This window comes from Dermacentor variabilis, chromosome 4 (genome assembly GCF_050947875.1).
Source record: "Dermacentor variabilis isolate Ectoservices chromosome 4, ASM5094787v1, whole genome shotgun sequence".
Classification (NCBI taxonomy): Eukaryota; Metazoa; Arthropoda; class Arachnida; order Ixodida; family Ixodidae; genus Dermacentor; species Dermacentor variabilis.
In genome coordinates, this window is record NC_134571.1 from 200,141,211 (window position 1) to 200,285,389 (window position 144,179).

Consider the following 144,179-nt stretch of genomic DNA (forward strand, 5'->3'; position numbering starts at 1 on the left):
GACGAAAAGACTTTGTGGTATGCGTCTTGCATAAGTTATGTAAACATTGGCCAATCTATGTGTAAGATGTGATGGAACGGATTTGGTTATGCCTTCTATCTTCAGGAAGCTAGGAATGTGGTCGCTTCCATGGGTTTCTATGTCTGCGAAAGAATGGACGCAGCGAGTGAGGCATCGCGAGGCAAAAGCAAGGTCTAATCAACTACTGTAAGTCCGGCCACGCAGAAACGTGGTACTGCCATCGTTTAAGACAGCAAAGTTAATGGTCTCATGGAAAGGAAACGAGGTTTATTTCGTTGGAATTTACCTTGATTCTTCCCCAATGTAAATGATGCGCGTTAAAGTCCCCAACAACAATCCATGCACCAGGAGTGACATCTATAATATCACACAGTCTCTGTCTGTCGAAACGCCATGATGGAAAAAGGTAAGCGCCCACTAGAGTAAACGCAAGAGCGTATTTTTTCACGGCCAAAAATATATACTGGTTACTGTCATGTGGCCGCGCTGAAGGAACAACGCAAGTCCGTTCACACTGTATGTAGATCATCACTTTGCTAATGCCATTACAAGTCGATGACACATAATGCTCATAGCCTGAGATCAGACAGGTTTCTGCAGGTTCGGTTCAGAGACAATAATGAGGAATCGATTGGCAAAAACGTAAAGCGACAATCAGCAATACGGTATTTCAGTCCACGGGCATTCCACTGCATGATAGACGCCTCCTTGGCATGTCTAAAGAACGGTTGACACGGTAGAGCCATTGTGCTTGCATCTCGAGGCTTGCAAGAACCGGATCCCGACCGTCCAGCACTGGCAGCGAATCCCCAGCAGATGGCGTAGGCATATCATTTATCAACACAAAAATGACTTTCATTAGAGACTTGATTATAGCGATTACTTGCTTGTCTTGGGGGGGGGGGCTCCTCGCACGTGAGCTGCGCCATCATTGTTGCGTTGGTAGTCCACCGTCGATCACTAAAATCACTAACAGATTTAGTGTTGGAAGTACAGGCCAGCTGTTTGCAGTAGACGTATTCACTGCGTCACCAGACACCGTGTTGTTAGTGTGGTTGATCGCCTTGGAAGCACCAACTGCAGGAAGTAGCATCTTTCTTACGACGGTATCAGTATTTCTAGTAGAAGAAAATCGTGTGCGGTGTGCATGACGCTGTCGCACTTTGACAGCGGCCTCTATATGCGTTGAATTTTCTCTCACCGTTTGTTTCAGAACAGCTCTGTTTTGCGTCTCGCGCAGTCTTTCAACAACGTTTCATGGGGACCAAAGCAATTGGCACGCTTGCAATCAGTCGCACGGCAAGCATCAGCGCTGTGCTGCTCAGAGCATTTTGGACACAGGGTCAAATTTTTGCATATGCCGCTAACATGCCCGACCTTCAAACAATTACGGTACTGGAGTAGTCTTGGAACGAACGGCGCTGGATGGCGAAAGAACGCTACTTTCAAGTGTGGCGGGAAGCTCCCTCTCTTGAAGGTTAGCTTCACACAACGTGATTCTCCTAGGCGATGAATTTGAATAATAGTTGCATCTGCTCTGGCGGGTCTAACAATATAGGCAGATCGTCGTGGTTGATTGACTCACTGACATCAGACATCACACCTGATGAAGTATCGCTGTCCAGCGGTATTATGTTGCGAACATCTCTTGCCCAGCAATTTGACTGTACTGAAGATATCTAGCGCTGCTCTGTTCTTGACATCGACCGCGAAAATGTTCTTACGGGTGCTAATTCTCATATCCGTAATATCATTCGGAACAGGAGCCTATAGTGTGACAGATATATGGCTCGCCTGTTTAGCTGATTCAGAGCGTCGGTCGGTGTCTCGGCCAAGAAGAGGGTGTAATGAGCTGTCTAATTGTTCTTTGCCATCACCGTCGTCCTTGTTGAAGACAAGTAAGCAGTGACGATTCTGCTCTTTCCTTTTTGCCTTAAGGGCCCCTGAAACGGTTCGGACAAATTTTCTGCACACGCAGGATACAGCTAAAGTTAATCATTCGAATCACAATTTGTGTGAGGCGTTTCATATTAAGAGAGCTACGGACGATTACAAGTTACCCTCTTCCATAGTCATCCATTTTCTCCTCAACTCGTTCACCGAGTGATCAGGGCTAAGCTCCGCCTTCACTGGCTCTGCGTCATCATGACGCGTCGTGTGGTCTATTTGCAGTTTTCTACGAGTGAGCGCGCGAAGCCCCTCCAACCTCTCCGCCATGCTGCTTGGCAGTCGACCTGAAGCGACAGCTATCGAATCAGCGTGCGTTGCGAGCATTCTGTCCCAGCGCCAAACGTGTCTCGTATTCCGGTAGCCACGGGCGAGCTGGTCCTTTCGACGGATGGGTGGAGGCATAAACTCAAGCTGATGAAGGAACTTTAGCGTAGGCGTTCGTGAGCTGCCTGATGGGTCTTCACGGTCCAGACACCCGTTGGCGCAGAGCCTAACCAGCCAAACGAAGAGCTAATATTGCTCGAACCATGTGGAAAACAGTTTAAACATTTGCAAAAACAAGGCGTTAACGATCGCTCTTGCGAAAAATTTACACCAGCGGCAAAAAAGAATACACTTCGTTACTGCTACTGTGTTTGGCTGAGCTCTGTGTCACCAGGTGGCTGCGCCGTGCAGACATTCACGTTTGCGCTTCCGCTCATCCCGTAAAACGGCATTGTCAAGCGGCCAGGTCCTCTCCACTCGCTTGCGTTTAACAGAATACTGGACTCCCGAAACGCTATTGTGGTAGTAATCCGCCGGTGTAAATTGACGGCAGCAAATCCTGGCGCCTATCCGATAGCCACACTCCGATGCGCTGCAGCCAGTCCGTTCGTCGGCTGCCTTGCAGAGGAACACGGTACCGCAGCTTTACATATTCCCCGTCGCTATGTTTGCAGTCCACAACGCAACAAAATCGAATCATATTGCTAGCGAAAAGGCTGAGACCGACTCAGACCGCGTAGCCCTCGCCCAAATGGAACACGTTGTAACACAAGCAGGAGACGCTTGCTGTTTTCCGGAAGTGCTTAAACGTAGCGAGAAATTGTTGTTGTGCATTCTCTTTCTGTTACTTTCTTTTTGCAGAAACAAATTAGCTAACATTCCAATTATTACGAACAACATTTGTTTACCATAAAGTTGGAAAAATTATTGATGACGCGCCCCGGCCAACCAATCAGATAGCTCGCCCTACTAACGTCATTGGGGCCAATGACGTCAAATGGGTAGGGGCGGTTTAAAATTCAGCGGAGCGATGCGCTGCGATCGGTAGCGATGTACATGTTTAATACCTTAAAATAAATTACACGCTTTATGTGGAGCGCTTAGATGCGTCAATTAATGATCTGAAGGACCTGCCCTAATGACTCGGTATGTTTGTACAAAATTGCCAAAATTGTTTCAGGGTCCCTTTACAACTGTCAAGTAAACCCCGTCACCCTACAGATCTTTTGAAGCAGAATAGTACAGCAGGGTGTCCTCGCTACCTGTGTCGCTCATGAGGTGATTGCGCTAGCTGATGCCGCTTCTATCGCCGAAGGTCTTGGGAGCAGCGCCTCAGGATAAGACGCAAAAATACTCTTAAAATTAGAGCACTGAAAAACTAGGTTTCACACATGAGCCACTTTGTCTTCTCCAATGAGACAAAGAATGGAATGAAATAAGCATTTCGAAATAAATGCCCTCTTGGCGATAGATGCAGTAAAAGCCGGTAAGCAGTTCCAGGCGGATGCATCAGACTTTGTTTTGTGGTCAACTGGATACGAGCAATAGGTGGGTGGTGAAATGAGCTGATCGTGCAAGTACGTGTGATTGTAAAATTTATGGAAAAGAGAACGACGGGAAGGCTTTCAGCGTAGTGACAGTGAAGGCAACGGTAAGCTATTTTTCATTTAAGTTACACTGACTGTGCAGTAGCAATTGGAAGGGATAAAGTCAGTTTCTTTATTCTGGACCAGTTCAAGGGCTTGAAATAAGTTAGCTTGGTTTTGGTCCCAGATTGAAGCTGCAGATTCAAAATATGATCGAGCAAGTGTTTTATACGCGTAAATGAGTATATTTAGAGACTAGTGCTTTACAGATGGTTGAGCCGGAGATTATACGCGTAAATAAGTATATTTAGAGACTAGTGCTTTACAGATGTTGGGAGCCTGAGATACCCTTTTATAACGTTAGCATTACTGACTATCGAATCAATGGGAGATTCCCCAGTCAAACTAGCAGTTATGAGATCTGCTAAGTCCTCATATGACGATACAGAGGAAAGATAAACGTTCTGACGTGAAACGCGCGTTAGTTTAAATATCCTATGGTAGAGTTTCATTTTACAAGTTTTGCACTTTTTTACGACAGAATTAAGATCGGCTTGTCAGGCCGTCTTATCACTGAGGTCACGTATTTCGCGGTAAACAACGCAGTCGTATGGATATAAGTACATCATTCAAGAGAGTTGGGCAGGTCATTACCTTAAATTAGAAAAACGTTATGGCGAAAGCCATCTCACCATGACAGTCGACGGTAATGCGATTAGCATTCCAGCAAGATAGCGACATCAAATATTGCTGAATTCGTGTTTATACTGTAACATATTAGGCGGTTGTGCTGAGAGTTGCGTTACTTCGGCATTATGCGGCATACACTGTCTCTTGCATCAGTGAGTTTTCTTGTGGCACATGCTTGCCAAGGTCGCCCATGAGCATGGCGGCATCACGATCACTGTACGACGACGACGCAATAATGACGATGGAATGACTAATAAAAAATGAGGTTGACTGAACGACAACGGCGGCACGACTACAATCAGATCACGATTCTGAAACGATGACGATGGTGTAACGATGGCAGCATGGCGACGATCACATTACGACATAGGATGATGACGAGTGTATGACGACGACGGTGTGACAAGGCTAAAATGACGATTATGTCACGATCACGACGAACCTATGACGACGGCGTGACAACAAATGCAAGGCACTCACTGCCGAAGACGCGATACGAGGATGAGCAGACAACGGCGGCATAATCACGTTGGAATGACGAACGCATGATTACGACAGAATAACAAACTATAGACGTTCATGGAATGAATTCGGCATGATGACGACGGCATGAGGGCAATAGGATGACGTTATTGGAGTGATAACAACGGTAATACTATAGGGTGACGGGGACGGCCTGACAACAGCATGACGACGACCGAGTCAGGACGATGGCGTGACTACGATGGCATGACGAGACTCGGATGAGGAAGTTACAATGACGATCATAGAACGACCATGATGGCATCACAACGACTTGTATGAAGACGGCGCAATAACGACTACGGAACGACAAGGGTATGAAGGCAATTCAATGAAGACGTTTGTGTGACGACGATGGCTTGACGACAATTGCATCATAAAGACTTTTATCACGACGCCGCGTGACGAGGATAGCGAGGCAAGAGTATGATGACAATCACTTGAAGACGAGTGCATGACGGCATTGGCGTGCCAACTGTACCACGAATACTGTATGACGACGATGACGTGACGACGGCAGAATGATGAGAGTCGGACGACCAAGCTGGAGTGAGGACCGTAGAACGAAAACTGCGGCATCAGAACTACAGCCGGGCAACTAAACGAATGCATCGACGGCGTGACAACGACCGCATGGCGAGATTCTGGTGACGGAACTCGAATGACTACGCTGCATCGACCTCGACGGCATCACGACTATGAGCACATACCTAGTTGCAAGCCCAGAATACAACTTCAGCCGCTGGATTGCCGTAGAAGGGGCGACGACGACGGCATGGCGAGTGACATCACGAAGCTCGAATGATGACGATGTTAGGAGCACGACGGCATCGCCACTAAGAGTGAATACCTAATGGTCCAAGCTGATAGACCACTTAGACCACTTGGAATCTTCGTGGTGAATAGCAACATACTGCAAGCGATTAGTAAGAAAACACTCGAGCCAATGTAGTAGATGATGGATCAAGTTAACTAAGGATATTTAATACATTTTACACCTGTGACGCAGCAGAAGGTGCTCAGAATCTCTGGGTCTGGACAGGCCGCCAAGGGAAACTGACCCCTGCAACGTTTAACACCCGAACCCTCTCGAGTGAGGCTACTTTAGCAGGACTCTTTGAGCAACTAGCAGACATTGTTCGGAATGTTATCGGTCTTAGTGATATTAGAACTAGTGAGGCTTACACATTGCTAAATAACGGCCAAGTCCTCTACTATAGAGGTCTCCGCGATAAGAAGCAATACGGGGTAGGATTCCTAATTTTAAGGACATAGTGGGCAACTTTGACGAATTCTACAGCATTAATAAGAGGGTAGCAGTAGTCGTAATCAACCTAATAAGAGGTATAGATTCAAGATAGTAAAAGCCTACGCTCCAACATCCAGCCACGACGATGAGGAAGTAGGTCAGTTTGATGAAGATGTTCAATTAGCGATGACAAAAGTGTAAACTCCGTATACAGTAGTAATTAGTGACTTCAATGCAAAAGTGGGGTAAAAGCAGGCGGGTGAACATGAAATTGGCAACTATGGCGGCGATTCTAAAAACGCTAGAGAAAAGATGCTGCTAGAATTCGCCGAAATAAATAAGCTGAGAATTATGAACACCTTCTTTAAGGAAACGTAGCAACAGAAAGTAGACCTGGAAAAGCCCTAATGGTGAAAAAAGAAATGAAATTGATTTCATACTTTCCGCCGATCCCGGCATAGTGCAGGATATAGAAGTTAGAGATAGGGTAAAGTGCAGTGATTATAGGTTAGTGAAGGCTAGGCTTCACCTCAATTGCAACAGAGAAAGAGTAAAATTGTTCAAGAAAAAACAGCTCAACTTAGAGGCAACAAGGCTAAAAGCTGACAAATTAAGGCTGGTACTTGCAAACAAATATGCGGCCTTAGAACAGAGAGATGATGATGACATAGAGCTAATGAATGAAACCGTAACTACGCTGGCTTCAGAGGCAGCAATTGAAGTAGGAGGCAGGCACCAAGGGAACCTATACGCAAGCTCTCCCGAGTAACAAAAGACCTAATAAGGAGGCTACAAAGAATGTGAGTGTCCTACTCAAGAGATAGGATAGCATTCGCGGAACTGTCAAAACTGATCAACAAAGCGAAAATAACTTATATTCGAAATTATAACGTAAGAAAGACTGAAGAAGCCGTAAAAAATGCACGCAGTCTGAAATCAGTGAGAAGGAAACATGCCATAGGACAAACCAAGATGTATGCACTGAAAGATAAGCAAGGTAATACCATCAGCAATCTCGAAGGTATAATAAAAGCAGCGGAATAATTCTATACTGACCTATACAGTACCCAGAGACCTCAGTAGTATTCTATATGAAACAATAGTGAACAGTATACAGAAACTCCTCCTATATCTACACAGGAAGCCAGAAGGACCTTGCAAGACATGAAACGAGGGAGCGCGGCAGGAGAAGCTCGAATAACAGTAGATTTAATCAACGATAAAGGATACATAATGCTTGGAAAACTGGCGGTTCTCTATACGAAGTGTCTATCGACTACAAGGGTCCAAGAAAACTAGAAGAATGCAAACATTATACTTATCCACAAAAAGGGAGACGTTAAAGAACTTAAAAATTATACAACCGTTAGCTTACTCCCAGTATTATATAAAATGTTTACCAAAGTACCTTCAATAGAATACGCGCAACACTGGACTTTAGTCAACCAAAGGCACAGGCTGGCTTCAGGACGAGATACTGTACAATGGATCACGTCCATGTCATTAATAAGGTTATTGAGAAATCCGCAGAGTAGGATGAGCCTTTGTATATGGATTTCACAGATGACGAAAAAGCATTTGATTCAGTAGAGATACCAGCAGTCATAGAGACACTGCGTCATCAACGCGTACAGACCGCTTACATAAATAACCTTGAAAATATCTACAGAGATTACACAGCCACCTTAATTCTACACAAGAAAAGTAGGAATACTTCTATAAAGAAAGGGGTCAGGCAAGGACACACAATCTCTCCAATGCTATTCACTGCGTGCTTGGAAGAAGTAGCCAAGCTATTAAACTGGGAAGGTTTAGGAGTAAGGAACCACGGCGAATACCTCAGCAACCTTCAGTTTGCCGATGACATTTTTCTATTCAGCAGCACTGCGGACGAGTTACAACAAATGCTTGAGGACCTTCACAAGGAGAGTGCAAGAGTAGGATTGAAGATTAATATGCAGAAGACAAAGATCATGATTAATAACCGGGCAAGCGAACAAGAGTTCAAGATCGCAAGTCAGCCTCCAGAGTCCGTGAAGGAGTCCTTTTACCTAGGTCATTTAATCGCCGGGAACCCTGATCATGAGACGGAAGTTCACAGAAGAATAAAAATGGGTTGGATCGCATACGGCAGACATCGTGAGCTCCTGACTGGGAGCTTACCGTTATCATTGAAAAGGAAAGTATACAATCAATGCATTTTACCGGTGCTGACATATGGGGCAGAGATTTGGAGACTGACAAAGAAGCTTAAGAACAAGTTAAGGACCGCGCAAAGAGCGATGGAACGAAGAATGCTAGGCATAACTTTTAGAGACACAAAGAAAGCGGTTTGGATCAGAGAGCAAACGGGTATAGACGATATTCTAATAAAATATAAGAGACAAAAATGGCACTGGGCAGGTCATGTAATGCGCAGATTAGATAACCGTTGGACCATTAGGCTGACAGAATGGGTGCCAAAAGAAGGGAAGCGCAGTAGAGGACGGCAGAAGACTAGGTGGTGCGACGAAATTAGGAAAATTGTGGGTGCTAGTTCGAATCGGTTGGTGCAGGACAGAGGTAATTGGAGATCGCAGGGAGAGGCCTTCGTACTGCAGTGGACATAAAATAGGCTGATGATGATGATGAGCTTATACACCAACAATTTAGTATTTGCATTGTCAAATGCCTACGAACACCAAGAAAAAGTAATCAGCATGGGAACCTCTATCTATTATAGCATGCAGTTAATGTGCGAATATAAAAAGTTGCGTTTCGCAGGAAGACAAACGTCGGAAGCTATGTTGTGATGAAGTCAAAAGAACCTTAAATGCAAAGAAGTTAAAGAGCTTTGAGTATAATATATGCTCCATTATTTTTAAGGCGTGCTAGTTAAGGCAATGGATCGGTAATTTAGTGGTGAAAGTCTGCTACCCGATCTGTTTAAATGCCTTTATCTCCCATCGAAATGCTGAAACTGCATTATTAACGCGATAGCGTTAAAGGACCCGTGTAGCATAAAATACAGTGTCGGTGTCAGTGTTGGCGAAGTTGTCGTATGTATTTGAGTATATGTTTACACCGCGCCTTCCTGTGTGGCTGCGGTATATTCGGGTTATATTGCCACACCAACCTATTGCTAAAGTTGATCGTACCTTGACTTACATTCTTGACAAAGTTATTGCTTTTAACTTTAAGAATGACAGCCTACAAACAAATGTCATAAAACAAAACACCGACAGCGCAGGTCTTTTATGATAAATCTTCTCACACTTATTATTAAAAGTGGGAAGCAATAACAGTAACCTGAAAGTGACGCAATTTTTTTCGGCGTGGCTTTGCACCACCTCCGGGAACGGCCTAAGCAAGGGGCCGCGTTTCTACCAGAAAGCTCACCTTCGTGCATAGCATTCGCCGCCAGCGTTTCCCTGAAAGAACTAAGGTTACATAAGCTGCAGTTGCTGGGAAGGACGCGATGAAGTCAGAGATTTTTGAATGCGAGAAAGTGAAAGCTCAAGCGTCCTCCAATTTTCTTTCCCCAACAGAAAGCTGAACAGAGATTAATAATAAAACGAACTGAGAACTGTCTCTTTAGGTGCTCCTCTTATTTAAAGGGATGCTGGATCACTCTTTATCGAAGAGGAGAAATTAATTTGAAGTTAATATAGGCTATTTCAGAAATGCTTTGGCGCATTGAGTATTTTAATGTGTTCAGCAGAAGCGGAGTTATTAGCAATCAAATCAGCTGTGATCCTTTTCGCGGTGCCCCGGTGCCTTCTTCAATGCCATGCACTGCGATGGCCACGACGGAGCGTGGCGTGCGCACATAGCTCCGCCTTCTAAATATCACCGTGGCGCGCCGTTCAAATTTAGTTTTGGATGTTAGTAGACGACGCTACATACATGTTCGGGGCTTACGACGCGCCGAATATCAACCAAACGCGGTTGTCCTCAGTAAAGCCCCTCCGTCGCTATTTTCGCCTAACAGATTAAAGGGACACTAAAGGTTACCAGAAACTCAAGTTAAAGTGGTAGAGCAATGTTCTAGAACGTCTAAGGCGTCAATATAATCGCGAACAGAGCTTTAGTAACCGAGAAATTGAGGTAAATGCATGACACGATTTGAGACCCCCCAGCGACATTCCGGTACTAGCCCGATGACGAAAGGTCTCCTCATAATTTGTGTTACTAATACTCAACTACTCGTATTAAAAACATCATTTCATTCGATTATAAGCCGGAACAAATGCTACTTGTCTACGTCTATTCGATTCTAGGAAAAAATAACATTTTGACGTTACCCTTCAGTAATATGGGTGTTCGAAAGGTTTCGTTTTCGCTCGACTCTGCGCCGCGCACGCTTTGGAGTTTCAGTAGTTTCGTTATCGCGTCGTGCTGTGAGGGTTCTGCTCGCGAAACTTTCATTTGGAACAAGCAGCGAGAATGCCACGTCCATGTGATGTCGTGGGAAGCCCTCGTTGCTTTCCCGCTCCGGAGAGCCGGTGTCGAGGCCGCCGTCGTAGTACGCAACGACGCCGGCAGCGCGAGCCCTCAGAAGCAGGTCGCGCTCGTCGGTGCTCAAATCGCTGAAGTTGAGCCCACCATCGCGAGCCAATCTGTCGGTGTCAGGGTCCATTGCGACGAGCGTCGAAGTTAGCGTCATAGAATGAAGTACCAGCTTATGGGCGTCTTGCGCTGGAGTGTGAGGTATAGTAGCGGCGCCTGGTGGCGGTGCGGGAAACGACATCTGGGTCGTGCCAGCTTGGGTCGTATTGAGCCCTGGCTGTGGCGAAGCACGTTTCTAGGCCGAGTTTTGCGTCGATTCGCACATTTTTATGCCCTGTTGCGAGTGCGAAAAGGCTCGTCGCTTCTCACAGACCACGCCGACCACGCTGCGAGCTCGCTGCAGCCTATAGTTTAACGAAAACGGACTCTCCGTGTGCCGTGGGACGTAACGTGGGACGTAATTCGTTTCTCCTTCCGCTAGCCACCATACTCCCGCTTTCGCTCTGCTGTCGGCTCTGTCTTGGCTCTGTTTCTGGCCGCGCGTTCGCGTTTTGCGCAGAAAAGCCGTAGCGCCGTCTGCGGACGCCGTTCTACTCACCGATGGCGCAACGTCACTATGAGACCATGATGTCAGTTCTCCTCGATCGGAGGGCGGGCGATTTGAACTGCGCTAGAGGTACGCGGACGCTTCAGAACGCATTTTCTCTTAAAATAAGTCTCTCCTTGGCACGAAACAAGCGTTTCGAGGTTTCTGGGATGGTATTTCAACAGTCCACGTTGACTTAATAGTAACCTTTAGTGTCCCTTTAAGTACCGCCAAACTACCTTCCTCTTCCGCGCTCCTCTCCCACTCACCCCCTTAGCTTCCGGCGTCAAAGTGAACTTACGTAGCTACATCATTCTGTTCCGAAGGAAGGTGACGCACCGTCACATGGCTCTCCGCGCCTTGTCAGCAAAACTGGACGACAGACAAAGCGTGCGGGCGCAGCGTGCACTCAACAAACGCGCAAACGAACACGGACGATGCCTACACGTAGGTGGAGGGGCTACAGCGAGCTATTCAGGTTGGCGCCCGCTGTTGCATCTGATAAGCACCTGTGAGCGTCCAACAGCAGCCATCGTATAATAAAGCACTCGCAGGTGTTGCGTTTCGCCTGCGACACGCGGTTTTGCCGGCGCGACTGCGGCGGGGCGGCAGACATTTTGGCCCGTTCGGCGTCGCCGCAACGCTCCCCGCCAGGCGTTTCCAGGCGTTTCCAGGCATGTTCCGATGCCACGTGTCTTCATGTGCGTGTGTGAGTGTATGTGCCATTGTGCCCAAACCAGGCGATGCGACAGCAGGGGTCACCCTCTCCTTCCAGTCATTGTGCCCAAACCAGGCGATGCGACAGCAGGGGTCACCCTCTCCTTCCAGTCATTGTGCCCGAACCAGGCGATGCGAAAGCAGGGGGTCACCCTCTCCTTCCAGTCATTGTGCCCGAACCAGGCGATGCGACAGCAGGGGTCACCCTCTCCTTCTAGTCTTTGTGCCCGACCGGCGGCAGTGTGCGTCACCTTAGCCCATTGTACAATCACGTGCTCGTCTATTGAGGGGTTCCTTCTTGCCCTCAACTGCGAGAGTATAAAAACAGCTGCCCCCGGACGCCAAGAGGAGGGCTCCGATTTCTTCTGTTGAGTAAAGTGCTCTCCCGTCTCTCTACTTCGGTCAACCTGACCGCCAACTCTTTGCAATGTTAAAATAAACAAGTTGTTTTGTTGTTACCAGTCCACTCATGCTCTGCCGGGACCTTCGGATGCTTCCAGTTGTACCCCAGGCCGCCAGGCCAACGCTACCCTTGGGGCTTGCGACCCAGGTACAACCACGGGCGTCAGCGCCGAGTTCCCAACAACCGATGCCATCGGTGGGATCCAAACACAGGGGAAATTCTAGCAGCGCATCTACAGAAAGCGGAAATACCGGAACCGGAAATACCGTAACCAGAACTGGTTTAAGGGCAAAAGGCAGCGCATATCAAAGGTTGGCGTTCTTAGAAAAAGCATGGCGGCGCTAGGTGGAGGGGCTTTACGGAATAGCGCGGATCGAGGCACCCTAGGGGTTTTAGTCCTCGGCGGAGCAGCAGCGCGCTTAGACAGTGGACTCGTCGCGGCGGCCGCGGTATCGGCGCTACGTAGGGGACCACAGCTTCATGCAAATTTAGTGCGTATGCGCACAGTTTGCTTTGTGCACGATGGGGCTTTAGTGCGCGCTCGCGCTCATATACTACAGTATGACATTGCTTGTCCTTCAACAGCTTGGCCGACGGATAATAGCCACATCCAACTTGCGTATCTTTGAAGCGCTATCAGTCTGCCATGGCGTCTAACCAGGAGCGGGCGGGAGCGAATGCGCGCTGGCAAGCGTGCCTGTGGTCTCACATTAAGTTTCGCCTGGTTCGGCGCCAGTTCAGCATTCAAAACTACTCGAAATTAGCGAGCCCCACAGGCTACGACTCCAATAAGCAGGGAAGGTAAATTTTAATTGCTTCGTGGGCCGTAGCGGCCGAGCGTGAGCAGACAGCTGGTTTCTTCCGGAAATACGTAAGTATTATTGAAATTCGAAAGCACAATTTTCCTTATTACGGCCTGTTTATTGAACTTCGTCAATAAGTATTCACAGTGACACTATGAAGAAGCGCAAAGATCCAAACACCCTTCTTGATCGACGTCAGCAGCCACGTATGGGAATCCGCTTACGAAATACAGGAGCAGGGGCGCTATAACGTAAAGCTCTTCCAAACTTTTCTATTGCAATTCTACAGTCAGCTCCCCGCGACTGGTCAAAAACTCTCTTGAACAACCTCCGCTTTGCCTGTCTCTCACGCGACGTCACGAACACCGCGATAGCTCCCCATCTGATATGACGTGTACACATTTATTATGCATGATTGGACTGAACAAAAGAAAAATAGTTCTTTCTAATTCGACGCCTTTTCACCATTAGACCGCGGATATTGGTCAAAAGCTTTAGGCCTGTACCCAGTTCACCTGCCTGTCACGCTACGTCACAAAACAGCGAAAACTGACTCGTCAAAGTGACGTGTATGCGTTAAAGATGCATTAATATGCCGAACAAATACGAACTTTTTTTCTTAATAGCCGGAGGCTGCCCCGTTCCATAAGGAATAAAACATGGCTGCCGCCGATCGCTCAGGCACTGGCTACGTACTCGCTCCTGCCGGAGGCCATGGGTTTATTTACATACAATGAAGCTGTTACGCGGCCGTGTGGTGTTTTCGATCACTTTTGGCACGTTTACTACTTCGCGCTGCAAACTCTTTTTCGCTGAGGGTTCGTTTTCGTAGCATTCTTAACCTTCCGACGCATGTCGCCGCGATTTCCTGCCAGCCACCGCAGGCTAAGTAAGGGAAAGCGGACAAATCACAGACGCCGTCACCACCCTCTTCATCCGGTTATCGATTTTCAGTGCACTGGCTCGGCCACATCAAATCCCGTTACACTTGAGCGTGCTTTTCGCCTCTTGTCAGCCAATTAGATAAGACAAGCCGCTCAGTGCAGGCAATGTTATTCGTTTTTAAAGCAAACAAAATTGGCCTCCTGTGAACAAAAAAAAAGCGTTTGATTGGTGTGTTCAGACAACCCTGCGGCTGACCGCCCGGTGCTTGCGCCAGGTGTTACGCAAATCTGACGTCCGAAGATTGGAATAAAAACATATCGGAATAGTTTCACGCTATAGGTCCCTAGGTTTGGGTAGACACGCATCCTTCAACGGTGCGACGCCTGTTGCGCCACAGAGAAAGCGCAAGTGCTAGACATGCAAAGAGACGCCACGCCGCGAGCATGCGCAGCGTTGAAGCACAAACGGAGAGGGCGCGAACGCGGTCGGTACATTTATCACCACGGTGCGACATTTTATGCATTCCGCACCCTCCCCAGTGAAGCTGTTCGCCGGGCGATATCCGCGGGGTGGTCAGACGCCACTTGGCGACGACGGCTCAAAGCCTCCCACTCCCGCGCAACGCTCAGAATAGATGGCCACTCCGTGAAGACGGCCCAGCCTCGCTCGGACTGACTAGGCGAGCGCGGCGCTGCGACCCAGTTGCGGAGAGCGCACGCGCCAAGCTGGTGGCGGCGCAGCTCGGCACCGCGCGTTGCCAAGGCTACGGCGCAGCTGCGGTCAAATGAAGGTCAAATTGCAGACGACGGCAAAACTCGGCTCGACGCGAATAGTAAAGCTATCGCTTTAATATAGCGGAAGTGCCGGTGGAACAAGCGTTCGTTGAGGCTCCAACGTGCAGTGGCCTAGTTTACGGCGGTCCATCACCAATAGCGGCGACGCTGTATTGTGATGACGTGGCAGGAAAAGTTCTCAAGTTCAACGACTGCTCCGGCGACAGGGGTGGGAGCGCCCGAGAAAAAACGACGTGGGAGGAGAGCGATCGAAAAGAAGCTGCCTAAAGCAGGGCGCACGCTCTCTTTTAAGCGGAGGCCGCGTCCGGTGAGTGAAGCGATCGGACGCATGTCACCTCGGCTCCGTCATTTTTCGACAGGAGTCACGCACCAATTCGTCGAACCCTGCCAATTTTGCATCCATCGGACGCAGCAAGTTGCCCGGCACACAGGGACATCACTTTCATCCAGGTGGGCCAATTTTTCGCCAATTTAGAGCGGACTTTCACTCGTGCTTGGCGGCGCCGCCGCTAAGCCTAACGGCTGCACCGGCACCCGGCGTCGAAGAAACCGCTCTCCGCACCAATATGGCGAACTACCCACCTCAACGCGGCTACGACCCGGGGGCCATGGCCTGGTCGACGATTCCTCAAGCCAAGGAACCCAATTCGGCAACATCGGACCAGCTCCGGAACGAAAATCTCCTGCGTCTCGTTGAGAGCCGCTCTCAGCGCCGGAACGCCAAAATGACGGCAGACACCACAACGACAACTGGCAAGTCGACCTCACCTCAGCACGGTCCCGTCTCGCGTGTGGCCAAGGACCGCCAACTTAAATCAACATGGAGGCCCAAACCTCTCCCCAAGTTCCAACCCGACGATTTCGTCGTGATCATCAAGCCCCGAGCCGCTGTGGCCATCGGGAGTGCCTTCCAATATGGTGAGCTGGGCCTGGCCTTGCGTGCCTACCTCGGACCGCAAATGGCGGCGGAACTCAGCTTCGTCTTCTCCCGCGAGCAAAATCTACTCATTGCGAGCACCAAGAACGCCCACGTGGCGGACCGCCTGCTTGGTGATTTCGTGATCAAAGCGGCTCAGGGAGACGTGCCACTGCGGGGCCATCTCAAGCAAAATGGCGAAGAAATTTGCTACGGCGTCATCACTGTAGCAAATCAAGAAACAGGGGAAACTCTGAAAGACGGTATCCAGTGGAGGCATGGCACCATCTTAGAAATTCGTAAATTTGGAACCTCCAATAAGGCTCGCCTGACCTTTGCCAGAAAAGTGAGGCCCTGGACAGTGAACTACAACTCGGATATTGTCCAAGTGCAGCCCTACCTACGCACTATCCCTGCCTGTGGTGTGTGTGGCACCGTGGGCCATAGAGCAGACTCATGTCCAAATCCAATGCAAGACAAGTGCGGCCTGTGTGGACTGCAGGCTCCTTTCGTGGAAGGGTTGCGGGCCCCTCATGAGTGCAATCCGAAATGTGCTGTTTGTGGTGGCGGCCATGCCACAAACTCCAGAGACTGTACTGCCAAGTACCGCCTCGACACCAAGTCGGCCGCCCAAAAGGGCGGAAAACCTGGCGCGACGAGGAAGAAGCCAGGTCAGCAGCAACGCGCCACCGGCGGTGGCTCAGCTCCCCGCGGTGACGTCACCAACTCCAAGAAGCAAGCGCCCCCAAACGGGCGTGACGCTAAGGGCGACCAAGCGCCACCACCGCCCCCACACGGCGGATTGGGGAAGCAAGCCCACTACCAAGGCGAGACCGGTGCCTGGGCACCTGCGGTCAAAAAGGGAAAACAGGTGAGCGGCTCGGGCAGGGTTACCTCCTCCTCCCAACTACGCTCTCCTTCCCCTAGCTCGGCGACCGACGCCGAGCTGCACAACTTGGTAGCATCTCTCCGGGTCCAAAACGAGATGCTACTTGCCAAAATTGAAGCCTTAGAAGCTAAAACCGCTGCTCCCCCCCAATCTGCACCCCTAGCAGAAGCCATGGAGAGCGACGCGGCGGCGCCGGTGACGTCGGACGGCTTTGTGGCCAATCTTGAAGCCCGTATTAACGCCAAATTCGAGACCCTTACCGGGACGGCAATGGAACGCATCATTGCCAAGGTCATGGAAGCCCTTCCTACCATGATTGCCCAACATGTCGCGAATCTCCCCCGCACGTCTCGCAGGGCCGGTCCTCTTAAATATGTATCCGGCCGGCCCTCCAAATCGTCGCGTCGAGCAATTGATCTGGAAGATGATGAGGACAGCTGCCCCCTATCAGGAGCTGAATTTCAGCCCCTGGTTGCTGGCTCCGGGACATCTACCTTCTCTCCTCTAACCCCTAAATCCGAACATGGCGGGACAACCTCGGTGTAGGCGTTCCCCCTTATCTAAATTGGCATATCCTGTCACTGTAACTCATTGGAACTGCCGAGGACTACGGTCTCGTACTAAGCGGGCCAACCTTCGGCTTTTCCTTTCAACGTTTGAGCATATGCCCGCCGTGGTTGCCCTTGAAGTGCCAGGAAGGGCCGCCACCTTAACAAACTATACGACGTTTCAGCAGGACCCCTCGTCTTGTATATTCGTTCATAAAAATTATACTGCAAATATGGTCGACTTAGACCTCCACCTTGAGTTTTCCCATGTAATGGTTACTCTCCTCCCCCTCCGCAAACACGACTCACCATTGCACATTCTAAATGTCTACTGCACACCCAAATTGCCGAATGTATCATTCTCCGACCCATTTAGCCGTGCGCTAAGAGTTGCAGGTCGGGACCCCCTCTTGATTGTTGGCGATTTCAACGCCCCCAGTCGAGTCTGGGGGTACCAGCGTGAAGAGAAACGGGGACGCAAGTTGGCGGAGCTTGCGTCAACGTTGGGCCTCACTCTTCACACGGACCCCGTCCACCCAACCCGTATAGGCAATTCCGTGACACGGGATACATGTCCGGATTTGACCTTTACCCGCAACATTCAGTATGCAGACTGGGTCAACACAGAGGAAACCCTCGGTAGCGACCACTGCATCCTAAACACTACAATTCGGGCCAAGCCATTAGCAAAACCCACAACACAGGCCCGACTCCCAGATTGGTCCAAGTTTAGGCAAAATTACAACACAGCGACATCTATACTCGAGCAAGGCTACCAGTCATGGTCCCAACAATTGGTTTCTAGCCTTCGCTCCACCGAAACCAAAATTCAGCTTTCCGAGGCGGTATCGGACGTGGATAACCACCTCCTCCACCTCTGGGAAGCGCGGCATTGCCTCGTCCGCCGGTGGCGCCGACAGAAGCGTAACCGCAAACTTAAGGCTCGAATTGCCGAGCTCACCCAGCGGGCGGCCGAGTATGCGGCCCAGCTCGCAGACGCCAACTGGGTGAATCGTTGCAACACGGCGGCGCGGCAGATGTCCAGCAGGAATACCTGGCGGCTCTTCCGCGCCCTTATAGACCCAACGCAGACACGCACAGAAACTCATAAACATCTACAACGTGCCATACACAGTTTTCACGGCAACACCACTCAGCTAGCGCACAAGTTACGGGACCAATACTTGTGCACTACCCAGGACCCCTGCGGATCGGCGTACTCTTATGCAGGTTCGGAGAACGCTGAGCTGGATCAGCCGTTCCAGCTCCACGATTTGCGGGCAGCCCTGGCGAAAATGAAACGTGGCACAGCCCCGGGTCGGGACAAAATTACAGTCAAATTACTCGCTAACTTACCCGACCCGGCCTACCATTCCTTATTGGATTACATCAATTCAATCTGGCTCGGGGACGCGCCACTCCCCAACGATTGGAAAACCGCTCTGGTCACTTTCATTCCCAAACCTGGCAAGGCCATCAACACGGACAACCTTCGCCCCATCTCTCTCACCTCGTGTGTGGGCAAACTAATGGAGACGATGGTGCGTGACAGGTTGTCCGAGTTCATGGAAAATCAACACATCTTCGCAGACACCATGTTCGGATTTCGCCTGCACAGGTCCGCACAGGATGTTCTGCTACAACTCAATCGGGACATCCTTGACCCGGTCGAATGCCCCCACAACGATAAGGTCGTACTCGCCTTAGACTTGAAGGGGGCCTTCGACAACGTTACTCACGAGGTAATACTCACCCATCTTTCACAAACCGGCTGCGGACGCAACGCGTTCAGATACATTCGGCAATTTTTGACAGATCGTGACTCCTACATTAAAATCCAGGACACTGAACACTGTCCCTTCCGACTTGGAACCAGAGGAACACCACAGGGTGCAGTGCTGTCTCCTCTCCTATTCAATCTGGCTATGATGCACCTGCCGGCCCAATTGGGTGCTGTCGCTGGTGTGCAGCATGCGCTGTATGCCGACGACATCACCCTGTGGGCCACGCAGGGCTCACTCGGAGACATTGAGGCCAACCTGCAACAAGCGGCGACCATAGTGGACCGTTATGCTCGCCACTGTGGCCTGCAATGCTCCCCTCAAAAGTCTGAATTTGTACACATACGCCCCTCACCAAAGTGTACAGCCAAAATTGAGCTCTTTCTGGAGACAGGACCAATTCCTGAACACACAGAAGTCCGGGTACTGGGGCTTTTCATTGATCAACATAGACGGTCGAACACTACCCTGGCCCAGCTCCGTAAGGTGGGGGACCAGGTGGGCCGCATGGTCCGCCGGGTTTCCAAAAAACGCGGGGGGTTGCGGTGCAAAGACGCCTTGCGGCTGGCGCATGCATTCGTGACCAGTCGAATCTTATATTCGACTCCTTACCTCCACCTTCGGAAACAAGACGAGGGTGCACTCGAAGTCATCCTCCGCAAAATTATTAAGAGAGCCCTCGATCTCCCCGTGAACACCTCCAACCAGCGACTCCTGGGTCTAGGCATGGTGAACACGTTCCGGGAGCTCCGAGAGGCTCACTTAACTAACCAATACACACGCCTCTCTAAGACACTGTCGGGTCGCCGCCTCCTTGCCCGATTACACATCCAACACACCAGCCTTATGGAAGAGCGAGTACGACTCCCCTTCGAGTGGAGATGCGCCCTCCACGTACGCCCTCTTCCTAACAACATGACACGTGAGGACCATAATGGTCGGCGCCTGGCGCGGGCGGAAGCCCTGGGCCGCCACTATGGGTCGAAACCCGGCACTTATTACGTGGACGCCTCCGGCCCCCACCATGGGGGATGGTACACGGCCGCAGTCGTCCACCAGTCCAAAACAGTTAACGGGCTTACATTTCGCGCCCGCGACATAACTCATGCGGAGGAGGTCGCCATTTCACTGGCTGCTACCCACTCTGATTCCAAAACAATTATCTCCGACTCGCGAGGGGCCTGTCGGAACGTCGAGCAAGGCTGGGCTCCATACTTAGCCTACCGACTACTTCAAAGTTGCACCTACACCGGGGACCCCGCTCACCGGAACATAGTATGGGCTCCTGCTCATATGGGTCTCGAGGGGAATGAGGCAGCCGATGCCGCCGCCCGCGCGCTCTCTCTCCGGGCTTCCTTTCTCGACCCCCTAGATCAGCATCTTGAATTCAATCCCGCGTATTCTTTTAAAGACATTGTCCTGCATTATCAATCTGGCCATAGCCTTTACCCTCGCCCGAGTAAAGTCTATCTAAGACGGAGGAGCGGCTTCTACTCCCTCTCTATACGAACACGCTGCTGTGCCCGGCAGCACTCAAACATTTTGATCGTTCTTTCACGGGCAGTTGTCCGCTCTGTGCGGAGACGTCTTCGGACATCTACCACATGGTGTGGGCCTGCCCATCTAACCCAGCTATTGCCCCTCACCCAAACCCCACTCGGGAGGACTGGGAGGCGACCCTGCTCGGCTGCAATGACCTGCAGGCCCAAAGGGCCTTGGTCGAGCGCGCCCGGGCAGCGGCCGACGCCACTGGGGTCCCGTACTAGGGATTCCACCCAGTATTTTAAGGGCCGGGCCCCTAAGGACCGGCCCATGTGCGTGCCTCCATGTGCTTCTCGTCTGAGAGCAATAAAAGTTTTTCAACAACAACAACTCTTTTAAGCAGTCCAATACAACGCTGCTGCTCATGAGACTGGCCTATCCGAAACGACCAGCCGAAGGTGTCGTTGGTTTCAGATTCCCTAATAACGCATTTTTGATGCGAAAGCGCCACATGGCTCATTGAACGAACATTATGCGGGTCCGACGCACTGTAGGAATCGACGTAAGCGAAGCTTTCTGTGCTGTTTGCTTTGATTGACGACAATTGTCGCGGGTGTTGACACCAAATGTTAAATTTTTTCAACGTTTAGTTCAACACGAAAGTGGTGGGTTGATGTTAAACGCTACCTTGCCTGTGACACTGCTGTTTGTTTGCGTAGCACACAGAACACCCCACAAGGACACGTGCTTACTTGAGGCGTTCTTGTGCGCCATTGTTCATGGCCATATCAGGGTTCGCCATATTCATTGTCTCACATTGCACATCGCATCGTAGTAGAAGTATTCAACTTTATTTACATGATCGGGCTGTACGTGCCAAAACCACAACCGGATAAGGAGGCACGTCGTAGTGGCGGACTCCGGATTAATTTTGACTCCATTGTTTTCTTTAACATGTCCCTAAACCTAAATGCACGAGCGTTTTTTATTTCGGCCCCGTCGAAATGTGGCTGCTGCGGTCGGGATCAAATCCATGACCTCCACCAATGCCATAACCGCAAAACTACCGCGGCGGGCACACAATTATTTATTGGTCGTGTGGCCGCGCTTTAAAGCGGCTCTGCTTCTGCACGCACTCCTTAAGTTATGCACTTGACAAATGTGCATGGTGTTTATTTTTGGGAAATAGCAGAAGCGTTCCGTACCATACCTTCAGTTTGGCCGCCACCACTGTTTCCTTGCCTTCTCGCGTATTTTTCCTCTCCCGACTTCCTCCCTGTGCGGTACTGCGAGCGAAGAGTGGCAAGGCCTGCGTCGCTTCTACCCACGCCTCTTGTTCCACCACCACCAACCCCACTACCAATTATCTGCCTCCTCTCCCCCCTCCATCCTCCCATTCTATCTAGCTTTTCTCTGGTCTTGCACACTGGTAGAAAAATAACCACTGCAATTTCTGAAATGTTTTGTGGGGGGTCACGGACAATTACAGCTGTCAAAAGGGTAGGGTGGCGACGCGCAGGGAGCTCCAGAGGGCACTGTGGACATTCGACGCAGTGCAAAGGCCCAAACGAGTTCCTCACGTCGCCTTTCCACTCTGCCATGCTCCTGTCATGTATACACACGGTCACTGGCCAGCGAGCGCTTTGAAACGCCTGGTCAATGTCTCCTATGTTGAATTCCAATGGTAGAACCAGATAAAGATTTCCTCCTCTGAATGAAGCAATCCCATTCCAATGGCAGAATGAGAGCGTTAGTTGCGTGTTCCAATGGCAGATTGGGAGCAGCCACCGATTCTGGATCGCTCTGCGCGGAGCAAAAATACTTGCTCCATCGAAACCGACAGATTTGACCGGAAGTCCGCGTGACGTATTTCCTTCACCCGCCTCTGCTTCCTGTCACGGTCGCATGTTTCTGGTCGCGAGCAGCTATGGACGACATGGAAAACATGGACGCTACAACGCGCCGTGCGTTTTTGTTCCTCCTCCTGGATAGTGACATCTCCGACTCAGTCAGTATAAGTTCCCAAGTCCAATGACGATTATTCTGACAAGAAAGAAAAAGAAACGCGCGGAATGGCGGGATGATCCAGATGATTGTGGGGATGGTGTGGTGGCCCACCCGATCCACCTCTAGTCTAGCGCCCTCTCGTTTGATATCTCTGTACGAAGTGCTCCCGTGGGAGCTCAAGCATTCCATTCGCAGGTATGACGAGAACGATCTCAGGCGGAACCATGCGCTCCGTTCGTGATGCGGCCGAGCACTCGCGATCTCCCACTGGAATTCACCACTAATAGCACAAGGCTGGTGCACTTAGAACGGCTGACATCTTGCTACATTGCCCGACAGCCATCGAATCTAATGGGGATTCTCCCGAGTAAGTCAGGGTGATTTTGACGTCACCGCTTTCGCCACGCCAGGCTTTGGCAATGGACATTTCCACCCAAGTTGCATGATGTCACTAAGCACAAGCCTGCAATCGCTCATTGAACCCATAGGGTGAGACACTCAGCTTCTGAGCGCGCGGTCGTAGGTTCGGTAGACTTTTTCCTTTCAAATTCATTCTGTTTTTATACATTCATTCCTTTATAGCGATTACAGAGGTTAGAACGCAGGCGAGAGCTTGTGCGCGAAAGGAAAGCGCCGATAACAGACGATTCCGAGAGTGAGGGTGACGTGGCGTCCGCGGTGTCCTCTCCCCTCACGCAACACTGGGCGCGCCATCGCGAGGCGCTGAGTAATGCCCCCTAAAGGGGTGCGAAAAATAGCACCTCTTCCTCTTCGCAATCACTCCCTCTCTAGCGGCAGCAGCTGTTCCGTTTCGCCCGTTCTTTGTCGAAGCGCGCACGTGACGTACGTCGCAGCCAAGGTGAATTGAGGTGCCATGCCGCTGCTGTAGACACTGGATTTTTCGCTCAATTGGACATTTGATTCTTTCGCAAAAAAAATGGAGGAAGCTTAAACTTCCCCTGTAATTGCGGAACATCGCTTGTTGCGCCGTCCTTAACTTCTACATTTTCCTTGTTATTCTTCAAGGCTCCACCCAATATGTTAGCGCCATTACAAAGCAATTATTGCACACCTTTCTTTTCACGGATAGCGGTGAGCTCTCGCACTTGATTAGACAGTGACTGCCGTATGCGCAACAACCTTGCTTTATTCTTTTTAATTTTTTTTTTCGTGACAATGGTTCCCTGTAAATAATCGGCCGAGGTAAACGTACTCTTGCATACATTCTCGAGGCTGCCTGCTAATAGAGAATTCTCGTTCCCTTGTCAGACTATTGAACTTTAACCTTGTCTTATAATAATAATAATACTAGTATTCTTTAAGCTTACAATTGTAGTTTGTCTGTTAAGGTCCTCAACCGTTTGTTTTAAGACTCCCGCGCTGCTGAAGGGGATCTCATCTTGCGGAGATATTCGCCATTTATCCTGACTCCTAATTCTTGTCAGTCTAATAGCGGAGATACTTCTTCAATGTGTGCAGCGAATAGCATTCGAAAGCTTTCATGTTGCTATATGGCTCCCATAGACTACGCAAAGGCGTTCCATGAATTATAAATACGAACAGTCATGGAAGCAATCCGTGTACAGGAAGGATGCTTGAATATCTTAGCAACTGTCTACAAAGATTCCACAGGTACCTTCATTCTTCGCAATAAAAGCGTTAAAATTCCAGTCGAGAAAAAAGTCAGGTGAGGAGACAAACTTTTGAAGGCTAGTGGGCTCATACCTATATATAAACATAAAATTACATACATATGTACATCTACGTTCATATATGCAAGCAAATATAGGCAGTCCACGTCATAAGAGTCTGTCAAACTGTAAGTACCAGGTGTAATGTATGCATGCTCGAAGCTTAAAGCGTACTTACTTGTATTCACGATAAAAATGATGACCACGAGAGAACACAGGGCTAGACACTTTAAACTCATGACGTGCAGGAATGTGGAGAAGCGAATCAACGCTGCTGAATATATCGGACTTGAAAGCTGCAAAAAATTTCAGATAGGAAATAAGTTTTCCGAAAAGAATACAGGCCGTTCTTGCTCAAGAGAGCAGAGCCAATGCAAAATTCATTGTCCGCAGGCAGCAATTTAAACACAAACAGAACACAATCACAAACAACATCAGCAACAGAAACATCACTAGGACAAACAACTTCGTTAGCAAATAGATTTGAAGACATCTTAGTAAGTCACGTGACGCCGCGAAGCAGTGACGGGGTGTTAGCACACACACGAAATACAATGTCTGTGTCGCAAAGCCGTGATGTGCATTGTCCCGTCACCATCATGACACCGGCGTCTTTCGGGACAAAACATTTTCTCCGAATCTTTTCTTCAAAATATGGACGCCACAGACGCTAAGATCATAGGCTAACGTCGCTGGCATTCCGTTCTTGAGGAGAAACCGGCCAAGGAATGGACGGTTTCTGAAACCGGCCATGAGAGTGACGGACGGAGGCCGAACACGGCTGCGGGAATCAGGCCAAGTTGTTCAAGATATATTCTGATATTCAAAAATATTTCACCTAAGCAGTGGCCGCGCAGCCATGCAGAACTCAATGTGTTGAAACTCATGCTTGCAGAGTCTACACCATGCAATTTTTATCCTTGTACAGCAGTTAATTCTCGCAAAAACTTAAGCAGCAACACACATTAGACGTACTTATAGGACTGGGTTTTTTTTTTAAAAAAGGTAGTTACATTTATTGTGCGCTTCTGTCAACACAATTCCATGTGTTTTCTAAGCACGCAAAGATGAGCTACATATAGCGCCCGGGTATCCCACGCGTTTCACCTATTCTGAGTAAAAAAAATAATTGATTGCAAGCTCGTGAACAATCATAGCGCAAGCATTATCTATAACTATTTCGAACACAGCAGCGTCAGCCTACTAAAAGTAGCGCCGATACTTTACTACGCCGCGGCAAGCACCAGTTCTGTGGAATCTCTTACCTGTATTCGCCAGTTAAGGTGGGCCGAAGACCACAGAATCTCCTTCATTTTATACAGCGTTATGTGCGTGCATAATTATGAATGGCAGCATCTGCAGTGACGTAAAAAATGTATCACCCTTTGTCTTTACGCTGGTGAAACATGGATTGGCCTGAAGTTTCAGTCTCGTGCATGAAAAATTTTTACGTATGACGCAGTGCAGCAGGAAACAATCTATTTCGCCAGCGCGCATATCATTGTTTCTTATAAATTTAGGGTTCTTTTTCTGAACCATCCCACCTCCCTGGAAATTTACCTGGACTGCAAAAATTGACTTTAGGCAAAGTTCTGGCTTCAGATGTCAAATACAGCATAGGAACACAGCATATTCCCAAATACATCACATTGTGAAGTATGCTAATAAAATGTTCACCTCTATACATTGTTCGAAAATAAGCATAGTGATCCCCACTCTTGAGCCGCAGAATGGTAATTTGATGTGTCTGTCTTTACGACATTATATTAAAGATGACTCACATCTGCATATGTGCAACTGCAGTACCAAAAAGTTGCGAGCAGTATTAGAGCACATGCTTCAGATTATCAGACACTTCAAGGTGCACCTTAGTCAGCGCGTCAGATGCTGTCTACATGTAGACTTTTGCTCTGCTCGCGCAACAGAACATTTAGCCCAGCACACTGCTACGAGTACGACAGGTAAAATAGGAAGTATTTGAAGACACGCGTCTTTCCAGTTTTCCATCTTTATCTGCTTATCCACAAATTCAATCTGCTTCTCATATATCTAGTGTACCAGGATTTTGGGGTGATGGTAATTGGGCATGATACTGCGGTTCTGGTCTTTTATTCCCGGGACAAATGTACTTTCAGCCAATATCACAGGCAGGTTGTCATGTTTATTTTCACAGCATTCACAAAAACATTTAGCGATTCTATAAAATGCTGTCCCAAGGCATGACGGAGCATTGCAAGTGTCATTACTATGATTTGAGGATTTACGTTTAGCAGGGCAGAACATGCTGAAAAATCACCTTTTAACATACTTTTCAGGAATAATGAACGTTTTACGAAAAACATTGAATGGCCACCTTCACTTCGGCTCAAATAAGAACAGAAAATATATATGTCTTCGCGTTTGCTCTGAGCACCTTGGCGCCGCTACCTTAACCCTTTTTACCGCAGTTTTAACTTGGAGGTTGCATATTTTCCTGGCGTGATTTCGGCGGATTCAAAATGTATTTGGAATAGTGTAGTACTTACCTAATGATTGTGTGTGGAAATATTTTGACCTATGTTCTCCATCATCACCACCCCATTTTTATACCTAGAGCAGGGCGAACGTATCTCACAACGATCTTCAATTACCGTCATCCTATTTATGCGTGCAAATTATCTGATTTTATCCCACCACCTAAGTCTCTGCCATATCCCACAGCGTTTACGTCCTCTTGCCGCGCATTCTCTAAATATGATAGAACAGCTGCTATCTGTGACACATGTGGCCCCGGTTCAATTTCTTCATTTTTATTGCCAAGTACAATATCGTCTACCCCTTTGCTCCCTAATCCACCCCTGCCTTCCTGTCTGTCAACGTTACGATTGCCATTTCTTTGTTCATGGGATGGTAGGCAACGAAATGTTCACTTTAAACATGGCCCCAACTATCAATACACAAAGATACTTGGTCTCTGGCTGTTCTTACATGATTTGCGATTTGTGTCCTGTAGAACTAAAAGTATATTTCTCTTCACAGGAAACATTGAAGTATGACTGTTAAAGAAAGAGGAGATCTCTGTTTCACCGAGGAGCACACGTGCACTCGTTTTCGTCGTGCGGTGACCGCTTTTCACCGGCTTAGAAATGTTACACGTTATTGCTCGGCGCAGGACGCCCCTGCATGTATCGCAAGCTTCTCGAATATTATCTATGGTTTTACCCGTTGTCCATTGTGACCGAACCTTATTTAATTTGATTGTATTCGCAACTCAAATTGTGTAGTGCTTTCTGGAAGGCACGCAGGCGCCAGTGGCTACGGTGGAACCTCGGACGTGTCATACAATCCGACACGCTTCACCCACAGATGAGATTCTCGACGCTCGCCAACTGCGCTCACCGCTATCGTTTGGTTTGAATGTAACCTAGTTTTATGGGCACAGGTTGGAACAGTAAATATTTTAGTGATTCACAGTATGTGTTACTTTGTCTTGCACCGTTACTACAACGTGACGTGTGGTGGTGGTGCTTCGTTGTGCAAGTGAAACCTCCTGCAAGCTCAAGCGGTTAGGTTATCGTCCACGTCGCCACGGACCATCGAGCTGATCCCAGGCGTCAAGAATTACCGCAGAACCAAGGACTTCTGTCAGAGACTTCTAGGAAGACCACCATGACACTGTGCGTATGTCGGGAAGAAAATAAAGCATGATGATGATGATGATCAAGGCTAAGCGAAGAGCCGAAATGACAGAACCAGCGCCTCCTGTTGTCATGCAAAGCACAGGGAGCCGACTAGAATATTCAATTGACTAGAATGCTGAACGGTATCTGCGCGGCACGAGGTCTTGTTCATGACCGGACCTAAACTGCGATGTTCGCTGTCGCTAAACATAATTATCGGCATGGACTTCCTGAGCCATCACGGTGCAGTCAACCACCTGAAGTCCAAGTCGACAAGGCTATACGAAGAACATGTGCTATTGTCACGTGGTGGTGACGTTGAAGAACAGAGTAGCAATACTGTGAACGACAAAACTAACTTTTATTGGGTGAACCTGTGCCCAGAAAACAGGCTACACATATAGCACAAGGACAGCGGCGAACACGGTCGGCGATCGTCGAAAATCTGATCAACGGGTCAAGCGCGTCGGCTTTTATACATCAATCGTCGAATGTTCCACACAAATCGTTGGGACCCGCGTGCCTTCCACAAAGTTCTACACCATTCGCGTCAGGCGATGAAATCAGATAACATAAGGTTCGGCGACAACAGACAGCGGATAGAAGCTTCGATAACTTTCCAGAAACTTCGGATACATGCAGGCGCGTTCCGCACTGTGAGGTAACATTTGTTAGGCGGCGAAACGTTGTCGCCCGATAAAGATAAGTACACGTGTCACTATCGTCAGAGAGCTCTCTGGGTCACCATGCTTCCAGTATGCTTGAAGAGTGTCAGCATCCTGTTGCGCACAGGTATCATCATTTTAGTCGGCGCCAAAGACACCACAAGACGTAGAAAGTATCATCGAGGGCAACCAACATCTACTGCATGAGTATCAAATTTCCGGCCCAAGAGGAATCTTTTGGCTGCATGGAGGAAAAGGGAAATTAGTGCTGACAAACTTCAACCAGGAGTACAAACACCTCAGCAAGGGCAGGGCTATCGTATATATAGAGGAAATTGGAGAAACTAGCAATCCGTTTCTCTTTTCGGATTATGCCGCATCTGCCTCGACAGCAGCAGTTCACGAACCAGCCTTCGACATCAAACCTATTCTCTCTATGAGTAACCAGCAAAAGCTCAAAAGTGTTCTTCAATGTTACAAAGACTGCTTTTCGATGTAATCGAGGATTAGACAAACACTAGCTGCTAGGCATCGCATAGTAACCGACGAATGCGCTCGGCCACTGCGCGAGACATTGTGCCAAGTTTCGACGCGGGAACGAGAAGCCTTAAATTTACAATTCGATGATTTGCTACGCGACGAAATCGAGAAGCCTGTGGAAGTGAGCCGTAGTTTTGGCGAAGATAAAAGGACGAAACCCTGCGTTTATGCGTGGATTATCGTCGCCTGAACAAGACCACGAACAAGGACTTATACCCGCTCCCACCGGTAGGAGACGCAATGGCTGGCTTCTGGCAATATATGTCGACGACTGGCATGGCAGGAAGACCGCCTTAATGACGGTGGACGGCCTCTAAAAGTTCAACGTCATGCCATTCTGACTGTGTTCGACACCTGCAATGTCCCAGTGTGTGATGGACATGGTGTAAGCAGGGTCGAAGTGACAGACCTGTCTCGTCTACCTAGAGGACGTTGTTGTCTTCGCCATAAATTTCGACGACCACCTTAGGCGGCTTGGGACAGTACTAGGTTCCCTCAAGTCGTCAACGCTCACTCTGAAGCTCGAAAAGTGCCGCTTCGCTTACGACGAGCTGGTATTCTTGGCCAACGTCATCAGCGAATCTGGAGTACACCCTCATACGCAGAAGACATCTGCCATTGCTGACTTTTCACCACCCGCCGACAAAAAGGGCGTGTGAAGATTACTTACGGTGTGGTTACTCTAGATGCTTGGTCAAAGACTTTTCACACAAACGCCGCAAATTGAAGCATTCGAAGAGCTTACGAAGCCTGCAGTCTGCACTGGTGTTCGTCCACTTCGATGAAGACGCTGACATCGAAATACACACCTATACGAGTACCATAGGCCTCAATGCCGTCTTTGCCCAGAGATGGATTTGAAAGGGTTATTGATTACACTACGCGGTCACTGTCGAAAGTAGAAGCTAGTTAATCGAACATTGAAGAAACCACTCGATAACATCTGGGCTACTACGGAATTCCGCCCTTACCTGCAGAGCAGGCCCTTCGAAGTCGCAAGCGACCATCATGCCATCTGTATGCTGGCAAATTAAAAGACCCTTCAGCACGCCTCGCACGAAGGAGTGTCGAGAGACAGAGGGCTTTAATATCACTGTCATCTACAAGTCAAGCCTGAAGCACGCTGATGCCGACTGCTTTTCACAGGCCCCCACTGACCCACCACCGCAAAACGACGAGAATGACGACGCCTTTCTGGGAAGAATAAGCACATAACACCGCTGAACAGCAATGAGCAGACCCGGTACTACAGGACCTCGTGGAGTACTTGGAAGGTAATACTGGCGCTGTCCCTAGGGCATTTTGGCGAGAATTTCTTTAGTTTTCCTTGCAAAACGGCGTACTCGTAAAGTACTTCGCACAAGTCCACGCCAACTACCTTGTTCTTCTCTATGAACTGCACACAGGGGTACTGCACGGCCTACATAAAGATCCGACCACAGTGCACGTCGGGTTGTCCCGGAGGCTATCGAGAATGCAGTAAAGCTATTACTGGCCGCGCCTCTCCGCCGAGTTGCCTACTACGTCAGGATATGTAGAGACTGCCAATTACACCCGACACCACAGACAAGGCCAGCGGGATTGCTGAAGCAGATCGAGCCGCCTTGTTGACCATTCTAGGAGATAGGAATGGACTTTTTTGGTAATTTAGAAGTAAACAGATGGTAATAAGTGGATCGTCGATGCTACCGACTACATTAGCCGCTACGCAGAAACGAAAGCCCTCTCCAAAGATCCTGCGGCCGAAGTGGCGAAATTCTTTTTGGACAGCATCCTGTTACGACATGGTGCCTTAGAAGTCCCGATTACCGACAGAGGAACTGCTTTTATGGCGGAGCTTACTCAAGCTGTCCTGCAATATAGCCAGACAAATCGCAGGGCAACTGCCTACCACCCGCAGACGAATGGCGCTATAGAGCGCCTGAACAAGACCCTCGTCGACATGCTATTCATGTACGTTGACGTCGACCAAAATACCTGGGATGTGGTCCTTCTCTAGATAACCTTCGCTTGTAACACGGCGGTGCTAGAAAAAACCCACATTGCGGCATTGAAGCTGGTTTCAGGAAGAAACTGACTCTCGATGCCACGCTACCGAGCTTCACCGAGGAAGACAACCTCGACGTCGCAGCCTATCTCCGGTGCACCGAAGGAGCTCGACTGCTCATCCGCCGGCGCATCAATAACCAGCACAGGACCGAAAGCCGGCAATACAATGTTCGGTGACGCTACGTAGAGTACAAGCCTCGCGACCATGTTTGGAGCTGCACTCCGATACGCCGACGAGAACTTAGTGAGAATCTTTTGCGACGCTATTGCGGACCCTGCACGATCATCCGATGTATTGGCGCACTGGCAAATGAGGCCGTGCCAGACGGCATTTCAATATTACAGCGGCGCCACTCCGACCCTGATGTAGTCCTTGTTATGCGCCTTAGGCCTTTCGGCGCCCGCTGACGAACTTTGGGACTTTGTTTCCTCGTTGCCTGGTTGTTTTTTCTTTATTACTGGTGGTTTTCTATTCTCTTTCGTATTTGTTTCATCAGCATCAGGACGATGCGTTGTAAGGGGAGGGCATTTACATATCTACTAGTTTTCTTTCTACGGTCACCGCCTTTCACCCGCTACCAAACGTTATCGCTCGGCGCAGAACGTCCCTGCATGTATCGGAAGCTTCTCGAATATTATCAATGGTTCTAATTCACGCCCGGATAGCAGATTAGCCAGTAAGAAAATAACAGTTTGTTTCGAGCGTGCTTTCTTAAGGAGGTGAAGTGGCGCCCTTATCTGCGCTCAAGCTGGTCGATACGATAACGGCGCAAGCTTCACGGCGTCGCTGGTACGTCACCGCACGACGTCACTAATGCAATATCACACTGTCCATTGTCCGTTGTCACTGAACCGTCTGTAATGTGGGGCCCTGGGCCCTATAACCTAAAACTATTCCAATATATTTATTCCAATCTTCTGACGTCAAACTTGCGTAACCGCCGACGCAAGCATCGGGCAGTGGCCCGCAGCGTTGCCCCAACAGGCCAATCAAACACTCTCTTATAGGAGGTCACTTTCCTTTGCTTTCAAAACGAATAACATTGCCTACAATGAGTGGTTTTTCGTTTGTAATTGGCTGCCAGGAGGCGAGGAGCACGCTCATGTGGAGAGGGTTTCGATGGGGCCGAGCCAGCGCACTGAAGATAGATAACCGGATGAAGAAGGTGGTGCCGGCGCCTGTGATTGGTCCGCTTTCCCTTTCTTAGGTGGTGGCAGCTTCTCTAAGATCACGGTAGCCTGCAGCCAAAGGCAATATCGCTAAAACGGATCTTCAGCAAGAGTTGGCAGAGCGAGGTGGTAAACGCGCCAAAAGTGCTTGAAAAAGTTACACGGCCACGCAAGAAGTTTTATTATAGAGAAATTAACCTATGGTCTCCGGAAGGTGCGAGTAGACATTGCCTGAGCGGTCGGCGGCAGCCATCTTTTATTCCTTTCAGAACGGGGCCACCTGCTGCTATTCAGAAGAAATTTCGGTTTTCTTCGGCATATTAATGCATCTTTAACGCGTGAACGTCACTTTGACGCTGTGAGTTTTAGCGGTTTTGTGACGTCGCGTGACAGGCAGGTGAAGTGGGTGCAGCCCGAAAACGTTTGACCAATAGCCGAGGGCTAATGACAAAAAGTCGTCGAATCAGAAGTAAATATTTTTCTTTTCCTTGGACAAATCGTGCATAATGAGTGCGTACACGTCATATCAGATGAGGAGCTATCCCGGTTTTCGTGACCTTGCGTGGCAGACAAGTGGGAATGGTCCAAAAAAGTTTTTGGCCAATCGCGGAGGGCCGCAATTCCAGGATTGGAATAGAAAAGTTTGGAATCGTTTTACGCTATAGCTCCCCTATAACGTAAAACTATTCCAATATGTTTTAATCCAATCTCCTGACGTCAAATTTGCGTAGCCGCAGACGCAAGCATCGGGCGGTCACCCGCACGGTTGTCTGAACAGAAAAATCGAACACTCTGCTCGTTCATAGGAGGTCACTCTTGTTTGCTTGAACAACGAATAACATTGCCTACACAAAGCGGCTTGTTTTATCTAGTTGGCTGATAAGAGGCGAGGAGCACGCTCAAGTGGACACAATTCGCTGGGGCCGAGCCACTGCACTGATAATCGAGAACCGGATGAAGAGGGTGGTGCCGGCATCTGCGATTGGTCCGCTTTCCCTTACTTAGCTTGCGATGGCTGATCGAAAATCGCGGCGGCATGCAACTGAAGCTTAAGAATGACGCTTAAATGGATTCTCAGCAAAGAATAGTTGGTAGAACGAGGTCGTAAACGTGCCGAAAGTGCTCTAAAAGGTTACACTGTCACGCAAGAAGCTTTATTATAGGCAAATAAACCCATGCGCTCCGACAGGTGCGAGTAGCCAGTGCCTGAGCGATCGGCGGCAGCCATCTTTTATTTCTTTCGGAACGCGGCAGCCTGCGGGTATTCAGAAGAAACTTCAGTATTGTGCGGGAAATAAATGCATCTTTAACGCGTACACGTCACTTTGACGCGGTGAGTTTCTGCGGTTTTGTAATGTCGCGTCAAAAGCAGCTGAAGTGGGTGTAGCCAGAAAACTTTTCACCAATAGCTGAGGGCTAATGGCGAAAGGCATCGGTTCAGAAATTATTTTTCTTTTCCTTTGTCAAATCATGCATATTCAGTGTCTACACGTCGTATCATATCAGATGGGGAGCTATCGCGGTTTTCGTGACGTCGCGTGACAGACAGGTGAGGTGGGGGTGATCCAAAAAAGTTTTTGACCAGTCGCGGAGTGCTGATTGCAGAATCGGAATAGAAAATTTAGGCATTGTTTTACGTAATAGCGCCCCTGTTTATATGTCCAACTCGACCTCTCTAGTGCTTTCTGGAAGGCAAGCGGGCACCAGCGATTACGCCGGAACTTTCGCCGACTCATGCATAGAAGCCGACACTCTTGAACCGCAGATGAAGTTTTCGACTATCGCCGACTGTGCTCGCCGCTATCGTTGTGCTCTGAGTATAACCTGTTTTCTGGGCACAAGTTCACCCAGTGAAAAGTTAGTTTCCTAATTCAGAATTTGCTACTGTGTTTTTCGCCATCATTACAACGTGACAACAGGAATGACGGCTGAAAGAGTACCATGTACATTTATTCGGCTGCTCCACCACTAAAACAAATCTTCTTCTCATTAAACAGGATATGCCCAACATTCAGATGACCGAGCAGTTTGAAAAAAATATATATGTCTCATTTATTAAGTGAATCAGCTTGATCTACTTCGATGGGGGCGACCTTGCAAGACACGTTTATTGTCAAACACGTTTATTGATATAACGGGCCACATGTATGTGTGTATGTATTCTGTGATCGCAAATACCAGATCTCTGGTGTGCTCCAACAATATAAAAATGAAAGTTCTCGAAAAAAGGTTTTGCTCTGCCCCAGTGGCAAGCATATTTCTGCCATGCCAACGCTGTGCAGTCCTTAAGGCAATTGGCACGGACGTCATGTCGCACAGCAACACTTTCACTAGAACAGCAAGAATAGGTGCACCCGCACCAGTTTGTGTCAGCTCACAATCGCGAATACACTCCAATAACATGCAACATTAGCATTTTATTTCGCATGCGTCACAGTGCACAGAAAGGAGCGACAGCTTTCCAGTGTTTCGCATTCTTTACTGCCACATGCATAATTCATAGCTTGCTTGCAAAAAATTTGCAGGTGTAGCTTCACACAAGAGTGCTTTGCGTGTGTTTTGGCCGTGCGCACTGTTACCTTCAACTCGTCTCCTGTTCTATATGAACTATACCTGATATACTAACATAGCTGTACCGAGAAACGTTTAAATCACACAACTCGTCAGGAACTCATGACTGTTAATACTAAAATCTCAGAGCAATGATCAAGAACGTGCTGAAAGCCCCTTTCTTGTGTATTAAACTTCGCCTGTTTAACCCCCACAGTGTACAAACACCATACGGAATCATGGAAAAGTTGAACAACTGCGAAAAGTACATTCGTAGAAATAAAATATCAAATTTCAGTAAAAATACAGTTACCGTCCGAGGTAGCCCGCAGCTAGGGTGTTCCAATCCTGAGCTCGAGGGTACGGGTTCAATGGCGGCCGAGGCTGCCGCAGGTCGATGTGGGCATGACAGAAAAAATTCGCATATGCCGTGCATTCTGTCAATGTTAAGGAGCCCCAGGAATTTGAAATTAATCCAATGCGACGTGCCTCATGCTTATAAAACCCAACGGAACAAAATTAAGACTAAACGATTTAACAGATGCACCCACACGCAAACACAAGCACCCATGTTTACTTTCGCACTGCTATGCCTCAACCCAATGGCTTAAAGCAGGCCCGAACAGCCTGAACCGAAAGCTGGGTAGATATTTTCATGTTCTATTAAAAGTTTCATCGTTACCGTAGTTTTTACGCAGCAAGCACATGTTTTTGCTTCCTTGGTGTACCCCGCTTCATAGCTATTCGTACTAAGGTGGTGGTGGTAACAACTTTATTTCGTCGACAGAAAGGATTTGGTTGACTTTAGTGGGCTTCCAGGGTGCGTGAGGTGGTCATCCGATCTGTTCCCCTAGTGCCATCTGTTATGGTCGTGAGGCCCTGTCTGTCGGCGACTTCCAAAGCTCACCTCATGGCCTGCAGTTGAACCATCGGGTCGGAGCTGGACACCGCATCCTCCCCCGCTTGCTCGTTAGAGAGATGCCATTCTCTTTTCGATTTTAGATTGTCGCAGTCGAATAAAATGTGTTTTAAATCTGCCTTTGTGACCCCGCAGAGCTTACATTCGGGGGTGTAGACTCCTGGGTAGGCCTTGGAGTATATATAGGGGTTGGGCAAGGTGTTAGTTTGTAGCTAACGCCAGGCCACTTGATGTTTATTAAGGCTTTTGTCCGGCGGCGGGAGCGTCCTTCTGTTCTTTCTGTAATATAATGTTATCTCGTGGTAGGTGGTCAAGGTCTCTCTTGCCGGCCTCAGGACCGGCTCGCCCACTGCCCGGTTGACGAAACCTCGGGCTAAGTTGTGGGCCGCCTAGTTCCCAGGAAGCGACGCGTGGGCCAGAACCCATATGATTTTAATGGGTCTGGCGTTAAAATTTTGTGGTTTTAGGATTTGTTTGGCGAGTTTGTGGACCCTCCGTTTTGCAAAGTTTCCAACGGCTTTCTTCGAGTCGCTAAAAATCGTGTTGGCTTCAGTGCTTATAATGGCTAGGGCGATGGCCGCTTCCTCCGCCTCGTGTGCCTTTTTGCTCCGCACAGAGGCGGCTGAGATTGGTTTTAGGTCGATGCTCACGACGCCTATCGAAAAGGCATCGTGATCACAGAGCTCTGAAACGTCCGTACAGACTTCCTCCTTATGGTTTGAATATTGCCTGTGGAGGGCTCTGGCTCTCGCCTTCCTCCTTTCTGCGTAGTGTACGCGATGCATGTTTTTCGGGATTGGATCTATTCTGAGATACTTGTGTATGACTCTAGGCATTTGCACGGCAGCCGTCCTTATGCATTCTTGCCTGATATCCAAGGTCCTCAGAATGTGTCTTCCCGTGGGTGTTTTTGTTAGCCTGTCGTACTGTGCGGTTCTGTGCGCCTCGACTAGCTCGGGAAGCGTGTTGTGTATGCCTAACATTAGCAGCCTTTCTGCTTATGTATACTTAGGGAGATGAAGGGGCTGCCTTGTACGATTGTCTTATGAAGCATTCAACCTTGTTCTTTTCCGCTGCCTGAAGTTTGAGATAGGGGAGTGAATATACGAAAGCCTGCACTAGCCTCCTCAAATCTGTTTCTTTCATTCCCTGGTGTTTGTTAGCTATTGGTCTTATGAGCCTGTTGGTTTGTCCAACACATGCGACTAGTTTGTTTAGCGTAGTTGTGTTTTTCCCGTTGTTTTGAATGTGCATTCCCAGGATTCTCAAGGTTTGTGCTTCTGGAACTTTTGTACCATCAACCCTAACATCCAATTGCGCCGGGGGATCGTTTTTCTTAGGTCTGTGTCTGATAAGTAGGAGTTCGGATTTTTGAGGCGAGCAGGTTAGTCCAACTCTCCTGGCGCATCGGGTCACTATATTCGCTCCAGTCTTTAGCGTGCTCTTGATATCACCTTCGTTTTCCCTCACGGTCCAGGAGGTGATGTCGTCTGCGTAGAGTGCCGAAGATAAGTTTGGTATGGTGGCGAGAAGGTTGGCCATGGGTATGAGGGTTATGTTGAACAGAAAGGGTGACAGCACTGACCCCTGCGGTGTGCCTTTGCTTCCTAATTGTAGTGTATCCGACTTGATGCAACCGAATGTTATTTGAGCCGTTCTGTCGGTTAGGAAAGCCTTGATGTATGAGTATATTCTCTCTCCCAAGTTTCAGTCGGAGAGGGCGTTCCTGATGGTATTGTGGGTGACATTATCAAAGGCTTTGGCGAGGTCCAGTGCCATTATTGCTTTAGTGTTGGTGTTATTCGGCGTGTTTATTACCTCTTCCGAAAGCCTGAGCATTATATCTTGCGTAGACAGGTTGGGCCGAAAGCCTATCATCGTGTGCGGAAAGAGATTGTGCTTGTCCATGTCGTCTTGTAACCTAGATAGCGCGACGTGCTCCTATAGCTTCCCTAAGCACGATGTTAGGGATATGGGTTTGATGTTGCTTAGTTCGAGTTTCTTGCCTGGCTTGGGTATTAGAGTTACCTTGGCGTGTTTCCACGTCTCTGGCAGCCACCCATAGTTCCCAGCACTTGTTCCCAGCACTAGTCTTCGTCTAGATTTCTTAGTATTTTGTTCGTCACCCCATCCGTTCCTGGAGCGGAGGATGCTCTAAGTTTCTGTATGGCCGTCTTTACCTCTGCTACCGTTATGTTTTCGTCAAGTTCAGGGCTGGGGTTGCCGCTATAGTTGGGAAGCGTCAGGTTTTTCGTTGTGCATAGGTATCGGTTTTGTAATTCCGTTATCATATCTTCGTCATTAAGTGAGCTTGCATGAATTATGCGTGCTACATTCCTCTGGTGAGCGGGTCTGCTGTTTTCCGGGTCTAAAAGATGTCTCAGAAGATGCCATGTGTCTTTGAGCCCCAATTTTCCGCTCATTTGATCACATGTTTGTCCCCATTGTTGTTTAACTAAGTTTTGAGTATGACTTTCGATTTCTCTTTCTAGTTTGGCTATTCTAATTCTAAGTTTTCTGTTGTGTTTTTGTTTCATCCATCTTTTTTGTAAGATATTGTGTGCCTGCCACATGTGTAATAATCTGCTGTCGGCGGCTTTTTTTTCGGCTGCTATCTCTATCGTCTTGGTGGTGTGCTCTGCGTCTTTCAAGGGTTTGTGAATCCATTCATTTAGGTTTTCAATCTTGTTGCCATCTGCGTTACCCTGTCTCCTTTCTCTGAATTTATCACAGTCTACCACAAGTGTCACCCTTCTTCTTTCCTTCTTGAGCGTACTGCTGGGTATAGCGGTCTCTATAATGTAATGGTCGCTCCCTAGGTTTTCGTTCGAGTTGTGCCATTGTGCGTCTACTATGTTTTTGCATAGGGACAGGTCAGGGCATGTGTTAGCTTGCACACTCTTCCCTATCCTAGTTGGCACCAGCGGATCTGTCAGGAGCGTGTATCATTCGTCCTGAACATGTTGCCAAAGGCTAGTTCCCTTCTTTAAATTTGTTCTGTAACCCCATGCCATGCGTTGTGCGTTCATATCTCCGACTACTATTAGGGGATTAGTTTTACTCATTTTTCTGGCTTCGTTCATGGCTTTTATTATGGGGGAGGATTCTGCCTTGGGGGTGCTACATATGTTTAGAATGAAGAGCGGGGCCTCGCTTCTTTTAGCGGTATGACATCTATCAGGAGGCAGTCTGCACCGTTCGATTGAATTTCGTGCTCTATTGCTGTTAGATTTCTATGGACCAAGAAGGCCGTGAGTGGTTTTTCTTCCTTGTCGTTTTCGTATGTTTTATAATCCCGAACCTTTACGTTTTTCTTGGTTTCTTGTAGGGCTACGACATCGGAATTTTTTTTCTTCTTCAAGGTTTTGAATGTGGAGCTCTAGGTTCAGAAATAATTCTAGGTTCTAGGTTCTAGCTCTAGGTTCAGACAAAATTCAGAAACAATTCTGAATTTTCTCTAGAATGGGGGGGGGAGTCTTTTTCATGCTCGAAAAGACATTTCCGCGCGAACATTGTGAACTCGGGCTGGATTTCGCGGCAACGCCCATGCACCGGGAGTCAGATAACGCAAGCAGCCCCATCCGAGCACAAAGTTTAAAGGGCGTTTTGATGGCGAACGGTCTCGGCGCGGAATCGCGCGGCGGCCGCGGAATCAACGGACGGCATGGATGTCAGTTCCGAAACTTTATGGGTATAATGTTCTCATAAACTCTTGAAGTGAAAGGTGGATTGACATTTCCAAAGTTGTGCTTTAGATATTCAATTTTGGAGATTTGTGGGTTTGATGTTATAAACATTTGACACCAGCTTCGCATTGATTTTTCTAAAATCTTAGATCGGAACATACAACGAGACAAGCCAAATCGACGCACTATCAGACAAGTTGACAAAGCACGCGGCGAGGTCCGATGAAACGTAGCGTTGTGGTGGTTCATTTGTGCCGTCATGTCTATGAAAAATATCAACATTTTTTTTTCACCTATGCCAAAACATCCATGTCAAGACACTGAAGCCAGCCAGTGCAACTACGGTCTTATAGATTTCTTTTCTACTTGGACTTTTATTCGCGAAGACACGTTGGGTCTCCTCATTCTTTCATTCTCGATACCCTATACCCACGGGCTGCCAGAGCCAGCCAGAGCGCATGCGTTTTTCTCGTGTTGCCCCAACCACCACGCGGGGCACTGTGGTGCGCGTTTAGTTTTTTCTGGCTGATTGGATTTTCGCCTGGCAGAATTTTGGACACCTTCTGGCTAGCAGACGAGAAAAAGAAAAAATGGTCGCTCAGCGCCATCGCTGTGAGGACTCGACGGATTGCACCGCGTTCGCTTGAGCACAACCTCTCCGGAAAGTCTTGTCTCGCCGGTGTAGGATACGGAGCACAATGCGTATGGTTCTCGGTGGACCAAGCGTCTCACGTTTTCTTCTATATTCACTCGGAAGTCACATTAGATGCCCAAAGTAGGCATTGGACATTGGCCCCAGCTTACTCTCCATTGCATTTTTTTTTTTCATTTCGGTGCCCCCGCCCCACAAAAGCAAAAAATAAAAAATACATATTTGCGGAGCAGCAAATTCTCGCAAGGCGAAATTTCGATTTTGTTACTTCTCTTCCGGAAATAATCGGCCACGGGACATTTCATTTGCCGGATACTGTTATTATATTAGTGTAATAGTAATTATATAGACACTTCAGGCGCATTCCTTCTGTCGCCGTCACTCTCATGTTTTGTATGACGTCCAAGGGCGACAACTTCTTGACCGCGCACCGCATGCTGTATGTGCGCGTGAAAGCATGCGGGAGGGGGGAATGGGTGAGGCCACGATGGCAGCTCAGTCTTGAGTGCGCAAATGAGAAAAACGGGGAGCAAGCGCGCCGCCTTCCGTCACGCGCTATGCATGGGGGGGAGTGGTTGGAATGGGGGCGGGATCTAGGATTCTGTGAATCCGTGATTGCGCAACATGTTTATTTGCCTTCTTTGACTTTGAAACATTATATACAGTGACTTATTCTTAGACACGTAGATTTATTGGAGACTTACATGTATACTTAAATATCTTGTTGCGAGGTTTTCTGTATACGTGCAGTGAACTTTCTTTCCAGTGACACTTTTTTTGCCCTTTATGAAGTATTTGTATATTCCATCGTAACTTCGCATTTATAATGAACGAGGGCGAGTCAAGTGAAAATGACCCTACCCATCTCCCGCAATAATGGTTCGGTTCATTATATGCGAGGCATGCGCGTAGCACACAGGCATCTCTCATTTACAAAAGTGACACGCAGGTGTGAGGGCAAATCTTCTTTAATGCTCTCATACATTAGGTTGAACATGGTTACATGACGTAATGGACTCTTCAGAAGTTGAGCAGCGTGGTGCCGTGAGATTTTCGACAGCTGAAGGTGTTTCCCAAAAAGAAATTAGTTGCCGTATGGCTGCCATGTACGTTGAACATTGCATTTCATTGGCCACTGTGAAGCGTAGGAGTAAACCGTTGAAAGAAGGACGTGAAAGTTGCAAAGAGGATCCAAGACCAGGCCAAAGCCACCGTGCAATCACCCCCAACAAAATTGCAAAGGTTGATGAGCTGATGAGACAAGAACAGAGGATACGCATCGATGAACTGGCAGAGCATATAAACATCAGTCACGGTTCGGTTCACGCCATATTTCATGAACATCTCGGTTATCGGCTCTTGCGTGCGCAATGGGCGGATAAGATTTCTAACAACCGCCAGAAGACGAAGCGTTTCTGCGCTGCCTTGACTCATCTCATCCGGTATCACAATGAAGGTGACGACTTCTTGTCTGCAACTGTGATCGGGGACGAATCATGGTGCCACTACTACGACCCTGAAACACGACGGCAAAGCTTACAGTGGAAACATTCGAGTTCACCACCCTCAAAGAAAGCAAAGGCCATCGTTTCCGGTGAAAAGGTGTTTTTGGCTTTTTCTTTCTCGATGGTCAGGGGCCATTACTGATAGAATTTGCTAAACCCGGAGAGACTATCAATCATTTCCGATATTGTGAAACACCAGATCGGCTGCGTGTCGCAATCAACAAGAAACGACGTGAAAAATTGACGAATGAGGTCATGTTGTTCCACGACCTGGCTAAGCTGTTGCGCTGCTGAGCACGAGGTCGTGGGATCGAATCCCGGCCACGGCGGCCGCAATTAGATGAGGACGAAATGCGAAAACACCCGTGTACTTAGATTTAGGTGCATGTTGAAGAACCACAGGTGGTCGAAATTTCCCGTGTCTTCCACTACGGCATGCCTCATAATCAGAAATTGGTTTTGGCACGTAAAGCCCCATAATTTATCTTTCAATTGTTCCACGACAATGCACGTCCCCACGTCGCTGGTGTGGTTAATACAAAACTGGCAAAGTTCAAATGGGAAACGCTGCAACATCCGCTATACAGCTGAGACCTGTCGCTTTGCGACTTCCACATTTTGGGACAAATGAAAAAACAGCTCAAGGGAAACAGATTCGTGTCGGACGATTACGTGAAAGAGTCAGTTGCAGGCTTTATGAAGCAGCCACCCAAGGAGCTTTATGAGACGGGAATAACGCGACTCGTTAGTCAATAGGCGAAATGTCTAAATGCTAATGTAGACTTTTAAATAAAGTACCGCGTTTCTCATATATGCGCACTGGCTCACTTTCATTTCACCCGCCCTCGTATATTTTGCAGAACGGCTTTGTATACGTGCTCACTGTTGGGACAATAATTTTGGGGCAATTACTCACGATACACGACCGGTGACAGCTGCTCCTGCATAATACATTGGAATAAATCACAGCGTCATTGAGGTATTTCACTGGCTGTTGCATATGTACAAAAATGTAAACAAGGTTCTTGATTGACAAAGTTTCATTAACATATTTGTCCTCAGCATGTTCACTTCATGGCCTTTACATTTTTCATATCAGTGGCATGCACTGCTTTGCTGGTTTCGAACTGATATAGTTCTAAAGTTCGTGTGATATTTTCTTTATGTATTAAATAGACAAAAACACGGAAGCATTGATATCAATTATTTCTGGCGTAATTTTTGGCACATACGAGAATATCTTCTAATGAAAACATACATATTTTACTTGTTTTGACAGTGCGTAGCGTTCAAGCATTCGATTGCAGCATCTTTGGCAAGGGCACTGCAGTTGTTATTCATGTATTTGATACCTCGACAAATCGTTTAAGAAGCTCTGGCTCGGGCCCAACTCCGATGCGGCCTATACATGTAAAACGCAGAAATGCTTTCCTGAGATAACCCCTAAATCGCTTTTAATAAAATTTGTTGCATTTGAGAGCGAAAGTTAAATTCTAGTATCTGTTGGAAGCGGAATTTTGATTTAGGGCCTGCATTTTGTTTTAAATATTTTGAAAAATTCGAAAGTGCGAAAGAAATAGAAGCACGACGTTTACAAACTGATAGCTCTGCATTAAGAACAAATATCGTGGTTCTGTAAACGGCATCTATTATAAGAGTCAAACCGTACAAATTTGGGATGTCAATTTGTACCTTACGTAACTTTGTTACGTGGTGTACAAGGGTTCTGCAAAAGCAGTATTTCCATAATACTACATTTTTTTTGGATTCATGTGTGACATATCAGCTTTGTCCGCTGTAGATGTACTATTAGATGCGATTCACAGAATTGTGATATTATTTTTCATTGTTGAGTTACAGAGTATTAAACGTGATAGTTTCGTTTCCTGGAAATTTTCGATTTTTGACAATTTTTAATAAAGAATTGACAACCTAAATGACTACTTCGAAACTACAAATCAGTAGAATTCAAGTTTTTCTTTTTTAATGCAACGAACCACATCAAATTTGGTGCAGTGGGTGCGAGAAAAACGAATCAATTTTCTACAGGAATCCCCCATCTCCCCCCCGAACGAAATTTCTGGCTACGCCACTGCTGGGCTCGGTTTCTCGATCTGCTTCTGCCTCGCTGTTGCTGCTGCTGTTTCGGGTGCGCAGGTTGCGCTCCCTGTCCCTCCTGTCGCTGAAATTCCACTTGAGGCTTGCCATTTCGTTTCTTGTTTCCCTTGGAGGGCGGTCTCTCATATCTGATCTTGCATTGGTTGGATCCCATGAAGTGTTCTCTCTTGCACAGGATGCACCTCGGCGAGCACGTGTGCTCGTCTTGGACCGGATGCTCATCGCCGCACCTGTAGCAGAGATTTTTTCGTTCTTCGGGACGCACGTCCGAGCGATGTCCCGGTCTTCTACAGTTGTAGCATGCTTCCACTTTGGGTCTGAAGAGGTAGCAGTTGTGGATTCCCCCGCCGAATCGAATGGAGTCCGGGACGCTCTTGGTGTTTGCGATAGTGATGAGCAGGGCTTTTGATGATTTTCCCATCCTTCTTGTGTCCACAACCTCTAGCTGTGGGTTGACTTTAACGATGTTCTCCATGATCTCGGCGTGGCTTTGGTCCTCTAGTACGTGATACGCAACCATCTTGATGCTGTTGTCCGGTGCCGCTACGTAGGCACACCTCGAATAGACTTGGTCTAGGATTTTTCTATGTTGTACTTCCGCGTATTTCCCGGCGCGTTCCATCGGGTGCTCACGGTAAAGGAGTTGTTAAAAGGATTGATCCTTACTTGGTCGTGTTGCTTGATTTCCCCGAAGTTCAGTCCGATGTCCAGGCACAGGGCGTGCAGTAATGTAGTGGCCGTGTGGTCTCGGAGCCGAAGTCCGCCTCTCGGCCGGTGTAAGATCTTGTGGTCGCTCTCTGGCAGACGCGGGAGCGTCTTCTTTTTATATGGGTGGCGTCTTATTGATGCGTTCACGCCACTGGTCTTGACGGCCTTGCCGGTGGCGTCCGTCGGTGTCATAGCTGCATCTTGCTGGGCATTGGCGTCCCCATGCTTGGGGCGAGCTCGATCATGGGCTTTGATGGCAGCCTGTATCCATAGGCTTCGATCTTCATATTCCTCCGGGGAGATTTCTTCTCCGTCTACGGCGTACTCCATTGCGACAGCGTTGGTGACGGCTCGAGGGGCCGGCGGCGACGCCGATAGCGCCCCTAATCGCGCTAGGCCTGAAGTAGGCCCACCTCGACTGCTTGCGGCCGGTGAACGAAAGTGGCCCTTACGGGGCAAGAAGGGGTTTTGCGGGCCTCGAAAAACAGCGGCAGTGTTCGAGGCACTCTCTGCGACCTCGTGGGAGAAGGTCAGGGTCTGATGGTACAGATAGTCGCTCGGAAAAGACCAAGAACTCGGGAGCCCATACGGAGCACATCCGCACGACTCAACGCGCCAAGCGTATCTCTCTTTTCGTTCTAAATTATCCTGATATCCCATTGAAAAGTAACGAGCTAGCCTTTAACTTAACATAAATGTCTTTCCTAATTTCGTTTTTTACTCTTACGCAGTTACTCATAGCAGGTTTCTTTTTCATTACCGCCCCTCATGAGATTGTTACAGCCTCTCTGATCTTCAGTTTGCCGTTCTTCGTTGTTATGTTGCTCACTATACCGGTCGCATACTTGCAGGTAAGTTTCCTAGTGGGTTTGCATCATTGCGATTCAATGACTTTATAGTACAAATACTTGAACACTCGCGCAACCCATTTACTTTCTTTGTTATTCCTAATTCGTACTTAAAATCAATTTTCAATATAAAATCAATCGCTTCCGCTGACGCGCGAAGGCTACCGCCATCACGTAGTCCTGCAAGGCACCAAGCTGCGCCCACGCTCCGCTGTGATTCGTTGGCCTATTCGGCAAGGGCCAACCAATCAGAGCCTGGCCGCAGCTCCCATGGTGACGAAACTCAGCGAGGTTCCCAAAGGAAATCTTTGCTTTTAATACAAGTAATCTTATTATTAACGGGTTCGCTGACCTATATCCTCACTCTACACAGCCAACACGAGAGGAACTGGCGTTGTATTCAGGTGAATACATACTCCAGCCTGCCCCACCTACATAGAATACACCCCATGGGTTTCACTGACGGCTGTCCTTAGAGCATAAACTCAGCCGCACGAAAACATCACATGTGAGTGTCTCGAGAGCATTCCACACATAGACAGCCCCACAATACACAAACATCCACTGAAGATGAAGAAGAGGCAGTGGGACGAATCGATGGCAGACGAGGGTCGGGAGAGCGAATTGGCTGTTCTGCGCCAAACTCGTGTCAATGGAGCCCTGGAACAAGGGTCCCAACCGTTCCGCCTTCTTTTATTTATTTTCAATAATGTTCTCAGTCACTCACTTACTCTGCAACCGAAATCTCGCTCGAGCGTGTCAGTACCATGCACAAATAATCCAGATGTTCTGCCACTGAAACATGTCTTGATCTCATTAAACAGAATATTCCAAACATTGACATTAGTGAGCAGCTCAAAAAATATGTGCCTCACTTGATCAAATGATTCAGATTAAAGTACTTCGATGGGGGCGACTTTGCGAAAGCTACCCGAAACTAATTTAGTAAGTTTATTTCGGCCATCACGTCGTACATGATGACGCAGGGGGACCGAAGTTAAAGCTGTCTTTCAACAGCTTGACAGAGCAACGGCCCCCCTTATTTGGCAGTAGCATACAAAGTCACATAAAAAGAAGATACACAGAAAGAAACTCTGCTCATGGCGGTCACATTACACAACAGAGCAATATATTATAGACGTCCAGCATAAAACATGGGATCAAGTCCTGCCGTACGTTACATTCGCGTACAACACCGCCATTCAGGAAATAACACGATTCACACCGTTCCGTCTTGTCTACGGGCGCGAGGTCCAGACCACGCTAGACGCAATGCTCCCGCACGACACCGACGCATCACTTACTTCCGACGCCGAGCAACTTACTCAACACGCAGAGGAAGCTCGTCAGCTCGCGCGGATACACATCACGAAGAAGCAGAGTACAAACGCACGACGCTACACCTTCGACGTCGGCAAGTCGAGTACCAGCCAGGTGACCAAGTCTGGGTGTGGATTCCAATCCGTCGCCAGGGGTTGTCTGAGAAGCTGCTTAGTAGATACCTTGGACCCTACAAAGTGATACGCCGTGTTAGTGAACTATGAGGTGAATCCCGACGGTGCCGAGTCGCCTCGGGGTCGACAGCACCACTCAGAGATAGTGCATGTCATTCGCCTCAAACCGTATTTCGCGCGTTAAGGCGGCGCCAACCCGGTGTCATACGACTTCCACACTTCCGCTTTCTTTTAGTAAGCATCGTAGTTTAGTAAGCATCGTGTCGATGCTTTTCTTTTGGCGGGGGAATAATGCCGCTAGGAATGCCGCTAGGTGTCATGCGCCAGCGCCGAGAAAGAAGTGACTGGAATGCGCGCTCGGCAAGAGGTGGACGCTGAAGAAGTAGAGGCTGAGGACGCCGGCTTGAGTTTTGCGTACGCCATCTTGTAGAACTGCCCGTCTCGTCAACGCCGGGTGCATCTTCAATTGACTTTTCATGACAAAACTGGTGGAGGTGCTAATAAACATATAACATAAAGGCTGCATCTGGTACATAACTTTAAAAAAGAGAATTGAGCCGTACAGACATGGCAAAAAAATTTAAAAGAATGAAGGCGTTTATTGGTTTACACAAAGCAATGACATGCCAAAGGCACTTTAACAGAAAAAACAGGAATAACATCGAGTAACACCATAATTCTGTAAAGTGATTTTGCTTTAGTTGCATAAAGAAATAACAAGAAAAAGTTTAGGAAAGAAAGTAAGCCAAGAGTGTCCGAAATGTAACATATTGAGGTGTTATATCCTGTCTCAATAGGTCATTAAGAAGTCGTGGAAGCCGGTGTTCCAACGTTTGTGGTCCATATGCTGTTAGAAATGTTTTAATTTTCCACATATCCTTACTTCTTGTGTTGCAGTTTTGTTCGCGCCTTCTCAGGCCTGAAAGAGTTTGAATAAAAGATGTTTTATTTAAATGTTCTTGTTTAAATGTTCGGCTGAGGTGATAGTTATACATTTTTGTTACTGGAAACATTTTGTGTTCCAAAAATATTTCTCTTGTATGATGCAACCTCAGTAATTTCTTAACAATCCGCATTGCTTCTTTCTTTTTTGTAATACAAGCGAGTTGTTCAGGTTTGCCTGTGTTGTAGTTCCCCAGATAAGGCTACAATAGTTAAGGCGAGAATTAAATAAAGAGTAATAAACTAACATCATAACACAAGAGGATAAGATTTCACAGTTGCGATAGAGCAGACAAATTATTTGTGATAATTTGGAAGTAATGTGGGCCACATGGTCGTCCCAGGACATCTGCTGGTTAAACACAACGCCCAGAGTTTTAAACTGTTTTACTATTTCTAGCGGACAAGATCTAAAGTATATTTGTTTTGTCAGAGTAACTTGTTTACTCTTGGCCCGAAAAACAACTGCCTTCGTTTTGCTCACCTTAATTTGCAATGCATTTTTTTGTGTCCATTTGTCTAGGTGTTTGAGCATGCAGTTTGCTGAATCTATTAGATCAATGGCATTTTTGCCGGATAAGAATATGCTCGTATCATCTGCGTATCTGATAAAATTTGTCATGAGAAATACGTTGACGATGTCATTGATATAAAGATTGAAGAGAAATGGACCGAGTGTACTTCCTTGCGGAACACCGAAGCGGACAGCGAGAGTTTGTGAGATGAAGACATTTACACTTACAGCTTGTCGGCGATATTCCAGATACGATTTGACTATGGATGCTGCGTGCCCGCGATAACCGTATTGTTCAAGCTTCCGGAGAATTAATTCATGGTTTATAAGGTCAAACGCTTTTGCAAAATCAATGAAAATGCCCAAGACTATACTGTTCTGTTCAAATTGTTTTATTTTATATTCCTTCTGCTCTAAGGGTGCGAATTCTGTCGAAAGGTGGTTTCTAAACCCATATTGTGATTTGGTGAGTATAGATGTTTGGATTCAAATTCTGTAAACTGTTTGTGAAGAGATTTTTCTAATACCTTTGAGAATATTGGAAGTATGGATATAGGGCGGTAATCGCCTAACTCGTTCCTATCTCCCTTCTTGAAAAGTACAGAACAGCGGGCAACTTGCATTCCATGAAGAAATACAGCATTTGCATTACAGAGATTAATGATGTGAGTGATGTAGGGCAAAATGATATCCAGAATTGATATTACGGGCCGTATTTGTAGTCCATCTATATCACGTGAGGTACAATTTTTGAGCTCTGTGAAAATTGTCATTACTTCAACTTCAGTCACAGGTTTAAGATATATCGTTTTGTCAAACAGGGGGACATCATTTAAGTCGTTATCCACGTCTCTGTCACAAGAAAGACCAAAGAAATATTCATAAAACTCGTCCGCTAGATTTTGGTCGGACACCTGTGTTCCATTTAATTTCAGTGATGTAATTCCTCTAGGATTTGTATCATTAGTTATCAGGCTGTTTAGTTTTTTTCCAAACAAGATCAGTACGCCATTTAGTTGATTCGAAATCATGTATGAAATATTCATTCCTAACTTTCTTAAGTATCTTGTTCAGGCGGTTACGATAGGTTTTAAAGATATACAAGTCGCCCATTTCCTTCGTTCTTATAAACTTATGATAGAGTTTATTCTTTTTTTTTATCTTAAGTAGAAGATCAGGTGTGAGCCATGGTTTGCGGGTTTTTTAATTCGCTTAAATGCCTTTATGGAAAAGCAAGCAGCGTAAATTGGTTTCAGAATAGCAAGGAAGTCCTGATAAGCCAGGTTTGCGTCACGTTCCGAAAGAACAGCATCCCAGTTAGCTTGAGATACGCGCTGTCTAAAAGCGAAAAGGCTTTCCTCCGTGATCGCTTGATAAGAGAATGATTGTTTGTCTCTATTTTTGAGCTTTCCTTTCAAACACAAGAATATCGGCAGATGATCACTGATGTCTGAGATAATTACACCACATTAAGACAACTTATTGGCAACATTAGTTATGAATAGATCTGTAAGGGACGATGATCTAGCTGTTATGCGGGTTGCTAGCAGAATCATGTCAGAAAGCCCGCTCGCCTTTAGTAATAAGTCAAAACTTTTCTTCGAGCTGTCATGAGCACACATATTTATGTTCATATCTCCATCACTGACCAGTGTAAGGTTTTGTTGGAGATAAAAGAAAACAACTATTCAAGAAAGCCGTAAAAATAGGATTGCAACCCTCAGGAGGACAATAAGAGACAACGAAAAGAGAGTTTTCTGCAAGTACTGATAGAACTTCATAATCTGCTGTTCTCCGAGTAAACTGTGCTAAGAGCTCAGGTTCATGTTCACTATTTATTAACAAACAGACGCCAGCACCACGACCTGTATCACGATTTAAGAAGAATGTTTGATAGTTAGGAAAACTAGGAACTTCTGAATCATCCGTAGCCCAGGTTTCTGTTAACATAATGACATTGAATGTCACGTCTAATTGTTGTAGCAGGTTAGTTAAACTAGGTATTTTGTTTCTAATTGAATGGGCATTGAGATGGAGGCATTTGAAAGACTTTAGAAAGGCTGTGCCAAGGTGACTCGTAAAGTCACTAGGGAAAACATATGTATCCGACGCGGAAACCATTGTTAGCTAAAGGGTAGGAAATAAAAACGCAAAATGGCTCAAACAAGCCTAGCAAGCTCACTTCCCTTAGATATAACAGTTGCGGTCGCGCCGTCAGTCTTTCTGATAAGAATTCTGCCATTGTTATGCCAGACATACTTATACCCTGCACTCTTCGCCCATTCTTTCACGTCCCTCCAAAGTTCCTGGTTTCGCTTTAGAATGGGCAATGTGTGGAGTATACAAGTGGCATGCGATGTCCGCAAATGCCACATATCTTATGTGTTCCAAAAACATAAATATCAAAGTTCTGCAACAATGTTAACCGACGAATAATTAAAATGAAATTCTATATTTTACCACCCAAAACCACGATCTGTTTATAGGGCACGCAGTAGTCAGGGGACTCCGGATGAATTTTGACCACTAAGGTTTCTTTAACGTGCTCACAATCCATGGGTGTTTTTGCATGTTGCCCGCATCAAAATGCGCCAGCCGCGGCCGGTATTTCATTCGACGACCTCGTGCTTAGCAGCGCCACACCATAGCCGCTAAGCGGCCGCGGCGGATCACCGACGATCGCGATACTCCCTAATGCGATATTTATTTATTTATTTATTTATTTATTTATTCATTGTGAACTGAATGTTTCGCAGTATAGTCACGTAGTGCTGACGGTGAAGAAGGCAGCCAAACTGTTACTATAGAAACTAGCGTTTTATTGGGCGAACTTCTGCCCTAAAAAGCAGGCTGCACTCAAACAACAACAATAGCGGCGAACACACTCGGCAATCGTCGAAAATCTGAACAGTGGGTCGAGCGCGTCGGCTTTTATACAGCAGTCGTCGAATGTTGCAGACTAATCGCTGGGACCCGCGTGTCTTCCAAAAAGTTCTACACCATTCGCGTCACGCGATGAAATCAGATAACACAAGGTTCGTTGACAACAGACAGCGGATAGAAGCACACACATAGACATAGACATAGACAGGATAGGCACACACACACACACACACACACACATGTATATATATATATATATATATATATATATATAAGTATATATATATATATATATATATATATATATATACATATATACGTGTGTGTGGATGTGTGTGTGCGTGTGTGTGCTGGTACGACACTGGCATGATGTCGCTTTCATAAGCAGCTTCTTGGTGTGCGGCGTGACGCATGCGAAGTAAAATCAAAATGTTGCCTGTTCTTTGCGTGCTTATGCGATTTCCACCTGACGCAAACTGGCGCGGGCGCACGTGTTCTTGCTGTTCTAAAGAAAGTGTTACTGCACGACATGACGTCCGTGCCAATCGCATGCAAGGACTGTACGGCGTTGGCCCGACAGAAATATGGCAGCGACTGGGGCCGAAACATTTTTTCAAAAGCGCATCTCTCAAGCCCGAGACACATGCTGCGATTTAGCGTGCGATCCGTCATACGACCATTCCCCTCGGCAGCCGCACTCAACAGGTCCTCAACCTGACCCGCCGCACGCGGCACTGAATCCCATGCAGCGCATGCGACCAACTTGCTGAAAGCGGGAGACACATGGTGCGATTTTCCGTGCGATCTGTTGTACGGCGCGTCGTGTGCGACTTGCCGCATGCGGCGATTCGGGACACATGGCACGAATTACCGAGCGACGGGTAGCTCCGCCCAGAACCGGCGCCCCTGCGTGGAAGTTCGGAATGCTGCATAACTTCGAACAGAAAGTGAAAGAAAACGTATTTGCACAGCTCTCTTGTAATCGTTTGTTTCAAACAATATAAACACGCGTATGGAAGCACTGTAGACGTGTTTCCGCGAGGTCGCCTTAGCAGTAACGGCTCCTTTGACAGCCGCCGATGGCATAGGAGCCGGCAGGCATTGCTCGCTCGGCCATCGAATCCGACACCGGTGGCACTTGTGACACTATCGCTTGCAGCTCGAATAACGAAGCGCCTATGTTAGTCGGCATAACATGTACACAGTTATCTCAGGCTTAAATTGCAGCACATTTGATTTCATTCGCGCCGACGGAAGCGAACGAGCATGCCAGGCGAGCTTGCGATCGCTGGGAGACCGTGAAGGCCTAGCTCGCCGGCCGTCTATCCGAGGCCGAGAGCCCATGCTGATGCGTCCGCAGCTCGTAATAAAGCGCCTAAATTCATCAGCGCAATCAATGCCAGAACATTTATGTTTCTCTTAAGTCAAAACACGGTTAGTTTTCTCGGTGCCGTTAGTAGCGATGAGTAAACACGCCAGTCAGGCGAGCCGCTTCGTATAGGCGATTGCTGGCGCGTCGGCGCTGACCGCGTCCGATTAGAAATCACGCCAACGATTTACTAATCGCACAACGTTTCATAACATGCACTCTTTCGAGGCCACTTTATTCTATAAGTTATTTCGTGTCAGAAACAAATTGCAGCTTATTTATGTGCCGCCGTCAGCGGCGAAAGAGGCCGTCGTTTAAACCAGGGAGGAAAAAAGAACAGACACGATCGGAGCGGCGAGGTGCTCGCTCGCCGGCTCCGCCCCGTCGGGTCTACAACGTGGCCGTGACTTCCGCGCTACCGGCGCTTTCATTGGCTGCGGTCGCCCGACCGATGCGGCAGTCGCACGACAATATTCAGCAAGTTGGTCGCATGTGCGGCGTGCGATTCGGCGCCACGTGCGGCGGATTTGGTTGAGAACCTGTTGAGCGCGGTTGCCGATGCGAATGGTCGTTCGACCGATCGCACCCAAAATCGCACCATGTGTCTCCCATTGAATACTGTCGTGCCTGCCGCATCGGCCGGACGACCGCGGCCAATGACAGCGCCGGTAGCGCGAAAGTCACAGCCACGTTGTAGACCCGACGGGGAGGAGCCGGCGAGCGAGCGCCTCGACGCTGGCTGGAAAGCAGGCCTCTCTCGCCGCTGACGGCGGCATGCACATAAATCGGCTACAATTTGTTTCTGACACGAAATACCGTTTAGAATAAAGTGAACTCAAAAGAGGGCGTGTTAGAAAACGTTATGCGAAATAGTAAATTGTTGGCATTATTTCTACTCGGAGGCGATCAGCGAATACGCGCCAGCAATCGGCTATACAAAGCGGCTCGCCTGACTAGCGTGTTTACTCATCGCTACAAATGACGCCGCGAAATCTAACCGTATTTTCACTTAAGAGAAACACAAATGTTCAGGCATTGATTGTGCTGATGAATTTAGGCGCTTTATTACGAGCTGCGGACGCATCGCAAGGGCCCTCCGTCCCGGATAGAGGGCAGCGAGCTAGGCCTACACCGTCTCCCAGCGATCGCAAGCTCACCTGGCACGCTCGTTCGCTTCCGTCGGCGCCAATGAAATCAAATATGCTGCAGTTCAAGCCTGACATACCTCTTTGCACGTTGTGCCGACTAACATAAGCGCTGCGTTAACGAGCTGCAAGCGATCGTGTGACAAGCGCCACCGGTGTCAGACTCGATGGCCGAGTGAGCTACCCGCCGCTCGCTCATTCAGACCATGTGTCCCGAATCGCCGCATGCGGGAAGTCGCACACGAGACGCCGTACGACAGATCACACGGAAAAACGCACCATGTGTGTCACGCTTTAGGCGCCCGTGCCGGCGCTGAGCGTCGCAAGCTTTTGCGTCGCTCGTAACTGAGCGAACGAGCAAAGCGAAAGATGAAAGAACCAACCCGAAGAGCAGCGGCGGATAGCGATAGGAGGCAGCGGCAGCGAAGAGAGGGCGAGGCGGAAAGCCAACGAAGTGAGGATGGCGGGAGAGAGAGAGATTCTTGTTTATGGAAGGATAAAATTGGGGTAAAGTGCTGCGCAGTAACTGCCTCTCAGTTGAGGGCACCTCAACCGCGCTGCACAGAGGGAAGGGGAATAGATAGAGGGGTGAAAGAGGGGCGGCGGCGGCGGCTAGAACGCCGTGCGCGGGCAAGTCGGTGGTCTTCGCCTGTGAGCCGCGGTGACGCGCCTAGTCGTGACGGAGCAGTGTTTCCTGCGCGGCGAGAGCCGCGTCACACATTTGACGAACGTTGCCGTCGATGGCTGGGCACTGGACGAGCAGGGCCCGGAGTGCAGCAGCGAGAGCGGCTATTAGCGCGTCTCTGGGGTCGCTCTTCGCAGCGGTTGGAGGGCCGCATGACGGCTTAGCTGCGGCTGTCTGGTTGTTGCGGCCGCGCAGGGCGTCACTGTACGATCGGCCCTGCGGGAAGCTAGCAGACGTAGACGGAGCGGCCGTACGCGGCTCGGTCGGTGCGGCGCCGGCTAGTTCAAGCGCTTGTTTGCGTGATAGGGGCCGCTGAGACGAAGACAGCAACACGGCCGCCCTTCTCTCGCGCTGCCACTCAGGACAGCTTGGTTCGGTTGAGGGGTGACGGCCACCGCAATTCACGCAGCGTGGCATTTAGGTGGGGCAGCCTCCTGTGGCGTGCGACTCACCGCAGCGAAGGCAGCGGGCGTCGCGGAAACAGGTGGCGCCGGCGTGGCCGAAAGCGCCGCAGCGGTCACATTTATTGGTCGAGGCAGACGGGCACGAACCGCGCGGAGCTGCCTGAAGAGTCGCACGTTTGTGGGTACGACGCTCCCGGCGAAGGTAACAGTGACGCTAACGCCACTCCGTGCACATGACAGCACCGCTACGGGGGCTTCGATGTTTTAACGCGATAGCGTTAAGGAGCTCGTGTCGCAGAAAAGCCGGTGTCGTCGGCGTCGGTGTCGGCGTCGGCGTCCGCGGCGTTGGCCGTGAGCGATAAATCACGGCAGGCACTTCATAAATAAAAAGCAACTTCCAAAATGGGCTGCGTGGGAATCGAACCAGGGTCTCCGGAGTGTGAGACGGAGACGCTACCACTCAGCCACGGGTTCGACGCTTGAAAGCGGTACAAACGCGCTTCTAGTGAACGCGGTGTTGCCTTAAAAACGTGCCGTAGAAAGTTATACTGCGGTGTATATCGGTAATTATGAGCATGTAACTTACAGAAGTCGCATTTACACGAGTAGCGAAGTAAGTTTCCGCTACATTTCTTCTGCGCTTACCGCACACGCAGAGCCATCTTGCGGCAAACACAGAAGACCCCCTCCTCTCAATGTACGGCGCTGCCCCGACAGGTGGCGCGCCATGCGCGCATTGGGGCTGTGCGCGGACCGGTGCCAAGCGCGTCGCGGCTCCGACTCCCTCTCCCCTGACGACGCTTCGCCGTGCTCCCACGCGGGTTGCAGAATCAAGCGCCGTTCCTTTCTTTAGATCACTATCTATCTATCTCTCTGCCCGTGCCGATCACGACGTTTGGCTGGCGTAGATCGTTTCCCCCTCCGAGACACCGAGTTCTTTGGTTCGTTCCGTTTGCTCAGGCGCACGTTTCGTTGCCGCGCCGAACGCTGCGTTGCTCGACGCTCTCCGTGTGATAGGTGGCCGCAAAGTCCGATGCGGGACGCCTCGTAAGTGATCCCGGCGCCGTAGCGCTTTGTCTTACACCCCTTGGCGGGTCGATGGGAACGCTGTCGCGTTCCACTCTTGAAGGCGAAGCTTAAGCGTCCTCCAATTTTTCTTTCACAGTTCTGGCGTCGAAGGATGGGTCGACCCCATAAATGACACCCACACAGGAGTTGCTGTGCAGTGCCTTCGAGCGCACCGCCACGTCACTGATGTCGCACACTGCGAGGAGGGGCGCCAAAGCGGCACCGCGTGTCACATCCGCAGCCACCACATTGCGACGAAAGTTCACGCGAACGCATCTCACACCTGGAACACAGGAGAGTTGGGCCGCGATAGTATCTCGCGAGAGTGCCAGGAAGGTTGCTTTGCTCCCGGTGGGACGGTATAGAACCGTGACTGAGGTATCGTGTGCGACACCGCCGTCAGCGGGTGGGGAATGCGGCTCGAAGTCGACGAACCGTCGAAAACGGCGTCTCCTTCTTGCGGGCTTCTCCGGCTGTAACGCTGCGGGCTGGCAGGGTTGGGCGTCTTTGGCTGCCTCGAGCAGCTGCGGGGAGTTCCGCAGGTTGAGCTCCCCTGTTCCCTCAGGTACTGGGGCAGGGGTAGGAGCTCTCGGCCGGCTCTTGTTGGACGAGGGGCCGTCAGCTGGGTCGTCATCGACGCGAGCGGCCACCGCCGCCGGGAGCGATCCCTCGTCCGCCGCAGGTGCGGTGGGCTTGGTGTTGGTGAGCGGGGGCGACGAGCAGGCCGTCGGCGACGACAATGATGGAAAATCCGGCCGGACAGGACTTGCGTCGGGCGAGGTGGTCGCGTCCGTGCGGGAGGACGTAGTGTCGGCACCAATCATGCTTGCGGTTGGCAAGAAGAAGGTGCCGGCACTCTCGTCGGTGTCGCCGGTCGACGGGCAGCTGGCATCGTCGTCGGTGGAGGCAGCCGTAGTGGGGGCCTCTGAGGTGGTGTCCGTTGAGGCGGACTGTGCGGCGTGGTGGCCGCTGGGAACAGTCTCCGGCGCATCAAAAGGAAACGCACGGAAGGAAGTATCCAGGGGTATTGGATCGCGCGCGGATGGCGTCGCCCTCCCCTGCGAAGGTGGGCATGACGGCGCGGAGCTCGCCGAGTCGGTCGACAGTGCACGCAGCGTACGTGCCTTCAGCCCGCGCTTCCAGCGCAAGGCAGGAGGCGATCTGCCGGTGCGCGGCTGCCGTCCACGCGGGTGGTGCTGCAGGGCTCGTCGGGACTCCGAGTCGTCGAAGCCAGGAGATGGCTTCTTCGGCCTCTTCCTCTGCTGCTTCTTCGGAGGGTCACCCATAAGAGATGGGGCCTCCGTGCGGGAGCGTGGCTCAGTAGGTCGCGCCAGCTGCCGTTCGAGCCCTGAAAAGGGCTGCGGTCATGAGCGCGGTGAGACGTGCGCGCGCAAGTAGTGGCGGGCGAGCCGTAGTCCGTGGCGAGAGGGCGATAAGAAAAGCATAGCACCGCGGAAGACGGGCTCGGCGACGACGGCCGCTACGAAATGGCGCCAGAGTAGCGAGCCGATGGCATGCGGCGACCGCGTCGACCGAAACCATATGGAAACAAGGCGCTGAATGAGCGGAGCTCTGTGTGCGGCGGCTGCTGTGAATCGCGGCAACGCGTAACCAACGCGCTGCCCCTCGCGATCTTAGCTAGGCAGTGGCGCCACTCTTGGCTCCGTTTGCAATGTGCTCAGTGTGACAGATCGTCCGCATAAGCCAATTTATCGCGAAATGAAAACACGTATAGAGCAACGCTCAAACAACCAGGTTATACCCTGAGAAAAGTCGGGAAATGCGGGAGATGGAAATTCAAGACGATGAGCAAAATCTGAACAAGGTGAATGCAGGAGCAGGTTATACCCTGTACCTTATGACAACTTCCCATAATATTTCATTCACTTCTATTTTGTGTTTTTTTATTTTCTGTTTTATCTAAAGCGCTCCTTGTCAAACTTGCACGAGTTTTTTCTGTGTCCATCCCCTCTGCACTACTTAAAGCATTGGGCGCACAATAAAAAAATAAATGTCGCGTTAGGGAGTATCGCAATCGTCGGTGATCCACCGCGGCGGCTTAGCGGCTATGGTGTGGCGCTCCTAAGCACGAGGTCACCGAACGAAATACCGGCTGCGGGTGTCGCATTTTGATGCGCGCAAATTGCTAGAACACCCACGGATTGTAAGCACGTTAAAGGTCAAAATTCATCCGGAGTTCCTTCACTACTGCGTGCCCTATAAACAGATCGTGGTTTTGGCTGGTAAAATCCAGAATTTCATTTTAATTATTCGTCGGTCAACATTTTGGCAGGAGTTTGATAATTATGTTTTCGGAGCACATAAGATATGTGGCATTTGCGGCCATCGCATGCGGCACCTATACCCCACACATTGCCCATTCTATACTTTAATGAGTTTCGAGTAGCTTTCGCAAAATCGCTCCCATCGAAGTACGTTAACCTGAATGGAGCTGCGGCCAGGCATTGGTTGGCCCTGGCCAAATAGGCCAACCAATCACAGCGGAGCGGGGGCGCCGCTGGGTGCCTTGCAGCACGACGCGATGGCGGGGGCCTTCGCGCGTCAGCAGAAACGAGTGAATTTGGTGTTGAAAATTGATGTTGAAGAACGAATTAGGAATAAGAAAGAAAGTGAATGGGTTGCGCGAGCGTCCAAGTTTTTGTACATTAATTTCATTGAAGCGATGAAGGAAACCGACTAGGAAGATTACCTGCAAATCTTGCGATCGGTGTAGTGAGCAACATAACAATAAAGAACGGCAAATTCAAGGTCAGAGAGGCTGTAACGGTCTCATTGGTGGCGGTAATGAACAATACACCAGCTATGAGTAACTGCGTAAGAGGAAAAAAACGAAATCAGGAAAGAAATTTATGATAAATGAAACAGAAATTAAGCTGTTTACTTTTCGTAGCGATATCAGGATATTTTAGAACGAGTAGTTATAAAGCGGGGTACACCAAGCAAGAAAAAGCATGTGCTTGCTGCGTAAAAACTGCGGTGACGATGAAACTGTTTGAATAGAACATGAAAATATCTATCCAGCTTCAGGTTGAGGCTCTTCGGGCCTGCTTTAAACCGCTGGGTTGAGGCATAGCAGTTCGAAAGTAAACATGGACGTTTGTGTTTGCGTGTGTGTGCATCTGTTAAATCCTTTAGTCTTAATTTTCTTCCCTTAGGTTTCATAAGTACGAGGCACACCATATTGGAATAATTTTGAATTTCTGGTGCTCCTTAACATTGACAGAATGCAAGGTACATGAGAATGCTCTCATCGAACTGCGACCACCTCGGCCGCCATTGAACCCGCATACTCGAGCTCAGGATCGGGGAGCCATAGCTCCGGGCTACCGCGGCCGGTATATTTATTTTTACTGAAATCACACTTCGATGTGTTATTTGTACGAATGTACTTTTCGCAGTTGTTCTGCTTTTGCATGATGCCGAATGGTGTTTTGTCGTTTGTGGGGTTAAACGAACGAAGTTTAATAGAGAAGAAAGAGGCTGTCAGCCCGTTCGTGATCATTGTTCTGAGATTTTAGTAGTAATAGAGTCACGAGTTCTTGATGAGTAGTGTGATTAAGCACCTGCCGATACTGCTATGTTAGTATATCAGGTATAGTTAATATAGAACAGGAGACCACATTTGAAGGTTGCAGTGCACACACGCAAAACTTTATTGTGTGACGCAACTCCTGCAAAATTTTTCAAGGTATAAATTATGCGTATGGGAGTAAAGAATGTGAAGCACCGGCACGCTGTCGCTTTCATAAGCAGCTTTCTTGCTGTGCGGCGGGACGCATGCAAAATAAGATGAAAAGGTTGCCTGTTATTCGCGTATTCTTGCGATTGTGTCATGACGCAAACTGGAGCGGGCGCACGTATTCCCCTTTTCTTAACAAATTGTTGCTGTGCGACATGACGTCCGCGCCGATCGCCTCCAAGGACTGCACGGCGTTGGCACGACAGAAATATATGCAGAAAGAATATTTTGGGGCGCAGGTCTTGAGCGCCCGTCGCTGGGATGGTCGTCGGCGTGCCTCACCATCCCTCGTAACCGAGCGAACGAGCAGAGCCAATGAAAGAGCGAACGGGGTGGGGGCGCAGCAAGCGATGAAAGGCGACGATATCGTAGAGAGGGCGAGGAGAAACGTGGAGGAGGAGGCTACAGTGAAATCATGAGGCGGAAAGCGAAGGAAGAGAGGACGGGGAAATGGTGATTAGAAAAGCCTCGTCCCGGGCAAGACTGGCGTTACGAGATGGCGCCACAGCAGCGAGCCATCGTCTGTTCACCGATGGCATGTGGCGACCGCGTACACCAGAACCATATGCAAACAAGACGCTGAATGAGCAGAAGTCTGTCTGCGGCGGCTGCTGTGAATCGCGCACAGCGTCACCCACGCGCAATCTCACGGGATCTTCTATTAGCCAGGCAGTTGCGCCACTCTTCGCTCCGTTTACAACGTGCCGGTCGAGGCATATTGCCCCCGCCAGCTTATCGCGAATTGAAAACACCTATAGAGCTGCGCTCAAGTATTGCTTTAAGGAGTATCGCAATCGTCGGCAAATTTTTTTACAGGAATTTCGTTTTTTCCTTTTTCCGAGCACATGAGATATGTGGTTATTGCGGCCGTCGGATGCGTACTGATATATATACTGTACATATTGCCCGTTCTATACTCGTACTTGTTTCGGGTAGCTTTCTCAACGTCGTCCCCTTCGAAATTGATTTGATAACGTGAGGTATATGTTTTAGAGCTGCTCGATCATGTCAGTGTTGGGAACATACTGTTTAATGAGATCACAATGTGTATCATTGTTGGGACTGCTCGAATAATTGTGCATGGACGTTTCAGTTGTACAGTGAGTGAGTGAGTAAAGGCCTAATTGAGCGTAAATAAAGGCGTTGTGGTTGGGGCTTCTATACCAGGGCCCCACTGGAACGAACGTCTCGCTAAATTTCGACCGAAAGGGCCACTTAGTTCTCTCATTCTTTGTGCGCAAGCCATGCCTCCCACTGCATATTACTCATTAGTTGATTTTTGTGCATTATAGGTTTGTCTATGTGCTCAATATTCTCGACAATGTGACATGTGATTTCTCTTATTGTGGGTGTGTCTGTGCACCACGGGAATCGTCAGTGAACCCTGTGGGGTGTAGTGTGCATTGGTGGTGCAGGTTGCGGTATGTATTCCTCTGAATACGGCGCCAGTCACTCCTCTGTTAGTTGTTTAAATTAGTGTGAGGATATAGGTCAGCAAACCTGTTACTATATAAACAAGATGTATTAAAAGCAAGTTTTTTCTTTGGGAACGTCGCGGGGTTTCGTCACTATAGGATCTGCGGCGTGGCTCTTCTCTTGCCGAATAGGCCAACCGATCACTGCGGAGCGCGCACACCGCCTGCGCGACTGGGTTCCTTGCAGGATTTGCAGATGGCACTCGCCTTCGCGCATCCGCCCATTTTACCATGTGCCAACGGGTGTAGTAGCTTAAGTCTGTGCGGCATTTTTAACAGCGGAGCTGTTAAAGCTTTAGTTCCGCCTTGGAGCGTTACCAGAAAACTCAGCCCAGGTGAGTGACGTCTCGCGTTGCCTAGCAACCACCTGCCAGAACGCCAAGCCACGTAACCTTCAGGCACCCCACGCCTGTAGTCGTGACGTCACAGGCAAGTAAAAACTCAGAACAGCCGGCGCGACGAAACACCTCTCGCCTCCTCTTGTCCTTGGGTAGGTGCTGCTGCCGCAGGAAGACCGAAGAAAGTTCTGACGCCCGAAGAAGGAGCGGCTTACCAGGAAAAGCGCCGTATTGCCAAGCGAGAAGCGATGCCTCGCCGCCGAGCTGATCCGGAACAGCGCGCTGAAACTGCGGCTGAGAAGCGATGATGCCGAGTCGAATATCCAGAGTTTCTGTCCAGGGAACGCGAGAGTCGGTGCCTGAACACTCGACGGCACCGAGAAAGCTAACCCGGCCTGCGACTACTCGAAAACTTCCAGCGTCAAGCCCGCCGAGACAGAAACTTAGCGAAACCTAGCGTAGCCTCGCAAAAACAGGAAACAACTTAGCCAAGCCTACTACAACCTCGCAACACCCAAAAACGGCTTAGCCAAGCCCACCAAAAACTTAACAAAACAGAGCATAAACTCGGCAAACCTACAAAAATCTTGGGCAAGCCACGTGAAAGCTAGCTGATCACAAGCTCCGCTGTTAACTCTGCCTTTTCACCACTAGTGCAAGCGGAGCAGGTTTTTGTTTTGCTTTTAAAATATTACTAGTAAATAATGTTGTGACATTTCGAGGATATAAGTTCTAAACACAACGGAATTTACTTATAGGTACGTGATTTGAAATGTTCGGGCCTGGCATTAGAAAAAAAAAGTGCGAGATATGGCAAGAATGACGGTAAAGCATGCCGCGTGTGGGGGGCCCCTCAAGGTAGGCGGGGGGGGGGATGAGAATAGAGTGAAAATGGAGTCAACCGACCGAGACTGTGACGTCAATGTTAGAATAAAGAAAACGTACGATATACAGGATGAGCTTCTGAAGCAGACCGACTTGCTCAAAGAAGAGCTCAGCAAGGAGCGAGATGCATGGAAGGCCGTAGAAGAAAGAATTTGAGCAGCCGAGGAAAAACTCAACAGGATCGATACCATGAGCGGGAATGGTAGGAACGATGGAACACCGTCTCCCGGCGCGACAGAACAGGGAGCGTCATCAACAAGGCACGTGGAATGCCTGGAACGTGGCGCGGGAGCAACTGGGAAAAGGCTTACGTTCCTTGAAGCGGCTACAAAGGAAAATGAGGAACGAAGTGATCAGTGCCACGTGTCATACTTGAGTCACGCAGAAAAGGGTTGCAAAGGGATGCAAGAAACGCCCTCGGCCGTAGGAGAGAGTGAAACGGAGATTATCGCCGGCGACTGAAACCTAGCCATTGCGAAGTGCTGCCATATGGGCTGCAGAATTAATCATAATTTCCCTCTCCCAAATCACGAAGAAGAACCTAGCTAGGTGTTCAGAGGCGATTGTGGAGAGAGTGAAAGGAGACAGAAGATCGACGGCAGACACATTTCCAGGGCGGACATTGGGTTTTCTCATGGAGCGAGCAAAAAAAATACTCGCGGAAAATCTCCGCAGACGCAACCGTGTAGTAGCGAGTGGGCTAAATGACGCGCTAGACAGAAAAGAGGCGGGAGTAGCCCAGAGCTTGTCGAAGGGTGGACTTGCACGAGATGCACCCTCGGGAGCAGATTGAGATGTGCACGGTGGCGGAGGTGCCTGCACGAGTATGTGTTTCTGTTGCGTATGTGTTTCTTTCGCGTTTTCATATTATTAGAACAAGTGCTTCTTTGAAGGATTCAGCATAACTATAAGGAAACCGAAGCGCATTATTTTTGACCATGCATGCCTGCCCACTTTGTTCAAACGTGCTAACCAACCATGAAACGTATTTTTGATTATAAGGAATCATTTCCCAAATTTCTAAATATTTACCATACATCTATTTTTGAAGGTGTGCCATTCTCATGACGTCATTGTTTAGTTCTGCGGTAACTGCTACTTTATATTTGATTGTGGCGCTCATTGAACTTAATATATTTGTTCAGTTAAGCCATTTTACAGCTTTTGACTGTTCTTTATGAGAGGGGAGAATGTGGCTAGATGAAATCAGGCATTTTAGTCTTTCTAACTGCCTCGCAAACAGCCCTTATCATTGTGTGAATTAAATACTGCGATGTCACGCGAAGTAGCAGGCAACAAGTGACACTCCTTTTAGGTGGGCTTACCAAGATTTATTTTTCAATGGGGCGCCTGGGTTATTTGCGCGTACAGAGTAGGGCCTGCTACAAGAGCTGTTCAAACCCCGTGCGGTGAAACGAGAGTTGTCTGCTCGAAGTTCGCTTGAAAATGAGGAAGAGGCTGTGGACGCAGGAAGGTGCTCCTAGGGCGTTGCGATGTCTGCCCTCTGGCCCCCTTGGTCTCTCTCCGTTAATCCTACATCTCTGTAGTGACTGGCGCTATCTGTAGATCGTTTATCTAGGGTTACTTCAGAGATAATGTAGAAAAAAAAGCTGCAGTTGCCACTGATAAGTTATTACCTCTAACAACTTTCAGAACAAATGGTTCAAAGAGCGAATTAATTTTTGAAGAAGATAGAATTTATTGACAGTAAAGACAGAACCTTAGCTAGTCCGCTCTGGTCTGCTAGTCTGCACTGCGGAGGTGGGAAGGATAGTGAATGTACTGCGACGCATGATGTTGATAAGAGATGTGGTAAGTGCTTATGTATACTGAGCAATTGAAAGTGGCCCTACCTGCCGCTTGTCTAGCTTGGTGTCCTGCAGAAATTTGAACAGCGCTTTAGTTGCCCGCATTGAAGTTGTAGTGTCAGACCATGGGCCGAGGACAGCGTCCTCCGACACACGACCTACTGGAACTCCAGACCTGCACAGATATCCGCCTTCTATGGGAGCAGCTTGCGCCCACTTTCGTTCAACCGACGGCCGTAGGTGGCGCTTTTATAACCCGTTCGTCTGCTGGGCGGTGGGCGGCTGAGCGGCGTTGTAATTAGTACGGCAGCTGTTGTGTTGTGACGAAGTGCTTGTCTAGTTGATGATTTTTGCTAACACAGTGACAGTGATGTCACAAGGCTTTGATCGGTCACTTAGCTCCAAAAGTTGACTGCCCGAACCTAAAAACTGCTGGAGCGTGTAGTCCGCTGCTCTCTATAAATAGCGTTAAATAGCCGCGCTCCTATTGCCTTTTTCAAGCAGATTATTATAAATCACATTGTGTATAGAGTTCGCAACGTACACAACAGTTTCATTGTACACGTTGTAAAATTCGCTTCTGCGTTCTTTAGAAACTTGAAACCACCGTAATACCCGTCGACAGAACGATTAGCACTCATTTTAACTCTTAAAAGTTGTCCGTGAATGCGTCGTGAATTCAAGAAATGAATTACGCACACAGCATCACTGCGTACGCATCTTAAGCGCCACCGTTATGCTGCCGGCGTACCACGCAGAAAAGCTAGCTTTACAGTTTGGAAAGAGTTCCGTGACACGATTTAAGGCCTGCAGTGCAGCAAGTTTTAAAGCACTGGTATCGCTTAATTTTTTGCAAGCTTTCTACTGAGCTAGACATCCAACGACATTAAAAACAAGATATGCTCACCTTCCCTTGAAACAGAATCGATCAGCCTATTGCACATATCGGGCAGAGGACTTAGTCATGAATACTTTTACTATACTTTTATCAGATCGTCTGCCTTTCACTACGGCACACAGCCGTAAATCTTAAAGTCATCTACGACATTAGGCTATCTGTAATCAACTAAAAAAAGCTAGATTATCATATGAATCTTTTTAAACAATTTTTCCATTCTCTTACGGAGGCTAGAAAAGGAAAATTTATGCCGTCGATCTAGCATGGCAAGACAAGCGCTGAACCGATCGCAGAAGCAGACGACAGCGAACAGGTTATAACTAGCGGCTCTCTGCTCGTACGTTCTTTCCCTAGCTGCAAAAGGGGCGAACTAGACCAGGCGTGCTGGAGGAGGGAGATCTGTGCAGGTCTGGAGTTCAGTAGGTCGTGCTCCGACAGTGGTTGCTTGCGAACGCTAGCTAAGGAACTTTCTAACGTCCGTCGTTCCAGCGTTTGAGGCGTCCGGCAGTGTTCACAATCAGGGCTGTCCGACGGACCGAAGAGGTGTTGGTGGCACATTGGTGACTCTTCTAAGTCTGTAAGGTGCGTTGTTTTTACCGCATACAAACATATTTATTATATAATTTACTACTCAATCTCTAGCCCCTTTTGATTTCTTTTGCCACTCTGCATGTTTATGTGGCCGATTGCACGGCGAGCTCTCCTCTTTTTTCTTTTCCGACTTTTTCTGTTATTGACGGCGATGCTAGTCTAAGGTTCCCCTAGGATACCCTCTTCTTCATTACTACCTACCCTGACCTCCCGAACGCCCGTGGGGTATACCAAAAAAGCAGCTGCGCTACGAGCAAGTCGCCAGGCCACTTCTCTACAAACCTGGGATTGGAGCAGATCTCATCTCTATGAAAACCACCACACCTTCTCACTTCCCTGTTTACTTCTGCAACCTCAAAACCTTTCTCTCGGCTCATTCTCCATATATCTTCATTAGCAGCCATGACGGCTCTGTGCACGTTACTGTCGCGTGCAGGCACCTCCGGCACCGTGCACATCTCAATCTGCTCCCGAGGGTGCATCTCGTGCAAGTCCACCCTTCGACAAGCTCTGGGCTACTCCCGCCTCTTTTCTGTCTAGCGCGTCATTTAGCCCACTCGCTACTACACGGTTGCGTCTGCGGAGATTTTCCGCGAGTATTTTTTTTGCTCGCTCCATGAGAAAACCCAATGTCCGCCCTGGAAATGTGTCTGCCGTCGATCTTCTGTCTCCTTTCACTCTCTCCACAATCGCCTCTGAACACCTAGCTAGGTTCTTCTTCGTGATTTGGGAGAGGGAAATTATGATTAATTCTGCAGCCCATATGGCAGCACTTCGCAATGGCTAGGTTTCAGTCGCCGGCGATAATCTCCGTTTCACTCTCTCCTACGGCCGAGGGCGTTTCTTGCATCCCTTTGCAACCCTTTTCTGCGTGACTCAAGTATGACACGTGGCACTGATCACTTCGTTCCTCATTTTCCTTTGTAGCCGCTTCAAGGAACGTAAGCCTTTTCCCAGTTGCTCCCGCGCCACGTTCCAGGCATTCCACGTGCCTTGTTGATGACGCTCCCTGTTCTGTCGCGCCGGGAGACGGTGTTCCATCGTTCCTACCATTCCCGCTCATGGTATCGATCCTGTTGAGTTTTTCCTCGGCTGCTCAAATTCTTTCTTCTACGGCCTTCCATGCATCTCGCTCCTTGCTGAGCTCTTCTTTGAGCAAGTCGGTCTGCTTCAGAAGCTCATCCTGTATATCGTACGTTTTCTTTATTCTAACATTGACGTCACAGTCTCGGTCGGTTGACTCCATTTTCACTCTATTCTCATCCCCCCCCCCCCCGCCTACCTTGAGGGGCCCCCCACACGCGGCATGCTTTACCGTCATTCTTGCCATATCTCGCACTTTTTTTTTCTAATGCCAGGCCCGAACATTTCAAATCACGTACCTATAAGTAAATTCCGTTGTGTTTAGAACTTATATCCTCGAAATGTCACAACATTATTTACTAGTAATATTTTAAAAGCAAAACAAAAACCTGCTCCGCTTGCACTAGTGGTGAAAAGGCAGAGTTAACAGCGGAGCTTGTGATCAGCTAGCTTTCACGTGGCTTGCCCAAGATTTTTGTAGGTTTGCCGAGTTTATGCTCTGTTTTGTTAAGTTTTTGGTGGGCTTGGCTAAGCCGTTTTTGGGTGTTGCGAGGTTGTAGTAGGCTTGGCTAAGTTGTTTCCTGTTTTTGCGAGGCTACGCTAGGTTTCGCTAAGTTTCTGTCTCGGCGGGCTTGACGCTGGAAGATTTCGAGTAGTCGCAGGCCGGGTTAGCTTTCTCGGTGCCGTCGAGTGTTCAGGCACCGACTCTCGCGTTCCCTGGACAGAAACTCTGGATATTCGACTCGGCATCATCTCTTCTCAGCCGCAGTTTCAGCGCGCTGTTCCGGATCAGCTCGGCGGCGAGGCATCGCTTCTCGCTTGGCAATACGGCGCTTTTCCTGGTAAGCCGCTCCTTCTTCGGGCGTCAGAACTTTCTTCGGTCTTCCTGCGGCAGCAGCACCTACCCAAGGACAAGAGGAGGCGAGAGGTGTTTCGTCGCGCCGGCTGTTCTGAGTTTTTACTCGCCTGCGACGTCACGACTACAGGCGTGGGGTGCCTGAAGGTTACGTGGCTTGGCGTTCTGGCAGGTGGTTGCTAGGCAACGCGAGACGTCACTCAGCTGGGCTGAGTTTTCTGGTAACGCTCCAAGGCGGAACTAAAGCTTTAACAGCTCCGCTGTTAAAAATGCCGCACAGACTTAAGCTACTACACCCGTTGGCACATGGTAAAATGGGCGGATGCGCGAAGGCGAGTGCCATCTGCAAATCCTGCAAGGAACCCAGTCGCGCAGGCGGTGTGCGCGCTCTGCAGTGATCGGTTGGCCTATTCGGCAAGAGAAGAGCCACGCCGCAGATCCCATAGTGACGAAACCCCGCGATGTTCCCAAAGAAAAACTTGCTTTTAATACATCTTCTTTATATAGTAACAGGTTTGCTGACCTATATCCTCACCCTAATTTAAACAACTAACAGAGGAGTGACTGGCGCCCTATTCAGAGGAATACATACCGCAACCTGCACCACCAATGCACACTACACCCCACAGGGTTCACTGACGATTCCCGTGGTGCACAGACACACCCACAATAAGAGAAATCACATGTCACATTGTCGAGAATATTGAGCACATAGACAAACCTATAATGCACAAAAATCAACTAATGAGTAATATGCAGTGGGAGGCATGGCTTGCGCACAAAGAATGAGAGAACTAAGTGGCCCTTTCGGTAGAAATTTAGCGAGACGTTCGTTCCAGTGGGGCCCTGGTATAGAAGCCCCAACCACAACGCCTTTATTTACGCTCAATTAGGCCTTTACTCACTCACTCACTGTACAACTGAAACGTCGCTCGATCGTGTTAGTACCATGCACAATTATTCGAGCAGTCCCAACAATGATACACATTGTGATCTCATTAAACAGTATGTTCCCAACACTGACATGATCGAGCAGCTTTAAAACATATACCTTACTTTATCAAATCAATTTCGAAGGGGACGACGTTGAGAAAGCTACCCGAAACAAGTACGAGTATAGAAGGGGCAATATGTACAGTATATATATGTACGCATCCGACGGCCGCAATAACCACATATCTCATGTGCTCGGAAAAGGGAAAAAACGATATTCCTGCAAAAGATGTGCCGACGGTTGCGATACTCCTTAAAGCAATACTTGAGCGCAGCTCTATAGGTGTTTTCAATTCGGGATAAATTGGCTGGCGGGGGCAATATGCCTCGACCGGCACGTTGTAAACGGAGCGAAGAGTGGCGCAACTGCCTGGCTAATAGAAGATCCCGTGAGATTGCGCGTGGGTGACGCTGTGCGCGATTCACAGCAGCCGCCGCAGACAGACTTCTGCTCATTCAGCGTCTTGTTTGCATATGGTTCTGGTGTACGCGGTCGCCACATGCCATCGGTGAACAGACGATGGCTCGCTGCTGTGGCGCCATCTCGTAACGCCAGTCTTGCCCGGGACGAGGCTTTTCTAATCACCATTTCCCCGTCCTCTCTTCCTTCGCTTTCCGCCTCATGATTTCACTGTAGCCTCCTCCTCCACGTTTCTCCTCGCCCTCTCTACGATATCGTCGCCTTTCATCGCTTGCTGCGCCCCCACCCCGTTCGCTCTTTCATTGGCTCTGCTCGTTCGCTCGGTTACGAGGGATGGTGAGGCACGCCGACGACCATCCCAGCGACGGGCGCTCAAGACCTGCGCCCCAAAATATTCTTTCTGCATATATTTCTGTCGTGCCAACGCCGTGCAGTCCTTGGAGGCGATCGGCGCGGACGTCATATCGCACAGCAACAATTTGTTAAGAAAAGGGGAATACGTGCGCCCGCTCCAGTTTGCGTCATGACACAATCGCAAGAATACGCGAATAACAGGCAACCTTTTCATCTTATTTTGCATGCGTCCCGCCGCACAGCAAGAAAGCTGCTTATGAAAGCGACAGCGTGCCGGTGCTTCACATTCTTTACTCCCATACGCATAATTTATACCTTGAAAAATTTTGCAGGAGTTGCGTCACACAATAAAGTTTTGCGTGTGTGCACTGCAACCTTCAAATGTGGTCTCCTGTTCTATATTAACTATACCTGATATACTAACATAGCAGTATCGGCAGGTGCTTAATCACACTACTCATCAAGAACTCGTGACTCTATTAATACTAAAATCTCAGAACAATGATCACGAACGGGCTGACAGCCTCTTCCTTCTCTATTCAACTTCTTTCGTTTAACACCACAAACGACAAAACACCATTCGGCATCATGCAAAAGCAGAACAACTGCGAAAAGTACATTCGTACAAATAACACATCGAAGTGTGATTTCAGTAAAAATAAGTATACCGGCCGCGGTAGCCCGGAGCTATGGCTCCCCGATCCTGAGCTCGAGTATGCGGGTTCAATGGCGGCCGAGGCGGTCGCAGTTCGATGGGGGCATTCTCATGTACCGTGCATTCTGTCAATGTTAAGGAGCACCAGAAATTCAAAATTATTCCAATATGGTGTGCCTCGTACTTATGAAACCCAAGGGAAGAAAATTAAGACTTAAGGATTTAACAGATGCACACACACGCAAACACAGACATCCATGTTTACTTTCGAACTGCTATGCCTCAACCCAGCGGTTTAAAGCAGGCCCGAACAGCCTCAACCTAAAGCTGGATAGATATTTTCATGTTCTATTCAAACAGTTTCATCGTCACCGCAGTTTTTACGCAGCAAGCACATGCTTTTTCTTGCTTGGTGTGCCCCGCTTTATAACTACTCGTTCTAAAATATCCTGATATCGCTACGAAAAGTAAACAGCTTAATTTCTGTTTCATTTATCATAAATTTCTTTCCTGATTTCGTTTTTTCCTCTTACGCAGTTACTCATAGCTGGTGTATTGTTCATTACCGCCACCAATGAGACCGTTACAGCCTCTCTGACCTTGAATTTGCCGTTCTTTATTGTTATGTTGCTCACTACACCGGTCGCAAGATTTGCAGGTAATCTTCCTAGTCGGTTTCCTTCATCGCTTCAATGAAATTAATGTACAAAAACTTGGACGCTCGCGCAACCCATTAACTTTCTTTCTTATTCCTAATTCGTTCTTCAACATCAATTTTCAACACCAAACTCACTCGTTTCTGCTGACGCGCGAAGGCCCCTGCCATCGCGTCGTGCTGCAAGGCACCCAGCGGCGCCCCCGCTCCGCTGTGATTGGTTGGCCTATTTGGCCAGGGCCAACCAATGCCTGGCCGCAGCTCCATTCAGGTTAACGTACTTCGATGGGAGCGATTTTGCGAAAGCTACTCGAAACTCATTAAAGTATAGAATGGGCAATGTGGGGGGTATAGGTGCCGCATGCGATGGCCGCAAATGCCACATATCTTATGTGCTCCGAAAACATAATTATCAAACTCCTGCCAATATTTTCACCGACGAATAATTAAAATGAAATTCTGGATTTTACCAGCCAAAACCACGATCTGTTTATAGGGCGCGCAGTAGTGACGGAACTCCGGATGAATTTTGACCTTTAACGTGCTCACAATCCGTGGGTGTTCTTGCAATTTGCGCGCATCAAAATGCGACACCCGCGGCCGGTATTTCATTCGGTGACCTCGCGCTTAGCAGCACCACAGCATAGCCGCTAAGCCGCCGCGGTGGATCACCGACGATTGCGATACTCCCTAACGCGACATTTATTTTTTTATTGTGCGCTCAATGCTTTAAGTATTGCAGAAGGGATGGACACAGAAAAAACTCGTGCAAGTTTGACAAGGAGCGGTTTAGATAAAAGAGAAAATAAAAAACACACAAAATAGAAATAAGTGAAGTATAATGGGAAGTTGTCATAAGGTACAGGGTATAACCTGCTCCTGCATTCACCTTGTTCACGTTTTGCTCATAGTCTTGAATTTCCATCTCCCGCATTCCCCGACTTTTCTCAGGGTATAACCTGGTTATTTGAGCGTTGCTCTATACGTGTTTTCATTTCGCGATAAATTGGCTTATGCGGACGATCTGTCACACTGAGCACATTGCAAACGGAGCCAAGAGTGGCGCCACTGCCTAGCTAAGATCGCGAGGGGCAGCGCGTTGGTTACGCGTTGCCGCGATTCACAGCAGCCGCCGCACACAGAGCTCCGCTCATTCAGCGCCTTGTTTCCATATGGTTTCGGTCGACGCGGTCGCCGCATGCCATCGGCTCGCTACTCTGGCGCCATTTCGTAGCGGCCGTCGTCGCAGAGCCCGTCTTCCGCGGTGCTATGCTTTTCTTATCGCCCTCTCGCCACCCTCACTTCGTTGGCTTTCCGCCTCGCCCTCTCTTCGCTGTCGCTGCCTCCTATCGCTATCCGCCGCTGCTCTCCGGGTTGGTTCTCTCATCTTTCGCTTTGCTCGTTCGCTCAGTTACGAGCGACGCAAAAGCTTGCGACGCTCAGCGCAGGAACGGGCGCCTAAAGCGTGACACACATGGTGCGATTTTCCGTGTGATCTGTCGCACGGCGTCTGTGTCTGCGACTTCCCGCATGCGGCGATTCGGGACACATGGTCTGAATGAGCGAGCGGCGGGTAGCTCACTCGGCCATCGAGTCTGACACCGGTGGCGCTTGTCACACGATCGCTTGCAGCTCGTTAACGCAGCGCTTATGTTAGTCGGCACAACGTGCAAAGAGGTATGTCAGGCTTGAACTGCAGCACATTTGATTTCATTGGCGCCGAGGGAAGCGAACGAGCATGCCAGGTGAGCTTGCGATCGCTGGGAGACGGTGTAGGCCTAGCTCGCTGCCCTCTATCCGGGACGGAGGGCCCTTGCGATGCGTCCGCAGCTCGTAATAAAGCGCCTAAATTCATCAGCGCAATCAATGCCTGAACATTTGTGTTTCTCTTAAGTGAAAATACGGTTAGATTTCGCGGCGTCGTTTGTAGCGATGAGTAAACACGCTAGTCTGGCGAGCCGCTTTGTATAGCCGATTGCTGGCGCGTATTCGCTGACCGCCTCCGAGTAGAAGTAATGCCAACAATTTACTATTTCGCATAACGTTTTCTAACACACCCTCTTTCGAGTTCACTTTATTCTAAACGGTATTTCGTGTCAGAAACAAATTGTAGCCGATTTATGTGCATGCCGCCGTCAGCGGCGAGAGAGGCCTGCTTTCCAGCCAGCGTCGAGGCGCTCGCTCGCCGGCTCCTCCCCGTCGGGTCTACAACGTGGCTGTGACTTTCGCGCTACCGGCGCTGTCATTGGCCGCGGTCGTCCGGCCGATGCGGCAGGCACGACAGTATTCAGTGGGAGACACATGGTGCGATTTTGGGTGCGATCGGTCGAACGACCATTCGCATCGGCAACCGCGCTCAACAGGTTCTCAACCAAATCCGCCGCACGTCGCGCCGAATCGCACGCCGCACATGCGACCAACTTGCTGAATATTGTCGTGCGACTGCCGCATCGGTCGGGCGACCGCAGCCAATGAAAGCGCCGGTAGCGCGGAAGTCACGGCCACGTTGTAGACCCGACGGGGCGGAGCCGGCGAGCGAGCACCTCGCCGCTCCGATCGTGTCTGTTCTTTTTTCCTCCCTGGTTTAAACGACGGCCTCTTTCGCCGCTGACGGCGCCACATAAATAAGCTGATATTTGTTTCTGCCACGAAATAACTTGTAGAATAAAGTGGCCTCGAAAGAGTGCATGTTATGAAACGTTGTGCTGTTAGTAAATCGTTGGCGTGATTTCTAATCGGACGCGGTCAGCGCAGAAGCGCCAGCAATCGCCTATACGAAGCGGCTCGCCTGACTGGCGTGTTTACTCATCGCTACTAACGGCACTGAGAAAACTAACCGTGTTTTGACTTAAGAGAAACATAAATGTTCTGGCATTGATTGCGCTGATGAATTTAGGCGCTTTATTACGAGCTGCGGACGCATCAGCATGGGCTCTCGGCCTCGGATAGACGGCCGGCGAGCTAGGCCTTCACAGTCTCCCAGCGATCGCAAGCTCGCCTGGCATGCTCGTTCGCTTCCGTCGGCGCCAATGAAATCAAATGTGCTGCAATTTAAGCCTGAGATAACTGTGTACAAGTTATGCCGACTAACATAGGCGCTTCGTTATTCGAGCTGCAAGCGATAGTGTCACAAGTGCCACCGGTGTCGGATTCGATGGCCGAGCGAGCTATGCCTGCCGGCTCCTATGCCATCGGCGGCTGTCAAAGGAGCCGTTACTGCTAAGGCGACCTCGCGGAAACACGTCTACAGTGCTTCCATACGCGTGTTTATATTGTTTGAAACAAACGATTACAAGAGAGCTGTGCAAATACGTTTTCTTTCACTTTCTGTTCGAAGTTATGCAGCATTCCGAACTTCCACGCAGGGGCGCCGGTTCTGGGCGGAGCTACCCGTCGCTCGGTAATTCGTGCCATGTGTCCCGAATCGCCGCATGCGGCAAGTCGCACACGACGCGCCGTACAACAGATCGCACGGAAAATCGCACCATGTGTCTCCCGCTTTCAGCAAGTTGGTCGCATGAGCTGCATGGGATTCAGTGCCGCGTGCGGCGGGTCAGGTTGAGAACCTGTTGAGTGCGGCTGCCGAGGGGAATGGTCGTCCGACGGATCGCACCTTAAATCGCAGCATGTGTCTCGGGCTTGAGAGATGCGCTTTGGAAAAAATGTTTCTGCCCCAGTCGCTGCCATATTTCTGTCGGGCCAACGCCGTACAGCCCTTGCATGCGATTGGCGCGGACGTCATGTCGTGCAGTAACACTTTCTTTAGAACAGCAAGAACACGTGCGCCCGCGCCAGTTTGCGTCAGGTGGCAATCGCATAAGCACGCAAAGAACAGGCAACATTTTGATTTTACTTCGCATGCGTCACGCCGCACACCAAGAAGCTGCTTATGAAAGCGACATCATGCCAGTGTGTCGTACCAGCACACACACACACGCACACACACACACACACACACACACACACACACACACACACACACACACACACACACACACACACACACACACATATATATATATATATATATATATATATATATATATATATATATATATATATATATATATGTGTGTGTGTGTATATATATATATATATATATATAGATATGTGTGTGTGTGTGTGTGTGTGTGTGTGTGTGTGTGTGTGTGTGTGTGTGTGTGTGTGTATGTGTGTGTGTGTGTGTGTGTACTTTCGCCCGGGTATGCCTCAGCCCAAGGGCTACAAGGAGGCCAGAATAACCCAAACCAAAGCCGGCCAGATATTTCTGTCGTTGTAAAGAGACATTTTCGTCGTTTCCCTAGCTTTAGCGCAGCAAGCACACGACTCTTCTTTACAGAATCATGATTTTCTGAAGAGTAGTGCGATTTAAACACCTCCTGATGCAGCTTACATCCTGGGGCGCTATAACGTAAAACTATTCCAAACTATTCTATTCCAATTCTGCTATCAGCCCTCCACGATTGGTCAAAATTTTTTTCGACCACCCCCACTTCACCTGTCTGTCACGCGATGTCACGAAAACCGCGATACCTCCCCATCTGACATAATGTGTACACACTGATTATGCATGATTTGACAGGAAAAAGAAAAACAGTTATTTCTGATTTGACCCCTTTTCGCCATTAGCCCTCGGCTATTAGTAAAAAGTTTTCGGGCTGCACCCACTTCACCTGCCTGTCACGCGACGTCACAAAACCGCAAGAACTCACCGCGTCAAAGTAAGGTGTACACGATAAAGATGCATTAATATGCCGAACAAAAGTGAATTTTCTTCGGAAAAGCCGCCGGCTGCCCCGTTCCGAAAGGAATAGAAGATGGCTGCCGCCGATCGCTCAGACGCTGTCTACTCGCACCTGCCGGAGAGCGTGGGTGTATTTGCGTACAATAAAACTTCTTGCGTGGCCATGTAACGTTTTCGAGCACTTTCGGCACGTTTACCCCCTCATTCTGCCAACTCTTCTTTGCTGAGGGTCCGTTTTAGCGTCATTTTTGAGCTTTCGTTGCATGCCGCCGCGATTTTAGACCAGCCACCGCAAGCTAAGTAAGGGAATTAGCCGACCAATCGTAGACGCCAGCACCATCCTCTTCGTCAGGTTATCGACTTTCAGTGCAGTGTCTCTGCCCCATCCAATCCCTCTCACACTTGAGCGTTCTCCTCGCCTCTTGTCAGCCAATTATATACGACAAGCCGCTCAGTGTAGACAATGTTATTCCTTTTTCAAGAACACAAGTGACCTCCTATGAACGAGGATAGCGTTTGATTGGTCTGTTCAGACAACCCTGCGGGTGACCGCCCGGTGCTTGCGTTGGTGGTTACGCAAATTTGACGTCAGGAGATTGGAATAGAAACATATTGGAATAGTTTTACGTTATAGGGCCCCTGCTTGCAGAAATTTCTGCAAGCAGGTTATAAATTATGCATGTAAGAGTGAAGAATGTTAAACACTGGCACCCTTTCGCGTTCATAAGCAGCTTCTTGCTGTGCGGCGTGACACATGCGAAATGAAATGATAATGTTGCCTGTTTTTTGCGTGCTTATACGACTGCCACCTGACGTAATCTGCCGCGGGCGCACGTGTTCTTGTGGTTCTAAAGAAAGTGTTTCTGCGTGACATGACATCCGTGCCAATCGCATGCAAGGACTTCACGGTGTTGGCACGACACCAATATGGCTGCGATTGGGGCAGAAACATTTTTTCGAGAGCGCAGCTCTTAGGCGCCCGTTCCTGCGCTGAGCATCGCGAGCTTTTGCGTCGCTCGTAACTGAGCGAACGAGCAAAGCGAAAGATGAAAGAACATACGCGAAGAGCAGCGGTGGATGAAAGGCAGGGATAGCGAAGAAAAGGCGAGGCGGAAAGCGGAGGAAGATGGCGAGAGGGCGATAAGAAAAGCGTAGCGCCGCAGAAGACGGGCTCTGTGACGACGGCCGCTACGAGATGGCGCCACAGTAGCGAGCTTCGTCCGTTCACCGATGGCATGCGGCGACTGCGTCGACCGGAACCATATGGAAACAAGGCACTGAATGAGCGGAGCTCTTTCTGCGGCGGCTGCTACGAATCGCGGCAACGCGTAACCAACGCGCAGCCTCTCGTTATCTTATATTAGCTAGGCAGTGGTGCCAACCTTCGCTCCGTTTGCAATGTGCTCAGTGTGACAGATCGTCCGCGCCGGCAATTTATCGCGAAATGAAAACACGTATAGAGCAACATTCGCATAACCTGGTTATACCCTGTACCTTATGACAACATGCCATCATGTTTCATTCATTTCTTTTTGTTTTTTATTTTACGTTTTATCTAAAGCGGTTCTTGTCAAATCTGTAAGTTTTTTTTCTATGCCCCTCCCCTCTACAATACTGACACGTACACTTGCCTATCTTTATCGGGCGCCTAACAAATGTTATCGCACTACGCGGGACGCGCCTGCATGTATCGGAAGTTTCTGGAATGTTATCGATGCTTCTATCCGCTGTCCGTTGTCGCCGAACCTTGTGTTATCTGATTTCATCGCGTGCCGCTAATGCTGTAGAACTTTTTGGAAGACACGCGGGTCCCAGCGATTAGTCTGCAACATTCGACGACTGCTGCATAAAAGCCGACGCGCTCGACCCACTGTTCAGATTTTCGACGATTGCCGAGTGTGTTCGCCGCTATTGTTGTTGTTTGAGTGCAGCCTGCTTTTTAGGGCAGAAGTTCGCCCAATTAAACGCTAGTTTCTATTGTAACAGTTTGGCTGCCTTCTTCACCGTCAGCACTACGTGACAATAATGGGAAACATTCAGTTCACAATGAATAAATAAATAGATAAATAAATAAATATCGCCTTAGGGAGTATCGCGATCGTCGGTGATCCGCCGCGGCCGCGTAGCGGCTATGGTGTGGCGCTGCTAAGCACGAGGTCGTCGAATGAAATACCGGCAGCGGCTGGTGCATTTTGATGTGGGCAACATGCAAAAACACCCATGGATTGTGAGTACGTTAAAGAAACCTTAGTGGTCAAAATTCATCCGGGGTCCCCTCACTACTGCGTGCCCTATAAACAGATCGTGGTTTTGGCTGGTAAAATACAGAATTTCATTTTATTTATTCGTCGGTGAACATTGTTGCAGAACTTTGATATTTATGTTTTCGGAGCACATAAGATACGTGGCATTTGCGGACATCGCATGCCACTTGTATACTCCACACATTGCCCATTCTAAAGCGAAACCAGGAACTTTGGAGTCACGTGAAAGACTGGGCGAAGAGTGCAGGGTATAAGTATGTCTGGCACAACAATGGCAGAATTCTTATCAGAAAGACTGACGGCGCGACCGCAACTGTTATATCTAAGGGAAGTGAGCTTGCTAGGCTTGTTTGAGCCATTTTGCGTTTTTATTTCCTACCCTTTAGCTAACAATGGTTTCCGCGTCGGATACATATGTTTTACCTAGTGACTTTACGAGTCACCTTGGCACAGCCTTTCTAAAGTCTTTCAACTGCCTCCATCTCAATGCCCATTCAATTAGAAACAAAATACCTAGTTTACCTAACCTGCTACAACAATTAGACGTGACATTCAATGTCATTATGTTAACAGAAACCTGGGCTACGGATGATTCAGAAGTTCCTAGTTTTCCTAACTATCAAACATTCTTCTTAAATCGTGATACAGGTCTGTGGCGCTGGCGTCTGTTTGTTAATAAATAGTGAACATGAACCTGAGCTCTTACCACAGTTTACTCGGAGAACAGCAGATTATGAAGTTCTATCAGTACTTGCAGAAAACTCTCTTTTCGTTGTCTCTTATTGTCCTCCTGAGGGTTGCAATCCTATTTTTACGGCTTTCTTGAATAGTTGTTTTCTTTTATCTCCAACAAAAACCTTACACTGGTCAGTGATGGAGATATGAACATAAATATGTGTGCTCATGACAGCTCGAAGAAAAGTTTTGACTTATTACTAAAGGCGAGCGGGCTTTCTGATATGATTCTGCTAGCAACCCGCATAACAGCTAGATCATCGTCCCTTACAGATCTATTCATAACTAATGTTGCCAATAAGTTGTCTTAATGTGGTGTAATTATCTCTGACATCAGTGATCATCTGCCGATATTCTTGTGTTTGAAAGGAAAGCTCAAAAATAGAGACAAACAATTATGCTCTTATCAAGCGATCACGGAGGAAAGCCTTTTCGCTTTTAGACAGCGCGTATCTGAAGCTAACTGGGATGCTGTTCTTTCGGAACGTGACGCAAACCTGGCTTATCAGGACTTCCTTGCTATTCTGAAACCAATTTACGCTGCTTGCTTTGCCATAAAGGAATTTAAGCGAAATAAAAAACCCGCAAACCATGGCTCCCACCTGATCTTCTGCTTAAGACAAAAAAAAAGAATAAACTCTATCATAAGTTTATAAGAACGAAGGAAATGGGCGACTTGTATATCTTTAAAACCTATCGTAACCGCCTGAAGAAGATACTTAAGAAAGTTAGGAATGAATATTTCATACATGATTTCGAATCAACTAAATGGCGTAGTGATCTTGTTTGGAAAAAAACTAAACAGCCTGATAACTAATGATACTAATCCTAGAGGAATTACATCACTGAAATTAAATGGAACACAGGTGTCCGACCAAAATCTAGCGGACGAGTTTTATAAATATTTCTTTGGTCTTTCTTGTGACAGAGACGTGGATAACGACTTAAATGATGTCCCCCTTTTTCACAAAACGATATATCTTAAACCTGTGACTGAAGTTGAAGTAATGAAAATTTTCACAGAGCTCAAAAATAGTACCTCACGTGATATAGATGGACTACAAATACGGCCCGTAAAATCAATTCTGGATATCATTTTGCCCTACATCACTCACATCATTAATCTCTGTAATGCAAATGCTGTATTTCTTCATGGAATGCAAGTTGCCCGCTGTTCTGTACTTTTCAAGAAAGGAGATAGGAACGAGTTAGGCAATTACCGCCCAATATCCATACTTCCAATATTCTCAAAGGTATTAGAAAAATCTCTTCTCAAACAGTTTACAGAATTTGAATCCAAACATCATATACTCACCAAATCACAATATGGGTTTAGAAAGCACCTTTCAACAGAATTCGCACTCTTAGAGCAGAAGGAATATATAGTAAAACAATTTGACCAGAACAGTATAGTCTTGGGCATTTTCATTGATTTTGCAAAAGCGTTTGACCTTATAAATCATGAATTAATTCTCCGGAAGCTTGAACAATACGATTATCGCGGGCACGCAGCATCCATAGTCAAATCGTATCTGGAATATCGCCGACAAGCTGTAAGTGTAAATGTCTTCATCTCACAAACTCTCGCTGTCCGCTTCGGTGTTCCGCAAGGAAGTACACTCGGTCCATTTCTCTTCAATCTTTATATCAATGACATCGTCAACGTATTTCTCCTGACAAATTTTATCAGATACGCAGATGATACGAGCATATTCTTATCCGGCAAAAATGCCATTGATCTAATAGATTCAGCAAACTGCATGCTCAAACACCTAGACAAATGGACACAAAAAAATGCATTGCAAATTAAGGTGAGCAAAACGAAGGCAGTTGTTTTTCGGGCCAAGAGTAAACAAGTTACTCTGACAAAACAAATATACTTTAGATCTTGTCCGCTAGAAATAGTAAAACAGTTTAAAACTCTGGGCGTTGTCTTTAACCAGCAGATGTCCTGGGACGACCATGTGGCCCACATTACTTCCAAATTATCACAAATAATTTGTCTGCTCAATCGCAACTGTGAAATCTTACACTCTTGTGTTATGATGTTAGTTTATTACTCTTTATTTAATTCTCGCCTTAACTATAGTAGCCTTATCTGGGGAACTACAATACAGGCAAACCTGAACAACTTGCTTGTATTACAAAAAAAAGAAGCAATGCGATTTGTTAAGAAATTACCGAGGTTGCATCATACAAGAGAAATATTTTTAGAACACAAAATATTTCCAGTAACAAAAATGTATAACTATCACCTCAGCCGAACATTTAAACAAGAACATTTAAATAAAACATCTTTTATTGAAACTCTTTCAGGCCTGAGAAGGCGCGAACAAAACTACAACACAAGAAATAAGGATATGTGGAAAATTAAAACATTTCGAACAGCATATGGGCCACAAACATTGGAACACCGGCTTCCACGACTTCTTAATGACCTATTCAGACAGGATATAACACCTCAATATGTTACATTTCGGACACTCTTGGCTTACTTTCTTTCCTAAACTTTTCTTGTTATTTTTTTATGCAACTAAAGCCAAATCACTTTACAGAATTATGGTGTTACTCGATGTTATTCCTGTTTTTTCTGTTAAAGTGCCTTTGGCATGTCATTGCTTTGTGTAAACCATTAAAAGCCTTCATTTTTTAAAATTTTTTTGCCATGTCTGTATGGCTCAATTCTCTTTTTTAAAGTTATCTACCAGATGCAGCCTTTATGTAATATGTTTATTGGCACCTCCACCAGTTTTGTCATGAAAAGTCAATTGAAGATGCACCCGGCGTTGGCGAGACGGGCAGTTCTACGAGATGGCGTACGCAAAACTCAAGCCGGCGTCCTCAGCCTCTACTTCTTCAGCGCCCACCTCTTGCCGAGCGCGCATTCCAGTCACTTCTTTCTCGGCGCTGGCGCGTGACACCTAGCGGCATTCCTAGCGGCATTATTCCCCCGCCAAAAGAAAAGCATCGACACGATGCTTACTAAACTACGATGCTTACTAAAAGAAAGTGGAAGTGTGGAAATCGTATGACACCGGGTTGGCGCCGCCTTAACGCGCGAAATACGGTTTAGGCGAATGACATGCACTATCTCTGAGTGGTGCTGTCGACCCCGAGGCGACGCGGCACCGTCGGGATTCACCTCATAGTTCACTAACGCGGCGTATCACTTTGTACGGTCCAAAGTATCTACTAAGCAGCTTCTCAACAACCCCTGGCGACGGATTGGAATCCACACCCAGACTGGGTCACCTGGCTGGTACTCGACTTGCCGACGTCGAAGGTTGTAGCGTCGTGCGTTTGTACTCTGCTTCTTCGTGATGTGTATCCGCGCGAGTTGATGAGATTCCTCTGCGTGTTGAGTAAGTTGCTCGGCGTCGGAAGTAAGTGATGCGTCGGTGTCGTGCGGGAGCATTACGTCTAGGGTGGTCTGGACCTCGCGCCCCTAGAGAAGACGGAACGGTGTGAATCGTGTTATTTCCTGAATGGCGGTGTTGTACGCGAATGTAACGTACGGCAGGACTTGATCCCATGTTTTATGCTGGACGTCTACAATATATTGCTCTGTTGTGTAATGTGACCGCCATGAGCAGAGTTTCTTTCTGTGTATCTTCTTTTTATGTGACTTTGTATGCTACTGCCAAATAAGCGGGGCCGTTGCTCTGTCAAGCTGTTGAAAGACAGCTTTAACTTCGGTCCCCCTGCGTCATCATGTACGACGTGATGGTCGAAATGAACTTACTTACTTACTAAATTAGTTTCGGGTAGCTTTTGCAAAGTCGCCCCCATCGAAGTACTTTAATCTGAATCATTTGATCAAGTGAGGCACATATTGTTTGAGCTGCTCACTAATGTCAATGTTTGGAATATTCTGTTTAATGAGATCAAGACATGTTTCAGTGGCAGAACATCTGGATTATTTGTGCATGGTACTGACACGCTCGAGCGAGATTTCAGTTGCAGAGTAAGTGAGTGACTGAGAACATTATTGAAAATAAATATAAGAAGGCGGAACGGTTGGGACCCTTGTTCCAGGGCTTCATTGACACGAGTTTGGCGCAGAACAGCCAATTCGCTCTCCCGACCCTCGTCTGCCATCGATTCGTCCCACTGCCTCTTCATCTTCAGTGGATGTTTGTGTATTGTGGGGCTGTCTCTGTGTGGAATGCTCGCGAGACACTCACATGTGGTGTTTTCGTGCGGCTGAGATTATGCTCTAAGGACAGCCGTCAGTAAAACCCGTGGGGTGTATTCTATGTAGGTGGTGCAGGCTGGAGTATGTATTCGCCTGAATACAACGCCAGTTCCTCTCGTGTTGGCTGTGTAGAGTGAGGATATAGGTCAGCGAACCCGTTACAAATAAGATTACTTGTATTAAAAGCAAAGATTTCCTTTGGGAACCTCACTGAGTTTCGTCACCATGGGAGCTGCGGCCAGGCTCTGATTGGTTGACCCTTGCCGAATAGGCCAACGAATCACATTGGAGCGTGGGCGCAGCTTGTTGCCTTTCAGGACTACGTGATGGCGGTAGCCTTCAGCGGAAGCGAGTGATTTTATATTGAAAATTGATTTTTAAGTACAAATTAGGAATAACAAAGAAAGTAAATGGGTTGCGCGAGTGTTCAAGTATTTGTACTATAAAGTCATTGAATCGCAATGATGCAAACCGACTAGGAAGCTTACCTGCAAGTATGCGACCGGTATAGTGAGCAACATAACTACGAAGAACGGCAAACTGAAGATCAGAGAGGCTGTACCAATCTCATGAGGGGCGGTAATGAAAAAGAAACGTGCTATGAGTAACTGCGTAAGAGTAAAAAACGAAATCAGGAAAGATATTTATGTTAAGTTAAAGGCTAGCTCGTTACTTTTCAAAGATATCAGGATTATTTAGAACGAATAGAGAGAGACGCTTGGCGCGTTGAGTCGTGCGGATGTGCTCCGTATGGGCTCCCGAGTTCTTGGTCTTTTCCGAGCGACTATCTGTACCAGCAGACCCTGACCTGCTCCCACAAGGTCGCAGAGAGTGCCTCGAACCCTGCTGCTGTTTTTCGAGGCCCGCAAGACCCCCTTTCGTTCCCCGGCCGCAAGCAGTCGAGCTGGGCCTACTTCAGGCCTAGCGCGATTAGGGGCGCTATCGGCGTCGCCGCCGGCCCCTCGAGCCGTCACCAACGCTGTCGCAATGGAGTACGCCGTAGACGGAGAAGAAATCTCCCCGGAGGAATATGAAGATCGAAGCCTATGGATACAGGCTGCCATCAAAGCCCATGATCGAGCTCGCCCCAAGCATGGGGACGCCAATGCCCAGCAAGATGCAGCTATGACACCGACAGACGCCACCGGCAAGGCCGTCAAGACCAGTGGGGTGAACGCATCAATAAGACGCCGCCCATATAAAAAAAAGACGCTCCCGCGTCTGCCAGAGAGCGACTACAAGATCGTACACCGGCCGAGAGGCGGACTTCGGCTCCGAGACCACACGGCCACTACATCACTGTACGCCCTGTGCCTGGACATTGGACTGAACTTCGGGGAAATCAAGCAACACGACGAAGTAAGGATCAATCCTTTTAACAACTCCTTTACCGTGAGCACCCCTTCTATGGAACGCGCCGGGAAATACGCGGAAGTACAACATATAAAAATCCTAGACCAAGTCTATTCGAGGTGTGCCTACGTAGCGGCACCGCACAACAGCATCAAGGTGGTTGCGTATCACGTTCTAGAGGACCAAAGCCACGCCGAGATCATGGAAAACATCGTTAAAGTCAACCCACAGCTTGACGTTGTGGACACAAGGAGGATGGGAAAATCATCAAAAGCCCTGCTCATCACTTTCGCAAACACCAAGAGCGTCCCTGACTCCATTCGATTCGGCGGGGGAATCCACAACTGCTACCTTGTCAGACCCAAAGTGGAGGCATGCTACAACAGTAGAGGACCGGGACATCGCTCGGACGTGCGTCCGGAAGAACGAAAAAATCTCTGCTACTGGTGCGGCGATGAGCATCCGGTCCAAGACGAGCACACGTGCTCGCCGAGGTGCATCCTGTGCAAGGGAGAACACTTCATGGGATCCAACCAATGCAAGATCAGATATGAGAGACCGCCCTCCAAGGGAAACAAGAAATGAAATGGCAAGCCTCAAGTGGAATTTCAGCGACAGGAGGGACAGGGAGCGCAGCCTGCGCATCCGAAACAGCAGCAGCAACAGCGAGGCAGAAGCAGATCGAGAAACCGAGCCCAGCAGTGGCGTAGCCAGAAATTTCGTTCGGGGGGGAGATGGGGGATTAGAAAATTGTAGAAAATTGATTCGTTTTTCTCAGCACCCACTGCACCAAATTTGATGTGGTTCGTTGCATTAAAAAAGAAAAACTTGAATTCTACTGATTTATAGTTTCGAAGTTTTCATTTAGGTTGTCAATTCTTTATTAAAAATTGTCAAAAATTGAAAATTTCCAGGAAACGAAACTATCACGTTTAATACTCTGTAACTCAACAATGAAAAATAATATCACAATTCTGTGAATCGCATCTAATAGTACATCTACAGCGGACAAAGCTGATATGTCACACATGAATCCAAAAAAAACGTAGTATTATGGAAATACTGCTTTTGCAGAACCCTTGTACACCACGTAACAAAGTTACGTAAGGTACAAATTGATATCCCAAATTTGTATGGTTTGAGTCTTATAATAGCTGCCGTTTACAGAACCAAGATATCTGTTCTTAATGCAGAGCTATTAGTTTGTAAACGTCGTGCTTCTATTTCTTTCGCACTTTCGAATTTTTCAAAATGTTTAAAACAAAATGCAGGCCCTAAATCAAAATTCTGCTTCCAACAGATACTAGAATTTAACTTTCGCTCTCAAATGCAACAAATATTATTAAAAGCGATTTAGGCGTTATCTCAGAAAAGCATTTCTGCGTTTTACATGTATAGGCCGCGTCGGAGTTGGGCCCGAGCCAGAGCTTCTTAAACAATTTGTCGAGGGATCAAATACATGAATAACAACTGCAGCGCCCTTGCCAAATATGCTGCAATCGAATGCTTGAACGCTACGCACTGTCAAAACAAGTAACATATGTATGTTTTCATTAGAAGATATTCTCGTATGTGCCAAAAATTACGCCAGAAATAATTGATATCAATGCTTCCGTGCTTTTGTCTATTTAATACGTAAAGAAAATATCACACGAACTTTAGAACTATATCAGTTCGAAACCAGCAAAGCAGTGCATGCCACTGATATGAAAAATGTAAAGGCCATGAAGTGAACATGTTGAGGACAAATATGTTAATGAAACTTTGTCAATCAAGAACCTTGTTTACATTTTTGTACATATGCAACAGCCAGTGAAAAACCTCAATGACGCTGTGATTTATTCCAATGTATTATGCAGGAGCAGCTGTCACCGGTCGTGTATCGTGAGTAATTGCCCCAAAATTATTGTCCCAACAGTGAGCACGTATACGAAGCCGTTCTGCAAAATATACGAGGGCGGGTGAAATGAAAGTGAGCCAGTGCGCATATATAAGACAAACGCGGTACTTTATTTAAAAGTAGTCTACATTCGCATTTAGACATTCCTCCTATTGACTAACGAGTCGCGTTATTCCCGTCTCATAAAACTCCTTGGGTTGCGGCTTCAAAAAGCCTGCAATTGACTCTTTCACGTAATCGTCCGACACGAATCTGTTTCCCTTGAGCTGTTTTTTCATTTGTCCCAAAATGTGGAAGTCGCAAAGCGACAGGTCTCAGCTGTGTAGCGGATGTTGCAGCGTTTCCCATTTGAACTTTGCCAGTTTTGTATTAACCACACCAGCGACGTGGGGACGTGCATTGTCGTGGAACAATTGAAAGATAAATTATGGGGCTTTACGTGCCAAAACCAATTTCTGATTGTGAGGCATGCCGTAGTGGAAGACACCGGAAATTTCGACCACCTGTGGTTCTTCAACATGCACTTAAATCTAAGTACACGGGTGTTTTCGCATTTCGCCCTCATCGAAATACGGCCGCCGTTGCCGGGATTCCATCCCACGACCTCGTGCTCAGCAGCCCAACACCATAGCCAGGTCGTGGAACAACATGACCTCATTCGTCAATTTTCCACGTCGTTTCTTCTTCATTGCGACACGCAGCCGATCTGGCGTTTCACAATATCGGAAACGATTGATAGTCTCTCCGGGTTTAGCATATTCTATCAGTAATGGCCCCTGACGATCGAGAAAGAAAAAGCGAAAAACACCTTTTCGCCGGAAACGATGGCCTTTGCTTTCTTTGAGGGTGGTGAACTCGAATGTTTCCACTGTAAGCTTTGCCGTCGTGTTTCAGGGTCGTAGTAGTGGCACCATGATTCGTCCCCGATCACAGTTGCAGACAAGAAGTCGTCACCTTCATTGTGATACCGGATGAGATGAGTCAAGGCAGCGCAGAAACGCTTCGTCTTCTGGCGGTTGTTAGAAATCTTATCCGCCCATTGCGCACGCAAGAGCCGATAACCGAGATGTTCATGAAATATGGCGTGAACCGAACCGTGACTGATGTTTATATGCTCTGCCAGTTCACCGATGCGTATCCTCCGTTCTTGTCTCATCAGCTCATCAACCTTTGCAGTTTTGTTGGAGGTGATTGCACGATGGCTTTGGCCTGGTCTTGGATCCTCTTTGCAACTTTCACGTCCATCTTTCAACCGTTTACTCCTATGGTTCACAGTGGCCAATGAAATGCAATGTTCAACGTACATGGCAGCCATACGGCGACTAATTTCTTTTTGGGAAACACCTTCAGCTGTCAAAAATCTCACGGCACCACGCTGCTCAACTTCTGAAGAGTCCATTACGTCATGTAACGATGTTCAACCTAATGTATGAGAGCATTCAAGAAGATTTGCCCTCACACCTGCGTGTCACTTTTGTAAATGAGAAATGCCTGTGTGCTACGCGCATTCCTCGCATATAATGAACCGAACCATTATTGCGGGAGATGGGTAGGGTCATTTTCACTTGACTCGCCCTCGTTCATTAGAAATGCGAAGTTACGATGGAATATACAAATACTTCATAAAGGGCAAAAAAAGTGTCACTGGAAAGAAAGTTCGCTGCACGTATACAGAAAACCTCGCAACAAGATATTTAAGTATGCATGTAAGTCTCCAATAAATCTAAGTGTCTAAGAATAAGTCACTGTATATAATGTGTCAAAGTCAAAGAAGGCAAATAAACATGTTGCGCAATCACGGATTCACAGAATCCTAGATCCCGCCCCCATTCCAACCACTCCCCCCGATGTATCGCGCGCGAAGGAAGGCGGCGCGCTTGCTCCCCGTTTTTCTCATTTGCGCACTCAAGACTGAGCTGCATCGTGGGCTCACCCATTCCCCCCTCCCGCATGCTTTCACGCGCACATACAGCATGCGGTGCGCGGTCAAGGAGTTGTCGCCCTTGGACTTCATGCAAAACATGAGAGTGACGGCGACAGAAGGAATGCGCCTGAAGTGTCTATATAATTACTATTACACTAATATAATAACAGTATCCGGCAAATGAAATGTCCCGTGGCCGATTATTTCCGCAAGAGAAGTAACAAAATCGAAATTTCGCCATGCGACAATTTGCTGCTCCGCAAAAATGTATATATTTTTTTTGCTTTTGTGGGGCGGGGGCACCGAAATGAAAAAAAATGCAATGGAGAGTAAGCTGGGGCCAATATCCAATGCCTACTTTGGGCATCTAATGTGACTTCCGAGTGATATAGAAGAAAACGTGAGACGCTTGGTCCACCGAGAACCATACGCATAGAGCTCCGTATCCTACACCGGCGAGACAAGACTTTCCGGAGAGGTTGTGCTCAAGCGAACGCGGTGAAATCCGTCGAGTCCTCACAGCGATGGCGCTGAGCGACCATTTTTTCTTTTTCTCGTCTGCTAGCCAGAAGGTGTCCAAAATTCTGCCAGGCGAGAATCCAATCAGCCAGAAAAAAACTAAACGCACCACAGTGCCCCGCGTGGTGGTTGGGGCAACACGAGAAAAACGCATGCGCGCTGGCTGGCTCTGGCAGCCCGTGGGTATAGGGTATCGAGAATGAAAGAATGAAGAGATCCAACGTGTCCTCGCGAATAAAAGTCCAAGTAGAAAAGAAATCGATAAGACCGTAGTTACACTGGCTGGCTTCAGTGTCTTGACATGGATGCTTTGGCATAGGTGAAAAAAAAATGTTGATATTTTTCATAGGACATGTCGGCACAAATGAACCACCACAACGCTACGTTTCATCGGACCTCGCTGCGTGCTTTGTCAACTTGCCTGATAGTGCGTCGATTTGGCTTGTCTCGTTGTATGTTCCGATCTAAGATTTTAGAAAAGTCAATGCGCAGTTGGTGTCAAATGTTTATAACATCAAACCCACAAATCTCCGAAATTGAATATCTAACGCACAACTTTGGAAATGTCAATCCACCTTTCACTTCAAGAGTTTATGAGAACATTATACCTATAAAGTTTCGGAATTGACATCCATGCGCTCCGTAGATTCCGCGGCGAGCCCGTTCGCCATCAAAACGCCCTCGAAACTTTGTGCTCGGATGGGGCTGCTTGAGTTATCTGACTCCCGGTGTATGGGCGTTGCCGCGAAATCCAGCCCGAGTTCACAATGTCTTTTCGAGAATGAAAAAGACTCCCCCCCCCCATTCTAGACAAAATTCAGTATTATTTCTGAATTTTGTCTGAACCTGAAGTTGAAGTTGAAGTTTATTTTCACCACTAACAGTACAGTGTGTTTTACACAGAACAGTTGTGGCGTGGAAAGTGGGAAAAAAGCTGCGCTGATGCAGCTTGACTAGCCCCACCTCCCATCCGTTCAAAGCAGCAGAACGACAGCACAGCAAACTTCATACAGTCTTAACGTATGATAGAAAAATAAAAATAAGTATAAACGTGTACAATAATTCTCAAGTATACATAAATATATGCGCCCTTGGGTGCCTACAAGTACATCAATCATTCACGCACAAAAAACATAAACCAACGACATGTAAATTATTGCAAGGTAACATAACATTAAGACATACTGTGAACAGAAAGGAGGGCTTTAGTTAGACAGAATTTTTCTAGGCTTGTAGCAGACTATGTAAACATGTTGAATAGCTCCCTGCCTGAAAGGACACGCAAGTGATCTTCTGTAAGCTAGAATGTATTGAGTACGTGTGGAATGGTGAATGTTAACATTTGGAGACCGTAGTTCGTTCGTGTTCGGGGAATGTGCCAGTGTTCAGAATTTCTGATGGGACGCAATGAAATGTTCGGCTGTAATTGCGCTAAACATCTTAGGTTTAGGCTATTTCTACGAATTTCTGATCTTAACGACAACAACAATTGATGTTCATAAGCAACACTGAATTTTAAAACCTTACATTTCATAAATAAATGTGATGTATGATCTCTATAGCCTAAATTGGCCACAGCCCGCAAAGCACACTTCTGAAGTGTATATATCTTTTTCTTTAATGTTTGAGTTCCAGATGCCCATACCAACTGGCAGTAGCGTAGGTGGGAACTAAAAAGCGCATTAAAAATATGAAGTTTCTGGGGAACCGGCAGAAACGACTGACACCTCCTTAGAATACCTAAGGCTTTTCTTAGTTTAATACATAATTCTTCAACGTGAGAATCCCACAGCATATGTTGATGAAAGATAATACCTAATGTTTTTACAGTCTCTGAAAGTTCAAGTTCAAAATTATTTAGTAGCAGTTTATGTGAGTACTTGCAAGCTGTTCCTTTCGCGCGGAAAAGAACGGCCTTGGTTTTAGAGATGTTGATTTGTAATGAATTACGACAAGACCATTCGGATAATTTATGTAAAGTTTCATTAGCTGCTCGAACCAACTCATCTAGGTTTGCTCCTGTAAAAAATAAGCTCGTGTCATCTGCATAGATAATGTATGTTATTGGTCGATCTATGTTTACAATATCATCAATATAAAGGTTAAATAAGAGAGGGCCTAATATACTTCCCTGCGGTACACCACGTTTGATTTTTTTGGGCATAGATATTTCCCTATTTATTGACACACACTGGTACCGGTCGCTAAGATAGCTCCTTATTAAGTCGAGTGTAGCGCCTCTGATGCCATAATAGGGCAATTTTTCTAACAATGTTTGGTGATCAATCGTATCAAACGCTTTTGTAAAATCTACGAATACGCCTAGTGTGAGCTTTCTTGCTTCAATGTTGCCTAGTAGGACCTCTTTCTGATGTAGAAGTGCTGTCTCTGTCGATACACCTGACCTGAAACCGTATTGTGCCGCTGTAATCACAGAATGCATGTCTAAAAATTTTGAAAGTCTAGTGATAATAATTTTTTCCAGAGCCTTTGAAAATACTGGCAATACCGATATTGGTCCGTAATTACTCATTTCGTTTTTATCGCCACTTTTGTAAAGTACCGCGACCTTGGCTTTTTTCATACGCTGAGGGAACAGACCTGTGTTTGAAACAAGATTATATATATGGGTCAAACAAGGTACTAATAAATCGAGGACAAAAATAACTGGTTCCATTTTTATGCCATCAATGTCTTCGCTTTTACTTTTTTTAGGTTTCATAAACACATTAGTTACCTCAGATTGTTCTGTGGGGCAAATGAATACTGAGGGTATTGAGTATTGGGTATTGGTATTGGGTATTGAGGGAATACTGAGGGTATTGAGGGTACTGAGGGTAACCTAACCTAGAGCTAGAACCTAGAACCTAGAATTATTTCTGAACCTAGAGCTCCACATTCAAAACCTTGAAGAAGAAAAAAAATTCCGATGTCATAGCCCTACAAGAAACCAAGAAAAACGTAAAGGTTCGGGATTATAAAACATATGAAAACGACAAGGAAGAAAATACACTCACGGCCTTCTTGGTCCATAGAAATCTAGCAGCAATAGAGCACGAAATTCAATCGAACGGTGCAGACTGCCTCCTGATAGATGTCATACCGCTAAAAGAAGCGAGGCCCCGCTCTTCATTCTAAACATATGTAGCACCCCCAAGGCGGAATCCTCCCCCATAATAAAAGCCATGAACGAAGCCAGAAAAATCAGTAAAACTAATCCCCTAATAGTAGTCGGAGATATGAACGCACAACGCATGGCATGGGGTTACAGAACAAATTGAAAGAAGGGAACTAGCCTTTGGCAACATGTTCAGGACGAATGATACACGCTCCTGACAGATCCGCTGGTGCCAACTAGGATAGGGAAGAGTGTGCAAGCTAACACGTGCCCTGACCTGACCCTATGCAAAAACATAGTAGACGCACAATGGCACAACACGAACGAAAACCTAGGGAGCGACCATTACATTGTAGAGACCACTATACCCAGCAGTACGCTCAAGAAGGAAAGAAGAAGGGTGACACGAGTGGTAGACTGTGATAAATTCAGAGAAAGGAGACAGGGTAACGCAGATGGCAACAAGATTGAAAACCTAAATGAATCGATTCACAAACCCTTGAAAGACGCACAGCACACCACCAAGACGATAGAGATAGCAGCCGAAAACAAAGCCGCCGACAGCAGATTATTACACATGTGGCAGGCACATAATATCTTACAAAAAAGATGGATGAAACAAAAACACAACAGAAAACTTAGAATTAGAATAGCCAAACTAGAAAGAGAAATCGAAAGTCATACTCAAAACTTAGTTAAACAACAATGGGGACAAACATGTGATCAAATGAGCGGAAAATTGGGGCTCAAAGACACATGGCATCTTCTGAGACATCTTTTAGACCCAGAAAACAGCAGACCCGCTCACCAGAGGAATGTAGCACGCATAATTCATGCAAGCTCACTTAACGACGAAGAAATGATAACGGAATTACAAAACCGATACCTATGCACAACGAAAAACCTGACGCTTCCCAACTATAGCGGCAACCACTACCCTGAACTTCACGAAAACATAACGGTAGCAGAGGTAAAGACGGCCATACAGAAACTTAGAGCATCCTCCGCTCCAGGAACGGATGGGGTGACGAACAAAATACTAAGAAATCTAGACGAAGACTCTATTCAATGGATCTCGGAGTACTTTAACAAGTGCTGGGAAGTATGGGTGGCTGCCAGAGACGTGGAAACACGCCAAGGTAACTCTAATACCCAAGCCAGGCAAGAAACTCGAACTAAGCAACATCAGACCCATATCCCTAACATCATGCTTAGGGAAGCTATTGGAGCACGTCGCGCTATCTAGGTTACAAGACGACATGGACAAGCACAATCTCTTTCCGCACACGATGATAGGCTTTCGGCCCAACCTGTCTACGCAAGATATAATGCTCAGGCTTTCGGAAGAGGTAATAAACACGCCGAATAACACCAACACTAAAGCAATAATGGCACTGGACCTCACCAAAGCCTTTGATAATGTCACCCACAATGCCATCAGGAATGCCCTCTCCGACTGAAACTTGGGAGAGAGAATATACTCATACATCAAGGCTTTCCTAACCGACAGAACGGCTCAAATAACATTCGGGTGCATCAAGTCGCATACACTACAATTAGGAAGCAAAGGCACACCGCGGGGGTCAGTGCTGTCACCCTTTCTGTTCAACATAACCCTCATACCCATGGCCAAGCTTCTCGCCGCCATACCAAACTTATCTTCGGCACTCTACGCAGACGACATCACCTCCTGGACAGTGAGGGGAAACGAAGGTGATATCAAGAGCACGCTAAAGACGGGAGCGAATATAGTGACCCGATGCGCCAGGAGAGTCGGACTAACCTGCTCGCCTCAAAAATCCGAACTCCTACTTATGAGACACAGACCTAAGAAAAACGATCCGCCGGCACAATTGGATGTTAGGGTTGATGGTACAAAAGTTCCAGAAGCACTAACCTTGAGAATCCTGGGATGCACATTCAAAACAACGGGAAAAACACAACTACGCTAAACAAACTAGTCGCATGTGTTGGACAAACCAACAGGCTCATAAGACGAATAGCTAACAAACACCAGGGAATGAAAGAAACAGATTTGAGGAGGCTAGTGCAGGCTTTCGTATATTCACTCCCCTATCTCAAACTTCAGGCAGCGGAAAAGAACAAGGTTGAATGCCTCATAAGACAATCGTACAAGGCAGCCCCTTCATCTCCCTAAGTATACATAAACAGAAAGGCTGCTAATGTTATGCATACACAACACGCTTCCCGAGCTAGTCGAGGCGCACAGAATCGCTCAGTACGACAGGCTAACAAAAACACCCACGGGAAGACACATTCTGAGGACCTGGGATATCAGGCAAGAATGCATAGGGACGGATGCCGTGCAAATGCCTAGAGTCATACACAAGTATCTCAGAATAGATCCAATCTCGAAAAACATGCATCCCGAACACCACGCAGATAGGAGGAAGGCGAGAGCCAGAGCCCTCCACAGGCAATATTTAAACCATAAGGAGGCAGTCTGTACGGACGTTTCAGAGCTCTGTGATCACGATGCCTTTTCTATAGGCGTCGTGAGCATCGACCTAAAACCAATCTCAGCCGCCTCTGTGCGGAGCAAAAAGGCACACGAGGCGGAGGAAGCGGCCATCGCCCCAGCCATTATAAGCACTGAAGCCAACACGATTTTTAGCGACTCGAAGAAAGCCGTTGGAAACTTTGCAAAACGGAGGGTCCACAAACTCGCCAAAGAAATCCTAAAAGTGCAAAATTTCAACGCCAGACCCATTAAAAATCATATGGGTTCTGGCCCACGCGTCGCATCCTGGGAACTAGGCGGCCCACAACTTAGCCCGAGGTTTCGTCAACCGGCCAGTGGGCGAGCCGGTCCTGAGGCCGGCAAGAGAGACCTTGACCACCTACCACGAGATAACATTATATTACAGAAAGAACAGAAGGACGCTCCCGCCGCCGGACAAAAGCCTTAATAAACATCAAGTGGCCTGGCGTTAGCTACAAACTAACACCTTCCCCAACCCCTATATATACTCCAAGGCCTACCCAGGAGTCTACACCCCCGAATCTAAGCTCTGCGGGGTCACAAAGGCAGATTTAAAACACATTTTATTCGACTGCGACAATCTAAAATCGAAAAGAGAATGGCATCTCTCTAACGAGCAAGCGGGGGAGGATGCGGTGTCCAGCTCGGACCCGCCGGTTCAACTGCAGGCAATGAGGTGAGCTTTGGAAGTCGCCGACAGACAAGGCCTCACGACCATAACAGATGGCACTAGAGGAACTGATCGGACGACCACCTCACGCACCCTGGAAGCCCACTAAAGTCAACCAAATCCTTTCTGTTGACGAAATAAAGTTGTTACCACCACCACCACCTTAGTACGAATAGCTATGAAGCGGGGTACACCAAGGAAGCAAAAGCATGTGCTTGCTGCGTAACAACTACGGTAACGATGAAACTGTTTGAATAGAACATGAAAATATCTACCCAGCTTTCGGTTCAGGCAGTTCGGGCCTGCTTTAAGCCATTGGGTTGAGGCATACCAGTGCGAAAGTAAACATGGGTGCTTGTGTTTGCGTGTGTGTGCATCTGTTAAATCGTTTAGTCTTATTTTGTTCCGTTGGGTTTTCTAAGCATGAGGCACGTCGCATTGGATTAATTTCAAATTCCTGGGGATCCTTAACATTGACAGAATGCACGGCATACGCGAATTTTTTCTGTCTTGCCCACATCGACCTGCGACAGCCTCGGCCGCCATTGAACCCGTACCCTCGAGCTAAGGATTGGAACACCCTAGCTGCGGGCTACCGCGGACGGTAACTGTATTTTTACTGAAATTTGATATTTTATTTCTACGAATGTACTTTTCACAGTTGTTCAACTTTTCATGATTCCGAATGGTGTTTGTACACTGTGGGGCTTAAACAGGCGAAGTTTAATACACAAGAAAGGGGCTTTCAGCACGTTCTTGATCATTGCTCTGAGATTTTAGTATTAACAGAGTCATGAGTTCCTGACGAGTTGTGTGATTTAAACGTTTCTCGGTACATCTATGTTAGTATATCAGGTATAGTTCATATAGAACAGGAGACGAGTTGAAGGTAACAGTGCGCACGGCCAAAACACACGCAAAGCACTCTTGTGTGAAGCTACACCTGCAAATTTTTGCAAGCAAGTTATGAATTAGGCATGTGGGAGTAAAGAATGCGAAACACTGGACAGCTGTCGCTCCTTGCTGTGCGGTGTGACGCATGCGAAATAAAATGCTATTGTTGCCTGTTATTGTAGTGTATTCGCGATTGTGAGCTGACACAAACTTGTGCGGGTGCACCTATTCTTGCTGTTCTAGTGAAAGTGTTGCTGTGCGACATGACGTCCGTGCCAATTGCATTAAGGACTGCACAGCGATGACATGGCAGAAATATGCTTGCCACTGCGGCAGAGCAAAACCTTGTTTCGAGAACTTTCATTTTTATATTGTTGGAGCACACCAGAGATCTGGTATTGGCGATCACAGAATACATACACACATACATGTGGCCCGTTATATCAATAAACGTGTTTGACAATAAACGTGTCTTGCAAGGTCGCCCCCATCGAAGTAGATTAAGCTGATTCACTTAATAAATGAGACATATATATTTTTTTCAAACTGCTCGGTCATCTGAATGTTGGGCATATCCTGTTTAATGAGATGAAGATTTGTTTTAGTGGTGGAGCAGCCGAATAAATGTACATGGTACTCTTTCAGCCGTCATTCATGTTGTCACGTTGTAATGATGGTGAAAAACACAGTAGCAAAAACTGAATTAGGAAACTAACTTCTCACTGGGTGAACTTGTGCCCAGAAAACAAGTTATACTCAAAGCACAAGGATAGCGGCGAGCACAGTTGGCGATCGTCGAAAACCTCATCTGCGGTTCAAGAGTGTCGGCTTCTGTGCATGAGTCGGCGAAAGTTCCGGCGCAATCGCTGGTGCCCGCTTGCCTTCCAGAAAGCACTAGAGAGGTCGAGTTGGACATATAAACAGGGGCGCTATTACGTAAAACAATGCCTAAATTTTCTATTCCGATTCTGCAATCAGCACTCCGCGACTGGTGAAAAACTTTTTTGGATCACCCCCACCTCACCTGTCTGTCACGCGACGTCACGAAAACCGCGATAGCTCCCCATCTGATATGATATGACGTGTAGACACTGAATGGAAAAGAAAAATAATTCCTGAACCGATGCCTTTCGCCATTAGCCCTCGGCTATTGGTGAAAAGTTTTCTGGCTACACCCACTTCAGCTGCTTTTGACGCGACATTACAAAACCGCAGAAACTCACCGCGTCAAAGTGACGTGTACGCGTTAAAGATGCATTTATTTGCCGCACAATACTGAAGTTTCTTCTGAATACCCGCAGGCTGCCGCGTTCCGAAAGAAATAAAAGATGGCTGCCGCCGATCGCTCAGGCACTGGCTACTCGCACCTGCCGGAGCGCATGGGTTTATTTGCCTATAATAAAGCTTCTTGCGTGACAGTGTAACCTTTTAGAGCACTTTCGGCACGTTTACGACCTCGTTCTACCAACTATTCTTTGCTGAGAATCCATTTAGGCGTCATTCTTAAGCTTCAGTTGCATGCCGCCGCGATTTTCGATCAGCCATCGCAAGCTAAGTAAGGGAAAGCGGACCAATCGCAGACGCCGGCACCACCCTCTTCATCCGGTTCTCGATTATCAGTGCAGTGGCTCGGCCCCAGCGAATTGTCTCCAGTTGAGCGTGCTCCTCGCCTCTTATCAGTCAACTAGATAACACAAGCCGCTTTGTGTAAGCAATGTTATTCGTTGTTCAAGCAAACAAGATTGACCTCCTATGAACGAGCAGAGTGCTCGATTTTTCTGTTCAGACAACCGTGCGGGTGACCGCCCGATGCTTGCGTCTGCGGCTACGCAAATTTGACGTCAGGAGATTGGATTAAAACATATTGGAATAGTTTTACGTTATAGGGGAGCTATAGCGTAAAACTATTCCAAACTTTTCTATTCCAATCCTGCAATTGCGGCCTTCCGCGATTGGCCAAAAACTTTTTTGGACCATCCCCACTTGTCTGCCACGCAAGGTCAGGAAAACCGGGATAGCTCCTCATCTGATATGACGTGTACACACTCATTATGCACGATTTGTCCAAGGAAAAGAAAAATATTTACTTGTGATTCGACGCCTTTTTGTCATTAGCCCTCGGCTATTGGTCAAATGTCTTCGGGCTGCACCCACTTCACCTGCCTGTCACGCGACGTCACAAAACCGCTAAAACTCACAGCGTCAAAGTGACGTTTACGCGTTAAAGATGCATTAATATGCCGAAGAAAACCGAAATTTCTTCTGAATAGCAGCAGATGGCCCCGTTCTGAAAGGAATAGAAGATGGCTGCCGCCGACTGCTCAGGCACTGTCTACTCGCACCTTCCGGAGACCATAGGTTAATTTCTCTATAATAAAACTTCTTGCGTGGCCGTGTAACGTTTTCAAGCACTTTTGGCGCGTTTAGCACCTCGCTCTGCCAACTCTTGCTGAAGGTCCGTTTTAGCGATATTGCCTTTGGCTGCAGGCTGCCGTGATTTTAGAGAAGCCGCCACCACCTAAGAAAGGGAACGCGGACCAATCACAGGCGCCGGCACCACCCTCTTCATCCGGTTATCTATCTTCAGTGCGCTGGCTCGGCCCCATTGAAACCCTCTCCACATGAGCGTGCTCCTCGCCTCCTGGCAGCCAATTACAAACGAAAAACCACTCATTGTAGGCAATGTTATTCGTTTTGAAAGCAAAGGAAAGTGACCTCCTATAAACTAAGAGAGTGTTTGATTGGGCTGTTGGGGCAACGCTGCGGGCCACTGCCCGATGCTTGCGTCGGCGGTTACGCAAGTTTGACGTCAGAAGATTGGAATAAATATATTGGAATAGTTTTAGGTTATAGGGCCCAGGGCCCGACATTACAGGCGGTTCAGTGACAACGGACAATGGACAGTGTGATATTGCATTAGTGACGTCGTGCGGTGACGTACCAGCGAAGCCGTGAAGCTTGCGCCGTTATCGTATCGACCAGCTTGAGCGCAGATAAGGGCGCCACTTCACCTCCTTAAGAAAGCACGCTCGAAACAAACTGTTATTTTCTTACTGGCTAATCTGCTATCCGGGCGTGAGTTCGAACCATCCATAATATTCGAGAAGCTTCCGATACATGCAGGGACGTCCTGCGCCGAGCGATAACGTTTGGTAGCGCATGAAGGGCGGTGGCCGTAGAAAGAAAACTAGTAGATATGTAAATGCCCTCCCCTTACAACTCATCGTCCTGATGCTGATGAAACAAATACGAAAGAGAATAGAAAACCACCAGTAATAAAGAAAAAACAGCCAGGCAACGAGCAAACAAAGTCCCAAAATTCGTCAGCCGGCGCCGAAAGGCCTAAGGCGCATAACAAGGACTACATCAGGTTCGGAGTGGCACCGCTGTAATATTGAAATGCCGTCTGGCACGACCTCATATGCCAGTGCGCCAATACATCGGATGATTTCGCAGGGTCCGCAATAGCGTCGCAAAAGATTCTCACTAAGTTCTTGTTTTTCGTAAAACGTTCATTATTCCTGAAAAGTATGTTAAAAGGTGAGTTTTCAGCATGTTCTGCCCTGCTAAACGTAAATCCTCAAGTCATAGTAATGCCACTTGCAATGCTTCGTTATGTCTTGGGACAGCATTTTATAGAATCGCTAAATGTTTTTGTGAATGCTGTGAAAATAAACAGGGCCACCTGCCTGTGATATTGGCTGAAAGTGCATTTCTCCCGGGAATAAAAGACCAGAACCGCAGTATCATGCCCAATTACCATCACCCCAAAATCCTGGTACACTAAATATATGAGAAGCAGGTTGAATTTGTGGATAAGCAGAGAGAGATGGAAAACTGGAAAGACGCGTGTCTTGAAATACTTCGTATTTTACCAGTCGTACTCGTAGCAGTGTGCTGGGCTAAATGTTCTGTTGCGCGAGCAGAGCAAAAGTCTACATGTAGACAGCATCTGACGCGCTGACTAAGGTGCACCTTGAATTGTCTGATAATCTGAAGCATGTGCTCTAATACTGCTCGCAACTTTTTAGTACTGCAGTTGCACATATGCAGATGTGAGTCATCTTTAATATAATGTCGTAAAGACAGACACATCAAATTACTATTCTGCGACTCAAGAGTGGCGATCACTATGCTTATTTTCGAACAATGTATAGAGGTGAACATTTTATTAGCATACTTCACAATGTGATGTATTTGGGAATATGCTGTGTTCCTATGCTGTATTTGACATCTGAAGCCAGAACTTTGCCTAAAGTGTATTTTTGCAGTCCAGGTAAATTTCCAGGGAGGTGGGATGGTTCAGAAAAAGAACCCTAAATTTATAAGAAACAATGATATGCGCGCTGGCGAAATAGATTGTTTCCTGCTGCACTGCGTCATACGTAAAAATTTTTCATGCACGAGACTGAAACTTCAGGCCAATCCATGTTTCACCAGCGTAAAGACAAAGGGTGATACATTTTTTTACGTCACTGCAGATGCTGCCATTCATAATTATGCACGCACATAACGCTGTATAAAATGAAGGAGATTCTGTGGTCTTCGGCACACCTGAACTGGCGAATACAGGTAAGAGATTCCACAGAACTGGTGCTTGCCGCGGCGTAGTAAAGTATCGGCGCTACTTTTAGTAGGCTGACGCTGCTGTGTTCGCAATAGTTATAGATAATGCTTGCGCTATGATTGTTCACGAGCTTGTAATCAATTATTTTTTTTTACTCAGAATAGGTGAAACGCGTGGGATACCCGGGCGCTATATGTAGCTCTTCTTTGCGTGCTTAGAAAACACATGGAATTGTGTTGACAGAAGCGCACAATAAATGTAACTACCTTTTTTTTTAAAAAACCCAGTCCTATAAGTACGTCTAATGTGTGTTGCTGCTTAAGTTTTCGCGAGAATTAACTGCCGTACAAGGATAAAAATTGCATGGTGTAGACTCTGCAAGCATGTGTTTCAACACATTGAGTTCTGCATGGCTGCGCGGCCACTGCTTAGGTGAAATATCGTTGAATATCAGAATATATCTTGAACTACTTGGCCTGATTCCCTCAGCCGTGTTCGGCCCCCGTCCGTCACTGTCATGGCCGGTTTCAGAAACCGTCCGTTCCTTGGCCGGTTTCTCCTCAAGAACGGAATGCCAGCGACGTTAGCCTATGCTTTTAGCGTCTGTGGCGTCCATATTTTGAAGAAAAGCTTGCGAGAAAATGTTTTGTCCCGAAAGACGCCGGTGTCATGATGGTGACGGGACAATGCGCATCACGGCTTTGCGACACAGATATTGTATTTCGTGTGTGTGCTAACACCCCGCCACTGCTTCGCGGCGTCACGTGACTTACTAACATGTCTTCAAATCTATTTGCTAACGAAGTTGTTTGTCCTAGTGATGTTTCTGTTGCTGATGATGTTTATGATTGTGTTCTGTTTGTGTTTAAATTGCTGCCTGCGGACAATGAATTTTGCATTGGCTCTGCTCTCTTGAGCAAGAACGGCCTGTATTCTTTTCGGAAAACTTATTTCCTATCTGAAATTTTTTGCAGCTTTCAAGTCCGATATATTCAGCAGCGTTGATTCGCTTCTCCACATTCCTGCACGTCATGAGTTTAAAGTGTCTAGCCCTGTGTTCTCTCGTGGTCATCATTTTTATCGTGAATACAAGTAAGTACGCTTTAAGCTTCGAGCATGCATACATTACACCTGGTACTTACAGTTTGACAGAGTCTTATGACGTGGACTGCCTATATTTGCTTGCATATATGAACGTAGATGTACATATGTATGTAATCTAATGTTTATATATAGGTATGAGCCCACTAGCCTTCAAAAGCTTGTCTCCTCACCTGACCTTTTTCTCGACTGGATTTTTAACGCTTTTATTGCGAAGAATGAAGGTACCTGTGGAATCTTTGTAGACAGTTGCTAAGATATTCAAGCATCCTTCCTGTACACGGATTGCTTCCATGACTGTTCGTATTTATAATTCATGGAACGCCTTTGCGTAGTCTATGGGAGCCATATAGCAACATGAAAGCTTTCGAATGCTATTCGCTGCACACATTGAAGAAGTATCTCCGCTATTAGACTGACAAGAATTAGGAGTCAGGATAAATGGCGAATATCTCCGCAAGATGAGATCCCCTTCAGCAGCGCGGGAGTCTTAAAACAAACGGTTGAGGACCTTAACAGACAAACTACAATTGTAAGCTTAAAGAATACTAGTATTATTATTATTATAAGACAAGGTTAAAGTTCAATAGTCTGACAAGGGAACGAGAATTCTCTATTAGCAGGCAGCCTCGAGAATGTATGCAAGAGTACGTTTACCTCGGCCGATTATTTACAGGGAACCATTGTCACAAACAGAAAAAAGGTTGTTTCGCATACGGCAGTCACTGTCTAATCAAGTGCGGGAGCTCACCGCTATCCGTGAAAAGAAAGGTGCGCAATAATTGCTTTGTATTGGCGCTAACATACTGGGTGGAGCCTTGAAGAATAACAAGGAAAATGTAGAAGTTAAGGACGGCGCAACAAGCGATGTTCCGCAATTACAGGGGAAGTTTAAGCTTCCTCCATTTTTTTTTTTTTTTGCGAAAGAATCAAATGTCCAATTGAGCGAAAAATCCAGTGTCTACAGCAGCGGCATGGCACCTCAGTTAACCTTGGCTGCGACGTACGTCACGTGCGCGCTTCGACAAAGAACGGGCGAAACGGAACAGCTGCTGCCGCTAGAGAGGGAGTGATTGCGAAGAGGAAGAGGTGCTATTTTTCGCACCCCTTTAGGGGGCATTACTCAGCGCCTCGCGATGGCGCGCCCAGTGTTGCGTGAGGGGAGAGGGCACCAAGGACGCCACGTCACCCTCACTCTCGGAATCGTCTGTTACCGGCGCTTTCCTTTCGCGCACAAGCTCTCGCCTGCGTTCTCACCTCGCCTCTGTAATCGCTATAAAGGAATGAATGTATAAAAACAGAATGAATTTGAAAGGAAAAAGTCTACCGAACCTACGACCGCGCGCTCAGAAGCTGAGTGTCTCACCCTATGGGTTCAATGAGCGATTGCAGGCTTGTGCTTAGTGACATCATGCAACTTGGGTCGAAATGTCCATTGCCAAAGCCTGGCGTGGCGAAAGCGGTGACGTCAAAATCACCCTGACTTACTCGGGAGAATCCCCATTAGATTCGATGGCTGTCGGGCAATGAAGCAAGATGTCACCGTTCTAAGTGCACCAGCCTTGTGCTATTAGTGTTGAATTCCAGTGGGAGATCGCGAGTGCTCGGCCGCATCACGAACGGAGCGCATGGTTCCGCCTGAGATCGTTCTCGTCATACCTGCGAATGGAATGCGTGAGCTCCCACGGGAGCACTTCGTACAGAGATATCAACCGAGAGGGCGCTAGACTAGAGGTGGACCGGGTGGGCCTCATCACCATCCCCACAATCACCTGGATCATCCCGCCATTCCGCGCGTTTGTTTTTCTTTCTTGTCAGAATAATCGTCATTGGACTTGGGAACTTATACTGACTGAGTCGGAGATGTCACTATCCAGGAGGAGGAACAAAAACGCACGGCGCGATGTAGAGTCCATGTTTTCCATGTCGTCCATAGCTGCCCACGACCGGAAACAGGCGACCGTGACAGGAAGCAGAGGCGGGTGAAGGAAATACGTCACGCGGACTTCCGGTCAAATCTGTCGGTTTCGATGGAGCAAGTATTTTTGCTGCGCGCATAGCGATCCAGAATCGGTGGCTGCTCCCAATCTGCCATTGGAACACGCAACTAACGCTCTCATTCTGCCATTGGAATGGGATTGCTTCATACAGAGGAGGAAAACTTTGCCTGGTTCTACCATTGGAATTCAACATAGGAGACGTTGGCCAGGCGTTTCAAAGCGCTCGCTGGCCAGTGACCGTGTGTATACATGACAGGAGCATCGCAGAGTGGAAAGTCGACGCGAGGAACTCGTTTGGGCCTTTGCACTGCGTCGAATGTCCACAGTGCCCCCTGGAGCTCCCTGCGCGTCGCCACCTTACCCTTTTGACAGCTGTAATTGTCCGTGACCCCCCGCAAAACATTTCAGAAATTGCAGTGGTTATTTTTCTACCAGTGTGCAAGACCAGAGAAAAGCTAGATAGAATGGGAGAATGGAGGGGGGAGAGGAGGCAGATAATTCGTAGTGGGGTTGGTGGTGGTGGAACAAGAGGGGTGGGTAGAAGCGACGCAGGCCTTGCCACTCTTCGCTCGCAGTACCGCACAGGGAGGACGTCGGGAGAGGAAAAGTACGCGAGAAGGCAAGGAAACAGCGGTGGCGGCCAAACTGAAGGTATGGTACGTGTCACGGATCTCCTCCGGAGAACACTCTGGCCGAAAGAATGGACTAGGCGACAGGTGTACCCACACTGATGCACATTTAATACCACCCACGCGACACGAACAGCAGCACACAAACCTAACAAAACTAACACACAAAATACAAAAACTATCAGTACACACGAACCGGTAACACTGCCACTAGCGTTCTATTGAGAGTGGTTGGCGTTCGTGCTCACGTCTGGTTCGGTGCGGATGTGGCGTGGTGTGGGTCCCGTAGCCGGCGTCGGAGTGGCGTTCGACCTTCGAGGGCTGGCGTCGCTGGAGGCGTCGTTGGTTGCGTCGTACACGCTCCCGGTCCAAGCGCCCGTGGAGGTGTGGCCGATGATGTTGGCGTTGGGGCACCACCCGGAAGAGTGGTGACAGCGGTAGAGACACCCCTGGCCGTAGCAGGTGGTGGCGTCCTCCGTGGACTCCCCGGAACGGGCTCAGGAACGGCAGGAAGTCTGCGGTGCAACGCCGTAGAACACGAGCACGCCGAAGCAGTAGCCGGCGTCGCTCTCTTCCGGTCGAGCCGTCCCTCACCCGCCGAGTCTCCGCTGCTTTCTTCTCTCCCTGTGTCTCGCCCTTCCTCGCCCTTTTATAGCCTTCTTGTTAGTCCACGTAATCCTTCTCTTCGTCTTCTTCTCTTCTCCACCAATCGTCGCTTTCCATCTCACCGGATACTTCTCCACCAATCATCTCTTGTCACCTCACTGGAAACTTCTTTATCTTCTTTCGTCTTCGGTTAATCCACGTCATTCTTAACGCCATCCTCGTCGTCTTCTTGAAACCTTTCTTCGTCTACCATTTTATTTCATCTTCCCTCTTATATGTTTTTTTTATTCAGATACCCTAAAGGCCCTTATGGGCATTACATAGGGGGGGGGGGGGTTAACAACAGGATATGTCAAACACAATTAGGGGGGGAAGGCAATATAGAACACCGTGGTAAAGATCACCGAATACAACAAGAAAATATAAAAAGGAAAAAAGGAAAGAGAATTGCATACATGATGAAAACAACAACAACAACAACAACAACACTCCGTACAAAGCATGTAGATACACTTACAATGCGTCAAAGGCATAAAATTCTGCTTTTACCCAACATGCGTAAAACTGCGCTTCAAATTACTAACAAATGAGTCATGATCACGTATAGAAGCAATTTCTTTTGGCAGCTTATTCCAGTGATGAATGGCTAGAAAGAGCGGTGATTGTCGCAGGAGATTCGTACGTGCAAACATGGGACGCACTTTGAAGGGATGGTCGAGGCGGGGAAAAATTTTTTGTGGGGGTTTGATATGGGATGCTGTAAAGGATGACGGGGTATGATACAATCTGTGGAAGTGGGAAAGCAGTGCTAACAGTCGTCGTGTTTCTAGAGACGGTAATTGGAGGGACTCTTTGATAGCCGTGATACTGGATGTTCTAGAGTATGTTTTAGTGATGAAGCGTGCTGCTTTATTTTGTAAAGATTCCAGCTTGTTTATTAGGTAAGTCTGATTTGGATTCCATATTATGGAAGCGTAATCAATCTTTGAGCGAACTAGAGCTGTGTAAGCTAATAATTTAGTTGACTCATTTGCTAAATACAAATTTCGCCTAATGAATCCAAGTGTTTTATTTGCTTTCGACAAGGGCCCCCTCTCTCAAGAGTTTTTCCCTGAAAAACTGCTCAAGTCGTCCTCCTCTTCAGTACATCCAGCCAGCCGACTATCTTCTGTGGCGATTCTGGCCCCAGCACACCACACAGCACAACGCAGACGACCAGCACACACCAAAGGCACACCACTAACACCTCACTGCCGTTGTCCATACGGTGTTCTAAACATGTTAATGTCCACAACTTAACTGCGTTTTCAGAACAATGCAATTGTCCACACGGTGTCCTTAATAAACATGTTAAAGTCCAAAACACACTCCTTTGTGTAATCACATAACAACCACAACAACAACAACACGATGCATCCCTGAGATACATACCACAGCATCAACAAAAAGATACCTCCCACGGATACCTAGAGCTGTTCAGTTGGCTCTACTCATGAAGTCCGCTCTAACGTTATCTCTGCCTTTAATATATTCCACCTGAAATGCGTATTCTTGTAAGGACAACCTGGACTTACTGGACTCCTTACTCTGCTTGTCCTTGCTATGCTTTCCTTTGCTTCCGTGCTTATCCTTGTGGTTTTTCTCCTTGCTTTGTTGCTTTTCTTTACTTTGCATATCCTTGTTGTCTTTCTCCTTGCTGCTCTTTTCCTTGCTGTGCCTCTTGGAGCCCCGCTCATTGCTGGACTTCGGCTTATTGCCTTTGTCCGCCTTCTCCTTGCTTCCTTTGCTCACCTTCTCCTTGCTGGACTTAGCCTTGCCAGCCTTATCTTTGCTTCTCGATCTCGAGCTGCCTTCCTTAAAGGAGCCTTTCTTGGCCTTCTTGGATTTGCGCTTGCCTCCCCCTTCCTCTTCGGTGCTCTTGCTGCTCTTGCTGCTTTTGCTTCTTAGCCAGGGACAGAAACCCTTCTTTTTCTTCTTCTCTTTACTATCCTTGCCTTTGCTTTTCTTGTCTTTGCTCTTACTCTTCTTGTTTTTGGACTTGTCTTTGCTCGTGCGCTTCTTGTCTTTGGACTTGTCTTTGCTCGTGCGCTTCTTGTCTTTGGACTTGTCTTTGCTCGTGCGCTTCTTGTCTTTGGACTTCTTCTCCTTACCCTCTTTCTTTCTTTCCAAACGCTGCATTGCTCTGCCTGTCGCTTGAGCTCTTGTCTCCACTGCCGACGAGAAAGTGACTGCCCCATCACCCGCCTGAGCTGTCGTGGGCCTTTCCTCCTTTGGGTGTTCTTCAACGTCGAGCATCCTCCACTCGGGATCGGGGTCCTTGACACTTCTTGCCCCCGTAATGTTTCCCAAGATGAGATCGTAGATGGGCTGCTCCACGCATTTTGCCACTACTTGTCCTTTATAATATGGCGTGGACACGAGAATCCTGGCTTCAGGAAGGTACCTTACTGTGCTATCCACAAGAGTGACGGCTGACGTTTCCCCAGTAAGATCCTCGTCCTTCACCAGGCTTCTCCGAACCAAAACTGTGTTGGCTCCGCTGTCTCTGAGCACCAGTACAGGACGGTCCCCTATTTGCCCAACCACCACCGGCATTGCTGCTTTCGAATGGGGTTCTCCACTCACCACCTCATTTCCCAGTGGCGTTTGTTCTCCCTTCGGCTGCGGAACTTCCAGTGGTGTGACAAGTTCTGCCCGAGAGTTGACAACGCATGCAGCTTGGTCTTGCGTTCTATACCGACACTCATCCACAGTGTGTCCTCTCCTTTTACAACCCTGACACACAGCCTGTGTCTTTTGAGCAACGTTACTGGTTCGACAGTCAGCTGCACGGTGTCCCACCTTGCCGCAGAAAAAACACCTTACTGGCGCCTTAGATGCACCGCCATATGTTCTTGGTTTTGCCGCATCTGTCTCTGGGACCTTCTGTGTCTCCTCCCTCCCCTTACTCATATTTCTCAGCCCCTGAGCCTCGAGGAATTGGTCTGCAGTGTCGGCAAACTCTTCCAATGAACACAACTTCCTTTCTTTCAAGAATAGTGACAGCTTTGAGCTGCAACATGCTAAAAATTGCTCTGTGGCCAGCTTATCACGAACCCCTTCAAAACTCTTTTCCGTGTTGGACATATCGATCCACCTATCGAAATAGTTGGTCAGCCTGCAGGAAAACTGCTTAGCGGTTTCCGAATCCTCGGGTTTCGCGGTGCGAAATCTCTGCCGAAAACCTTCTGCCGTAAGCCTGAATCTTTGAAGGAGTGCCTTCTTAACCTTCTCGTAGTCCATGGACTCAGCAGCCGGCATCCTTCCAAACACATTCAGCGCCTCCCCGACTAAGCACATACTCAATGCCGTGGCCCATTCACTACGCTCCCAGCCTTGCCCCAAAGCTATCCGCTCGAATCGTTGCAGATACGCGTCCAAATAATCTCTTTTGTCATCAAAGGGAGCCATCAACTTTCTTGGACAAACTCGGGCCGGTCTAGGAAATTCGGTACCAGCTAACAAACGCTGATCATCGTCCGTGATCCCCTCATAGCCTCCTGCGATATGCGCCTGTTTCCACAAAATGAACTCCTTCTCTCGTTCTATCCTTCTTTTCTCCTGTTCTTCTGCCTCGCGAGCTCTTCTAGCCTCTCGCTCTTCTGCTTCGCGAACTTTTCTAGCCTCTCGCTCTTCTGCCTCGCGAGCCTCTGCGCGTGCTTGCGCCCTTTCCTCTCTCTGCCTTCTTGCCTCTTCTTTCTCCTCGTCACAGAGACGCATCACCTCTTCCTTGCTTGGCCCTAGCTTGAGCGCCAGTTCCAGCGTTTTTGCCAAATCCATACTTTCAGCCGTCGAGAGATCGGAAAGATCCGAGACAAAGCAAAAAGAAACAAGGAAATGAATCCTGGCAGGCTCGCCACTTGTCTTTGTCACGGATCTCCTCCGGAGAACACTCTGGCCGAAAGAATGGACTAGGCGACAGGTGTACCCACACAGATGCACATTTAATACAACCCACGCGACAAGAGCAGCAGCACACAAACCTAACAAAACTGACACACAAGATACAAAAACTATCAGTACACACGAACCGGTAACACAGCCACTAGCGTTCTATTGAGAGTGGTTGGCGTTCGTGCTCACGTCTGGTTCGGTGCGGATGTGGCGTGGTGTGGGTCCCGTAGCCGGCGTCGGTGTGGCGTTCGACCTTCGAGGGCTGGCGTCGCTGGAGGCGTCGTTGGTTGCGTCGTACACGCTCCCGGTCCAAGCGCCCGTGGAGGTGTGGCCGATGATGTTGGCGTTGGGGCACCACCCGGAAGAGTGGTGACAGCGGTAGAGACACCCCTGGCCGTAGCAGGTGGTGGCGTCCTCCGTGGACTCCACGGAGCGGGCTCAGGAACGGCAGGAAGTCTGCGGTGCAAAGCCGTAGAACACGAGCACGCCGAAGCAGTAGCCGGCGTCGCTCTCTTGCGGTCGAACCTTCCCTCACCCGCCGAGTCTCCGCTGCTTTCTTCTCCCCCCTGTGTCTCGCCCTTCCTAGCCCTTTTATAGCCTTCTTGTTAGTCCACGTAATCCTTCTCTTCGTCTTCTTCTCTTCTCCCCCAATCGTCGCTTTCCATCTCACCGGATACTTCTCCACCAATCATCTCTTGTCACCTCACTGGAAACTTCTTTATCTTCTTTCGTCTTCGGTTAATCCACGTCATTCTTAACGCCATCCTCGTCGTCTTCTTGAAACCTTTCTTCGTCTACCATTTTATTTCATCTTCCCTCTTATATGTGACAGTGCGGAACGCTTCTGCTATTTCCCAAAAATAAACACCATGCACATTTGTCAAGTGCACAACTTAAGGAGTGCGTGCAGAAGCAGAGCCGCTTTAAAGCGCGGCCACACGACCAATAAATAATTCTGTGCCCGCCGGGGTAGTTTTGCGGTTATGGCATTGGTGGAGGTCATGGATTTGATCCCGACCGCAGAAGCCACATTTCGACGGGGCCGAAATAAAAAACGTTCGTGCATTTAGGTTTAGGGACATGTTAAAGAAAACAATGGAGTCAAAATTAATCCGGAGTCCGCCACTACGACGTGCCTCCTTATCCGGTTGTGGTTTTGGCACGTACAGCCCCATCATTTAAATAAAGTTGAATACTCCTACTACGATGCAATGTGCAATGTGAGACAATGAATATGGCGAACCCTGATATAGCCATGAACAATGGCGCACAAGAACGCCTCAAGTAAGCACGTGTCGTTGTGGGGTGTTCTGTGTGCTACGCAAACAAACAGCAGTGTCACAGGAAAGGTAGCGTTTAACATCAACCCACCACTTTCGTGTTGAACTAAACGTTGAAAAAATTTAACATTTGGTGTCAACATCCCCGACAATTGTCGTCAATCAAAGCAAACAGCACAGAAAGCTTCGCTTACGTCGATTCCTACAGTGCGTGGTACCCGCATAATGTTCGTTCAATGAGCCATGTGGCGCTTTCGCATCAAAAATGCGTTATTAGGGAATCTGAAACCAACGACACCTTCGGCTGGTCGTTTCGGATAGGCCAGTTTCATGAGCAGCAGCGTTGTATTGGACTGCTTGAAAGAGAGCGTGCGCCCTGCTTTCGGCAGCTTCTTTTCGATCGCTCTCCTCCCGCGTCGCTTTTTCTCGGGCGCTCCCACCCCTGTCGCCGGAGCAGTCGTTGAACTTGTGAACTTTTCCTGCCACGTCATCACAATACAGCGTCGCCGCTATTGGTGATGGTCCGTCGTAAACTAGGCCACTGCACGTTGGAGTCTCAACGAACGCTTGTTCCACCGGCACTTCCGCTATATTAAAGCGATAGCTTTACTATTCGCGTCGAGCCGAGTTTTGCCGTCGTCTGCAATTTGACCTTCATTTGACCGCAGCTGCGCCGTAGCCTTGGCAACGCGCGGTGCCGAGCTGCGCCGCCACCGGCTTGGCGCGTGCGCTCTCCGCAACTGGGTCGCAGCGCCGCGCTCGCCTAGTCAGTCCGAGCGAGGCTGGGCCCTGTTCACGGAGTGGCCATCTTTTCTGAGCGTTGCGCGGGAGTGGGAGGCTTTGAGCCGTCGTCGCCAAGTGGCGTCTGACCAGCCCGCGGATATCGCCCGGCGAACAGCTTCACTGGAGAGGGTGCGGAATGCATAAAATGTGGCAGCTGCTTCACTGGAGAGGGTGCGGAATGCATAAAATGTCGCACCGTGGTGATAAACGTACCGACCGCGTTCGCGCCCTCTCCGTTTGTGCTTCAACGCTGCGCATGCTCGCGGCGTGGCGTCTCTTTGCATGTCTAGCACTTGCGCTTTCTCTGTGGCGCAACAGGCGTCGCACCGTTGAAGGATGCGTGTCTACCCAAACCTAGGGACCTATAGCGTAAAACTATTCCGATATGTTTTTATTCCAATCTTCTGACGTCAGATTTGCGTAACACCTGGCGCAAGCACCGGGCGGTCACCCGCAGGGTTTTCTGAACAGACCAATCAAACGCTTTTTTTTGTTCACAGGAGGCCAATTTTGTTTGCTTTAAAAACGAATAACATTGCCTGCACTGAGCGGCTTGTCTTATCTAATTGGCTGACAAGAGGCGAAAAGCACGCTCAAGTGGAAAGGGATTTGATGTGGCCGAGCCAGTGCACTGAAAATCGACAACCGGATGAAGAGGGTGGTGACGGCGTCTGTGATTTGTCCGCTTTCCCTTACTTAGCCTGCGGTGGCTGGTAGGAAATCGCGGCGACATGCGTCGGAAGGTTAAGAATGCTACTAAAACGAACCCTCAGCGAAAAAGAGTTGGCAGCGCGAGGTAGTAAACGTGCCAAAAGTGATCGAAAACACCACAAGGCCGCGTAACAGCTTCATTGTATGTAAATAAACCCATGGCCTCCGGCAGGAGCGAGTACGTAGCCAGTGCCTGAGCGATCGGCGGCAGCCATGTTTTATTCCTTATGGAACGGGGCAGCCTCCGGCTATTAAGAAAAAAAGTTCGTATTTGTTCGGCATATTAATGCATCTTTAACGCATACACGTCCCTTTGACGAGTCAGTTTTCGCGGTTTTGTGACGTCGCGCGACAGGCAGGTGAACTGGGTGCAGGCCTGAAGCTTTTGACCAATATCCGAGGTCTAATGGTGAAAAGGCGTCGAATTATAAATAACTATTTTTCTTTTGTTCAGTCCAATCATACATAATAAATGTGTACACGTCATATCAGATGGGGAGCTATCGCGGTGTTCGTGACGTCGCGTGAGAGACAGGCAAAGCGGAGGTTGTTCAAAAGAGTTTTTGACCAGTCGCGGGGAGCTGACTGCAGAATTGCAATAGAAAAGTTTGGAAGAGCTTTACGTTATAGCGCCCCTGCTCCTGTATTTCGTAAGCGGATTCCCATTCGTGGCTGCTGACGTCGATCAAGAAGGGTGTTTGGATCATTGCGCTTCTTCATAGTGTCACTGTGAATACTTATTGACGAAGTTCAATAAACAGGCCGTAATAAGCAAAATTGTGCTTTCGAATTTCAATAATACTTACGTATTTCCGGAAGAAACCAGCTGTCTGCTCACGCTCGGCCGCTACCGCCCACGAAGCAATTAAAATTTACCTTCCCTGCTTATTGGAGTCGTAGCCTGTGGGGCTCGCTAATTTCGAGTAGTTTTGAATGCTGAACTGGCGCCGAACCAGGCGAAACTTAATGTGAGACCACAGGCACGCTTGCCAGCGCGCATTCGCTCCCGCCCGCTCCTGGTTAGACGCCATGGCAGACTGATAGCGCTTCAAAGATACGCAAGTTGGATGTGGCTATTATCCGTCGGCCAAGCTGTTGAAGGACAAGCAATGTCATACTGTAGCATATGAGCGCGAGCGCGCACTAAAGCCCCATCGTGCACAAAGCAAACTGTGCGCATAGGCACTAAATTTGCATGAAGCTGTGGTTCCCTACGTAGCGCCGATACCGCGGCCGCCGCGACGAGTCCACTCTCTAAGCGCGCTGCTGCTCCGCCGAGGACTAAAACCCCTAGGGTGCCTCGATCCGCGCTATTCCGTAAAGCCCCTCCACCTAGCGCCGCCATGCTTTTTCTAAGAACGCCAACCTTTGATATGCGCTGCCTTTTGCCCTTACACCAGTTCTGGTTACGGTATTTCCGGTTCCGGTATTTCCGCTTTCTGTAGATGCGCTGCTGGGATTTCCCCTGCGAGTGCTTTATTATACGATGGCTGCTGTTGGACGCTCACAGGTGCTTATCAGATGCAACAGCGGGCGCCAACCTGAATAGCTCGCTGTAGCCCCTCCACCTACGTGTAGGCATCGTCCGTGTTCGTTTGCGCGTTTGTTGAGTGCACGCTGCGCCCGCACGCTTTGCCTGTCGTCCAGTTTTGCTGACAAGGCGCGGAGAGCCATGTGACGGTGCGTCACTTTCCTTCGGAACAGAATGATGTAGCTACGTAAGTTCAATTTGACGCGGGAAGCTAAGGGGGTGAGTGGGAGAGGAGCGCGGAAGAGGAAGGTAGTTTGGCGGTACTTAATCTGTTAGGCGAAAATAGCGACGGAGGGGCTTTACTGAGGACAACCGCGTTTGGCTTATATTCGGCGCGTCGTAGGCCCCGAACTCGTATGTAGCGTCGTCTACTAACATCCAAAACTAAATTTGAACTGCGCGCCACGGTGATATTTAGAAGGCGGGGCGATGTGCGCACGCCCCGCTCCGTCGTGGCCATCGCAGTGCAAGGCATTGAAGAAGGCACCGGGGCACCGCGAAAAGGATCACAGCTGATTTGATTGCGAATAACTGCGCTTCTGCTGAACACATTAAAATACTTAATGCGCCAAAGCATTTCTGAAATAGCCTATATTAACTTCAAATTAATTTCTCCTCTTCGATAAAGAGCGATCCGGCATCCCTTTAAATAAGAGGAACAGCTAAAAAGACAGTTCTCAGTTCGTCTTGTTATTAATCTCTGTTCAGCTTTCTGTTGGGGAAAGAAAATTGGAGGACGCTTGAGCTTTCACTTTCTCGCATTCAAAAATCTCTGACTTCATCGCGTCCTTCCCAGCAACTGCAGCTTATGTAACCGTAGTTCTTCCAGGGAAACGCTGGCGGCGAATGCTATGTACGAAGGGGAGCTTTCTGGTAGAAACGCGGCCCCTTGCTTAGGCCGTTCCCGGAGGTGGTGCAAAGCCACACCGAAAAAAATTGCGTCACTTTCAGGTTACTGTTATTGCTTCCCACTTTTAATAATAAGTGTGAGAAGATTTATCATAAAAGACCTGCGCTGTCGGTGTTTTGTTTTATGACATTTGTTTGTAGGCTGTCATTCTTAAAGTTAAAAGCAATAACTTTGTCAAGAAGGTAAGTCAAGGTACGATCAACTTTAGCAATAGGTTGGTGTGGCAATATAACCCGAATATACCGCATGCCACACAGGAAGGCGTGGTGTAAACATATACTTAAATACATACGACAACTTCGCCAACGCTGACACCGACACTGTATTTTATGCTACACGGGTCCTTTAACGCTATCGCGTTAATAATGCAGTTTCAGCATTTCGATGGGAGATAAAGGCATTTAAACAAATCGGGTAGCAGACTGTCACCACTAAATTACCGATCCATTGCCTTAACTAGCACGCCTTAAAAATAATGGAGCATATATTATACTCAAAGCTTTTTAACTTCTTTGAATTTAAGGTTCTTTTGACTTCATCACAACATAGCTTCCGACGTTTGTTTTCCTGCGAAACGCAACTTTTTATATTCGCACATTAACTGCATGCTATAATAGATAGAGGTTCCCATGCTGATGACTTTTTCTTGGTGTTTCGTAGGCATTTGACAAGGCAAATAATAAATTGTTGGTGTATAAACTCATCATCATTATCAGCCTATTTTATGTCCACTGCAGTACGAAGGCCTCTCCCTGCGATCTCCAATTACCTCTGTCCTGCACCAACCGATTCGAACTAGCACCCACAATTTTCCTAATTTTTCCTCTACTGCGCTTCCCTTCTTTTGGCACCCATTCTGTCACCCTAATGGTCCAACGGTTATGTAATCTGCGCATTACATGACGTGCCCAGTGCCATTTTTGTCTCTTATATTTTATTAGAATATCGTCTATACCCGTTTGCTCTCTGATCCAAACCGCTTTCTTTGTGTCTCTAAAAGTTATGCCTAGCATTCTTCGTTCCATCGCTCTTTGCGCGGTCCTTAACTTGTTCTTAAGCTTCTTTGTCAGTCTCGAAATATCTGCCCCATATGTCAGCACCGGTAAAATGCATTGATTGTAGACTTTCCTTTTCAATGATAACGGTAAGCTCCAAGTCAGGAGATGACGATGTCTGCCGTATGCGATCCAACCCATTTTTATTCTTCTGTGAACTTCCTTCTCATGATCAGGGTTGCCGGCGATTAAATGACGTAGGTAAAAGGACTCCTTCACGGACTCTGGAGGCTGACTTGCGATCTTGAACTCTTGTTCGATTGCCCGGTTATTAATCATGATCTTTGTCTTCTGCATATTAATCTTCAATCCTACTCTTGCACTCTCCTTGTGAAGGTCCTCAAGCATTTGTTGTAACTCGTCCGCAGTGCTGCTGAATAGAAAAATGTCATCGGCAAACTGAAGGTTGCTGAGGTATTCGCCGTCGATCCTTACTCCTAAACCTTCCCAGTTTAATAGCTTGACTACTTCTTCCAAGCACGCAGTGAATAGCATTGGAGAGATTGTGTGTCCTTGCCTGACCCCTTTCTTTATAGAAGTATTCCTACTTTTCTTGTGTAGAATTAAGGTGGCTGTGGAATCTTTGTAGATATTTTCAAGGTTATTGATGTAAGCGGTCTGTACTCGTTGATTACGCAGTGTCTCTATGACTGCTGGTATCTCTACTGAATCAAATGCTTTTTCGTCATCTGTGAAATCCATATACAAAGGCTTATCCTACTCTGCGGATTTCTCAATAACCTCATTAATGACATGGACGTGATCCATTGTACAGTATCTCGTCCTGAAGCCAGCCTGTGCCTTTGGTTGACTAAAGTCCAGTGTTGCGCTTATTCTATTGAAGGTTACTTTGGTAAACATTTTATATAATACTGGGAGTAAGCTAACGGGTCTATAATTTTTAAGTTCTTTAACGTCTCCCTTTTTGTGGATAAGTATAATGTTTGCATTCTTCTAGTTTTCTTGGACCCTTGTAGTCGATAGACACTTCGTATAGAGAACCGCCAGTTTTCCAAGCATTATGTATCCTTTATCGTTGATTAAATCTACTGTTATTCGAGCTTCTCCTGCCGCGCTCCCTCGTTTCATGTCTTGCAAGGTCCTTCTGGCTTCCTGTGTAGATATAGGAGGAGTTTCTGTATACTGTTCACTATTGTTTCATATAGAATACTACTGAGGTCTCTGGGTACTGTATAGGTCAGTATAGAATTATTCCGCTGCTTTTATTATACCTTCGAGATTGCTGATGGTATTACCTTGCTTATCTTTCAGTGCATACATCTTGGTTTGTCCTATGGCATGTTTCCTTCTCACTGATTTCAGACTGCGTGCATTTTTTACGGCTTCTTCAGTCTTTCTTACGTTATAATTACGAATATAAGTTATTTTCGCTTTGTTGATCAGTTTTGACAGTTCCGCGAATGCTATGCTATCTCTTGAGTAGGACACTCACATTCTTTGTAGCCTCCTTATTAGGTCTTTTGTTGCTCGGGAGAGCTTGCGTATTGGTTGCCTTGGTGCCTGCCTCCCACTTCAATTGCTGCCTCTGAAGCCAGCGTAGTTACGGTTTCATTCATTAGCTCTATGTCATCATCATCTCTCTGTTCTAAGGCCGCATATTTGTTTGCAAGTACCAGCCTTAATTTGTCAGCTTTTATCCTTATTGCCTCTAAGTTGAGCTGTTTTTTCTTGAACAATTTTACTCTTTCTCTGTTGCAATTGAGGTGAAGCCTAGCCTTCACTAACCTATAATCACTGCACTTTACCCTATCTATAACTTCTATATCCTGCACTATGCCGGGATCGGCAGGAAGTATGAAATCAATTTCATTTCTTTTTTCACCATTAGGGCTTTTCCAGGTCTACTTTCTGTTGCTACGTTTCCTTAAGGAAGGTGTTCATAATCCTCAGCTTATTTTTTTCGGCGAATTCTAGCAGCATCTCTCCTCTAGCGTTTTTAGAATCGCCGCCATAGTCGCCAATTTCATGTTCACCCGCCTGCTTTTACCCCACTTTTGCATTGAAGTAACCAATTACTACTGTATACCGAGTTTACACTTTTGTCATCGCTAATTGAACATCTTCATCAAACTGACCTACTTCCTCATCGTCGTGGCTGGATGTTGGAGCGTAGGCTTTTACTATCTTGAATCTATACCTCTTATTAGGTTGATTACGACTACTACTACCCTCTTATTAATGCTGTAGAATTCGTCAAAGTTGCCCACTATGTCCTTATAAATTAGGAATCCTACCCCGTATTGCTTCTTATCGCGGAGACCTCTATAGTAGAGGACTTGGCCGTTATTTGGCAATCTGTAAGCCTCACTAGTTCTAATATCACTAAGGCCGATAACATTCCGAACAATGTCTGCTAGTTGCTCAAAGAGTCCTGCTAAAGTAGCCTCACTCGAGAGGGTTCGGGTGTTAAACGTTGCAAGGGTCAGTTTCCCTTGGCGGCCTGTCCAGACCCAGAGATTCTGAGCGCCTTCTGCTGCGTCACAGGTGTAAAATGTATTAAATATCCTTAGTTAACTTGATCCATCATCTACTACATTGGCTCGAGTGTTTTCTTACTAATCGCTTGCAGTATGTTACTATTCACCACGAAGATTCCAAGTGGTCTAAGTGGTCTATCAGCTTGGACCATTAGGTATTCACTCTTAGTGGCGATGCCGTCGAGCTCCTAACATCGTCATCATTCGAGCTTCGTGATGTCACTCGCCATGCCGTCATCGTCGCCCCTTCTCCGGCAACCCAGCGGCTGAAGTTGTATTCTGGGCTTGCAACTAGGTATGTGCTCATAGTCGTGATGCCGTCGAGGTCGATGCAGCGTAGTCATTCGAGTTCCGTCACCAGAATCTCGCCATGCGGTCTTTGTCACACCGTCGATGCATTCGTTTAGTTGTCCGGCTGTAGTTCTGATGCCGCAGTTTTCGTTCTACGGTCCTCACTCCAGCTTGGTCGTCCGACTCTCATCATTCTGCCGTCGTCACGTCATCGTCGTCATACAGTATTCGTGGTACGGTTGGCACGCCAATGTGGTCATGCACTCGTCTTCAAGTAATTGTCATCATACTCTTGCCTCGCTATCCTCGTCACGCGGCGTCGTGATAAAAGTCTTTATGATGTAATTGTCGTCAAGCCATCGTCGTCACACAAACGTCTTCATTGAATTGCCTTCATACCCTTGTCGTTCCGTAGTCGTCATTGCGCCGTCGTCATACAAGTCGTTGTGATGCCATCATGGTCGTTCTATGATCGTCATTGTAACTTCCTCATCCGAGTCTCGTCATGCCATCGTAGTCACGCCATCGTCCTCACTAGGTCGTCGTCGTGCTGTTATCGGGCCGTCTCCGTCACCCTATAGTATTACCGTTGTTATCACTCCAATACCGTCATCCTATTGCCCTCATGCCGTCGTCATCATGCCGAACTCATTCCATGAACGTCTATAGTTTGTTATTCTGTCATAATCATGCGTTCGTCGTTCCAACGTGATTATGCCGCCGTTGTCTGGTCATCCTCGTATCACGTCTTCGGCAGTGAGTGTCTGCATTTGTTGTCACACCGTCGTCATAGGTTCGTCGTGATTGTGACATAATCGTCATTTTAGCTTTGTCACACCATCGTCGTCATCCACTCGTCATCATCCTATGTCCTAATGTGATCGTCGCCATGCTGCCATCGTTACACCATCGTCATCGTTTCAGAATCGTGATCTGATTGTAGTCGTGCCGCCGTTGTCGTTCAGTCAACCTCATTTTTTATTAGTCATTCCATCGTCATTATTGCGTCGTCGTCGTACAGTGATCGTGATGCCGCCATGCTCATGGGCGACCTTGGCAAGCATGTGCTACAAGAAAACTCACTGATGCAAGAGACAGTGTATGCCGCATAATGCCGAAGTAACGCAACTCTCAGAACAACCGCCTAATATGTTATAGTATAAACACGAATTCAGCAATATTTGATGTCGCTATCTTGCTGGAATGCTAATCGCATTACCCTCGACTGCCATGGTGAGATGGCTTTCGCCATAACGTTTTGCTAATTTAAGGTAATGACCTGCCCAACTCTCTTGAATAATGTACTTATATCCATACGACTGCGTTGTTTACCGCGAAATACGTGACCTCAGTGATAAGCCGGCCTGACAAGCCCATCTTAATTCTGTCGTAAAAAAGTGCAAAACTTGTAAAATGGAACTTTACCATAGGGTATTTAAACTAACGCGCGTTTCACGTCAGAACGTTTATCTTTCCTCTGTATCGTCATATGAGGACTTAGCAGATTTCATAACTGCTAGTTTGACTCGGGAATCTCCCATTGATTCGATTATCAGTAATGCTAACGGTATAAAAGGGTATCTCAGGCTCCCAACATCTGTAAAACACTAGTCTCTAAATATACTCATTTACGCGTATAATCTCCGGCTCAACCATCTGTAAAGCACTAGTCTCTAAATATACTCATTTACGCGTATAAAACACTTGCTCGATCATATTTTGAATCTGCAGCTTCAATCTGGGACCAAAACCAAGCTAACTTATTTCAAGCCCTTGAACTGGTCCAGAATAAAGAAACTGACTTTATCCCTTCCAATTGCTACTGCACAGTCAGTGTAACTTAAATGAAAAATAGCTTACCGTTGCCTTCACTGTCACTACGCCGAAAGCCTTCCCGTCGTTCTCTTTTCCATAAATTTTACAATCACACGTACTTGCACGATCAGCTCATTTCACCACCCACCTATTGCTCGTATCCAGTTGACCACAAAACAAAGTCTGATGCACCCGCCTGGAACTGCTTACCGGCTTTTACTGCATCTATCGCCAAGAGGGCATTTATTTCGAAATGCTTATTTCATTCCATTCTTTGTCTCATTGGAGAAGACAAAGTGGCTCATATGTGAAACCTAGTTTTTCAGTGCTCTAATTTTAAGAGTATTTTTGCGTCTTATCCTGAGGCGCTGCTCCCAAGACCTTCGGCGATAGAAGCGGAATCAGCTAGCGCAATCACCTCATGAGCGACACAGGTAGCGAGGACACCCTGCTGTACTATTCTGCTTCAAAAGATCTGTAGAGTGACGGGGTATACTTGACAGTTGTAACGGGACCCTGAAACAATTTTGGCAATTTTGTACAAACATACCGAGTCATTAGAGCAGGTACTTCTGATCATTAATTGACGCATCTGAGCGCTCCACATAAAGCGTGTAATTTATTATCAGGTATTAAACATGTACATCGCTACCGATCGCAGCGCATCGCTCCGCTGAATTTTAAACCTCCCCTACCCATTTGACGTCATTGGCCCCAATGACGTTAGTAGGGTGAGCTATCTGCTTGGTTGGCCGGGGCGCGTCATCAATAATTTTTCCAACTTTATGGTAAACAAATGTTGTTCGTAATAATTGGAATGTTAGCTAATTTGTTTCTACAAAAAGAAAGTAACAGAAAGAGAATGCACAACAACAATTTCTCGCTACATTTAAGCACTTCCGGAAAACAGCAAGCGTCTCCTGCTTGTGTTACAACGTGTTCCATTTGGGCGAGAGCTGCGCGGTCTGAGTCGGTCTCAGCCTTTTCGCAAGCACTATGATTCGACTTTGTTGCGTTGTGGACTGCAAACGTAGCGACGGGGAATATGTAAAGCTGCGGTACCGTGTTCCTCTGCAAGGCAGCCGACGAACGGACTGGCTGCAGCGCTTCGAAGTGTGGCTATCGGATAGGCGCCAGGATTTGTTGCCGTCACTTTACACCGGCGGATCACTACCAGAATAGCGTTTCGGGAGTCCAGTATTCGGTTAAACGCAAGCGAGTGGAGAGGACCTGGCCGCTTCACAATGCCGTTTTACGGGATGAGCGGAAGCGAAAACGTGAATGTCTGCACGGCGCAGCCACGTGGTGACACAGAGCTCAGCCAAACACAGTAGCAGTAACGAAGTGTATTCTTTTTTGCCGCTGGTGCAAATTTTTCGCAGGAGCGATCGTTAACGCCTTGTTTTTGCAAATGTTTAAACTGTTTTCCACATGGTTAGAGCAATATTAGCTCTTCGTTTGGCTGGTTAGGCTCAGCGCCAGCGGGTGGCTGGACCGTGAAGACCCATCAGGCAGCTCACGCACGCCTACGCTAAAGTTCCTTCATGAGCTTGAGTTTATGCCTCCACCCATCCGTCGAAAGGCCCAGCTCGCCTGTGGCTACCGGAATACGAGACACGTTTGGCGCTGGGACAGAATGCTCGCAGCGCACGCTGATTCTTTAGCTGTCGCTTGAGCTCGACTGGCAAGCAGCATGGCGGAGAGGTTGGAGAGGCTTCGCGCGCTCACTCGTAGAAAACTGCAAATAGACGACACGACGCGTCATCATGACGCAGAGCCAGTGAAGGCGGAGCTTAGCCCTGATCACTCGGTGAACGAGTTGAGGAGAAAATGCATGACTTTGGAGGAGAATAACTTGTAATCTTCCGTAGCTCTCTTAATATGCGACGTTTCATGCAAATTGTGGTGCGAATGATTAACTTTAGGTGTATCCTGCGTGTGCACAAAATTTGTCCGAACCGTTTCAGGGGCCCTTAAGGCAAAAAGGAAAGAGCAGAATCGTCACTGCTTACTTGTCTTCAACAAGGACGACGGTGATGGCAAAGAACAATTAGACAGCTCATTCCACCCTCTTTTTGGCCGAGACACCGACCGACGACCTGAATCAGCTAAACAGGCGAGCCATATATCAGTCACACTAGAGGCTCCTGTTCCGAATGAGATTACGGATATGAGAATTAGCACCCGTAAGAACATTTTCGCGGTCGATGTCAAGAACAGAGCAGCGCTGGATATCTTCAGTACTGTCAAATTGCTGGGCAAGAGATGTTCGCAACATAATACCGCTAGACAGCGATACTTCATCAGGTGTGATGTCTGATGTCAGTGAGTCAATCAACGACGACGATCTGCCTATATTGTTAGACCCGCAAGAGCAGATGCAACTATTATTCTAGTTCATCGCCTAGGAGAATCACGTTGTGTGAAGCTAACCTTCAAGAGAGGGAGCTTCCCGCCACACTTGAAAGTAGCATTCTTTCGCCATCCAGCGCCGTTCGTTCCAAGACTACTCCAGCACCGTAATTGTTTGAAGGTCGGGCATGTTAGCGGCATATGCAAAAATTTGACCCTGTGTCCAAAATGCTCTGAGCAGCACAGCGCCGATGCTTGCCGTGCGACTGATTGCAAGCGTGCCAATTGCTTTGGTCCCCATGAAACGTTGTTGAAAGACTGCGCGAGACGCAAAACAGAGCTGTTCTGAAACAAACGGTGAGAGAAAATTCAACGCATATAGAGGCCGCTGTCAAAGTGCGACAGCGTCATGCACACCGCACACGATTTTCTTCTACTAGAAATACTGATACCGTCGTAAGAAAGATGCTACTTCCTGCAGTTGGTGCTTCCAAGGTGATCAACCACACTAACAACACGGTGTCTGGTGACGCAGTGAATACGTCTACTGCAAACACCTGGCCTGTACTTCCAACACTAAATCTGTTAGTGATTTTAGTGATCGACGGTGGACTACCAACGCAACAATGATGGCGCAGCTCGCGTGCGAGGAGCCCCCCCCCCCCCAAGACAAGCAAGTAATCGCTATAATCAAGTCTCTGATGAAAGTCATTCTTGTGTTGATAAATGATATGCCGACGCCATCTGCTGGGGATTCGCTGCCAGTGCTGGACGGTCGGGATCCGGTTCTTGCAAGCCTCGAGATGCAAGCACAATGGCTCTACCGTGTCAGCCGTTCTTTAGACATGCCAAGGAGGCGTCTATCATGCAGTGGAATGCCCGTGGACTGAAATACCGTATTGCTGATTGTCGCTTTACGTTTTTGCCAATCGATTCCTCATTATTGTCTCTGAACCGAACCTGCAGAAACCTGTCTGATCTCAGGCTATGAGCATTATGTGTCATCGACTTGTAATGGCATTTGCAAAGTGATGATCTACATACGGTGTGAACAGACTTGCGTTGTTCCTCCAGAGCGGCCACATGACAGTAACCAGTATATATTTTTGGCCGTGAAAAAATACGCTCTTGCGTTTACTCTAGTGGGCGCTTACCTTTTTCCATCAAGGCGTTTCGACAGACAGAGACTGTGTTATTATAGATGTGACTCCTGGTCCATGGATTGTTGTTGGGGACATTAACGCGCATCATTTACAGTGGGGAAGAATCAAGGTAAATTCCAACGAAATAAACCTCGTTTCCTTTGCCTGAGACCAAGAACTTTGCTGTCTTAAACGATGGCAGTCCCACGTTTCTGCGCGGCCGGACTTACAGTAGTTGATTAGAACTTGCTTTGTCTCGCGATGCCTCACTCGCTGCGTCCATTCTTTCGCAGACATAGAAACCCATGGAAGCGACCACATTCCTAGCTTCCTGAAGATAAAAGGCATAACCAAATCCGTTCCATCACATCTTACACATAGATTGGCCCATGCTAAAATCACTTATGCAAGACGCATACCACGAAGTCTTTTCGTCCACACTAAAAATTCAGGTCGCCAAGGCTTTGAAGGATGCTATGCGTTCATTTCGGCCATTGCAGAAATACACAGATTTTGATGCGGAAATACATAGCCTCAGTTCAATGCTCCGGCCGGCGGAGCGATGGTACAGACGGAATAAATTGGTTTATGACCTTAGAGAGGCTTGACGCATTCAAAAGAAAATTCAGCGTCGCCTTGGGTAATGCAAAATCAACGCTGGAAATCTTTTTACGAGTCTCTGGATCCGCGTAAACCTCTATCGGTTGTCTGGAGAACAGTCCGCGAACTTCGAACAGCTGCTCAACAGAGCAGTCTATTTAAATCTCTAGTCCTCCATTAATGACGCCGAGAAGTCGGCGTAGCCGAAGATTACTGCGCAAGAATCGCGGGTCCGACATTCCTGCCTTGCACACCAATTACTATTGTCTTCCATTGCTCGCGAGATTCCCGTATGGACACTCTTTTCTCCATCAAAGAACTGGTGGTCGCACTTGCTCGATGCAGGCGATCTTCGTCACCAGGACCCGATGGCATCACATACTTTGCGCTTGGAAACATTGGTCAAGAGGCGAGCGATACACTTCTTGGCCTATACAACGCATCATGGCGTGACAGCGTAGTCCCTACCACGTGGCAATCCAGTCACTTTATTCCACTCGTCGCTTCCTTGGAATTGTCATCTCACCGTTCAATAGCAATGACCAGCTGCGTCGGCAACGTACTGGAGAAAATGATCCTTACACGGTTAGAATGGTACTTGGAATTTTACAATGTCTATCTAGTGGTAATGGCTGGTTTTCGACGCGAACACTCGTCAACAGATAGTGTTATTGACCTTGTTACATATGTACAGCACGAGAAACATCTGAAGCGAATCACTGCGGCCTTAATCCTTGATATTAAAGGTGCGTACGATAATGCAGGTCATCATGCAATTTTGCACGCCGTAGAAGCTGTACGGATTGGTGGACACACCTTTCTCTGGATATGCAGCCATTTTGAAGGAAGATATTTATTTTGACTGAAGACGGACCAACGCCGTCTGACTGAAGACAGACCACTATCAGTCGTGGTGTATTATGAGATGGAGGACTCAGCCCTACCCAATTCAACCTGGTGCTCACTGGTCTCGCCGATTCGTTACCGCAAACGGTACAGCTGTCCGTATATGCAGACGATATTTGCATAAGAGCTTCAGGAGTGACCTGTGTAGAAGTCCGCGCACGACTTCAGGAGGCTTCAACGGCCGTGTCAGCATAGCTTAGTAGGCAAGGCCGGAAGCTTTCATATGAGAAATGTGCACTCGTTGCTCTTACTCGGAAAGCGATAACCCTGTACGCTTTGCGTATTCATGACCAAACTATATGATACACACGAACGCACCCATTTCTTGGCGTCACCAGTAATAGAGACGTGTCTCGGAGCCCTCACGTCTCGTACATGACAAAGCATTTCGCCGCCATTGTGCAGCTTCTCGAGTTTGTCGGCCGGATGTCTTGGGGCGCAACAGTACCATCTATGTTGCAACTATATAAATCACTATTTCTGGGCTTCCTGCGGTACAGCTTACCTGTACTAGGAAATACTTCCACTAGAAACATCTGAAACCTCCATAGTGTGCAAGCACAAGAACTCAGAACTTGTCTCGGTCTCCCAGAAACTACGTCATCGATTACGACAGTGGCCATTGCAAGGGACGCTCCTTTGACAGTATACATTGATGCAGATATCCCGAGAGCACACATCAGGCGCCAGGCTCGGATTCCCTAACACCATCTTGTTAGCTTGCCAGGAGGCTACATTAAACTTTTGCCAAAAGTATTGCGAGACGTCAGTGATATTACCATCACAATTTACGCCTGCTACACAATTATCAGACACCCTGTGGTGTCTGAGCCGACCGCAAGTGCAATTAATAATTCCAGGCATCAGGAAGAAAGCCGGAGCGCCGTTTCAAGCCTTGAAGCAAGCAACTACGGAACACATTCAGAACGTGCATGGATTCTGCAACATGTCTACACAGATGGTTCGGTAAAACTCAACAGCTCTGCTGCTGCAGGCATCATCCCGTCAAGATCTGAAGAAATCAAATTGAAAAAATTCACGTGCGACCACATCGACGGGTGCAGAACTTGCAGCTTTCCGTGCTGAACTTGATTTCATTACTTAGGAACCCCTACAACAATCGACAGCCTTTAGTGACTTCAGTGCATAGAAAGCCCGATGCGCCACGGACTCAATGAACAACTGGCCTCAGAAATTCGCAGCCATGACAAAGGTAAAAATAATCTTTCAATGGCTTCCAGGACATTGCAGTATCAGCGAGAATGACCATGCCGACGAAGCTGCCCGATCGGCACATAAAAGTGGCCAACGTGTCTTGATACCGCTTTCGTGAACACAAGTTGCGGCTGGACTGCGATTGATATCTCGTGAATGTACTTTGTCCCTGTGGGACTCGAATGTTTTCACAATATGTCGCTTGCGTTCGTTGTATCCGGATATACGGATGCACTTATCGAATGGGCTTCCACGACCTTAACGGACCATGCTATACCGTCTGTGGCTGGGCGTTGCATTTACGAACTCATTTTTTTTCCTTATTGGAATGGCCAACAGCCCCACGTGCGACACATGCAACAGCGATGAGACGCTCGCACACATTATCTGTGTCTGCCAACGATATAATGCCCGGAGACAAGTGATGTGCAGAGTACTGGACCAGTTTGACAATGGTGCACTATGAGAATTACAATCTTTAGGTCAGTGCTCCCAAAAAAAATCCGTGCTGAAGGCCTTACTTCCGTTACTAAGCTTCCTGCGGTCTACGGGCCTTCACGATAGATTTTAACCTACTACTACCGCTCTCTAGCGTACGGGATTTACGGGCCTTCACGATAGACTTTAACCTACTACTACCGCTCTCTAGCGTACGGGGTTTGTTCATGCTCGTCTCTATTTCTCTAATCATCTCCCCCTTCCAATATCTTTCTCTGCCTGTGCCCCTTAACCTTTCCCCCCGTGCAGGATAGCGAACCAGAACTACCTCGGGTTAAGCTCCCTGCATTTGTATGCATTCTTTTTGCTCTCTCTTTATTTCATTTTTTAACGCGATAGCGTTAAGGAGCTCGTGTCGCAGAAAAGCCGGTGTCGTCGGCGTTGGTGTCGGCGTCGGCGGCGTTGGCCGTGAGCGATAAAATCACGGCAGGCACGTCATAAATAAAAAGCAACTTCCAAGATGGGCTGGGTGGGAATCGAACCAGGGGCTCCGGAGTGTGAGACGGAGACGTTACCACTGAGCCACGAGATTTTTTTTCTTTATTGCCTCGCTTTTCACAGAGTTTACGAGATTAGAAGAACAGATTAACAAGATAATAGTACCGAGAACCGTCAGCTGTTTGCTGACTACAAGCCATCAGTATTTCGGCATCTGCAACAACATTTCTAATCTTGAAGCCCACTCTGGTACATACGACTGCACCTTCTGCACTTCGACAAAACGGGACACCGATTCGCAAAAATATTCGCGAACCGGTCTAGCGTCAATATCCGCATTGTGCACAGCAGTCCGAGTTCGCCATATACTGTGCAGGCCCAGGAGCATAACCAGATCGAAAGGCACACCATCGTCGTTTTCGACCGTGAGATAACGGATTCCGTGCGGACTTAATGGCAACTCTTTTTTCAAGGTTCTCTGTAAGATGTCCCAGAAGAACACTCCACCCCTGCAATCTAAAAACACATGCTCAATTGTCTCTGGTTTTTTGCATAACAAACAATGAGTACCCCACGGAACAAATAAACCCTTTTCTTCTAACCATGTTTTAACAGGTAAGGTTCCTGTGTGCAGCTTAAAAAAAAAGGTTTTAACCCCTGGCGCAACTGGCATTTTTTTAAAGCGTTTCAAAACATCTTTTCCTTTGCCTGCACAGTATAATTCACGGTACAATGGCACAGGAAATAACACATCCACAAGGTCCTTGTACAGTTTCTTGCGTGACACATCTGTCAAATATTGCAAAGAAAAACGCACCGATAAGAAGCGGAAAGATGACACCACTTCTTTTAGATATCCTCGTACTGGTCCTTGCTGACACACTGAAGACACAACAAACTCTGGTAGCACTTTACCCAGCCTCAGTTGAATCATAGTTCTGAGAAAGGTATGATCTACATCTCTGAGAAAAACAAATCGACTGACGAGTTGTCTCACATACAGATGGACTAGACCAAGCCCACCATCACTCCCTCTTTTAAACAGATTTGTTCGGCTCGTTTTTTCCCATAGAGAGTTCCAGATAAAGACCGCGAACACTCTGTGCATTTTTTTTTCATTTAGCCTGCTGCAATGCAAAACTTGCATTACATACCATAGTTTGCTTACAAGAAATAGGTTGCACGTCGTGGCGCGTGCGAAAATCGACTTATCCCATCCTTTCCACTTTTGTGCATTTTCACGTAACACCTCTGTTTGTTTTTTCCTACAAGGCTCATTATCCGAGTAGTACTGTAGGGGTACTCCTAAGTATTTGGTCGGTGTTTCTTGCCATTTAATGTTCAAAAACATCCTTGGTGCGACGTCCCATTCCCCATGCCAGAACCCAACGCACTTGTCCCAGTTTACTGCACTACCACTTGCTTGACAGAAACTTTTAACAGCATTGACGGTATGCATTATACTTTCATGATCAGCACAGAAAACTGCAATGTCATCAGCGTAAGCAAGAAGGCTTACCTCGGTTTGATGTAACTGAAATCCACGTATCGCGTTGTTCCTAATTACGCTTAGACAAAAGGGCTCAATATATATGCAAAAAAGAAGCGGTGATAATGGGCACCCTTGTCTGACCGAGCGCTGTACTGGTATGTATTCACCTACTGATTTGTTTATTATCAATTTCGTCGTACATCCGGCGTAAGCCATCCGCACACCTTCGCTGATAACATTGCCTACATTCACATATTCAAGCATACATAGAAGCAGATCGTGCGGCACGCGGTCGAATGCCTTCTCAAGGTCAACCTGCGCCCCTTAGTTGCTCGCAGATCGTGCGACACTTAGTTGCATTGCGTCACAGCATTCAAGGATTGATCGTGCTATGTGTATATTTGTCATAATTGTCCTTCCTTTTATTCCGCACGTTTGATGTGGACCGACTAAATCTTTCATTACGGTCTGCAACCTCTTAGCCAATACTTTCATTAATATTTTATAGTCTATATTTGTCAGGCTAATCGGCCTGTACGATGTGACGTTACGTAATTTGATTGGGTCTTCAGTTTTTGGTATTAGGACCGTGTGTGCTTGCAAAAAGGACGGCGGTAGAAGTTTGTTCGCGTAAGCCCAGTTGTATACTTCAGTCAAAACAGGTGCGATAACACCCTTAAACGCCTTGTACAATGCAGCGCTTAAGCCATCCGGTCCCGGTGATTTGCCATTATTTAAATGGTCAATCGCATTTTTAACTTCCTCTACTGTTATGGGCACTTCTAATACTTCCTTAATTTCATCATCTAATGTTGGCATTAATGACTTGAAGTCTTTTTTAAATCTATCAGTGTCAACTTGGCTACGGGAAAACAATACTTTGTAATATTCCAAAAAACAACTTGCTATTGTTTCTTTGTTGGTAGACAGTAACCCATTATGTTCTATTTCTGTTACTGCATTTTGGGAAGCATATTTCTTTTCGACTCCCAAGGCACGTTTTGTCGGCATTTCTCCTGTGCTCCATTTTTCAGCTCTGGCTCGAATCAATGCTCCATTGTATCGCTCTTGGTCTATCAGCTCAAGTTTTTGCTTTATGCTTTTTATGTCTTCTAAGAAATGACCGGGTTGTATACTTTCAGCTTCCAATAATTGCTTCAGATTCAATCTAAGACGGGACACGAGTTCTTTTTTTGCGTGACTTAAGACACTGGCCCGTTCAAGTGCTTTCAATTTAATTGTTTGCTTACAAACTTCCCATTTATGTGCCCGACTATCTAAGTTTTGAGTTTTTGTTTTATCTATAGCCTTGAGAAACTGCTCACAAAACTCCTCGTCTTTTAGCAAGTTTGCATTAAATTTCCAAAGATCCCAGGAAATTTTTTTGCTATTTGTTTTTTCCTTTCCAACACGGAAAGAAACCAAACAATGATCACTAAATGCAACAGGTGTGACTCGATAATCTCGACACGACTGAATAAGTTCAGCCGACACGTACACTCTGTCAAGTCTAGCATGGCTCGCACCCTGAAAGTGGGTAAAGGTGACCGCTTTTCCACCGCAAAGACATTCACCTACGTCTTCTAGATTAAATTCTGCAATCAAGTCTTTCAAAACAGCAGTACTTGCATCATTGTGTTTCCCACTGGTTTTGTCACGTTCCGTACAGACACAATTGAAATCTCCCGCCAGGATTAATCTACGCTCGCATTTCACGTACGTCTCCATTTCTTCAAAAAAAAAGCTTTAGCTCTTGAGCCTGAGTTGGTGCATAAAGACAAATTACTCGCCAATTTTCTGTTGACAGGGAAAAGTCAGATACAATGAAACGGCCTGACTCACAGGTAGTCACCGACTGCACTACAGCACCAAGACTCTGCCGAATTAACAAAATGCACCCCGAAGACCTACCCACCGCATGGGCAACACACACGTTATAGCGTCTCGTGAAAGGACGCACCATACGCTCTATCTGATCCTCTCTCTCTACTTTGGTCTCCTGAATGGCTACAATATCAAAATCGTGCTCCGTTACGAGGCGGTAAAGTTGGTTTTGCCGCCTGTTGGCACTAAGCCCTCGGACGTTAAGTGTTGCAATATTTATCGACCTCTCTAAGGACTCCATATTGGCGAGTGACACCAGACCGAGCCTACGGCGCTCCCCTCACAGACCTTGCCTTGTAGCAACACACAGTCCAGTCGACGCTCAGGGCGTCGACTTGCCGCCGCCGCGTGTAAGCGACGCCGACCGCTGATGGCTGGTGGCCACCCGAGGCTTTTTGGTTCCAGGCTCGGTCCCACGCCTCTCCGTTGCTCGTAGCCGGGTGTCTTGAGAAGCCGTGCTTGCTTTGCTGAGTCGGCGCTTCGTAGGTGTTGCCTCGGCGTCCATTGCAGCCTCATCCGTCGCATCACTGTCCTCGAGTGTCGCAACGACCTCTCTTACTGCGGTCTTGAGTTCAGCTGTTTTCTCACCACTCCCGGACGCACTTAGTGGCAGCTGCTTTCCTAAAGAGTGGGTTTCAGAAGGGCGCTCTGCCGAACCTTCTTCGTACTTTCCCGTAGAAGTCTTTTCCAGAGTGGCGTCTGCTGCCCGAGCGTCTGCAGCCTTGTTCTCTTGCGCACTTGCTGAGCTGGTGGACGCCGCCACTGCGGCCGCGTCGCTGATAGACGCCACCATCCCAGCCACGCTCTCCGCTTCTTCTTCGTCCATGAGCATCTCGCTCCGGTCTGCTTCACCGCCTGCGCTTGCAACTCTGACATACGAGCGAGTACAATTAGCCTGCTCGTGCACGAACGCTCCGCAAGCAGCACACCTGGGCACTCGGCATTCACGTCGTATGTGTCCAGTGTTGTGACAACGAAGGCATAACGGGGCACGTCCAGGCACAACCACTAGCGCAGTGCCGCTACCAAGACGCATCTGATGTGGGATGCGGTCTGGTGTGACACCATCGCGCAGCAGAAGACGCACTAGACGAGTCGTTGACTCGGCGCCCTCAAAGTCCTCGGCCTTCCACCGATCACTCATGACTTCCTTTATCTCGCCATACTCTCGCAAGGCTCGTCGAATGGTCTCAGAGGTGACGTCGAACGCGACTCAATGTAGCTTAATCCTGAGTTCTTGCCTCGCTGGATCAATGACGAGGCATGTCCGGTTCTTCACCAGTAGTGGTCCGGCGTCTAGCAGCGTCTGCTTTGCCTCATCTGTCTTCATGTTCAGCAGCCACACGTGCGACATTTGGTATGCACCAATTCCGCCTACTTGCTGAATTACTCCAGCATCCTTCAAGGGCTTCCGGAAGTCGTCGATTCTATAAGGCCGTCCAGTGACGTCGCAGTGCAATACAACTGCGCGCCTTTGTCCTTCACCTGTTGGTAACGGCGGCAAGATGACACGGTAATCCTTGGGCAACGCGGAACACGGGATACCACGGCCAACGTCGGCCGCTTTCGCAGCTCTCGAGGAGCCCTCCATTCTGCGTCCGTACTGCACGGCGTCCAGAAGCAGAATGACTGAGCCACGAGTTCGATGCTTCAAAGCGGTACAAAAGCGCCTCTAGTGAACGCGGTGTTGCCTTAGAAACGAGCTGTTTCTAAGGCTCAGGCGTGCGTCGCTTGCTCAGGCGCACATTTAGTTGTCGCGCCGAACGCTACGTTGCTTGACGCTCACCGCGTCCGATGCGGGGCGCGTAGTCGCTGCGCCGCAGCCCATTGTCTTACACCCCTTGGCGGATCGACGGGAACGCTGTCGCGTTCCACTCGTGAAGGCGAAGCTTAAGCGTCCTCCAATTTTTTCTTATCATGATGACGCCTCATTTTTTTTTCGTTCTATATGTATCCTTTACATCTGTTCACGCGGCGTACGTTCACTGCGCATTCATAAGCGCGCGCGTCTTGGACATCGTTATCAGTTGTCATTTTCTTTCTTTTTAAAAACTGACTAGGCACTAGTCTTTCTTCTTGTCGTGCCATCTTTACCGTTTGCTATGGTAGGTGCTTGCAGCGGGGTTTCTCCTTTTTTATTTTTTAGCAATTATAGACTAACGCCTCGTTTTTAATATTTAATTGCTTGTCCAGTTGTAACCACACTGCCCTCGTTAAAGCTTCGCCGATTGAGGATATCTGGAATAAATAAATAAATAAATAAATAAATAAATAAATAAATCTGTTGGCCTACAATGCCACCATTGTAGGATCTGACGTTTCTAGAAGTTGCAAGGTAGTATGCCGCATCCAATAATATCAAATTATTGTGTTGCACTTGCGAAACCTATTTGAGTGCACATGAGTCAGTTTTTACCTTTATTTCGATGGAATGCTCGTGCTAAAATTTAATAGCCGTACACTTGAGTGTAGTAATGATAGATGACAAATTTTTAATCGTTATTTACGTATCTGATTGTACTGTCTCTCGATGTGCAGTGGTGTCATCGACTTCCATAGCATGCAAGCCTGGCGAGAAGCCTTTCTGCATTGGAAGCACTGGCAAGCCGGACGTTTGCAGCTGTGGTGAGAAGTTCATTGCATTCTCCGTGTTATGGAGGAGTGTTACGTCGAATTTCTGGTGATAACTGCATTCGTCGTGCGTAATCAGGCTTTACACAGGGCCGATTCATTCACAGATACGATTCCACGAGCATAAAAATTAACTTTCAGTATTATATTATATAAATAGTTCGGTGAGGTGCGATATTATATAACTTTATTATTTTATGCGAGGTGTTCGGAAAACATTAAAGCGAATAGCCGAAGCAAAGTGCCGAGGCATACAAGCGACCGTGGTGTTCTGCTGTTAAGAGTCTAGTCGCAGTTTATACGGGCGGCACGTGGATGTGACAGGCATGAAAGGCCTCTCCTTGGTTCCATGTAAAGTTGCATCATTTATAGGCCGACTTCGACAAAATTTATCAGGCCAGTCACGTACACTTGTCTTTGCAGCCTGCGTTGACGAAGGATATAAATAATTTTGAGGCAGTAATATTTCAGCAACAGCGATATTTTTGACAATAGAATATTTTGAGGTCCTAATCTGGCTTTGCGGATTTGAACCTGAAGATATATCAGTTATTTTCCGGTTATGTATGTAATGCCACATGCAATGAAGGGAGGCGAAAGAGAAAAGCAGAAGGCAGGGAGGTTAACCGCAATAACGTCTGGTTGGCTACCCAACACCGGGTGAATGGGAATGGGGAAAACAAAGATGACAGGGAGAAAGAGGAGGGAAGGAATGAAGGAAATTAGCGGTGAGTTCGCTGACACGTGTAGTCTTATAGAAAATGCATTAATAGTCACAGATGTTCGCACAAGCCCGTCGTCTTTAAGGAGCACAAAAGCGCCTTCACAAAAGCGCTTTATGGATGGACGAGCAATGGGGGCGGTGTTCCAGCAGCACGTGCACAGAAAGCGGCCGATTGTCCAGTTTTTGGAGAGCTTTGGCAAGTTCTTGTCTTTCTGGGCCATATCGTGGACAGTGGCATAGTAGGTGGTCGATAATTTCTTCGGTGCCGTAGACCTCGCATGCTGCACTGTAGGTCACTCCAATTAATGTAGAGTATGCCTTTGTGAAGTTACGAGCACAAAGAAGCATATAGAGTGCTAAAAAGTGGGCACGGCCTGTGCTACCGGGGCTTAGCGGAGAGACGAGAACTAGGAGTCGGATTCCTGATTCATAAGGATATAGCTTGTAACATACAGGGATTCTATAGCATTAAAGAGAGGGTGGCAGGTCTTGTTGTTAACCTAATAAGAGGTACAAGTCGAAGGTCGTACACGTCTACGCCCCTACATCCAGTCATGATGACGAAGAACTCGAAAGCTTCTATGAAGACGTGGAATCGGCGATGGGTAAAGTCAAAACAAAATACATTGTACTGATGGGCGACTTCAATGCCATGGTAGACAAGAAGCAGGCTGGAGACAAAAGAGTGGGGGAATATGGCATAGGCTCTAGGAATAAAAGGGGAGAGTTATTAGTGGAGTTTGCAGAACAGGATAATATGCGGATAATGAATACCTTCTTCGGCAAGCGGGATAGCCGAAAGTGGACGTGGAGGAGCCCGAATGGTGGGACTAGAAATGAGATAGACTTTGTACTCTGCGCTAAACCTGTCATCATACAAGAAGTGGACGTGCTCGGCGAGGTGCGCTGTAGTGACCATAGGATGGTCAGAATTCGAATTAGCCTGGACTTGTGAAGGCAATGGAAGAAACTCGTCCATAAGAAGCCGATCAGTGAGTTAGCAGTGAGAGGGAAAATAGAGGAATTCCGGATCAAGCTACAGAACAGGTATTCGGCTTCAACTCAGGAAGAGGACCTTACTGTTGAAGCAATGAACGACAATCTTATGGGCACCATTAAGGAGTGTGCAATACAAGTCGGTGGTAACCTCGTTAGACAGACTACCAGTAAGCTATCGCAGGAGACGAAAGATCTGATCAAGAAAAGCGATGTATGAAAGTCTCTAACCCTAAAGCTAGAATAGAACGGGCAGAACTTTCCAAGGTAATCAGCAAGCTTAAAACAGCTGACATAAGGAAGTATAATATGGATAGAATTGAACATGCTCTCAGGAACGGAGGAAGCCTGAAAGAAGTGAAGAAGAAACTAGGAATAGGCAAGAATCAGATGCATGCGTTAAGAGACAAAGCCGGCAATATCATTACTAATATGGACGAGATAGTTCAAGTGGCTGAGGAGTTTTATAGAGAATTATACAGTACCAGTAGGACCGACGACAATAATGGAAGAGAGAATAGTCAAGAGGAACTTGAAATCCCACAAGTAACGCCGGAAGAAGTAAAGGACGCCTTGGGAGCTGTGTAAAGTGGAAGGCAGCTGGAGAGGATCAGGTAACAGCAGATTTGTTGAAAGATGGTGGGCAGATTGTTCTAGAAAAATGGTCACCCTGTATACGCAATGAATCATGAGTTCGAGCGCACCGGAATCTTGGATGAACGCTAACATAATACTAATACATAAGAAAGGGGACGCCAAAAACTTGAAAAATTATAGACCGATGAGCTTACTGTCCGTTGCCTACAAAGTATTTACTAAGGTAATCGCAAATAGAATCAGGAACACCTTAGACTTCTGTCAACCAAAGGACAGGCAGGATTCCGTAAAGGCTACTCATGAATAGACCACATTCACACTATCAATCAGGTGATAGAGAAATGCGCGGAATATAACCAACCCTTATATACAGCTTTCATTGATTACGAGAAAGCGTTTGATTCAGTCGAAACCTCAGCAGTTGTGGAGGCGTTACGGAATCAGGGTGTAGACGAGCCGTATGTAAAAATACTGAAAGATATCTATATCGGCTCCACAACCACCGTAGTCCTCCATAACGAAACAACAAAACCCCAATAAGGAAAGGCGTCAGACAGGGAGATACCATCTCTGCAATGCTATTCACAGCGTGTTTACAGGAGGTATTCAGAGACTTGGAGTGGGAAGAATTGGGGATAAAAGTTGATGTTGTATACCTTAGAAACTTGAGATTCGCTGATGATATTGCCTTGCTTAGTAAATCAGGGGACAAATTGCAATGCATGCTCACTGACCTAGAGAGGCAAAGCAGAAGAGTGGGTCCAAAAATTAATCTGCAGAAAACTAAAGTAATGCTTAACAGTCTCGGAAGAGAACAGCAATTTACAATAGGCAGCGAGGCACTGGAAGTCGTAAGGGAATACATCTACTTAGGCCAGGTAGTGCCGGCGGATCCGGATCATGAGACTGAAATAATCAGAAGAATAAAAATGGGCTGGAGTGCGTTTGGCAGGCATTCTCAGATCATGAACAGCAGGTTGCCATTATTCCTCAAGAGAAAAGTATATAATAGCTGTGTCTTACCAGTACTGACCTACGGGGCAGAAACCTGGAGGCTTACGAAACGGGTTCTCCTCAAATTGAGGACGACGCAACGAGCTATGGAAAGAGGAATGATAGGTGTAACGTTAAGGAATAAGAAAAGAGCAGATTGGGTGAGGGAACAAACGCGAGTTAATGACATCTTAGTTGAAGTCAAGAAAAAGAAATGGGCATGGGCAGGGCATGTAATGAGGAGGGAAGATAACCGATGGCCTTTAAGGGCTGCGAACTGGATTCCAAGGGAAGGAAGGCGTAGCAGGGGGCGGCAGAAAGTTACGTGCGCGGATGAGATTAAGAAGTTTGCAGGGACGATATGGTCACATTTAGTGCATGACCGGGGTAGTTGGAGAAGTATGGGAGAGGCCTTTGCCCTGCAGTGGGCGTAACCAGGCTGACGAGGATGATGATGATGATGATGATGATGATGCCTTTGTGAAGGCAACTCCTAACCAAAGGTGACAGAGAAGCGTAGCTTCACGTCGAGGAAGTTCGAGCGGAGGTCGGAGTTGGAGCGAGGGGTTTAATCGATGCAGTCGTATACGTCGTAAATTTGGCGAGTTCCATTTGATCGGTGAGAGACCGCGTCCCAGGTGTCAAAGGTGCCTTGCGCCGTCTGTCCTAGAAAGCGGAATTTTTACGCTGAGGTCTTCTTGATGTGCTTTGGGAGCAGGCTCATCGGCGTAATCATTGCCACTGATTCCACATTGGACAGGTGCCTATTGAAAAACAACCTCGTGACCTTTTTGTTGGACGTGAAGGTGAAGTTTCACGATTTCGTATGTCGATTGGTCATAACATCCAGGTTGGAGAACTGATTGCGTGCACTGTAATTCCAGTTTTGAATCACAGAACACAGCCCAGATTTCTAGGTCTTTAAGAATAAACGAATTCCAGTGCACGACACAGGGCCGTTAGTTCTGCCGCCGTTGAGGTCATGACACGCGATGTCTTGAACCGAAGTGTTATTCCTCGCGTTTGTATAACTAGCGCACCACCACAAATGGACGACGCAGTCGATCCATCGGTATAGATGTGCACTTGGTTGCCGTTCTTTTGATACAAAAGAAGTAAGCTCAGCTGTTATGGAGCAGGGGCCGGTAGATCTCTCTTCTTCTGCAGTCCTGGAATTATTATATGTACTTGTGGATGGCTCAAACACCACGGAGGAAACGCTGGCTTGGCTGCGGGTGCGTATCCTGAAGCAAACGGCGCACGATGCACATTGACAAAACCGCTAAATGTCGAGCAGGGCCATGCAGCAGTGAGGCTCGCCAGGCGGTGGGAAGGGGCGCTAGCATAATGTGTGAGATGCATACGCATTGTATCAATGGTAATGTGCGTCTTGATTGGGTAATCCTGCGCAATGGCAATGGTTTCAGCCTTTGATGCACTGCGTGGTAAGCCAAGACATATCTTAAGGGCTTGCGCTTGAATGCTCTGAATCGTACGCAGGTTAGTCTTGCAGGTGCTGGATATTGCAGGCAGGCTGTGCCGCAGGAATCCAACGAACAACGCCATGTACAGCTGTAATATAGCGTGTATAGCTCGTAATTACCGTGCGGAGTCCAAGACAGGTATCTGTCAATCACGAATCCCAAGAACCTGTGACTTCTTCTGTATGGTATAAATTGTCCCTTAATAGATACGCCGTGAGCAAACATTGGCTTTCACGTGAATGCCCCCATTGCGCACTTTCCGCATGAAATTTCAAGTCCTTGTTGACGAAGGTAGCAAGATGTCATTGTGGCTGCCTTCTGAAGCCGAGCGCGAAGCTGAAGTTGTGTTACACCTGATGCCCAAATGCAGATCAGATGTCGTCAGCATAGATGGAAAGTCGTACGGTGCTTGGCGTGTTGTCAACTAATCCACTGAGGGTCAGATTGAAAAGCGTCTGGCTAAGTACTCCACCTTGAGGGACTCCTCGGCTACGGTAATGCTCGGATGTCGGCCTATTTTCTGTGTGCACGTAGAATCGCCTCGTCTGTAAATAGTGACACAGCCACATATATATTACAACTAAGTCCGACGGCGTCAAACGCGCTAAGGATGACTTCATGGGTGACATTATCATGAGCCCCTTTAACGTGTAGAAACAGTGCAGCACAAATGTTACCAAGTCAGCAACATTGTCTGTTGACGAACGGCCACGGCTGAATCCGGCTGGAGCATCTGGGTAGATTTCATAGTACACTAAGTACCATTCCAGACGTGTTAAAATCCTTCTTTCCATTGTTTTTCTGACACAGCTGGCAAGTGCGGTCGGACGGTATGAGGAAATGTCCAAAGGCGACTTGCCAGCTTTGAGAAGTGGAATGAGGCGAGTTGACTTCCTTTTTTGCGGATCCGTACGCGTCTGCCAGGAGTCGTTGTACAGGAGCAAGATCGCCTTCCAAGCTTGGTTTCCTAGGTTACGCAGGGCACGGTATGTAATGCCGTCAGGTTCTGGCGCTGAAAACGCCGGCACAAAGCCGGCGCAGGTTCTAGTTCTTCCATAGAAAAATGGCATTCCATGCGGGGATCGCGTGAGAACAGTGGGTGGTCGAGCGTTGCCGTACCCTTTCCATCAGAATTTGCTTCGCCAGCAATCTTTCTGCAGAAAGATTCAGCAACGTCAATATCTCTACATTGTAGATGGAGTGCCAGCGATTTAAACGGCTGGCGCTGACCAAAGGTTGTGCGAAGGCCACGAGCAGTCCTCCATATAAGCGATAAAGGTTTTCGCGAAACCAGGGACTCGCAAAAGGATACTCAATGTCGCGAAGCCAGCTGGTTCATGTGACGCTGTATTTTCTTTTCTGTTCGTCTAGCCAACCTCCAATTATTATTGGACTTCGTGCGTCTATATCTTCGTTCTGCACGATGGCGAATTGCTCGAAGTTTCGCGAGTTCGATGCCGAAATCGGTGCCTGAACTGTTAAAAAGCGAATGCGTGGTTGTTTGTATGGCATCCTTTATCGCGCCCTGTATCTTATACGAGTTGTCGTCATGACAACAGTCCTCCATGATTATTTTGTATTTAGGGCAATCGGTGCACTAGACGGTTCTGGAGGACTTGGAGTTAGTCAAAGAGCCGATCTTCAAATAGGTTCGGATGTGGTCGCTACCCCGCGTTTCTAATTCCGAAAACCGGTGCACTCTCCGCGAAAGCGAACGTGAAACGAAGTATACGCTGATGCACGCAGATAAGTAGGGCTTCCATCATTTGACAGGCAAAATTCATGTTCATAGGCAAAGGACACCAGCGTTCTGCCTTTAGAGTTAATTTTGGAGCTTCCCCATAGGTAATGGTGGGCATTAAAGTCGCCAGTGATCACCCACAGCTGTGGAGTCGATGTCGAAATTCCCCATAAGCGCTCACAATCTAGGCGGCTTGTTGGAGATCTCTAGGCTCCAAGAATTGTGAACGTGAGCTGTTTCTCCTTCACTGTTAAGCAAACGTATTGATTTGCTTCATTAGGAGGCACTGTGTAATGTACATAAGTGAAGTCACGGCGTATAAACACAACAACCTTGCTGCACTCTCCGTGGGTAGAGGACACAAAGCAATGATACCCGGACAGTCTGTTGGGAGCTGACAGGTTGGGCTCGCAAATCACGATACTGGGGAATCGGTGCGTAAAGACAAACTGTCTAAAGTCGGACATGCGTAACTTAAGTGCTCTGGCATTCCACTGAAAGACAGAGGCATTCTTGACCTCCTCTTGAAACAACGGCATCTCTCGGGCCATGGTTTTACCCTAAGCCGCAAGCACCGGACTAAAGGTGTCCAGCACCTGCAGTGCGCTCTATGCCGATGGGGTTTTCATGTTGCTCAGTAGAATGTGCATGGCGTCCATAAGTGACTTTAACATTACTATGACTTGGCGATCCTCAGTCGTCGTCGCATCCACGGTTCCTGAGGTCATTGAGGGCGGTGCAATTTGATCTGACTCTGAGGCAGGTCGGGCTTGTGGAAGTGTAGGCCACTCTTCAGGAGGTGCGAGTCTTGCCCTTTTCATCGTTTTCGCAGTGTCCGTCTTTGTGGAAGTGGGCGTTGATATCGTAGCCGCTTTGCCGGAAGATGGTGTATATCTTTCGGTAGATGCAACTCTTCGTGATGCTCTTCGGTGGCGATGTCGTCGTCGCTTGCGAGTAGCGGCAGTACTGCTCGCTCCTTCCTTACCCGCAAGCAATTATCGGATGTGGCGTCATGAGTACCATGGCAGTTAGGGCACTTTAACACAGTTGCGCGGCAGGCATCTGCTGAATGAGATTCAGCACACCGTGGGCATACGAGGTGATTCCTACGGGCACCTTTTACGTGTCCCATCTTGCAGCAATTCTAGCGTTGCAGGGGCTTCGGCACGTTTGGGTATACTGAATGGAGGACGTGGCCAACTTTGGCGTGTGAGGGAAGGCTGTCTCCCTCAAACTAATAAGAATTAGCCACAGTGACTAGCATATACGACGGTAGGCTCATCTAAGTGTCTGTTGTCTCACTGTCTGTCGTCAGACACCTGCCTCTATACTGCCTAGTTAATCAACTATTATACCAATTGAATTTCACACAAATTACCCTAAATTACCCTAAGGTTTTGTCGTCGCGACGGAGAACTGGGTCGGGTCCGCTGTAAGGTGGCAGTAAAAGCCGGCGGACGGTGACGTCGCGGAGAAAAGTGTGCTAGCACGGTGCCAGATCCTTGAAGACGAAGGGGGTGGTCTTGCAGTGGTGAGCTGCAGGTGAGGGGTGGAGGGCAGCGATGGTGGGTCGGAGCCGGGCGATGAAATCGGTGGGATCTGACGTCGCGGTGGTGGATGGCGGTGCAGCAAGAAATTCGCCTGGGAGACGGAGGGGTTCCCCGTAGACGAGCTCTGAGGCTGTAGCCTGAATGTCGCGCTTGAAGGTGGCGCGAAGACCTAGGGTGACGGCTGGGATGGCTTCAGGCCAGGTTGAGTCCGGGTGGCACATGATGGCTGCTTTGAACTGTCGGTGGAAACGCTCGATCATCCCGTTGGCGCATGGGTGGTAGCTGGTGGTCCGCGATGGTGGGTCGGAGCCGGGCGATGAAATCGGTGGGATCTGACGTCGCGGTGGTGGATGGCGGTGCAGCAAGAAATTCGCCTGGGAGACGGAGGGGTTCCCCGTAGACGAGCTCTGAGGCTGTAGCCTGAATGTCGCGCTTGAAGGTGGCGCGAAGACCTAGGGTGACGGCTGGGATGGCTTCAGGCCAGGTTGAATCCGGGTGGCACATGATGGCTGCTTTGAACTGTCGGTGGAAACGCTCGATCATCCCGTTGGCGCATGGGTGGTAGCTGGTGGTCCGCGCGCGTTCGAACCCGATGGTCAGCCCGAGCAGCGCGAAAAGGGGCGATTCGAACTGTCGTCCTTGGTCGGTGGTGACGCGGCGAGGGGGCCCGAAGCGGGCAATCCAGCCAGCAAAGAAGGCCGACGCGACGTCTTCCGCAGTGATTCCCTCGAGCGGCCATGCCTCAGGCCATCGAGTATAGCGATCGATGGTGGTGAGGCAGTAGCAATAGCGTCCAGCTGGAGGCAAGGGCCCTATGAATTCAACGTGGACGTGTTGAAACCGACCAGAGGTCTGGGGGAATGCGCCGAGTGGTGAAGTGACATGCCTGGTGACTTTAGCGCGCTGGCATTGAATGCAGGAGCACGCCCAGGTGCGGCAATCCCGGTACATGGAGGGCCAGACATAGCGGTCGGCCACAAGGCGTGCGGAGGCGCGTATGCCGCGTTGGCTGACATTATGTAGCTGGTTAAAGAGGCCACGGCGATGGGAAAGGGGCACGTAAGGCCTGCTTCGTGCTGTTGATATGTTGTAGTAGATAGTCGTTGTCGTTTCAGGTATGGGGACTTGCTGCAGCTGTAGCGAGGACCCGCCCTTAAGAAGCTCCTGCAGTTCGGCATCCGTAGTCTGATCCTCGGAGAAGACATCAGCTGTTATCTGCGAAGGGCTAATAGCTTCCACACGTGAAAGCGCGTCGGCGACCACGTTGTCTTTCCCGCTGACATGTTGGATGTCGGTGGTAAACTGGCAATGAACGAGAGCTGGTTCTGCTGGACCGGCGGGAGTTTCTCGCGGCGTTGAGAGAAGGCGTAGGTCAGAGGTTTATGGTCGGTGTAGATAGTGCAGTGCTGTGCTTCGAGAATGTGGCGAAAGTGCTGAACTGCTTCGTATATCGCCAGAAGTTCTCTGTAGTAAGCTGGCGAACTCGACGGGGCGGGGATCGTGGTTTCGTCGTTGGGACTGGCCGCAGAAGGGGTCGTTTTGCGAGCTGAGAGTTTCTTGGAAAAGAACGCCAAGGGATGCCAGCTGTTGTCTACGCGCTGCATAAGGGCGGCACCTACGGCGATGCTAGAGGCGTCCGTGAAGAGCCCCAAGGGAGCGTCTGGCACAGGATGGGAGAAAAGTGTGGCGGTGCAAAGAGCAACTTTGCATTTTTCGAAAAGTTGCGTGAAAGCCGGTGTCCATGTGACGGGTTGGTTTTCTCGTAGACCAGTCAAGGCATCATGGAGGGGAGCCTGGCACTCGGCTGCGTGTGGCAAGAAACGCCTGTAAAAGTTCACCATGCCGAGGAAACGGCGAAGGTCTTTAGCGGTGGTTGGTTGAGTAATTTTGCATGTCTGAGATGCGTTGAGGTAAGGGTCGAGTCCTTTCTGATGAAACTTCATGGCCGAGGAATTTGATGACTGAAGCGCCCAGCGTGCTCTTTGGGACATTGACGAGTAGGCCGTGGTAATTGAGGCGTTGGAAAAGCAGACGAAGGTGCCTGTGGTGTTCGTCGGCGTTGTGGAAAAGACCAATATGTCGTCAAGATAGGCGAAGCAGAAGTCGAGGCCGCGGACGACTTCTTCGATGAAGCGTTGAAAGGTTTGTCCGGCGTTCCTCAGGCCAAAGCTCATGAAGGGAAACTCTAACAAGCCGGAAGGAGTAATGATTGAAGTTTTCGGGACGTCGTCCGGATTGAGCGGTATCTGTGTGTAGGCCTTGATCAAGTCTAGCACCGAGAAAACGTGGCAGCCAGAAATGCAATGGGCGAAGTCCTGTATGTGGTGAACGGGGTACCTGTCCGGAATGGCGCGGGCGTTGATGGCACGGTAATCCCCACAGGGCCGCCAGCCTTCGGTCTTCTTCAGGAAGAGGTCAAGTGGCGAGGCCCATGGGCCGTCGGAGGGGCGGGTGATTCCCTCCAGGAGCATGGCTTTGAACACTGAGTTGGCTATGCGCATGCGGTCCGGGCCAAGGCGACGGGCGCGACAGAAAACCGTGGGACCTGGGGTGGTCCGGATATAGTGCGCAGTGGTGTGTTGCGCATCACGTGGCAACCCGCTGGCGAGCGTCAAACCGGTAAATTCGGCGAGGATGGCGTGGTACGGTGAATTATGTTCGACCTATCTAATACGGTCCAGTGAGTGCACACAACTCGCGCCAAAGGGAGACTACAAAACCAATTCATGTGCACGTATCGGGGAATGTGATCACTGTCGTGTAATTCTGGATGCATGCTCCGTGAAGCGGAAGGTGAGAGTGTTCTGAAAACAAACGCTAGGGGGAAGCAACTGCTATATGTCACATATACAAGAAAAGTTTCTGAACCGTCCTTGAGGTTGCTGTCGCCTTTGAAGATAATATTTGTGTATTTGAAGAACCGACCTGAAATTTCTAACGCTATATACGGGAAATGAAATAGTAACAAAGTTACAGAAATTCTGAGATTTTTCAACTAATGCGGGAGCATTGTTTGGCTTGGCTATGACTTCGCTTTTTCTTCATATTGCTTGCTTTATTTTCCTAGCTGATGCGCGTCTAGCGATGAACTTTCTGGTGGCAAACAATCCTTAGGGTGTAGTAGGCAATTATCACATTTCTCGCCGTATCCGTCCCCTTAATGCACTCATACTAGTTGAGCTGGCCCTCCAGGTACGAGCGCGCTTGACGAAGCAGAGAAGTCACAAGGAAACACCAGCTGCCGCAATAGCTCGTGAGGCGTTGCGTGAAGGCAGAGTGCATCGCCGCGATAACATGTCACCCTCGCTGTCACGCTCGCAAGCCTGTCTCGCCTGCGATCCGAATGCGCTCAATGAGAACGCGCCAAGCGTCTCAAAACGCGCACTTGCCCGCGAGGTGTTCATAACTCGAAGGACCCTCTGCAGCGTTAAATTGGTCATTGACCCACCCCAATATCTCAAGTTAGCCCACCCGTAAATTTCAAGTTGGTCTACCCTCTAAATTTTAGTAGGTCTGCCCCGAAATATCACTTGGGCTGCCCGCCACATCAAAACTTAAATTTGACCTACCTCTAAATTTCAGTTGTCCCGCATGCAAACTTGAAGCTGGCTCACTTCCAAATTTGAGGTGGCCCAGCCCCAAATTTCAAGTTGGCCTGCCCCCAAAGTTATGTTCTCCCACCCCAAAACTTAAGTTGGTCCTCCCCTAGATTTCAAGTTCACCCACCCCAAATTTCAAGTTGGCCCACCCCAAAGTTGAGTTGGTCCAGGTCCAAATTTTAAGTTGGCCCATTCCCAAATTTAAGTTCGCCACACCCAAATTTAGGTTGA